Below are 143,427 nucleotides of genomic sequence, written 5' to 3' on the forward strand. Positions count from 1 at the left end.
GCCCTCCTCCACAGTCCAGCCACTGCTGCTGGACTGCAGCAAGGGATGCTGCTGGCCACACTATCCCAAGAGAGTGGGATGGAGACACTTTTATCAATCAAGACTAGGTTATAACATTCTTTAAAAATAATGAGACCTAGATATGAAAGATCTTGTGTCTGCAGCTGCACTTACACCTCTACAAATCCTTAAGCAGCAGTGTCTCAGTGCTTGCTGTGGTCATAGCAATAGCAATAATGTAACTCACTAATTTAAAGATGCAAATCCATGGTAATATTTCTGGGTTGTGTTTCTATGGCTAAAAGCTCTTCTTATGTACTGTTGTCCATTTGGTTAATATTAATGCCTGGGTAGGTGAAAGGCAGTGTTGGGCTTCTGTTCTTCTAAGTTGCTGTCAGTTTGGAAATTTAAATACGATATGTGGGTAGAATTCCAGTCAAGCTGTAGAAGTCCCATTTGGATGCTGAGTATCAGGGTTATTTTCTGATCCATGCAGATACTAAAATATGCTTTGTGTGAGGGAGGCAGGCAGTGGTCAAGGATGCTTGAATATTTTATAACTTATTTGATAACTGAATCTTTTCTTCCTATTACAGCAATCAGGCTAATATATTCAGTTTTCTGATTACTTTCTGAAACCATTCAGCAATTGCAAATGCTTAAGCACCTTCACAGATTTTGTTATCTGCAATACCAGAATTAAACATATTAAATAGAAATGAAAAGTAAACATTGCTTGCTTCTACATTAGAAGTATTTCCTATTTAATTTCTGAGATGTCACCAGTATCTGCATGATGCTGGTATCATACTTAGAGAATGGATTTGCCTGGTAAAACATGACAAATAATAGCACAATAAGGGTTATAGTTTCAGGCACAAGGAGTTGCTCAAGTCTATAAACCTGCCTAGGTGATGATCCAGCCTTTCCCAGAAACTGATTATTTTCAAAGTTATAGAAGAGTGAAGCAACAGAGTGAGCATGTGGTAACATGTTCACACCTTCTTTCCATCTGCACCTCCCATCTGTTGAGAGGCACAGGTGGTATTTCTCCAGGTTGGTAGTCTTCAGTGGGATCTTGTCCTCCTCCAGATTTGTGTAACTCCATTTTTTGCACCCACAGGCTTTTTGTAACCTGTGGCAAGGAGCTCTAGACATGTTGCATAATCAGGTATTTTCTGCTCCCTCAAAATTTTGTCCAGCTGGAGAGCATTAAATCAAACTGATAGGAGACAGGCTGAGAAATTGTCATCCTGCTTGTCTTCTCTGTCCCACCTGAACTTTGGAGCTCTCTGTGGTGCCTCTGATCTATTTTCTCACTGACCTGAACACTCCCAGTGTGTGAACCTTCATTGCCCTGCCCTGTGTCCCTCCCAGCTCATCACTGCTGCTGGAGGTGGAGGGCCCCTGACCCACACCCTGTGACCTGGAGATGTTCTCTGCATGGCCCCAGCCCCACTAGGACAATTTCTTTACTGTTCTTTGCTTCTCTCCTTATTTTTATGATCACAAATTCTAACTGTAACTGTGCTGAATTGTTCAAAAGCTATCCCATCTATTAACCATATGGAAAAATAATTTAAAATTCATCTTAGGCAGGATTAGAATTTTTTCCATGTGTGCCACTATGTATTTTTCCATTAATGACCTACCAGCTTGCTGCCTAAGTGAGGTCCTTCTGGAATTCTTCTTTTTTTTTTCTAAATAACTCTGTGTCTGCAGCAACATTTTTTTATGTCTTTATTCAAGCTCTTTACAGCTCATTACGCCTATTATAACTTCAGCATCATTTCCTGAGTAGTAATGGATTGTTCAGAAATCACTATCATGGAAGTAAAGCAAGAGCTGTTCTTCTCTTGTCTATTTATCCACATTGAATTTAATTTGTCATTATAGAAAATTATGTTGCTTTAAAAAAACAGAAGATATGTATTTAAACCAGATTTTTTAAAGAAGCAAATAATGAAGTAGAAGATCTGTTTTGAGATATGAAATTATGACAAGTGTATTAGGGCAGAACTTGCTATAATAGCTGAGAATTTAAGTTGATATAAATAAAATAGACTATTTAAGAATGACTTTGCTTATTTTCAAAGCTAGAAAAAGAAAGATCATAAAGCTCATAAGCCACCACACAAACATCTAAAAAAAGGGGCGTTTTTGTCAAAATAAGACAGTTTTACAGCTATTTCATCTCAGCAGGAATTCAGTGGGTTTTTTTAATATATTCGTCTCGTTGAGCTCAAAGACAAATTAATTGAAGCTGAAAAACTGTTTCAAAATAGGAAAAAACAAGTGTGATTTTTCTTCATTCTCACAGAAGTGGGATGTGAGGAGAGCAGTTTTAATGGTTTGAATGTCTTGACAGACCCTGTGGTTACTGATGGCCCATTCAATTAATTTACCATAGAAAATGCCTATGTTTATATATAAGAAACTTTTTTGAGAGTAATTATGTTTCATTAAGGATTTAAAGACTATACAACCAAAATAACTGCTGGTTTTTATTTTTGAGTTGCTATTGTGCTTTGTAGACAAACAAACTTGAACCCAATTAACTAGGAAAAAAGTCATATGCAAAGAGCAAATCTTCAACTTATATTTTAAAATAGGAAATTATGAGCTACAATAAAAAATTGTAAGCCAGACGTACAGATAAAATTTATCCACCAGTCCTCAGATAGTACCTCATGTATCTCAATCTATTAAGTTTTAAAATGTTGTACCCTGGCGAATGCTAGAAAATAAGAATGATTTTTTTTTAAAGCTAAAGTAAGTTATGCAAGATATGAATAAAATTAATTTGTTTCAATCTGCAGTTGACAGAACCTATTGACACTGATGAAAATTGCAAATGGTCAGAGTCCATACTTTAGGAGAGAGCTGCCACTGCAGGTCTCCTAATCTTGTAATCTTGCTTCCAAGTCCATGAGCAAGATACCACTAGAGCCAGAGAGTGACACACAATATTGGCTTATGGCAGTAGGTTAAATAAAGGCAAATGGCTGGGTACTTGATGCAATTTAGCAGCTCTTCCAGCTAAATTTTATAATTGATAACAGAGGTCTCCCATTTGGAACAAACCAGGTATTCCCTTCTTGGTAGTGCTTCTGACACCCTGAACTTGGGCTAGTTTTGATTTTTAGGGATCTTAGTAGTGACTAATGGCCATCAAATGCTGCAGCTTCTGCCAAGTGATGTCTGGCACTAAGAGCTTCCTTAATTTCCATAGGCTCACCCTGCACTCTCTCAGCACTGATCTGATTCTCAGTCAGAACAAATCCACATAACTCCATTGATGCAAAGGAGGCCCATTGACAACACCCATGGACCGAGCCTTGTTTGTGCACGTGTGTGTTTTACCTCTAACATAAAAGAAATGTGGTAATTGTTCATGTTGGTAATTGTTCGTTTTGGTAATGGCTGCCCTGTTTCATCTACCCCCTCTGAGGTATGAATTAGCTTTCTTGCTTCTTCTCTGATGAGCTTAACAGGGTGGCCTTCCTGGAGGAGGATTCAATTAACATGCAAATATCAGATTGTATGGAGAATAGATGACACCTCTGTCTCAACCTCTGTGAACTTAATTCATAAAGCATTGTAAGCAAAATAATTGCTTCTTTTCTGAGTCTGTAATTGCCAAGTACACTATATTTGGTGTTCAGGAAGAAATTATCACTGTGCTATCAGATAAAAATCTGGAACTAATAGGAAACACAAAATTTCATGTCAGGGAAATACAAAACAAGGTCATGTAATTTCTGCACGTAATTGTGATAATGTAAGGCCTAATTCTGCAAGACCATTAAATTTATCCATTGAACAGAAGTCCTGATCAGACAGGTAATTCTAGGAGTGGGTTCCTATTAAAATAACAATTGTGAATAACATTCCTAACTAGATTTAAGTTGGGATAACAAGGCACTATGGTAAGCATTCAGATAAGACACGTTAGATTTGATCATAAGATGCATATGTAGAAAATAATTTAAAAGTTTCAGGGAGTCAGCTGACTTGCTTTTGTCACATATAGCGTTTTAAAGCAAAGTATAAGAGATTGCCTGATTAGGGAGATAGTATCTCAGCTGCTGATTTGAGGTAGAACTTGAGAGCAGATGTTCTCACCCCAAATCAGTGATGTAATAAAATCAGGCAGATTTTTTTTGACTGTGGTATTTTTGTGAATGGACCAGATCAAGGAGATGGAGCTTCTCTTAAAAAGCAGATTAAACATATAAAAACAACAAAAAACCAAAAACCAAAAAAACCCCCACCTTTTAAACAAAGAACGTATGACTAGAACTACAATGTGAAGGAGGGGTGTTAAATGCTGAAATCTCATGCAATAAACTTGCCAAAGCAAAAATACCTGTAATGGTATTACCAGCTTCAAAACAAGCCTTGTGGTGGTAGTGTTGCCCCCTGAGTTAATGCAGTGCTCCTGCAATAGCTCAGGCAGCAGAACACTGACAAAGCTAATTTTTTAGAAATATGAAATGAGGAGAAAAAATATCTCTTAATGCAAAACAGGAACAAGCAAAAATATGGGATAAAATGAGAGGTAAGGACTAGAGTTCTGCACAGGTTCTGCCAGTCTGGGTGGCTTGGAGCCGTTCAGAAAGGACCATGCCTCTCCCTGGGGACACGAGGATGTGTAAATGAATGTAGGGACAGGTGGAATCACAGCTGTGGTGGGAGCACTGCTGGAAACACTTCCCTGCCCAGCTCTCCCAGCCCTGGCAGCTGGTGGCAGGGAGGGGATAGCTGCTAGCAAAGGGACCAGGCTGGCCACACTGCACATGGCTCAGCCCTTGGGGATCACAAGGTGAAGTGCTTTGCAAGGGTAGATAAAGGCCCCAGGTGTCTGTGTCCACACCAAAGGAGAAAATCTGCCACAGCAGCTGGGAGCCAGTAACTGAGGCAACTTGGTGCCCAGTACTGAGCTCACCTGTCTCAGTGCAGAAATGTGCTCTGTCTTTCCACGTGTGATGCCCTGATGTGCCATAGTTGCATTGCTTTTGAAAAGAGGCTCTGCTTTTATTGCCACTTGATACAGTTCATGGAAGTGAGCATGATCTTGCCTTGGACTAGGTGAGGGAGCAAGCAAGCTCTGCCACAAATGCTGCCAGTTGAGATGTAAGATTATGCCTTGGAGAGAGATTTTCATTGCTATTAGATAAATCTAGTTAGGTTTCCTTGTGTTTGCATTTATGAGTATGTTTGGATGAAGAAAGGACATGCTCCTTTTTCAGGATTCTCTTGCTGCCTAGGCACTGTGTCTCTCTGCCTGCTCTTCACCCACATGTTGGTACCTGCTGGGAGCAGCCACAGCGTTTGCCAGCTGAAACTGCAGCTGCTCACACCATGGGGCCCCAAGTCAGGGCATCTGGATGTACCATAGGGTCAACAGCAGCACATGGGTGGAGGTGCACCACATAAAATTTGGGAAAAAGAGCTGTTAGCATGGGACATCCACCGTTGCACTCCTGAATTTCAGAAACTGATACCATCTGCATACATATACCATTCTGTAACTGGGGTTATTGGCAGGACTGACAGTGCTTTCATAGTATTAGAGTGACATTGCAGTAATTTTAATCTCTTTCATTACCAACTCCAGAAAGAAAAGATATCTTATGTTGGCATCTGCATTATTTGTAAGATGTTCTCACTATTCATCACAATAATTTTGTTTCTTCTCTCCTTCTTCTCTCCTTCTGTGTATAAATGCAGCATATTAGCTTGGTTCCATGATTTTCTTTCTCTTATTGTTTCTCGGAATCATATTTCTCTTCCACATAAGACTGACCATGCAGTTTGATATTGCTTCCTTTCTGAGAGTATTAGATTTCTCAACAGATGAAATATAGACACTATTAGATGGCATTGACTTTTTTAAAGCTGTAAGTAGTGGCTGATAAAATCAGTAACACAGATCATTTTAAGTGACCTTTCATCCTAATAATTCTTTGGCTTTGTCTGATACGGAAATTAATTTTACATAATGTGAGAAGATATATGTATGGAGTCTTGAACGAGCATATTTTCTTCTGAGTTACTGAAACTTGCAGCTGTATTTTCTCTTTGAAATTTCTGTCATTCTTTGTGGTAAATGACTGAAGATGCTCTCTGGCTCTCTGTGTTAAAATTTGGTGCAGAGGAAGATGTGGTTAATGTGCAGTATAGGTACTGCAGTCACGCTGTGTGAGTTTTATAACCCTGTGTGTTCTGCAAGAGGCCATCTGCAGCTGACCCTGCCTGGCTGTTTGAAGGTGGGTAATTCACAAGGGTTTATTGCCAGAGACAGTAACACCTCCACTCACCACAGAGATGTCAGTAAGGATGAAATCATGAAGGTGGAGTGGCAAAGGGGTCTCTGCAGTGCTGGAGTCCTCTCCAAGGCTGTGACAGCAGCTGGAGAAAGCGTGTGTGGCTGAGGATGAGGGTGGTGGGATGAAGCTGCCTGCCCGGGGGCTGTGCTGTGCAAGAGGTCCAGAGCAAACTCGGGCACATGCATTTGGGGATGGTCCAGCAACTTGTGATCTGCAAGGAGAGAGGTTTGCATAAAGAGCTGAAACAAGGTCCAGCATATCCCTAACCCAGAGGTATTGTTTTTTTTTTTCATTTACCATAGAAGGATGGGTAGAGTAGATCCCCAAATCCAGAAAAGCCAGTGTCCCAGCCTCCTCTGGAAAGGAGCTGCAGGTACTCACTAAGTGCAAGACAGAGCTCCCACTCTTGTTCAGAGACCATTGTCTCTGCCTGTACATGTGAAAGAGGACTGGGTTGGGAAAAGCAGCCTGTGGCATTGGGATTGGGGTGGGAATGGAGCCAGAGAGTGCAGCTATTGCTGCTGCTGGAGAGAGACTAATGGCACCTGCTTTATATAAACTGTGGAGATGGAAAGAGTGAGCTGGGGAACAGCTATGCTAGTGATAGAGCAGTGATATTGTTGATTCATATTGTTGTAACATTCAGAGGGCAACTTTTGAGTGTCTGCTCTGTTGAAGGCTGGGTAAATATGTAATTACCATCAACAAATGAGAACAAATGTCAGCTTTGCTTTTCTAACTGAGGGTAAACTAAAGACATGAAAGGCCCAAATTACTTGAAAATGTCATATTCTGCAGCATGGTGCAGGGTAATACATAGAAACATGTTTTGTGGTTAACTGAGCATAGGATCCTGGAGCTGTAACACATAACCATGGAAGGTCTTCCATCGGCTTCTAACTCAATCTTAAACTTTTTGTGTTTCAGAAACTGTAACTGGACATTTAGGAAGGGCTACAGATGACTGCTAATCTAAATTTGTCCTTTTTTTATGACACTTGAGATAAAACTTGTTTAGTGTCTAATCTTTTATTTTACTAAATATGAAGATTATTACTAGTAGCTTGTATTTCATTACCTTTTCTCTGGGCTTCTGGACTCTTGGAAGAGAAGAACATTTTAATTTTCACAGCTGTGTGAATTTAGAATTACTAAACAATTTCCATTCTCAACTCCTGTTTTCAGTTGATTCTGCCTTGTCAAGTAAGATTGAATCCAAATTAATTGCATATTATACTACCTATCCCAGAGGCTGGTGGCTTTGCAAGCTTCAGCAAATTTGATCCATCAAATTTGGAAAAAGTCTGACACAAACCAGTTTAATTTCCTTAAGTCAGAATTCTTGGAGCTCTTTAGCCTGAACTGCAGTGCCTCATTTTGGAGCAGGAAATGAAGCTCAGTAGGAGGGTTTGATTTGCAACTGGATCAGTTTTCATTTTTCCCTCTGTTCAAATCTGGCCAAGACATAAACCTCTGAAAAAAAAAAAAATCACTATTTCACTTACACTTTAGATATATGGTGCTGGTCTCAGATGATTTCATCTCTGGACTTAAGGCTCCAGCCCTACACAGTCTCAGGAACTCTTTCTCTGTAATTGGGCATTGGAGCCAAGGATGAAGGAATGCCACAGTTGCAGTTCAAGCATATGGATGCATAAGGAAAAGCTGTGAAAATCAGGTGGAGACAGAGTAGTGAGGGGAGAACAGATGTAGAGATAGACAGGATAATCTGGATGGCAGGAATAGGAGCAGGGCAAAAAAGCACAGTAAGGAGCTGGGATATGAAAAAAGAGAAGACAGTGGGGAGGCAGATGGATTCGTAATCAATGGAACATATGACCTTCTAAGATCAAATTCAGGATGGGTGAGTTTTTCAGCATCTTCCCCAACAAAAGGACTAGAAATAACATCAAATGAAATGTGAATGTCCTCCTACATAGAAGGCAAGAGTTTGCTGTCAGCTCCATGAGCTGACTTTGAAAGGGTTCACAAATCAAAGCAGCCCAGTGGGGGAAGGACTGCTTTGGGGTGGAGCACAGAGGGGGCTGGGGTGCCTCACACACACAAGAGATGATGGGCTAGTGCATCAGAGGGAAGCAGGAAAGCCCTGAGACGTTTCAGGTCTCCTCACCCACTGTGTGGGACAAGACACTACAGAGGAACTCTGCTGCCACATTAAGCAGACTAGTCTCTAGTGATAGCATTTGAACAATACCATCAAAATGCTGGCAGACATGTTTCAGAACACTGTAATATCTTGTATAATGTCAGCTAAGGAATGAATTGCTTTTCCAAGCTTCATCAAGAGAACTGGGACAGATTGGCAGAGCACATCATACTGCAGGATGCATGACACTTCGAAGGAGAGAAGTACAGGAGACAGGATATACTGAATTTAATACCTTTTGTATTAACCCTGACAGCAGAAATTGGAGCTCTGTGCGTTTCTATGCTAAACCTGAAGTGAACCATTCCCCATATATAGTGAACCCTAGCACTCATTGCCATGTGGGTTAAGGGTTTGCTTTTCTCCTCGAGGAAAGGACTGGGAAGGATTGACAGCATTTGAGCAGGGTTGATGCAGAGACATAATTAAAGGATAAGGCAGATATTAAAATTAGTCGGTAGCCACAGGGCATTGATCACAGGAAAGTGACAGTCCTGCAGCTGGAGCACAGACTGAGTGTGATACCTTGGCTGGGAGAAGAAGTGAAAAGCTGGCAAAGAAGTGAGGGATGCAGCTGAGTCATGAAGGAAGGAGGATGGAGGGGTGTGTGGGGTGCTTTGTGCTTCCATTCAGTGCCAGGGAGATGTGAGCAGCAGTTGTGAATGACTGATACAGGCTTGGTTTGAAGAAGTAGCCTTGAATCTCTGCAAAGTATTTTCTAAGGTAACATTTGCAAGAGCCATACATTTCCAATACAAGATCAGTGAATCCAACTGAGGAGACTGTTGTGGAAGATGATTTGCCTTGCAGGGAGATCAGGTGCACCCCTGTTGGGGAATGAGGCCAGGAGACCCCTGAGCAGTGTCAGCAGGCTCCCAGAGCAGTAGCTGAGGCACTGTTGTCTCTCAGACCTGTCTTGAGTGCAGTTATGACATTCATACAGGGAAGGATCCTCCCCTGTGCTGCCATCCTGAGTTTAACCACTCTGATGAGATGCAATATGAACCATCCCATGGTCACCGAATGGTTGTTTGCAGACTGTCAAAAAAACCAAACCAATAAATTTGGAAGAGCCAACTCAGTTAATTGAATTTACTCATTTGGAAATTTTTCCTGAAGCCTCGTTTGAGTTCTGCATGCATTTAGCATATGCATGTCTTGTAAGTGCCAGAAGAAATTGAATATGCAGGTCATGAAACAGACCTTTGGATGGCTTCTCAGGGAAACAAAGGGATATTTCAAGCAAGAACGGTTTCCCTCCAGGGCAATGCTTTTCTGGCAGAGATGGCCTAAACTGCCCTTTTTGATCACATCAATACAAAGAAATGTGTTGGGGTCTTACTTTTAAAACTGGGCAGGTTTCAAAACCCTCAAATACTGGATTTAGCAGAAACATATAATTTAACAATTTAATGTTAACAGTTATGAATGTAAATTTCATATTAAGTGCTGCCTCTCCTCAATTGGACTGAGACTAAAATAGAGCAATTCTTTGGCCCTGTCCTCTTCAGTCTCAGCCTCCAGGCTGGGACCAAGCTCAGGGTTTCCTTCCTGCAGAGTGAAGGGAGAACTTGGCATGAACCAGAATCCTAACATGGACTTGGGCAGTGTCTTGGTCCCTCTGCATCCAACAGAGCCTTACAGATATTGTGTGTAGCATTATGGGCTTTTTCTTGCCTTGCAAAGGTTTGCTGTAGAGAAACCAGCCTCAAGGCACATTTTCAGTGAAGGAATAATGTGCTTAACATACCCAGAGAACTTAGGATTCATCCCTAAGTAACACTTTCCTGAAGACAGTTTCCATGGGACAGACTTTTCTTTGGGTACTAATGATCTACCTTCTAAATATGATTCTACAACTTTACTCATGTTCTTCATGTAAGTAAAAGAATATAAATTAGGAGCTTCAGAGTCTGAGTCAGGGCAGAAAGGTAACACTTGAGAGGGTTTGCAAACTGGTTCTCCTGGTGGCTGCATCATATTTCTATAAATGCTGGTTTCAGTGCTGATACCATCAACATAGGCTTAATGAAGCAACATTGTGTAGAGAGAAGGAAAAAAAAAGAGAGAAGGAAAAAAAGCTTCAGTTTGGAGACAAAATTTACTTTTCTTTCTTCTTCCAGGCTCATTGTTTTTGTATTGCTCATTAATTCTGTGGTCACTTTTCAAGATCTCCTGCAGGGGATTTTGCCTCCTCCTCTTCCCTGGAAGAATGTTATGCAGGAATTTTTCAGCTATGTTCAAGTACTGAGCAAATATGAAATTTAAAAATGAAAAATCTGTCTTTTTAAAAGGTGAGAGCCAGATATCTTTGCACGGAGTTGCAGGAAATGATGGATGAAGTTTGGAAGGTTGTTATGAACATGAGTGGTGCTGCTGCCTGATCTATTTGTTATGTACTTAATTTGTGGCTTAGCTTTAAATGAAGTTAAATGCCAGAGCTGTCAATCTAGCTCAGAAATGGTACAAAATCTGGGATTCTGGCTGCAAAACTCGTGTTGCTCAAGGCAACCTGCATTAATACTCTAAGGTAGCCCATCTTGCTTTTCCTACAACACACAGGCAGCCATTTGGGTGATGTATATGCTCCTGTCTACTGTAAGTGTTGGTGATACTTCCATGTAGAAAATGCTATCAGTGTGACAGATATTCACTGCCAACACATCAAAATGGAAAGCCTGCTGCAATTCAAATAGAAATATCCTGGGAGGTTCTCAGTATGTTGAATTAAGGCAGGAAGAATAGATCAAATGTTTTTTTTCTAAGCTCGGTTAACTCCATGAGAACAGGACACAGCTGTGAGTCCCTTCAAGGCAGTACACTTGTCTGCCAAGTTAGAAGGCAATTATTCTTCATAAATCTGTCTTTTTAAATTCAAGCAGATCGATTGTCTCGTCCATCCTTTGCCTATGCAAGCACCCGGAAAGGCTCTTTTAGTACCACCTATGACTAAGCACCCCTCTTTTCAGGAGAGCCACACCATGGAGGTGATGGAAGCCCAGGCAGCCCTGCATATTCCTTTACAATGGTGGATGTAAAGGTATGTTCATTTTGCTCACATTTTTAGTGCTTTAACCAAGAAGTCTCTGTGCTGGTTTTAGACATCATCTTGGCTTTAGATATCTGACCTCTATGCAAAGAAATAGAACACTACTAAAAATGTATTGTCTAGCTAATAGGCAGAAAAGTGTTGCAAGAAGACAGGGTGGTTTGCTTACGTGTACTGTCATGGTTGCATCAGTGTAGAGCTTCTAGAGCTGCACTAAAATTGGCTTGGTTACAAGGCAGTCATCTCCTAATAGCCCTATTTTGCCAAATCACTCAGGCTCTGAAAGTCAAAATGGCTTCTGCCCTTCCTGGTGACCTGTAATCACGGGTAGACATCCAGCAGATCCACTGAAAGCAAAAACTGTTTTGTGCAGTTGTGAGCCAAGCCTACATAAAAATATGTGCTCATTTTGATCTGAGTAACACACTGGTGATTTTCACTTTTTTTTTTCTTCTTTCAGATAGGGAGAATGCTTTTCAGTATTTGCAAAGTGCATTTTGAGATTGTTCCGACTACAGCCATTACTGCTGTGGTGTGTCTTCTCTGGCTATCATTTGGCCCTAAAACCCCAGCAAATGCTATAAGAAAGTGAGAGGAGTTAGCATAAGTTGTTCTCTCCCATGTTGCAGTGGCGCAGCAATAAAAGAAAGGGTGTTCATTTTTATTTTCTTTAAATTTTATTTTAAAGACCATACTGAGATACGTATCTATTCTGTTATCAAGAAACAAAGCAAGAAAATGAGATGTTTGTCCTTATTAACAAGCCTCCAGAGAGAATCCAGCAGGAGAAGAGAGCCAACGAGAGATGAGGGGTAGGATGTGGTGTGGAACAGATTCAGCAGCAAGCCCTGGGCCAGCTGCTCTGTGGCACTGGGTACGACTAGAGCAGCCTGGAGACACACCCTGACCATTGGCAATGTAAATACAGGGGAAAAGTATGCTCTAGGAATGAAAAAGTATGGGAAATTCTGCTAGCACTTAGGACGTTTCTGGTTTAACTCTGCTGGGGTCTTAGTCCCACCTCTGATCACAGTATGACCAACTTAAAAGTTAGGTGAGATTGTCCACACCCTCATTCCACTGAATTTTGAAACTCTAGGATGGAGAAAACACTGCTTCCCTGGGTAACATGTCCCCTGCTGGACTATTCACCCTCATGATGAAAATATCTTGCTTGATTCCCCTGCTGCATCTCTGACTGCTCTCCTTTGTCCTTTTGAGGTGTGTATCTGTAAAGAGCTGAAGCACCTTCTGAGATACTTTGTCTTTCCCTGTAACCCACCATGCTATTAAGCAGCAGGAGACTGCTTCCCTCCAAAAGAGCAAATGAAGAAATTAGACCTGAGCCAATATATTCATAATAGCTTCTGGGAGACTGAAAGGCCACGTGAATATCAATTTGTGAATCATTTCTGCTGCAAAAGCAGAACAAATTCACAAAAGTGAGCAGCTTGGCATTGGCACTTCCAGAACAGGAATTTGAGGGGTTTTTCCTTAATCTTGACTTTGAATAGATTTAGAGATTGACAAGGAATGATGAGAGTTAAACAACCTGGAAGCTGAACAGAAACACTGCTCTTATTTTGACCCATCTGTAATTTGTTGTTTATATTTCAGCTCCACAAAAACAGAGAAAAGCTAGGAGCATTACTTTCTCAGCTCCAGAGGAGACCAGAGCAAAGCCTGCTGGTGACTTCATGGGGGCTTTGCTCCAAAAGTTGTGAGGTGTCACAGGGCTTAGACAAGAGGGCTTTCACTTTCTCCCAGCATCTCCACTGCAGTGTTGGACAGTGGAAATACATTTTTAAACCACGAAAATGTGGAAAACTGCAGCTGTGAATTCTCTGATAAATCACAGAAAAACAGGTCTAGAAAGAGTCACAAGGGCTCATTTAATTTTTTTCTCCAGCCTCAAGGCAGGTTGTACCACTTTGTAATTTCTAATCACCCCCTGTCTGACCTGTATGTAGGATGGTGGAAATTTCAATTTCCCTAACTGCTCTCCTTACCTGCAGGATTTTTTCTCCCATGCATGCTCTGAATTTTTGCTTGCTTTAATTCAAGTTCATTGTCCCTGCTTATGGTAGACATCCATTTATGACAATATTTTACGTAGATGAAGGATTATGTTTCCCTTCAGGCTTCACATATGTAGGCTAAACCCCTATTCAGTCAGCCTCTGCTCCTGGGGTGTTTTCCACCCCTGCTTGGCAGCTGGGCTCTCTACAAGCTCCACTCCTTGAGACACAGTGCATCACTCTGTCTGGTGAGGAATGGTAATTTCCCATTGTATGGGCTCTTCTCCTACTATATCCACACTAGAATATCTATGTTCTGCACAACAACATGAAATTGTTAAATCATGTTCACTCTGCAATCCACAACCACCCTCTCATCTCTTTTTTTGGCAGCTGAGCCCAGGCTGTGTTTGCACAGCTGATTGTCCCTGCCTACCTCACACGCGTCTCTACTGAACCGCGTCCTTTTCCCAGGCCTTTTCCCCATCTTTTCATCATTGTTTTGAATTGTCATTCTGCCCTTTTCCTGCCCACAGCTCCCACCTACTTTACTTTATCCATAAGCTGACAGGCATATTCTGCATTTCTCCATCATCTGAACCCTCAGCAGATGCTCTTCCCTTTAATTGACCCTAATGTTTTCGGACACGAGGGAAAAATATTTGATGCTTTACCTGCCACCCACTTTAGAGCTCTAAAAAGCTGAGTTTCAGAGAAGTGGATTTTGTTCTCTTTGGAGCAGGAACCCCACAGCAGAGCTGGATGCATTTTTGACTCATACAGTAATTCTTGCTTCCTCTCTCCAGTTGCTTCATGTCCTGTCAATAAATCCTGCACTTGCAAATGAAGGAGAGGATATCTGCTTATAATACATACCACTCTTGTGCCCATGGAATGACCATGGCATATAGGAGAGCGTTTTGCTTTGGAAGATGCCAATGCTCTTAGTAAATGAGGTCTCTAGAAAGTCATACTTCATCCCTATGAAAAGAGTCCTTGTTTGATAGTGTGCTATGGCAGTGCCCAGTAACTTTGTATTGGTAATGAATAATGCCATAGCAGGGAGCTTGTGGAAACAGGTGCAGACACAGGACAGACCCCTCTGCCAATTCACATATGTCTTCAGTTAGGAGGTATGACTGGAAGTGCCAAACAGGACACTGGACATTAAAACAGCTCCTCTGAAGTAGTGATAATCTCCTTGTTGGGCTGTGAGTGGCCTGACAGTTCTGGCTTGCATAAAATTGAATTCTCAGGTGATCTGCTGCTGTTACTAAAAAAAAGTAATAAACTCCTTCCCCTCTGTGGATATGCTCTTTTACCAGAAAACTAGTAAAGGCAGAGCTGGTGCGGGGGATCCTGTGCAGAGTCTTGTGGAGCCCTCTGAGATGCTGAGGGCTCTGGGATTGCATGATGTCTGCCACAAACCGATCACCCAACACTGGCTCCTCCTGCACTCAATTAAAACATGACCAGTACACAGCCTGAGTAGATGTGTGAGCACATATACTGTAAAAATCCCACATCTCCCTACCTGAGAGGGGTGACTTAAATGGGCAGTCCCAAAGATTCAACATCTAACTGGGCACAGTAATGACTGGCTTTAAACTTAGGAAAATGAAATAAAACTTCTGTGTTTGCTTGCTGGTGACTCAAAGCTTAGGGTTAATGTTTTCAAACTTGCCATGAAAATATGGACTAGAAATATAACTGGTTAGGAAATTGAAGGTGTGTGTCTGCAAGCAACACGTGAATCCCAGCATCTGAGGCTTTGAAAAAAAGCCTACATGTGATATGGTCCACAAACTGGGGTTTTATGAACCAGTGGTAACACAGTAGACATGGCAGTGTAGAAGGGAAACAGGTTAAACTAGCATATAACAAAATACTTCAGAAAATATCACTCCTTATTTGCACCTGGGACATGAATGCTAACCTGAAACAACTGTAATTCTTTATTTTATGCCTTTCCTACTAAGAGGTGGTATTTTAGATTTCTACTCACTTCATCAAGTTATCTGTAGGGGCTGCATTCTCTGCGTGGGCTGAATCGACCCCAGGAGGAGCTGTCTATAAGACTATACAGTTCTGCCAAGTCTGAATTTGATCCACTATGCTCAGTTGTCCTACTAATGCATCTGCCTTGGGTCCAAGTGCTCTCCTGGATTGAACTATAATTATCGTAAAACTAGATTTTTCTAAATTTCATTCCCTTGTAGCTTTTTATAGTTCTGTGAATTAATTATTCAGAGCTGTACAAGTTCTCAGCAGTGCTTTTCCATAGCTTTTATGGACATGGATGCATTTCACCCATGTAGAGCAGAGCATGTGCTAGAACTTCAGATGGGGAAAAGGGTAAGACTTGGTCCAAATATTAAACACACTGAGTTCAACATGTCCTCCCCTGAAACCATCTTCTTGAATTTTTTGAGGCAGAGATAATCTCTGATGCTAAAAGTGTCTGTATTCCCTCCCTGGCTTTTTTAGGCTTTAAAGTCTCCTTTTTCCTGTTACAGGTTGGTGCTACCTGTAGCACTGTGGGGCAGGTGGGGCTGCTGTGAGCATGAGGACCAGTGTGGCTGCAGAGCTGAGCATTGCCAAAAATACCTCCACATTTTGGCTGGGATGGGGGTGAGGTGCAGCTGGGGTGCAGTGGAGACTGGAGGACACAGCCTTCTACCCTGGAACCAGAAGATGGGAGAAGTCAGCAATCTCATTTTGCTGATGAGAGTGAGTGGATTGGGGATGGAGTGTGTTTGGGGCTGGCTGGGCTCTTGGGGACATGTGAGAGGGGTGTCTCCAGGATGCAGTCTGGGGAAGATGAGTCCAAATAAAGTATAAAGCTTTGTTTGAATTACATTTGAGCAGGAAGTTAGTAGGAATATTTGAAGGTCATGGAGGCATCAAATCGCAGACTATGAGGCTTCTGCTGGCACAGTTCTGGCTTGTTCTGGCCTGAGCAGTCCCCAAAGTAGGTGTGTGGGGAGATGCGGCCACATTGAGGTGTTGCTCACACCATCTTCCCTGGGAGTTACAGCCCCTTCTTTCACTGGACCCTTTCCCCTGGAAAGGCCACTCACACACTGGGGATTTCCATCACACGGAGCAGTGGAGGGAAAGGTCTGTGCTGCAGCTGCCAGGCTCTGAGCAGGACTCTGGCTTCTCTGCGTTTGGCTCTGCAGAGGCAGTACAGCAGCACCAGCACGGAGACTGAGCCTCTTCTGCCTCCCACACCCTCCTTTGGGTGAATGCAGAGTGTGTACTTTAATTAGTGATGATACATGAGGGAGACAGGAGATCAAGCAATATTCAAATTAAGTATCTGCAGAACTGGTAAGAAGGTAAATATGAGCTCCCAGACTTGGGGGATTTTTTAGTCACTTCTTTTGCCACAACAGTTTGAGTTTTGATTCAAAAAGCAAACAAATCATTGTTGCAGCATTGTTTTCCACCAAAATGCACCTTTGAGGTCCACCTTCATAGGCCTCTGAGCTTTGTGGCACTGCAAAGTTAGGGCGGGTCAGTGGGGCCACCACTGCAGCTGGGGCCAGGCCATTCCCAGGCACAGCATCCCATCAGGAAAAGGGATTCCATTCATTGCTTCCATGCTGCAAACCCACAGTGAGGGTGGGGGACTGACACCTGCACGGAAGCACCAACCCTGCTGCAGCAGATCACCCTTGCACAGAGCCAAACCACAGCAGGTTTGGAGTTTTTCCTCAGGAGCAGAGGCTTCAGTGACCAGCTAGCTAGCCTGACTCCTCTCTCCATCCCTTTGCACTGCCAGGGGGGCTGTGAGGGCACCTCTGCCCCCACCTCTGCCTGTATTTCTGCTCCCATGATCAGGAAGCCCTGTTCACAGTTCTGTACTTTGTACCACTGCCCATCCTGGGACATCTGAACAGCTCACACTTCTCACTGAGCATCCTCTTTCCTGCTGTCATGGACAGCCCTTCAGGCTGAAAGTGAGTGGGATGCCGAGCACAAATATTACACAGGTGCAAGAAGGATAAATGAAGGTTTATTGAAGAATAAATTAACCTTACATAAAAAATTTATTTTCAGAAGCACTAAACTTCGTCTGCATCCTATGTGACATTTATATGATTTTTGCTATTGTAAGTAATCTGGTATTTAATTATTGGACAAAGCACGTTTCATAGCAAAATATAGTTTTTCTAAGGCATTTTGAACTGATAAACACCAAGTATTCACACCCCCTTTGCTATGATTTCACTTTAATAATGATTTTGGTGTTTCAGTATGAGTCAGGCAACAACAGAGGAATTGCTGAAGAAATTTTGCTAAAAAACCTCTCTGAAAAAACAGTTATGAGTCAGACGAAACACAACTGAATTTTACTGGCTCGGGACTGGCTTGGTTGGCTCTGTAATTTCAGAAACCAAATTCCACATCTGGAGTTGTCTACAGTTTAGCTATTAATAGGAAGTCTGTGTTTTTATTTCAATGCCACCACTGGGAGATAGGATCTGCCCTGAGGAGGGGGGGGCTGCCAGTGGGCACCAATGCCAGGCACAGAGAACCCCACTACAACAGGAGATTTCCTGCAGTGATGACTCAAAAGAAGCAGTCTTTTTTCCAATGGAAAAGTGCATTGTCAGTGTGAATGAGAAACGTAATTAGCCAAGGCCAGAAAACGAAGACACTGGAAGACCCCAAAAGCCCCAGAGTCCCTTCTTTTGCTTTCTCCCCCTGCCAGTGTGATTTGTTTACCTATCTTTCTGTTACCAAAAATTAAATTTTATGTGCCAATAAATGCTGGATGTTTCTGATCCCAAAGAAAAGGATCCCAAAGAAAAGCAGCAGTTGTGTCATTCTGGAGAGTTCATGTGTGGAAGGGCAGACACATGCTGTTTGCCTAGTTGAAGCCAAACTGTACATTAATTAATCAGTGCTAAAACTTACAGGAAAGGTGACACAGACCAACACTTATAAGAATACATCTGGTTTAGGAACTTAGTGGGTGCTCTTTATTATTTCTAAGTCTCTGTCAGCATAAAGGCATGCTTCTAAAACCTCTGTCAGAATAAATTTTGCTCAGACACCACCAGCATGGAGTAAATAACTGAATTTCTCTTACTTGTCTGAATATAATTTGATATGAAACAGAACACCTGGTATCATGATAATATAAAAAAATCGGGTAGTATTAGCATGGCAATTGGAGCTCAGAGAAGCTGCTGTGGCTCCAACAAGCTGTGCCTTTCAATGCTGTCAGGAGGATCAGCTGAGCATGGCCATACCTCACAAGAGCAGCAATGGGATGCTGATAATAACACAGTGTCACACATTGTCCAGGATCCTGCTAGTGGGCTCTTTTATTGCATTATTGTCTGTTTGGAGAAGGGAAAATATCCTCTGCTTGAAGCAGATTGCCTCATGGTTTTTGTTGTGATAAAAGGTGGTCAAAAATCCATGGAAACTGTGAGCCTTTTTAGTTGCAAAATTGCTGCCCCTCCCTCTCTGTTGGTTTTGTGAAAAATGTGCATATTTTGGTAGTGCTGTGGCAAAGGATGCTTGGCAAGGCTAGAAAGCAGCCTGCCCTGGGGAGAAGTCCTGCCATTCCAGCTGGAATCCTCTCTGCTTGGCTGTCACACTGCACAGGGTGAGCAGCCTCAGTCAGGGCTCTGCTCCCCTGTGTGTCTGCCACAAACTGGCCACTGTGGCTTTGTGGGATTGCACGGTGGGCACCGTGCATGTGGGATTTGTGGGATCTGGAGTGCACGGTGGGTGCTCCAGCTGGTGGGAAACACACATGAAATTTTCCGGCCAGTGAGTGAACGTGGTTGTCTGCATGCCTGGAATTAAGTGTGCTTTTCACTACTTGAAGTCAAAATTGAGGCAGAAGAATTGAGACATGCCTGCAAGAGCATGGAGGATCTGGTGATTATCTAAATGCATAATCAATACCTCCATTTACTTACTAGTGTGCATTTGTCAAATGCCCAACACTGTGATTACCCTATTTAAGTATTTTCTTCAGGCATAAAGCAACCTTTCCAAGATTACTAACTTTTTTCTCATTGAAAGTGTTGTTAATTAATACTTTTAGTGTCCTCCCCTGTGATTTGCTTTCTCTTAATTACCAACAGGAGCAATACAAGAGTTCTCCACTGCCAGTGCCAAAATTAAAACGACTTTTTCCAAATTGCACTGAATGATCCACATGGTTGTGCCTTCAGGTACTAAGCAGGAGACCTCAATCCCATGGGAAGTGCTGCATTATGAGGCACTCTGTTTTCACAGAATCACAGGTTGATTTGGGTTGGAAGGGACCTTTAAAAGTCATCTAGTCAAACTGCCTGAAATAAGCAGGGACATGTTCAACTAGATCAAGTTGCTCAGAGCCCCATTCAACCTGCCCTTGAAAGTTTACAGAGATGGGGCATCCACCACCTCTCTGGTGGATGTGCCAGTGTCTCACCATCCTTGTTGTAAAACATGTTTCCTTGTATCTAGTCCGAACATGCCTTCTTTTAGTTTAAAACCATTACCTCAAGTCCTAGTGCAATGGGCCCTGCTGAAATGTCTGTCCCCATATTTCTATAAGCCCACCTCAAGTATGGAAATTAATTTCAATAGTAAGTATTTCAGGGTGGTTTCATGCAGGTGGGAGCCCTGGATGAGAAGTGCAAACATGGAAAGTGCAAAGTCCCTTAACCCCAGGGTGCTGGGGAAGCAGCATCCTGATTCCAGTGGAATGCCCTGGCTTTTGCAGGGCTCTGGAAGGCATCCCAGAGCATGAAGGCTGGAAGAGCACTACAGTATCATCTTGTTGGCTCCAGCATCCCAGGAAGTGCTGTCAGATTTCTCTATCTTTCTCTTTTGTTCAGTCATATGAAAAAAAATTGGTCTCAGCAAAACTGAAAGTTGCTGTGGGGAAACATCAGGCTTAGAATATTATTTCATTGCCCCGATTGAACAAAAATACTTGGCATTACAAAAGCATTGCAAGGCAAAAACTAATTTTCATTTAGACACACCAGTATATTTTCATATTTATTTTCTGACTTGCATTCTCCTGTCATGTTTCAGAATAGAAACAAGTGACAGTATTGATACTTTCTGCTGCACTGAAACACTTGAGTCTTCTTATTCTATTCCCCCTTTCTCAGCATAAATTTGCCATGTTGAACAACAAAACCAGAGTTCACTCTGTTAGATCTCACAGAAATGAGTTTTTCAATGGCTACTTCTCTCTGTGGGAACTCATCCATTTCAAGGGCTCTCTACTATTTTCTGCTCAGACAAATTAGACATGTCATTTTGTGTTTTGAAATTGCTGCTGCTGCCAGCATGAGGAAATAGCCTGGATGGGAATGCCAAAGCCGGGTGGGAATGCCAAGCCCAGGTGGGAATGCCAGGGGATCACAGGCAGACACCCAAAGGCCTGCTGGTCTGCCCTGATGGTGGATATCCTTGTGCAGAGACCCTGTGGTACAACAGGGCTGTTGGTAGATGCAACTGGAAATAACCACAAGAAGGCTATGGAGTGTAGGAAATTCCAATTCTTTTGCTAATAGATACAACTAAAGTGCCCCTGACCCCAAATTTTGTTTGATGATGAATACCAGCAAATATGGTGGCAAACACCAGAGTGAAAAACTCTAGCAAAGCACCATAGCAAGAAATGAGGCTTTTAAATTTTCCTTATTTAGCAAAGTCTTTCTCTTTTTGCATAAGAAATTTTAATATTAAAATCTTGTCTAAAACACCTAACTTTAGTGTCTGACATAGCAACTGCAGCCTGGAAGGCAAAACCAGGTCCTTTTTAGGTTTCCACGTAATAAATGGGTAGACAACAGTAAGTTAAATGAAAACGTGTCAGTTTAATTCATAAATTCTTCACCTCTGTCAAGCCTAATTTTTTTAATATCTCCACCCTCAGTCTTTCTATTATGGGAGAGAAAAACCACGCAGCCAATTTTCCTTTATGCTGGTTTAATTGTTGCTCTTTTTGACTTTGAAAAGGATACCAAGTGTTCTCATAGATGTAAATGTGCCTGATGGCTTTGGCTGTTCAAATACTAAGGCCCCCGTAGGCACTGGGGTATCCCTGGGGCAACTTTAATACAAATGTAGGTAGAAAGTGTATTTTTGTATTTGTCCAGCTGTGCAGGCTCACATCTGCTGTTCTCAGGCTTGCTGCCAATCATTGCAGCTCTTACCATTTATTTTTCCTTGCAGGGAAAGAAAGAACCCAAGACAATCCTGCTAAGAGAAAGAAAAGCAATCTTGCAAAGGTGGACTATTGACACTATTTTTGTTACTTTCTTTTTTCTTCTGTCTGATGTTACTGGCATAGTGGTAGACATAGCAAGTAGGTTGCAAATGAAAAACATACAAAAATTACATTAAATATTGTATTGTAGCTACATTCTCTGAACAATCATTTTCCCTTGCTCTAAGTCATATTATTCAAACTAGACAAAGAGCCTTCAGAGGTAACTAGCAGATTCCCTTCTCCTGCCTCTCCCCATCCCACAAGGTCATCTAAAATAGGCCAGGGAAGTACAGTAGAAAATACTGCAATCTTACTTTAACAGGAAAATGCATTGTAAAAGTCTACCTGCTCTTTTTCACTTCCAGTTTCTGTGATCCAGATGACTGGCAAAACCCCTTGGTATATTTGTTTCATTAGTACATTAAATACTAGATGTGCCTGTTCAGGTGATGCTGCTTGCCTATACAGAAGGTAAGAACCATGGATGCAGCTGGCATTTCCCAGGTTATGTTTGTCTGGTTAATCTCACTTGGAAATGCAAAGGAGCATATGAGGGGTTAAACCTCTTAAACAAAAAGAGGGCAGAGATTCAAGCCCCAGCATCTGATAGCAAAAATAGGAGGCTTTATAGATGAGCATATTTATCACTGGAATTCAAAATTTATCAAAGAAAATACTTCTGATAAACAATTTTCCCTCTTATTTCCCCAAACACCTGCCATCCAGCTTGGTTTTATCAGAAATAACACCGGCTCATGTCTCCATTACTATTCCCGTTTGAGTTTCTCCAAAGTGATCCCTCATTGAGGGATTTCCAAAAACAAGATTAAAATATGATTAAAAAAAAAACCCAAAAACATTGTGTTTTGAAATGTTGCTTTCTTCTTCATCAAACATACATTGTGAGGAAGCTCAGTGATGGAGGGAGTCTCAGGGCTGCTCCTCCAACCTCTCCTACAAGGAGTTCTGCAGATGGCCCAGCCAGGAAGGAGCTCCTTCCCAGGCAAAATTGCTGGGCAAAAGCTTCCCTTGGGGAAGTGCCTCGTGCTTCCAGGACCACAGTATGGGAATGACCAGGATGATCATGTCCCCAGCTCAAAGCCAGAAGACATGCTTTTGCTGTCACTGTTTGCAGAGGAGGCAAGTCCTGGCTCTTCTGGGAGAGGCAGATCAGAGCAATCCTGACCCACAACCATCTTTCTTGCCAGATGCCTGGCAGCATCCGAAGGAAATTGTCTACTTCAAGGACACCACCAACACTTTCCATCCCAACAATCATGCCAGATATCAGAAGAACAATGGGAAAAGAGGACCTCAAATCCTTAATCCTTGCCAGCATTTTCTTCCTTTGCTTTTTGGTGCTGGCTGGCCAGATCAAGTCAATAAACTGCTCAAAAAAGGCAAATACCATTTTAATCTCTTCCTCCACTTAATCATGGCAAACCACAGGAAGGCAGATAGTAATTCAAGATTAGCAATAGCCTTATGAAGCTCACATTATTACCAAAGAAATTTTGAAAGCCACATAGCTCCTTAGTTTCCATCTAATCCCTTGATAATTAAACCCCAGACAGCAAAAAAAACCTCCACACATTATCTTCAAATTCAGCATAGTTGGAATGAAGCAAATGAATCTAATTTAATCCCCCTTTGTTTCTCACTCCTGACTGTGGAAACAGAATGAAAAGCAGAAAGAAAAACCAAACAAAAGGTGAGATGCCAGGGTAGTTGTGGATTTAATTTTGCAGAGGTCTATGCTGGATCATCATGAGAGTATTACAGATAGTCTTAACAAATATACATAATCAAAAGAGGAACTTCAGATAAACCAAATGTACCCAGTGGGAACAATTTTGAAAATGCCTTCACAGAATCAGAGAATCATTTAGGTTGGAAAAGACCTCTAAGATCATCAAGTCCAATAATTAACCTAACAGTGCTAAGTCCACCACTGAACCATGTCCCTAAGTGCTACATCTATGCATCTTTTAAATACCTCCAGGAATCGTGACTATACCACTGCACCCAGGGCAGCCCATTCCAATGCTTGACAATGCTTTCTATGAAGAAATTTTTCCTGACATCCAATCTAAACCTTTCCTAGCACAGCTTGAGGCCATTTCCTCTTACTCAACCACTTATTATCCTGGAGAAGAGATCGACCTCCACCTAGCTACAATCTCCTTTCAGGTAGTTGCAGGAAGTGATAAGAGCCCTCCTTTTCTCCAGGCTAAACACCGCGGCTCCCTCAGAAATAAGAAATATTTTCTTATTTGTAGAAAACAAGACATATTTTCTAGATCCTTCACCAGCTCCATTGCTCTTTTGGGAAGGGAGAAGCAGCCCTCACAAACTCATTGCAGGAATGAATCTGCAGCCTCTTTTCATCTCAGATTGTTTGTGAACAGTTGTCAGCTTTCTGTGGCCATTTTTCTTCATTTCCCCAGAGATTTCTGTAACTCAGAAATGGATCATTAGCAAGAATTAGGACTCTAAATCCACCGACATCTTGGTGGCATTTCTCTGGTTGGTTATGTGAATGGAACCATCTTACATGCTGGAAAGCTGCAATTCTTGGAGAAAGAAGTTAAGCACAAATGATAGCAACACCTCATTTGGATCTTGTTTTGTGTTTCCCGATAGTAATTGAATACAGAAATGTTTTCAGTGTTTATGCAATTTTTTATGGGATAATACACAGAAGTTTAGAGGGCTCAAAGAGAGCAGCAGTTGCAGGCACTTCTCAAGTACCCACTGGCCATAGAATGTCCCTGAGCCTGCCAACACAGGCAGTTCTGACAGACACATTCACAGCCCCATCTGAGGATCTCCCCTGACAGAACACAGCTCTCACAGCTGCCAATCCCCACTGAACCTGGAGAAGAGCCACTGCAGCCTCAGAAATGGCTGCAGGTCTCATCTCAAACCTGTCCCCCAGAGGACACAGGGCAGTGCCACACCGTGGGAAACCTGCTGCTGCTGCGGCCACCGGGTGACAGCCACGTTAATAATGAAAGTGGGGCTGAGCAGCAGCGTTTTCTCTCGCCAGACGTGAGCCCTGAGGGCTGTAAATCCTGGAGGAGGCCTCAAGTAGGTGCTTGCTGCGTTGCCACCTATTCCTGGGCGGAGTGGTGTCGTCACCTGTGCCAGCGCCCTGGCTGGCACAGCAGCCGGAGAGGCTCGGCGGGAGCCACAGCGCCAGCCTGGAGTCCAGCCGCGCTCAGCCGGCAGTGCTGGCACGGGGAAGGCTTTCCTGGGAAATCAAGGGGTACTCACACATGTCCTGCCAGGAGAACACAGCTTCGAACACGTGAAGTTGGCAGCACCGGTGCTTAGATAGAGTTTTCCATTATATGTTTCTGGTTGAGTCGCTTCTAGTTTAAACTGTTCAGGTTCTTTAGTTTCTAACTTTGCTCTTTTCCTCGAGCTGACATTTTTATTATTTTCTTTTTAAAAGGCAGAATGGTTCAACTATTTTTGAAGGGCCTTGAAGAAAGTGGTTATTGCTAAGTAACATTTTAATCTCTGTAACATTTTCTTCTCTTTGCATCAATGTATCCAGTTTCAAGGTATTCCAGCTTTGGAGTACATGTAAAAGGCTTGGTTTCTTTGTGTATTTTTTGGTTGGTTGGTTGGGTTGGGTTTTTTGTTTTTTTTTCCCCCCGTCCCTATGAAAATCTGTTGGACTTCATGCAAAGATAAGCTTTGCAAAATTGCATTGGTGGTGGTGACATTTTTCTGTTTGTTTCTTCCCCACTCCGTTTTGTCGCTTAGATCTTTTAGTATCTTTTTCCTGGTGTGGCCTTGATTTCAGTTTTATTCAATTCTTATCTCAAGACAGCACTGAATGTGCTCATGGAGTCTCCTATAAGGGGAGGCAGAGTGAAAGCTACTGATAAGGCACAGTGACAACTACATTAAATTCTCCATATATTTTTGACTTGAAAATGTGCCGGGCAGGAGCTGGGAGGGGGCTAGTGGGGAGGAATATCCTAACAGGAAGATTCACTTCTTTGTGCTACATGCCATGTTTCTGAGCAATGCTTCCAGTCACCTCCCTCAGGAAGCAGATTAGCATCAATCCCTAAACCCCCTCCATTTTGTGACGGGGTAGCAGAGAGGCTCTGCAAGTTCATATCTTGCACGGAACAGGGAGGGAAGGGTGGGCATCTGTGTCCAGCGAGGGGCACGGCAGCCGTCCAGACTCTGCCGACGGCACCAAGCTCACCTGTGCCGCTCTCCGCCCTGCTGGGGCCACTGCCGGCACGGGATGGGGCACTGAGGTGACAGGGGCTTGTCCCATTGCCCTGCTCAGAGGGAAGCGAGGGGTCTGTGCGCTGGGAGGCGGCTGCTCTCGCTTCCAGCGGCCACTGCAAGCGGCCACTGCTGCCGCCGTCCTCCCCCCGTCCCCATGCACCCAGCACTGGGCACTTTCAGCCGCGCCACAGGATGCCTGCAGGGCCTGGGGCGAGCTGGGGCCGCGGGAGAGGTCCCTGTCGGGCGTTCCTTTATTTGTTTTAGGGGTAAAAACCACAAAAAACCCCCTCAAAAACAGGAAAAAAAAAAAAGGGTGGGGGGGAACCCTCCAACATCAAAAATCAGAACTTTTCCCTCCCTGCTGCCTGCGCCCGCGGTGCCGGCGGGGAGGGCGCAGCTCCCCGCGGGCGCGCAGCCCCCCAAGCCCCCTCTCGACGCTGCTCCCCCGGCCCCGCACTTCCTGCCCGCGGCGGCGGCCCCGGCGGGGCCGGGCAGGGCGATACCAAGTGTCCGGTGCGGCGGGAGCGGCGGCGGCGGCGGCCCCCGCGCGGGGCTCGGCGCTGCGCACGCCGCGGGGCGGCCGCGGAGCGGCGGTACGGAGCGCTCCGCCCCCCGGCGCGCCCGCTGCCCCGCCGGGGAAGTTGCGCTCTGTCCCTCGCTCTCCCTGGTCCCTCGGCGACGGCTCCTTCCTCCCCCTCCCTCCCTCCAATGCGCCTCCCGCTCATTTCCTCTTTTCCTCCCCGCTCGCCGCCGCTCCGCAGGCGCGCGGCTCGCCCGGGCGCCGCCGCGGAGTTGTAGCTCCCAGGAAGCCGCCGCGCCCCCGCGCAGCCGCCGCCGCCGCCGCTGCCGCTCACAGGCCGCCCCGGGACCCCGCTCCGCCAGCCGGGTAAGGAGCCGGGGCTGCTCCGCCGCCGCCCGCGGAGCGGCGCGGAAACTTCGGTAGGGCTGCGGGAGGTCTGCGCGCTCTCTCCTGCCGCGGGGACTGTCAGAGAGCGAAGCTGAAGGGAGGGGGGAGATTTTGGCTGGGGTATTTTCGGGGAGAGAGGGCTCAAAACGTCCTGTTTGGATTGCGGGCGCGGGGCGCTCCGCGCATCTCTTACATCCATCCCCGTGGGGCGCGGAGCGGGGCGGCTGCTCCCTTCGCCGCCCGGATACGGAGCGGATCCAGGCGCCCTCTCCGTGCCCGGGGGATGCGAGCGGATCCCCCTCTACCGCCGCGGGGCTGCGGTGCCAGCGCTCGCCTCGCCGCGAGCAGAGGGAATTGCCAGCGTTTCCCCTGCCCTCAAACAACCCCAAGCCGTGTGTATCTGTGTCCTTGTGTGTCTGTAGGTGCATGGATATCTGTACGTCTGTCTGTGCATATCTCCGTGCAGACCGCGTGTGTGTTCGGCTGTGTGTGAGCCTCCTCGATAGTGAGTGGCATTTCGCAGCTCTGCTTTATGGTGGTTAATGGTTTACCCGGAGAAGTTCTCGACGCATGAATGTTGCAGGGCCCTTTGAGTCAACTCCTGCAGACCCGGACTTCCTATTGCCAACCTTCCCAAACGGCCTTTAAAAAATACTGGTGTTTGCATCTGGTGAGTTGGCTTTTTTGTCTGTCTGCTCGCCTGGGAGATGTCTGGGGCTGTGCTGGAGGCCGGATGGCTGCGGCCAAGGTCACCCCCGTTCCCTGAAAGCCGGGCAAAGGGGCACAACCTACTCCTGTGAGATTGTGGCAGCAAAGGCATCTGCCAGCCGGGGATTGCCGCAGGCTGCTGGGGGACCTGCTGGAGCACATGGCTCCAGCACACACTAGCTGCCGAAGTAGGGAGAATTATAAGAAATAAGAAATCAAACAAGGCAAGTGTATTTACAAGTAAGTTTCTGTGTAAATAAGTTCCTGCTCGGTTTGGGAAAAGGTCATCTGATGCATCGTCAGGAATGAAAGTTTGCTGAGAAAAACAGCTGAGTGCTCAGTAGGTCTGTGTCTCCTGCTCATAGCTGGGTGATTTATACCTATGTGACAAAATCCTGAGCTTTTTCACAGGAATACTTGTAGGCAAGCACTGTAGCTGAGTGTTGTCCTGTAATCCCATTCGCAAGTGAAAATCTGGTAGGAAGATCAAATTTTCTCTGTGGGAGGAAGAAAGGAGGAAACAATCACTCCGTCCCCAAAACATTTCCCATTTTTCTTAATGGAAGCCATTTGTCATAATTTCAGGTTTGAAAGCTCTTCTTGCCTGAGATGAAATTTGAGTAAAGACTGGGGGTCTGTTTCAGCAGACACTGATATCCACTGATATCATGCTGTTTTGCATGGGGTCCACCAGCATTGTTGGATACTTTTGGCCAGGGAGCAGAGCCAGGAGGAGCCTTGCTGCTTGTTCCAGGGCGGAGTATCTACCTCACTCCTGACCCCTCAGCTCTTCTCAAGTGCTTGAATTGGGAACCCTTTGATTCAGGTGAACAGATCTGAGTGTGTTCGACTTCGTGTAGTGTGGTGTGGGAAGAAGGCAGATCATCTCACATTTTCCTTAGGTTCGGTGAGGAGGTGTTGTCCAGCCAGCAGGACACGCATCACCTTGTCCTCACAGCTATTTTCTGCATTTCTTTGTTTCTTGTCTTTCTCTGTGTAGAGGTGGAAGTGTAGGAAATTGTAAAGGGGAAAAAATGGGTGCCTTTATAGAGTGGCTGTTGCAACACTGTCAGGAGCTCTGCTGAGGAGTCAGCTCTGCTGGCAAAAAAAGTGCTTTTGTTGGCATAGCTTAGTCTGTTCAGGGAATTGCTACGGTGCTGGACCGGGGTTTGCTCTTGCAGCTGGCTGCTTGCACCGGCAGGAACTTGTGTAGACAAACCTTTCTAGCTCTGAGATGAGGCTGCCACTCTGTCGATGCAGGCGATGCTTCGCTCGCTGCGTGTCGCAGCTGGCGCTGTGGTGCCCCCATTCTACCACCCGAGCTCATGGGCAAGGAAGTAACCTGGGCCAGTTGTTGGGAGCTGGGGATAGAGATTAATTTGTAGCCTAAGCAACATTAAACTTGGATTATAACTCCACAAAAAAACCAAAACAAAAACACACAAAAGAAGAAGAAAAAAAAAGCATGTAATCTGGGTTTAGAAATGTTGCAATTAAAAATACGCATGCAACGTGATTTTATATTTTTTTACAAGCAAGGCAACATTCTTTTGAGTGTTGATTACTTTGACATGGGGGAGACAAGAATGCTGGTAGACCAAGAGGGCAGTGTGAATTAAAATTCTGTATCATTGAGCATTTTACTTCCTTTTAGTGATGTGAAACTAAGCAATGATGTTGCACTGTTTGCATGTGCAAGATGCACTGATACTCATGGGAAGAGGATCTCACACATTTCCAAAGAACTGCTGGAATTTCCTTCAAGCATGACTTTTAGGTCAGATTCAGGAACAAATTCAATGTGTTTTCCAGTTAATGGAAGAAAGACTGACTTTTTTTGAATTTGTTTTTTTTAATGTGTTTTCCATCATGTTTCTAGGATGCTTTCCATCATGTCTATATGTGGGATCAGTTTCTTTGTTCATTATCTGTATTAGAAAATTATTTGTGTCCAACACCTGCATCTTCATTGAGCTTAACTTGGACAGAAGTTAAATTTCTTTTGGCAAGAGGTTTATCTTATATTGTGTTAACTGTGTTACTGTATTGTGTAGGATCCTACCCATGGATAATGAAAGGATTTGCTTTTGCAAAATTGTTGAAGTTTAGCTTTAATGAACAGAACTTTTTTTCAATCAGTGCCTAAAATTTCCATTGTTCCAATAATCCTCTACCAGCCGGAGAGTATAACAAATGCAAACAGTTTATCTTCATTTCACCAGTCTTTTGCTGTATCAAAGGTTCCACAAGTCAGTTTTGTTTTGCTAACCTTCTGATTAACCCATTGAATTCTGCATTTTTCAACTTACCCAGATAAATATCCTCTGCCTGTTGTCATGCTCTGCTACCAAAGTAATTGTGAATCTTTGAACAGCGGGGGCAAATGTTCCATGAGGAGCTCCTTACTTTACGTCTCAGAGTCTTACAGTGGATAGGAGAGAATTTTCAGCTGAATCTCCTGGAAATGTGACCTTTCTGGAAGTCTGGTGTTGCTTAATGACTGGGATACCCACGATGACAGGACTGACCACAGGATGAATTATGCATTCTTCTGCTCTGATTGTGGTTTAATTAGAAGACAGGGGCTGGAGGGGAGGGCACATCAGTCTTCTAATCTAAGAAATATTGCAGTTCTTCATGAAAGATGCCTTTATTATTATTTTTTTTAAATGCTGCTTATCATTTGCACACCAGGTTTGTAGATACCTACTGAAGAAATGGCAATGGTCCTTGGGTTGTTTCAGTGTTTCTTGTCCTGTAGATGTGTATCTTTCTAAAATCAAAGAAAGCACCAAGTAGTTTAAAGAATTCTCCCTGGTGATCAATGTTAGTTGAGATACATGGAAACCCATGCCAAGCAGCATTTCATTCAAAAGATGCCAGCCACAACCTGGCCAGCCTTTTTCTTCCCTTGCATGCAACGTATTTCCCAGTGATCGAGCTGCTGTCTAAGGAGGCACAATCTACTTAGACATAGCTGTAGTTGCATACACTTCAGGCATCAGCCTTTGAGACCTTCAGCCAGTTTTTTTGGTGACTCCTTCAGATATGTTTTAACCTATTTTGCTTTTTTTACCCTCTTTTTTTAAAGGAAATCGGGCTGCCTGATGGGGAAGAGTGCAGCTGCATAATTGTACGTTTAGCAGCTGGGGGGAAAATGGATGCTTGCTAGTATTTCACTTGCTGTAATCTTAATGTACTCAGAGAGATGTTTAAGCTGATGGTATCCCTTTAAATATCCACTTGGGTTGGAAAACACTGGATTGGTGACAGGGACACTCAGAGACTTCAAGCGTGGAAGGCATGGCTTGCACCTAGAGAGAGACTTGCTGAAAAACAGGCATACTGAGATCCTGATATGTTTGCCAAGAGCAACAGCTAAACTTGGGCAGCTGGTTTAGCAATTAAATAATGTTTTTGTTTTGGACAATGGGTTTATCGTAATGAATTAGCCAGTGGACTAGTCAGAGTGGCAAAGGGGTTTGTTTTTGATTCGCCAACCATGCAGCATACCAGCATTGGGCACGTTCTTCCCAGCAATGGAAGTGCAAGAAGCATTTCACACAAATGGTCTGGGAGTGGGAGCATGTACATTTAAGTGTTCCTTGTGTGCAAACCTCAGATTCTTGTAATCTCTTGAAAATAAAAGCGTGATGGATGGATGTATAGCTTGGGCATGGAATAAGGAAATACATGGTGCCTTGTGCTTAGAAGTTGGCATGTGGCTCATGCAAAGTCATTTTAGAATAATCGGGGGCGGCGGTGGGAGGAGGGAGGAAAAGAAATGCCTTCAGGGGGCTGGGAGCCAGGGCGTGGGTGTGCTGCAAGCCATGCTCGCCAGCCTTCCCCGCTTCCCATTCACCTCTGCTCCGCAGCCCGGCCTGCCTGTGCAGAAAGGAGCTTTTCCTTGCTCGGAGGTAGCAGGAATTTTTTTCAGGTTTCTTTCTTTCTTTCAAAAGGGCATTATGTGCAGGATGCTCTGTTCTTGGCAGCTCGCCCACTGTGCGAGGAGAGAAAGCTCGCTGGTTTGGTCACAATGCAGATAGCCACTGTCAAATGCAGTTAGCATTTGCAGGGCGTCCTTTCCTTTTTCTCTTAAATAAAGATTTTTTTATTTAGCAGGCAAATTTTGTTTGTCTGAACACAATCACTTTGTTAAAACTTGTCTGGGGAGAAGCAGACTTTTCTTTGTGGAGCAGTTTGGGGCTGCTGGATGAAGACTGCTTGTGTGTGAGTGTGGGAGTTACATGGGAAGATGTTGTGGAAGCATAACCATTAGCACTAACTTTGATTATGAAATGGGTGTTCAAAAAGTAAAAGCAACCATACTTTGTAGTGCTTAGGAAAGGGCCTAGAAGCAACATCTGTTCAATGTGTTAGAAGACGCCTGAAAACCCTGTATTTCTCTTGCCAGAGCTGAAGGAAAGGCAGCAGCTTGAAACCTAGGCTTGGGAGCAGGGGCCTGGCCTGTGGGTATCATCATCCTCTGCAGAGTGATAAAAGCACTGTCCTGGAGCAAGCTGGGGTTTTGCTTTTCTTTCTAGTTTCCAATTCAAGATTCTTTTTCAACAGTCAATACCCCCTATGTCTTGTGTCACCTCTCTCATCTCCCCTCCCTGGTGTCCACCCTCCTAAAGGTCTTGTACTTAGAGAGCTGGAGTTACTGTATGGGCCAGGGGGAAAGAAAGTGGGGTCAGCATATAAGGCCCTCTATGGTTACTCACTACAGTTTTTGCTCGGGTGAGTTTTATTGCTCTTGAGCTCATGTATCTCAGCCTTCCTTCAGAAAGGTTCTGGGAGGCTTTCCAGAAAATGGGTGCTCCTGTTGTAAGAACTTATTAAAGGAGGCGTTTATGCCAAATAAAGCGTGGGTTGGAAACACAGGTATCTGATAGCTGTGGAATCACATGTGTTTCTGTAAGTCAGAACCATTTAAATGGGAATGAGCACATGTTTGAGTCCAGCCTGTCTAGTGGCTTTGTGCAATGAACCCTGGATGGCTGCATCCAAGTGGGGTTTGGCAGACCAAGACCACCCCTGATGTAAGAAGCCTGATTTCCCCAAAATCCCATGGCAAATGATTTCCCTTGGCTTAGGCTTAATATGAAGCAAACTGGCTGAAATCAGTTGTGGGAGACCATTTCAGGTGGTTCCCCTGCTCATTGTCTGGGGATGGTTCACTGGGTGCTGCACCCTCAGTGATGCTGAAGCCCCTTCTCTGGATGTCAAGAGTTTGGTCACTGCACGTGCCTGTCCCCCAGGGAACACAGTGTAAGCCTGAGTGCTGTGCTCCTCTATGCCAGGCTCATCCCAGGCAGCAGCTCTGCCAGGACCAATCAGGGTTTCTTCTAGGGTTATCAGACGATGCATCTAAAGATAATTTTTTTTTTTAATGGAAATTAAATTTCATTCCAGCTGAGGGTAATTGAAGTGATGGTAATGGTCTGAAAGTAAATGAGATTCAGCTGTAGAGTGCAGCCACAACTTTCTGTTCTCCTCGTGTTACGCTTCTTAAAATGGCATTCATTCCTAAATCTGGCCCTAAAGCTCTGTTACAAAGAGCTGCATTTGTCTCAGGAGATAGGAAAAGATTATGCTTTAATTTTAATTCATTCTCTAGCCCTTGACTCCCACCTCCTTAAGGATTCCCTGAACCTGCAGGCTGAATTTTCCAGCCAGATTTGTCCCCATGTGAAGCCTTCTGACCCTGGTGGGATGGGCAAGGGAGCAAAGAGTCCGTGTCATCCTGTGTAGCCTGTTCAGATGAACAGCCCTCCAAAGCAGCTTGCAATTTCAGGCTGAATAATCTATGATTCCAGCAATGCTTCTTTACCAGTCACAAAGAAGAGAGGAATCTTTGCAGGGGAAGATTCCATTGCTGACAACTGCTGAAGTACCACTGGACTGTCCAGAGTGGAGGACGGATGCAATTGCTGAGCTGTCACAGGGCGAGGATCTCCCTGTCTCTCTTCTGACTAAATGTCTTGGTGTACAAGGGGTTTGCCAGGTCTGATCTGCTCAGTCAGACCAACTGTGATTTCTCTTCTCTCAGATCTCCTGGTGTTTGACTCTGTCTTTCGTGGCCCCTGCTGGGGGCTGTTGGCAGGCTGTTCACATGGTGTGTGCTGTAGCTTCACAGAAGTGCTGTCCCTTGAGTGAGGCAAGCTGTTCCAAACTGATAGCACCAGAAACAGCTGAATTTGCTCAGTGCTTGCTTTTATGGGTGTAATTCAGAAGGTACCGTTTGGAAATGAAGGAGCACTTGCTGGCCATTTCCAGAGCTCTGATTTGTTGCAGGACACATTCAAGGATGATCTTCCTCAGCATTTGGCTGAGCCTTCACCCTCTGGGCACCAGGGGCTTCACAGACAGGCATTGGTTAGTCCCATTTGTGTTGGGACATTTTGAATTAGCTGTGCCAAGCTTTGTTTTCAGATTCTTGATGCCCACTGCTGGTGCTGAGGTCTTCTATGTATCACTAATGGGTTGATGGCTTTTTATTCTTAGTGAGGAGACATGTTTCTAACCAAAACGCTCTGCACTGCTTGCTCAGTTCTAGGAAAGCATTGCAAAAACGTTTTGGTGTAAGTTTTACTATTCTTAAGCTGTATGCATGCAAAAGTCCAGGTTGACTATTGAATATTAATGGCTCCTCAGGGGTTTGTGAGAAGTGTGCCTTGAGGTGGAGTAGCCTTAGACAGAAAGACGAGCTGTGAGTGGCATGTGAGTACCATGAGGGGTTTGATGCTGTGCCTGCTGCTTTCCACGCGAACACTCTCCCCATGTTGTGCCTGTGCTGGAATGCAGCAGGGTCTGAGGAAGATGTGCAGATGCTGGGGCAGAGCAGTGCCACAGGCTGAGCTGCTCAAGGCCAGCCAGCACTGCCATCTCTCCCTGTGACCGTGACATCCCTGTGCCAGGTTCTGTCTCTGGCCACAGCCTGTGGCTGGTGTGCTGTGGGGCTTGCAGGGGGCCAGTTTGTCACTGCTTGTCTCGTCTGCTCCTCCATCTCACCCTGCTGCCCACACCAAGCCATGGAGATGCCAGGCTCCTGCTCATGATATCAGCCTCCATTTAAACCCATTTCTTAAGTGGTAGTCAGAAGTGGGTGAAAGGAGAGGGAAAAATCCGTGACTGGAGTAGCAATGGTGACACAAAGACATCAAGGTTGTCACAGTCAGACTTCTCCAGGAGCTTGGCTTCTCACAGGTCATGGCTCCCACTGAGTAGAAAGACAAGGGAACGTCCAGCATTGTCACCCAGATGTCCCTGTGGCTCCTGAGCAGGAGTTTGCCCAGCTGTGTTCCAGACAGCCCTGCTGCTGGCTGAACCCATCTGCACGTACCCTGATTGTGCCAGGACAGACTGTGCCAAGGTAAGCTGTGAGCTGCAGCAGGGCTGCCTGTCCTGGCAGAGCTGGGAAGACCCCTCAGCCTAGAAAAATCTTGGTCACCTGAGGTTGATATTTTACAGCCTCTGAAACTGTGATTGATATGTGCTGGAAGTTTTGCACTTAATATTGCTTTTCCAGCTCTCTGGAGGTTAACAAGACACTGGTGCATCTGGTTTTTGCTTCGCTTCCAAAGTGGTTTTCCCCTTATAAAGATGAGAGTGAGTAGATTTTTTAAAATGAATAAATTATCTGCCCAGGAGCACTAGTTTGTGATAAACTTAATTTAAATGCAGCTGCATATTCTGTAGCTGGAATGTGGTTTTATGTAGCATAAAACCTCAATATGCAGAAAGGATTAAGGTTATGTGAGGCACTTTGGCTCTGCCATAACAGCTTATATCACTATAATTTGGGCTTTGAATTAATTCAGGTTTTATTCAGTCCTTGGAAAATTTTTGAACTATTTCAACTATTGATCTCTTATGTCCCTCCATCTGGTATCTTGGCTAATATAAATTACAGTCTCCTGTAATAAAAGGCAGTTGACACTAGGTCCTGTGTCGCTGCTTAGCAAATCTTACTTTAGCAGATACCTCCCTTCCTATGACCTTCCTCATTCATTCTATCACTCCCAAATCTTTATTGTGTAACTTGAATGTAATGTTTAGTTTAGAGTATCCTGTGAAGCAGGGAAATGCAACTGAAAAGGAGGCTAAAAAGGGGAAGAGAGAAACTTCCTGGCCAATGAATGTGTAATTGCACAATTTAGTTAATTGTATTGGAAAAAAGTTTAAGAGGAAATAGGGTAAATAACTGGCACTGTTCTGTCCCAAACTACCTGTACCCTGTTTAGCTGTAGGCTGATTGCTAGTGTGCAAGTCAAATCAGGCAGTATGTGGCATTTGCTAATAGTCTTCTTGGGAAAAAAACCCCAACATCTGAACAGCTCTGTGATTCAGTAAGGGAAGTCAGGAGGGACAAGAGCCAAACCTGACATATAATGCAGAAATGCAATCTGGAAATTTGGGTCGGGGGAATTGCTTTTGCCTCCACCAAGATAAAATTGTGTCAGAGTAGCCCATGATGTATTTCGTGAAAGGCCTGGTTAACATGCAGATTTCTCCTTTGCACAAGCTTCTTCTGGCTTCTGTTGATTTCCCTGCTCTTTCACTGAATCTGGCAGGGATCTCTGCTTGTTATGATAACATCAGTCAGAGATAAGATTCTAGTACAGAAGGCTTCAGGCTGTCAATGGTTTAACTACCACATTGCAGCTGTGTTCAATAAATAAACCTTTGGGAATTCTCAGAATGGGGTTTCTGGAGGTTTGGAAGTTAGTCACTGCAGACCTCAGCCAATGTAGATTCTACCTTTATGGAATCTGTTCCAAGTGTTTCTGTGCTTTAAGGAGAGCTCCAGCTCAGCAGATATGCAATGATCATGTATACGGCAGCATGGAGCATTTTCTAAAATCCCACAGGAAAAATCTAAGGCAATAGATGTGTTCATTTGGTAGGATTTCTGTGGCTTCTGTGAGCCCAACTCTGATGCCTTACAGCTAAAGCGTGATGTTCCTGCTTGGGCAGGAGCATAAGTCACAGCGTACTAAAGATGTTGGTCTCTTACTCACTTGGAGAGTTTAATTTAAGCTCTCAGGTGAATATCTTGTGCTCTCAAGGACTTGTTGACTTACCTGATAGCTTGATTGCCAAGGGAAACTGAAGGAAAATAGGGCAGAGATTATACCATCATCCCTGCAGCACCCAGCAGACCCACTCTCTTTTGGTTTAAGCTGGTGTTTTGATTTTTTGGGTTTTTAAAAAATTTTTTTTCGGGGGGGATTTTTTTGTTGATTTTTTTTGTTTGTTTCTTTGTTTGTTTTTTGGTTTTTTAAAACTAGATTATTTTATTGTTTGTTTGTTTTTTTAATGGTACAATACGGGGTAATGGTTTTAAACTGAAGGAAGGTTGCTTTAGACTAAGTGCAAAGAACGAGTTTTTTACTATGGGAGTGGTGAATCATGGAAACAGGATGCTCAGAGAGGTGATAGATGCTCCATGCCTGGAAACATTCAAGGTGAAGTTGGAAGGCATTCTGAGCAACTTGATCTCGTTTAAGATGTCCCTGCTCATTGCAGGGATGTTGGACTGTATCACCTTAAAGGTGCCTTCCCCCAAACTATTCTATGATTCTACATCCACAATTCTTCTTTCATCTCTGCTGAGGGGTGGACCTGGCTTTGCATTTCACTTCACTCTTACAGGTTAAATTCGCCAAGCAGTGTCAGGGTGGTTTTGTGAACAAATATAAGTACCAGCAACAGGCTTCAGGTTGCAAAAATTTATGTTGGAAGGTTGTCTAAGTAAACTGCAGAAGGGAAACCCTGGAGGCAGAGAGCTGGCAGGAGTTGGACACCTGTTAAAAATGCAGGCTGCTTTACAGCATGTGAAATCAAAGCAGCCTGGGAGTCTGTTGGAGCTGTTCAGTCAATAGGTGTAGAAGGTGTTCCAAATAAGCAATACATGGCCTCCAAGGAATGTTTTCAACTCCTCCCTCTTGCTGTTTCCTGATGCTGTCAGTGCTTGGTGTTTCCTCCGTGCTCTGGTATTATTGCTGTTATTGTAGTTACTGGGGGTGTTGAAAGCACATTGCTTAGGTGAAATACTAATGGGAGAGGTGCCACTAGAGGAATCTGAGGCAGAAAAAGGAGGGCAACAGTTCATACTGTGGACACAGCATCAATCTCTCTCAGCAGTACCAGCCTCTCAGGTGATGCACAGTCCAAGGTGTTTCTGCAGTCACAGCAGGGTATTGAGAAGAACATTTGAATTAGCTTTTACATTAATCAGTCTCTAATTCCCTAATTGTAGCACCCTGGAGGTCAGGAAGGGCTGGAAAACCTGCCCAGGAGCCTGTGCCAGGCTGCAGTGGCAGCTGGGCTCTCTTGAGTCAGGCTGGCAGTGCTCTTGGGTAGTGACTGTCCTTTGATGTAGAGTGAACTGACCAACAGCTCTGCTGGAATGTAGGAACCTAGAGGCCTCTGTTTCTGCCAGGGAGTTCGTTCACTGGCATTGTGGGTTGAATCATATGGACAGGTAGGCTCCAGGCATGGTGGCTTATGGGCATGGGGCTTATGCCCCCTGCATGGGCATATGGGCCTGTGGTGTGAAAGATGGGGAGGAGGAGGGGGTGAGACATGAGTGGGAAGAGACTGTGCATTAGAGGAAGGGGCGAGTGGACATGCTCCAGAGCAATTGGTCAGCCAGCACAAGTGCTGGCATGGCTGCACGTGCTGTCTGCATGCATCCACCAGCATGTGCAGAAGTGAACAGCCAAAGCTGAGGTGCAGTAGTGGGTCATGAGTGAGCTGGCTGGAGAGAACTGGAGGAAAGCTAGAGTAGAATAGAACAGTTCAGTTGTAAAGATCCTACAATGATCATTGAGCCCAACTGCAAGGCAACAGGACAATTAGTTATTGGCTGTCCATGGAGCATTGCTATCTCCACATGAAGGGGATGGCAAAATTGTGTGTCCTACAAGCCTTCATCAGTTTGCATTTGCAAGAAAAAGATAAATAAAAAACTCGCCCACCCCTTATTTATAAAATAGCAGAGTCTACTTCAAAAAGAAATTGCAAATAAGGGAGTGCAGAGACTTAATGTAGTCCTGGGAGTATCTCTGCTGCTGCATGCAGTGTTTGCAGGCAGGTCACGCCATCCACAAACGTGGCAATGTTAATAACTGTATTGATTTGTCTTAATGCAGTTATGAAAGCTGAACCTCGGAGGTGTGGGAGGGCCTTATTGGTAATTGGCATCAAGATTGATGGAGGATTGTATCAGCCAAAGGGAGGTTAGAACAGGGCAGGGTAAAATAGTGACCAACACAGGAAGAAAAGTAGCCACAGCACTTGAGGCTTCTCCATTGAATAGAAAGAAATCTGCTTAAAACGTAATGCCTGTGACTCAAAGTAAAGGAATGGGGTTAAAGAAAAACAAGACAAGAGAAAAGTCAAGGTGTCTGCAGTGTCTCTGGTGCGAGCCAAGGCCTGTCCGAGGATTCTGCAGGACGTGGCAGAGCTGCAATGCCTGCAGGGCAGGCAGGGGTGGGTGATACCTGACCCCTCAGAGGGAGTTTTACCCCTGTCAGATCAAAACGTGTTCTGAAAAAAATAATTTGTCACCTTGGTTTCTCAAGTCTCTCAAATAAGCTCTTCTTGTAAGGAGGATCTTTACACATGATTATTTGGAGCAGTCTTCTTAAGCTTTTTGCTAGAAGCTCTGAAAACAGTAGACTGATGCACTCACCTCTTCCTGCCCAGCCTCCAAAAGTTTCTGACATCTCTTCCTTTAATTCTGCTTTGTAATTGAATTTCTGCCATGAGTTTTTTTCTGCTAATTCATTTATAGCATACTTTTAATTGTCAGTGAATATGAATACTGCATAGACTGTAAACATAGAAATTAATGTGTGCTATCCAGTTACCCTCTACTCCTGCAGGTTGGAACAGAGGTTTTATATGACTTCAGACATCCCTGAAAGTCTTTTGGGTTGCCAAAATCCAGCATCTGGACTGTGAAATTCCATTTACTTTGAGCATATAAATATGGCCAAATAATATTGCACTATTTGGCTTGCTGGATGTGGAAAATACAATTTTGTAGCAGCAACACAGAAGAGAAATTAAAGAGTTTGTGGGTTGTGTTTCCTATTTTGCCATTGATCAAGTTAGTCCTTATCTTGTTTTTCCATTGGGGTTCGTTTGTTTTGCAGCTGGAGAAATAACATCCATCACTCTATAAGATAAGGATACAAAGTTTTTATCATAAGAAGATGTTGAATCTAAAATTATTAGCTTAAATGGTTTTGTTGCTCCTAGGCTGCAACATTTATGAGTGCCTGCCCAGGGATCTCAAGAGTAACAGAAAATTTCATGGTAACAGAAAATTTATTGGAATTTACTTCCTGGGAGCAGAAGACTGGTATAATTAAAACCTGCACTGATGAGGGATGCTACCAGGATAAAATAAGAACACTGTCATTTAGGAGACACACACTTAAGGGGTTTTCTGTTTCTCTTCATTTTTCCTTCCAGGCTCTTTGAGCCTTAGGGAACTTTGTTTGAAATTGCTCCCCAGATGATGGGAAGATGCATGTGGGAAGGTTGGTCTTCAGTACAAGCCATTCAACCTGCATCACTCACCAGTGGCCAGGGGAGTGGGCACCTTCAGGGGTGACTGGTGACCCCATGTCAGGGCAGCATACCCTGGCCTCACGTCTGTGACACTTGTTTTGTTCTTGTGATTTGTAGAAGGAGCTGCATTTCAGCTGGCTGTTTGACTGCTTTTCAATTTCTGCTTGGTGTTTACTTCTGAAAACCTGTGGAGAATTTGGGAGGTTACCATAACAATCAAAAAGCAAAATATATAGTGCTAAATTTTTTAAAAGGAGAAGATGGAATTGCAGTGCAGTCACTCTGACTTTTATTACAGTGTTTTTCTGGAAGTTAATAAATTATTTCCCATCTAGTCATCTTCTGGGTGCTTATGAGTAACAGTCAGCATGGGTTAGTTTGGAACAAATAATGTCAGGCCATCCTAATTACTCTCTGGAGCAGGCTAACAAGTCCTGTAGATAGAAAAAGAGCAGATGATATGATTTACTCCAATCCTCCTCCAAGTTAAGTTTTTGGTGATATTTTGATATTCATAGAAAAATAAGGAAAATAAATTTTGTTGAAACTTATCAAGCTCAGAAGTAGTGTTGGGTGAGGATTTCCAAAAGTGGACCCTATGGCATGGGTTGTTGTTATTGATGCATTTGATAAAATGCTGGTTCAGACTCAAGTAGCACCAAACTAGGGGATGTTACAAGTACTTGGGTGGAGAAAATGATTTGATTTTTAAGTAGCTTTGGACAGAATCAGAAGATGATCTTGGAGGGCTCATTATTCTCAAAAGGCTTTAGTGTGGGCTTGCATTTATCTCTGGTGAATGGATTGACTTTACAGAATGCTCAGGGGTGGTTGGAAGGCCTCCACTGAAAAGTGTTGTGTGGTCATGGTGGGTCATACATCACTTTTCCAGCATCATCCTGCCCCAAAAGCAGCAGACACATGCTGCCATAAACAGAGGGATGAACTTCATGTCCAGTGTTGGTGTCTTCTGGTGCTTTGGAGTACTAAAGCCTTCATGGGGCACTGCACCTGATGGAAGTTGTAAAAAAAATGAAAAAGGCCAGTGAGGATCTGAATAACAGGACTGAAGAGGTAAGATGGGAAGGAATAAGAGTGTTTGGTCTGGAGAGAAGGTGTAGGATTGACATGAGGAGTTTACAGTGTCAGGAAACAGCAGCAGCTTGCTGTAAGGGGAGAAATATGAAACCCTATGTCTGTAAGGGTTGGGGCCAGTGGAAATGAATGTGAGTGGTATTGTGAAAAGCAGGAACTCCTGCTTTTAGAGATGGTGAAGTGTCAGAGGAGACTGTTGGGGGGGCTTTGTCTGTCATGTCTGTGGCTGGGATTTGGCACTGGGCAGACCACATGTGTGTGTCAGGTGTGGGCTGGAGGCACCTGGGAGCTAAACACAGTGGCATTTTGTTTGCAGAAGTTTCAGGGTTACTGGGTCCGACAGGGATCTGGCAGAAAAGAAGTTTATGTGTTGAATTGGAGAAGATGAATTCTTCCCAGCTGAGTTTGGCCTTGCTGGTGGAGGAAAATCATGGTCAGCTCTGTGAGAGAGGGAATCAGAGCAAGTCACTTGCTTTCGATTTTCTAATCCACAGATTTTGAGAGATTAGGAATCATGGGAGAAGGTGAACCTTGCTCCTGGTGTGCTTATCTGTGACTCCTTAAAGGCTGATGAACCCTCAGCATTCAGAGCTGACAGATGCTGATGGGATGCAAATTATTATATTCTTTTTCCTGAGAAACGTGCTCAGTAAAAGAGAAGTGATTTCTAACCTTTCAGAGCAATGCTTAGTGGCTGGAGTAAACTTGGAACTGGCTCTCTGATATTTTTCATTTATTTTGTTCCAGTTTTTACATCTTGGTGTAGTAATATTCTGTGGTATGAGCCAAGCAAACCTTCTGAATCTGAACTCGATACTTGCTTGTTTTGAAAGATGACTTTTTACAAGAAAATATTTAAAGTAAGAAGGGTGATTTCAACAGATTATTGAACATCAGAAGTTTGCTGTCTGAATTCAAGACAAATCTGTGAATTTTCAACATGGAAATGTTTCTTATTTCAGGACAAATAATAAAATGCAAATGCACAACAAAGCTGTTTCCCATTGTAGGGCAAGAAGTGGAGGAGAGTTTTTGCATGTTGAGACTATTTCCGGTTTTTCTTGAACTGGCAACAGTAGCTTTTACAGAAGAGGCCAAGAGTGTGAAGATTATCACTTAGAGAAAAGCTGTAATGTAAAGCATGTTTGGTTTGTGTCTTCTCTTCCAGGTAATCAAGCCCCGTGGACTTTTCTGAAGAGATTCCAAAATAGGTGGTGAGTACTTTGCAGAGCCTGCTCCTTTCAAGGCACTCTTTAATTTAGTAATATAAAGCTAAATGAGAAATTGAAAATGTAAGCTTACTTTTTTGTTCTGCATTGAGTGCAGAAGTTTGCATTTGCTGAGTTAATGGCATGCTTTAATTTTAAAGCTGGCAGGGCTAATCTTTGAGCAGGGGTTTGTTGTCAAAATGTTAAGCTTTGCACTTAATAACCTTTGCACTAAAAATAATTTCCTGAGATTAGATAAGTGAACTGTTACATTTTAAAAAATACTTGACTTTAGGGAAAATCTGTATAAATTACACTGTATTTTTTACTAAAAGCCTACACATCCCGCTGGGGTGGTATTTTCTGTGTCAGAAAGCAACCTTAGGATTTTTTTTCCTTCTGTTCTGTCCAAGGTGTTAATCTAAAGGAATGCAACTTCCAGAGTTAAATGAGCTGCATAACCCATGCTAATCTCTGCCACATGTGACTGATTTTGTTCTGCCTGCACCCAAGGCTTCCATGTATTTCATTTGTATGCGCTTCATTAGATTCTTATTTGTGAGTAAGTGAAACATTAAATCAGTCAAGAGCTGCAGGAGGATGAGATGGCTAGGAACTGCCAATGTGGTGCCATTGCATGTGCAAAGCCACCTCCTATGCTGATGTCAATCAGTGCAATTTTTTTTCCTCTGCTAGAGCTGGTCTCGCCAATGGTGCCAGCTAAGACTCTGCTCTGCAACACCCTTTGCTGTTTGTTTTTGTTGTTTCTAGAGAAGTACATACTCTGTTTCCTTTTTCAGTTCTAGATTTCTTTCCCATGAGATTCACCGAATTATATAATTACCCATTAATTCCTCAGGAAGTTCATTCTTTCGTTGCATTTCCCTAGTGCACAGGATACAAGCTATTAGAGCTCTTGTGTGTTCAGACTGACTAATGAACCATGGCGGAGTGCCCCAAACCTCTAATGGACTTCACTGGCTTCCAAATCCATGTATTTCCCATAGATCAGATGCCTTTTGATACATATGGTCCCAGGTTGATTTGAAGTGTCCATACAGGAGAAATGTAGCCTTCTGCACTGGTAATTTCTCAGGGCAGGGGAGGATGATGGAATTTGGTGTGTCTGTCAACATAAATATGTGTTCATTGTGCTAGAAAATGGTTACTTTGTATTTATAAGGGGCTTACTTAACACCCCTTAAATATGTTATCAACTACATCCTTCATCAATTAAAACATCCCTTATTTAGTAAGCTGTCTTATCCTTATTTTCTGTATTGATGCTTATATTGCTAAAACTTGAGTTTTACAAGCCCAAATCACAAATCCCATGTGTCTTTCACCAAAATGCTCTTGTGAGCAGTAGCTTATGAGCCCCTCCTCTTCCCCAGCCCTGCAGCTAGGATGGGATCTGTATTGCAAACCTGCATGGTTTGTATTGCTAATTTCTGTATTGGGACCTGAATATTCAGTAGATTTTTTTTGAGAGGTTGAAAAATGAAACAAAATTCTTCTTCTAAGGACAGAGAGGAGTATGAGATGGATGACAGTAATACCATGTGTGTAAAATCCAGGTATTTAAATATTTAAATTAAGCTTTACACTGTGTCTTTAAATTGTACTTAAAATTGGATTTTCTTGTTGTCTTGTTTCAGGTAATACCTGAACAGGATATGATTAAAAAAGCATTTGTTGATACTCCAGACTGCTTGTTAATATATCTTTCTTCTGGGTAGTCTCTTTGGGTAGTGCTTTGAAAAGCTCCTGTGGTCTTTCAGCAGAGCTTGGGCTCCTGATGCACTTTTGCTAACAGATTAGAGTTGTTGGGTGCTCGTACATCACATTTTTTGATGCTTCATTGGTCTGCATTCCTCACCTTTTCAAGTTCAGATGTGTCCTGATTTCAGTTTGGGAATGTATGTGATCCATAGCAGAAGAAGGTACATCTCAGTGTGTAACTGCTCCTGTATGGAGCCTTACAGTGGTCTGGCTGCATCAGTGAGTGTTTGACATGTAGTGAGACAGACTTGAAGGCAGACCAGTGCTGAGCCAGTTGGGCATTTTCCAAAACGTAATGTGTGGCCAGTGGCACATGAATGGCTTCAGAACAAAGTATGAAACTAAAATGCGTGTGAACATGCTTGAAGGTAGCTTGAATTTTACCCCAGCTAAGCACATCTGGAAGTGAGAATGCTAGCCATGGAAATGGGGAATTGGCATTTGGATGCTCTCCTGCTGGGATACCACAGGGTCTGATGCAGCAAGCTGCTTACCTGTGTTTCTGCCTGTAAGCACATAAGCAGCTCTGGGCAGGGAAGGCCAGGGAGCCAGACACATGATGGGAGAGGCACCCGTCAAGGCCACCCTGTGCAGGACACCTGAGTGGACAGCTGGGTCAGGGGCCCATGCCTTGGCATGTTTCAGGGTGCTCTGGGTGACTGTGCTGGGAGGCTGGAGCTGGGATGTGCTCGGGAGGGCTGTCTCTGTCCTGGGTGCAATGCAGGGAGGCTGTGGTGGTGGCATTGCTGTTCTGGCGGAGCACATAAGTGGCTGTGATCCTGGCCAGGGAAGGCAGAGGATGGGACAGGAGGTAGTGTGACCATCATTTCAGGAACTGCCCGTTGCTTGCATGGATGTGGGGCTCTGAGTCTGGACCAGGGTTCCTTGCTTCTCTGGTCCAGAGCTAGTATGTTTGATGCAACGTGAAAGTGAAACTTTTTGCAGCCAGACTGACAGATCTGTCCTACCAAACTGGGTTTGAGAAACATTCTACTTTTAAACTAAAAGCTGAGTTGAAATCTCTGCAGCCTTTGTGTTTGTCGGAAAGGGGGTCCCCTTGAATGGGAGGTTGCAATAAGTACTGGAGGGCTGAGCTTCTAAACACATCTCAGGATCCCCTGTGGCAAGACATGGAAATCAGGGAATGTTCTTGCCATTGGTGTTGGGAAATCTGTTGGAAATATTTTGTATGTTCTTTGCACAGAGCAAGGCCATGGGCATCTCTCTGTGACCTGGCTCTGGCCATCACTAGAACATTCCCCCTCACCAGGATCTCCTCATCCTTGGGTCCTGGTGCCTTTCAGCTTGGCTCTGCCTCTACTGCCCTTTTTAGCATTTCCCTGCCTTCTCTATAGCCCACCCGTGTCCCCATATCCAGGGTCCTATGGGATTACCCTTCCTGTGAACATTCAGGCTCTGCAGGAAGAAAAAATCCCAGCAGCAGTGCCAGGCTGAGCACCAGGGCAGAGAAGAAGGGTGCAGGCAAGATAAGTGGGAATTTGAGGCTGTTTTCTCTTTCCCCTGGGCATCATGTGCACTACAGCCTTGAAAATCTGCCTTGTTTCAGAGCTCAAACCCGAGTCCTCTTGGGGAAAGGAAGACCTTTCAGTTCTGTTAACTTTTCCTGTTATCTTTCCCTGCTGTCTGGAGGGAGCTGTGAGGGCCACATGTCTGCCACACATAAAACTATACTGTGGGTACGGGAGGGGAGATGGAAGTGCAATTAACTGGAAAATGTGTCTTAAAAAAGAACAAATGGGGAGCACCATAGCAAATGAAGTACCTTTTGTGAGTTGCCTATGTAACAAAGTAAGTGAAAATAGTTCATTATAGTTTAATGTGTCTTTAATCAAAGCTTCCAATTTTTTTCCTTAGCCGCCTTTAAAAGTTACTATTTGAGTCTTTGGCTTTTATATTCTTATTGTTAATAGGTTTTACTGATGTCTCCTCTGTTGAGACTTTTCTATGTTGTACTGCATGTTTGCTTTCCATATTCACTGTTTGCTCATTCAAGGATGTTAAGAAAAAACCCAGAATGACTGTGCAACACTGCTGTTCGGCTCTGTTTGTTTTATGAGTGAATCTTCTGCGTGAGTGCTCACAGGCTTTGGGATTGCTCACTTTTTAAAAACTTCTAAAATTCAACCTTTTTCCTTAATTCTTTACTGTGATGGGGAAAAGCTAAAGCAGGCTTTCCTTTTCAAAGAATAAACTCTTAGCCAAGATTTCCAAGCTGGAAGATAATGGGGCTCTATAATTGCCCTGTTTTCCCCATTGTGTACTGTGCCTTCTCCATTTTATAGAGATGTTGCTATATAACATGAAAAAGGAGTGGCTCCTAATGCAAGTATCTCGTGTTGATTCACTGCTATACAACTGTTCATCCCCTAAGAGTGTGGGATTACAAAGCATTATCATGCTCAGATTGACTCAGGTAGTACTATTTTTATTTAAGCTGTATTAAGGTATCGTTGTGAATCTTTGGTCTTGCAGCATGGGTGTAATACGATTTACTATTTTTATAAAAAATCAACATGTCTGTACAAATCCTGTCTATGGCAAGAGCTGCAAAGATTAGTCATGAACTCGACAGTTTTTCTTCCCCCTCTCCTCTACAGTGAGTTGTTAAATTTTTAATTTTCCTGTGACCTCCATCGTGTTGGCCAGGTTTGGAATAAAGTAAGACGGTACCTTGGCTTATGGTGTCAGGGACTTGGTAATTGCTAGGAGAAGCTTTGGTGTACGTGGGGGGCTTTGGTGTAAGAGGGAGCAAGGTTTGGGGATGCTCAGTGGAGTTATCTGGGCAGTCACCAAGGGAGTGCGGTGGATTTCACCCTCCTGAAGCCTTCAGGACTCTTCTAATTTAAGCAAATGAGACCAGCAATTCTGTCCATCCATCTTGCTGGATTTTATATCAGGCCCCACCAGTTTTAATTTTTAAAAAATGGTAATAAAAAATTGCTCAGCTCTTTCTCATTACCCTGCAGCAGCTTAGTACCACGGTAATGCAAAGATAAACATGCATCCTTGGGTTGAGGATAAACTGCATCCTAGGCTAAGGGATGCAATCAAAAATATCTACAGACAGCATGTCTGTCCAGCTGCATGCCTGCAGGTTGGATAGACTGCCAACCACTGTGTTTCCAGAGGGGAAGGAAAAAAATCATGGCCTTTCTTATAAAGGGAATTCAATGAGATCAGGGGTGATTTTCCTCAACTGGGACAAATACGAAGGTGATCCAAATAAGTTCCTTTGCAATGGCTGGAGTTACCACTGAAAGTCAGCATGGTTTGCAACGATGGTGGGTGCAAAAACTGCTTCACCACATTGCTTTGGTGATCTAGGAATTGCATAACAGAGTTACAGTAGCTCAGGGAATATTTCCTGTAAGCTGCTTGGATGCAGCTCTCATTCCAGGGAACTCAGTAGAATGGACATTGCCAATCCTGGACTTCCCACCTCCAGGATTCACTGGGATGGGGATTGCTCCAGGGCAGGGAATGCAGCACTGTGTCTGAGAGGGAGTTTCTAGGAGTCTTTCTGGCCTTCATTTGGAAGGAGAGGTGATGGAGAGAGAGGCTGAATGTGGGCATCTTCCTGGGCTCAGTACCCTGGGACAGCCTGGCTGGTGAGCAGCTGAATTGCTGTAACTGGCTCATGGCACCCAAAGGCAGCAGGAAGCAGCCACGGTTGTCTTTGAGTGTGGTCTGCAGTTGTGTGAGTATGAACATACAGACAGAAGAAGCATTTCTGTCCCCGTCAAGCCTTCATTTGAAATGAGCATTAATTGAGGAGGCATTTAATATGGGGGTTTTTACAGCCTTCTCCTTAATTACCAGGAATGCAGAATAACATTCAATAACTGCTTGACTAGCACCTTAAATAGAAAAAGCCCCAGTGGTAGTGGCTGGATGCTCCATGGTTTGGTGTGGGCAGCACAGCATATCCAGTGAATGGGAGAAAAGATGCTGTGGGTTTGCTGGGGCAGGTCCACAGCCAGGTTCTTGCACAGTCCAGTTCCCTGCTGACCACGAGCTGTTGCAGTAGGAATGGAAATCAGCTGGTGAAGTCTGGTCTCTGTTACATCATTTAGGGTAGAGGAACATAAAGTGCCAATTTGTCCATAACAAAATATATGGATAATTTGGACATAGGACACATTGCTTTGTTAATGGTTTTGCTTGGCAGGCTTCGTTTGGGACTTTTTTGAGAGGAGGGAGTTCCCACCAAGTGTTGTTGTATTTCTGCTGTCATGTCCAGACATTGTCCCCCTCCTGCACGGTGTTCTGGTGATGTTCCAGCAGAGCATCAGTGGGGTTGGTGGGGTGCAAACTTTTTTGTGTGAACAAAGAGAGTCTTGGCTAAGCCACGCAGTTTTGTTTTCTTCTCCCTATGCATTTGGTATTTATAAATATCACCCTTTATCAGAAAATCATAAAATAATTATGATTATGGCTATCATAAAACCTGGTCTCTTAGCAGTCAAAGTCACAGTTGTTCCTTTCCAGAGAGCTGACATGAATTCCCAGGAAAAGCAGACATGGCCCTTGTCCCTTGTCTAGATTTTGTTTTTGTCTGGAAAGAAGCATTGGGATCTGTTAGACTAGATGATCACTCTGGGTCTTTTTCTAACGAAACTACTTTGTTCTACTCAAATGCAGACAGGATTGGAGAGCTGGAAGAAGACTGGGCTGGAGATTCCAGCTCTAGCTGTGCTCCTGCTTTCGTGCAGGAGTGGTGGGGGAGATTTTCTATGCTAGGTGCTTCCTGCCTGGCTATCTTACACCCTAAAGCCCAAGAATTCATTGTCTCAATATTGAATTAATTAGTAAATTGAGTGTAGTAAATCTGTTACAGTAAAAATGAAGTGAATTAAACTACAGAATTTTTTCATTCCACCAAAAAAATTGTATTTGGCCTTCATTGAATTTCAAAGGGAATATAATTTGTAATTTTATTCAATAAAATGCCACAGGCAAAATAATTTAGGAAAAATGTTGCTTTTTGTAATTTGGGGAGGAAATTTCATTTTAGGTATTTACCATCAAGAAATTATTTTGTGGCACATCAGTATTAAGACATATATCCTTATGGGTGTATATCATGTCTCATTGCTTGTTATTTACAATTACTGCCTATTTATCAGAATAGTTAATTATCTAGCTCTGGTAATTTATATTAGAATCACTAAGGCAGGTTGTTTATAAGTCCTTTTATTTTCTAGGTAGAAGTACCTTCTCTCTGAATGGCAATGAAATATTTTAACACTGCAACAAGGAGCACAATAGATAGGCATATTAATACAAGTGCCTGAAAATAAAAGCTCGAGAATGTAAAATCTGTGCTCTGTGTTTCAGAATATGCCAGGAATGCCTTCCTTGAGTTTTCATGTGTTTTCTAACTGTTTTGAATCTGAGGAAAATATTTTTTTTCTTTTGTTTTAGTTGGTTATTTCTCTTAAGTTTGACCAAGTAGAGTTCATAGGCTTAGGTTCTCAGTCACAGAATGAGGTAAGGGGAGTGAATGGTCCCTGTTCTTCTCTATAAAAATAGTGGGAAGTGAATTTACCTGCAAAGTGACAGCCGAGTGGAGGACTGATAGAAGATAGCAGGTGCAAAGGGAATTTCACAGCAGGATTATGTATTTTGTGTGGTACCTGGGGAATGTCTTCAGAGTGTCCTCCTGAATCTGTGCGTTTTAAAGATCATAGCCTGGGTCTCTAGGAAAAAGGGTTTGGCTTTACAGGTTATCTGGTCCTTCAGTTGTTTACAGATGTTTAATAACTTTGTGGTAGTGTTCCCTGCAGCCACATTTTCTCTGCACTCTGGATAAAGTGTGACTTAGTAGGAGAGTGGACCTTATCATGCTTTCCACCCCTTCTGAATCCTTCCCATGATGATAAAGGGTATCTAAACAAATGTAAAAGTTTTATTTTATTTCTCACTGCATCTCAAGCATCCTTCTCCCAGGCTCTGCAAGGTGCCCCAGCTGGGAATGATGATGTCTGCCTGGACAGTCGGGCATCCTGGGGGAATGGAGCAGCATCCACCTCCATGACAGCAGAACACAGGGTTTGTTACCCCTAAACACAAGTCAAAACTTGTAAGATGTGGTTTAATAATGGGAATATCAGCACACCCCTGAGTATAATTCTGCTGCTGTATGCTTTCATAAATCTAAGGTTTAGGGATGACAGTTACGATGCATGGCATTGGGAGTATGTGAAACAGCAGTCATTAAACAAAAATGGGCTTTTAAACTAATGACAGCTACCTAAATGGTTTTGCAGTGAAACAGATTCCCTGAGGCTACCATTCTTCAAATCATATACGTCCTATTGACTTTAGAAAAAGCAGGAAAATATTTTGTTTTCATGCTGTAGTACTGCTTTTACATTCATGCCAAAGGTCAAGATGTGAAGCATTCACTACACTTTAAACTGAAGGTGTTAGAAAATAACGAATGGAAATATTTCCAGTAATTCATTCACTGTTTTTCCCCTGAATTAAGCCACATGCCATACCAGGGATTCACACCTGTTCCAAGATGGGTTTAGAAGTGATTATGGGGACACTTTTCTCAATCTAAATTCAGCTTAGTGTTTAACCCAGTAGGTAGTTCTGCACAGTATCTCTATTATACAGAATTGTATCCAAATGTCTTTATCAAAAGCTTTTCCAACTCCTGCTGGTTTAAAATTACAAACAATAAAGCAGCATGTTCCTTTGTCTCCTTTGAGGACGTAATTCCCAGCCTAAAGCCAAAGGTTTAAAGATGCATGTTGTGTCTTTTCCTTCATGCCAGATGTCCTGATGGACAATGACTACCTGTGTCTGAAATGCATTGGCCAGTTTCCTTGAAGACACATTTTAAGCAGGTTGATGGTTGCAGACCAACCTGTTCTCAGTCAACCACTTCCACGTCTTTTTAACTTTTACTTTCCCCCTGCCCAAGTTTGATTTCTTCCTGAAAGTGCTTGTTTGGCTTCTGTCTTCCTGTCCCCCTCATTCTTCACCTTTATCAGAACTCATGGGTTTCTTGTTCTCCTTTTATTACCAGGAACAGAGGAGAGGAAAGAATAACCCAGACTCTGAATGGATGTCAGACAGCAGAATTTGGTTGTTTCCCATCATATCTCTTCATACCATACCCAACTTGGAGCCCGCTTCTTCCTCTGTAAACCCAGCTTCAGCCTGGGGCTCACCTTGCTTGCTGAATAACTCCAAATAATTCCAATTTTTATAAAGCAAGCAGTTCCACTACAAACGTATGTGAAATCTGTTGAGAGCAGTCATATTTCACTTTCTTCCTGTCATGAAATGGCAGTTTAAAGCTGAATGTTGAAGTGCTGTTTGATGTTTCTTGGAACCCTGCAGGACTGAGCAGAGGTTAGGAAGGATGGGATGGAGGTCTCCTGACAAGCCAGGGATGTTGAGTGCGGCTTTCAGTACCTGACAAATTCTCTTGCAAAAGTAACCAGAAATCCTGGCTCTCTGCAGGCTTTGGTGCTCCTGGGAGACCTGGATAATACACTATTCTTTCATTTTCTTGTTTACCTCTGTATTCTGTCCTAACCACAAGCGTGCTTTCTGTGGGCAGTCCTTCATGGAAGAGGAGGGCTGTCTAGCTGTGGTGACTTCAGTCTTATTCTCCTCTTCCTAGGGAGTCATAATCTCTTTTTCCTTGGGAGTGTGCTTGAGTCAGGAGAGAAGAGTGGAGGAAGAGTTATATTAACTAAAACATGAACATTTGAACAGATGGCTGACCTCTGTAACACGAAGAACTGTTTAATTTTAGAAATTTGCAGGCTGTTTCAAGTTTATCATGCTCCTTACAACCATCTAGCATAGATACACAACGCTTTATTAGCTTACTGCAAAGCTTTGTTGTTTAATTTCCCTTCTGTTTGAAACACTGAGCTTTAGGTTGAATAAGCAAGATCCTGTATCATCAGTGGGATTGGTTCCCTTTATGACAACTTCCTTTAAACCACTGAAGGCTGAGGGAGAGGAGATGTTCCTGGTCATGGTGGAAGGAGCTCAACTCCTCTGTTTTTCTCACTTCCCCAGCATGCTCAGCCCCAGCACAGACAGGGGCCATGGAACAGTTAATTGTGGGCAGAGAGGACACAGATAATCATCCTGCCCCAAATCACTTAAACGCCTTAGGAGTCCACCCTTGCCTGTCTGAACGAGCCAACTAATCTTTCAGTGAGCTGCACAAGTGAGCACTGAGTTATATATGGTACGAAGAGGGCGATGACACAAAATTATCAAATTCCCCTATCCTACCTCTACCACAGCAAAAACTGTGCATCCATTGCTTGCTTAATAGTAGAAGAACATCACTGTTTCAAGAAAATTATTTCTGGCTATGGGGGTTTCTCATCCTCTGGAAGAATTTAGGTCTGAGTTGCATATCTTTAGAAAACAGGTGGTATAGGCCAAATGAGTGGTGGCTGTGTGCCAAAATTCTTGGAGAAATTATTTGAATGAAAAGGTATTGGACTAGATCAGTGATTCTCAATGCTTTTTGTGAGATCACGGTGAATTCCCAAGAACTATGCTTCAGGCACTTGTGTGGCAATTTGAAAGAGCAGTATCTGCGTGGTGCCCACACATGAAATCTTTGGTGCTGTCCTGGAGACCTGCTGGGATGAGTGATGCCAAGGGTCCCATCTGGGATTCAGTGAGTCAACATTGGAGGAATAACTGTGAAGGACTTGAAAAATGTCTTTATAAGGAGTGTACCATGTTAGTCCACCAAAAAATGAAAGAAAAAAAATAAATCTGTATCAATGCAGCATGTATTTCTTTTATAGACATCTGGCTTATCACTATTGTTGGCTCTTCTTAATTACTGCTAATTCTTCTGAAGGCTGTGCAGTTGGAGATGGAATGTGGCTGGCCCAGAGTCAGGGCACAGCAGCTTTTATCGGGGCCACTTGGAGACAGACCATCTGCAAATGTATTTATTTTTTTCCTTGGTTGTCTTCTCTAAATAAAAATGTGATCCTGTGAGAATGTTCATTCTATCTTATTCTTACACACTACCCAAGTTGCCATTTCCTGACAAATTGTTTCTAAAAGTTGTATTTGGACAATGTCTGTTTACTTAATTCCTCTCCTGTCATTGCTGCTTGTCGATGAAACCCAAATCTTTTTGCATGCAAGCTCAGCTGCAGCTCAGTTCAGAGTATTCTTGAAAGGGTAGTTGCTTTATGCTCATTTGTTTGGTTTTTTTTTAGTTGCCTTCCTTTGACGATGGAGGAACTGCAGGTACTTCACATGTGATGGAGGCAAACCCAGTTCCTGCAGAGCCAAGGGCTCTTAGAGAAGATGTGACAGTCGTGTGGTCAGGGTTCCTTGCTCACCCCAGGTGTTGGGGCTTCAGCACCCTTGGCACCCCATAGCTCTAACACAGTTTAAGGGGGTTAGCTTTGCAGGAGTGAGTGTCTTCTGCTGCAGAAAAACATGTGAAGGTCCTGGCTTAGGTCTGTAGTCTACAAAGGAGACTTCATCTTTACCTTCAACAAAATTGCCTTGTCAGGAGAAGACTTGGAAGAAGTAGCTCTTTTTCTTTTTTGAAAAAGTAATTTCCCTGGTCTTGGTGCCCTCTCTGAAGTGAACTTAGCTGGGTTTTGTTTTAGAAATAGAATAGTCCTTTGTCATAGAGCTCTATTCAATACTCTGCTGTTCACATCAGTGGGGAAGAAGGGATAGTCCCTCTGTGACACTGATTTTATACCATTTTTTAAAAACTTATAAACTTAAGGCTTTCCCGGGAAAAAAGTGAGCTTAAGCAAATCATAACATATTTTCCCCATAGCTACAGTGATGTACTCTAGCTTTGGCCATCCTTGTCTATCAGTGGGTGTTTCTGGAGGAAGGTAGAGAATAGGGACTGTAGTTAGAAAGGCAAATGTAATTACAAGAGCAAACAGTTGTTTATATTCTGTAAAATTGGTACTCATTGCTCTCAGGTTCACCTTCCTTGCCTTAAGGTTTTCTCATTAGAAGCAGTTTCTGTAAATACCATCTCTTCCTTTCCCCTTGGAGAGATCTCAAAAAGCTGGGCTGGAATTAGTGTCTGGGTAATCAATAAACTCTAATCTACATGATGGGATTTTTTTCCCTTTAAGTTGGTTCTTTCTGTGCTGGAGAGGACATGTCTAAAGCAAATGGAAAATGAAGAAGGGTTAGATTTTACTTGATTCACTGTTATTATATGTGCTTACAGTTTTGCAATATGAATATCTTCCAAAACAATTTTAGTTATTTCAAGGTTGACAACTAAATGATTAATCTACTACCAGACAGTCAGTGCAGCCAGTGCAGTAGTTATTTGAAACAATTTTTGAGCCTCTTCCCTGCTGTTCTTTCTCTGCAAGTCTGATTTAAAGATAAGACATTGATCATAAAATAAATCGTGATATGTGGCTTGCTTCTTTTTCAGTCTCCTCCTTTGCTTCAACACTGTGCTTCTTTCTTGCATTGAAAAGTGTGTAATGAAAGGATCTGAAGTCTGCACTGAGCCAGAACATCCAGTCTTGTATTTAATTTGAGGCATATGCTTAAAATATCTTGGGGTTGGCGGGATTTATTTGTGCACATAAATGCAAGTGCATGCTTAATCGAGGTGAATAATGATACTTGAAAGATTTTGTTGATGGGAGGTCATAAGTGTTTTGGTTTGTGTTAGTGGCATGGGTGCAGAGCATGTGAAAATATTCATTGGTCATCTCATTGTCTGGAGAAGTCCTTGTAATGGGAATACCTGCTTATATTCTGGTTTTCTTCTCAGAAGCTCTCTGCTTTTTGCTACACAGTGTAGAGGGGGAACTTTTCATGTTTAGTTAAGGAGCTGAATTTAGGGAGATGACTAAACACTGTAAAATCCAATAGTTTGTGAGAGAAAAGGCAAGACCAAAGAAAAGATTCCAATTTGGTTCTCCAAATTCTACGAATTTGTGCATTTTTAACATTTTTACAGGTACAAGTCTTAACAGTGTGTACTATGCTGCATTGAGACAACTGACTCAGAGGAACCCTCCCAACACCTGCTGATGCTGTGGACCTGCCTATGTGCTAGTTCTGGTTTTAATTGTCTTGCTGTTTATAGAGATGTCCCCACATGTGACCTGAGGTTAGAGGTTAAGCAGTTCCTCATTACTCTGAATAGCAGTGATACATTTGGTTGTTTGCCCCTTTGAGCCGGCTTGGAGCTGATGAGCAGCAGTGGAGCTGGGCATAAATCATAGAGTTACTCACAGCTTCTTAACCTTTTCCTTAAGTTGTTTTGGCTGATAATACAATGTAATAATAATTCTGGACAATAATAGGTTTGCTTCTCTGGCTTGTGTGATGCCAGTTCTGTTGCTGCAGAGGTTTTGTGTTTAGCTCTCAGTAAATATCAGGCACAAAGCCAGTTGCTGTGTGCACTGTCGACCATGACTTGATGAAGCTATAGCACATTTTGTCTGCCCTCGGAAATATTTTCTTGTCCCTTAAAGGCATCTCTGTGCTCTGACAGTGACTTTCATTGGAGAATGAGAAAAACTTTGACACTGGCTCCTACTGCACTTTTACAGACCCTGCTTTCTCAGGTACATTAATCACCTTTCTAAATTCCATACAGTGGAAGAAACAGTCCTGAAGTGCTTATAAATTATGTAGTCTGCATTGCTCAGTACACTGAAGTTTGGGAGTGAGCTCCAGGGAGATATCTGTGCTATGTTAAGGTTATTCAGAGCAAAGCTTGGTTTTGGTCTTCATGACTTTGCTGCCAAATTTTAGCAGGCAGAGGTGAGACAGACTGCTCCAACCCAGCAACAGGTTATTATTGCTGTGGTGGGGCAGCTTTGGTGCCTCTTCAGAAATCACTCAAATGACCAGTGCTTATAAATAAACAGTCTCCCTTCCTCTGAACCTTCAGGAGTGGGAGACCTGTGCTGAAGTCAGAAAAAGGATGCAAGGGGAGCACCAAGAGCACCCTTGCCTTTTGGTGCTGTGGGATGAGGCTACAAGTGGCAGTTTATCCCATTTAACCTTATTTTTAAGATATTTTTCTACACACTCATCATCACACATCATCACACTCTCATCATCCTTTTGTTTAGGTTTCTCTGTGAGCTGGTTGTGGTCAGCATGTTTCAAAATAGCAGATTTCATGAGGCCGTGTTGTTTGCAAAGCCCAGTCTCGTGTTGTTGCAGGGAGTAGACTCCAGCCCAAACAAATTGCTCCCCTCTTGGATGCTTGCCCTGGGGATAGGCTGTTCACCTCCACCCTGACTAGAAACCCTTTCAATTTCAACTAGATCATGGGCTGCTTAATAGTTTGAAGGGGTTTTTGTCAGTGCTGTGGGTTTATATTTTTCCATCTGCTGTTCCCCATCTTGATGCAGTAACAACAAAAGCTCCTCTCCCTTCTTGTGCTTTTTTTTAAGATACATCAGCCAAGTGCTGCTAGTTTCCATTTTCTGTACTTTAAAAAAAAAAAGGTATAATTGAAGAACATTTTTATCTTTGTTCTTTTTTTGTATTTGCATGACCAAATTCAGCTTGACTTTGGCTACTTGTCTTTCCCTCTTTGTTTCCTGGCCTCTGACACAGATGTCTTTGGTGAGCAGCCCTTCTTTTCCATACCTCACCTACACTATGCTTAGCCCTAAAAATCCCTTTTTTGATGTTTTTTTTCCCCCTCCATTTAGATCAGGACTCATTCCTTAGATATCTCCCCTACTTTGTTTGGTGTTGCTCAGTACCAACTTTTTTTTTTTTCATCTTTGCCATACAGGTATTCTAAGCTTCTTACAAGTATGTTGTTGAGCATTTCCATCCAGTTGATTTCCATGCTGAGTTCCTTAGATTCCTCAAAGCTTATGGGAAATTGAAACAATGAATTTTTGTGTGTCCCTAAATCACCTCTCCATGATTACAATTGCCTCCAGAGTTGCTTTCATTGAGAACTTTCAGCTACTTACAGTGTCTAAATTAGAACTGCCCTTTTCTGGTTCAGCAGCTGGAGGATTACAATTGTTGTCTTCTGCTTCCAGGAATATCTGTGGTCAGCTCTTTACGTTAAAAGTGGGTTCTTCAGTTGAGTATTTTGGGAAGTTGCAGTCCCACAGTAAGATAAGCCTTGTTGGCACTTTTTGCTGTGAACCTTGCAACCTTCACTGCACTGCCACGCAGACTCTGCAGGGTGTGGGATAACCTGTGATGTGGCCCCTCCTTCTTCCAAGCAGTGTTGACCCCATACCTCTGCAGCCCTTTGGAGTTTCTTTTTCTGCTGCCTCAGTTTTCTCTTGAAGTGCCCTTTCTCTTGGTATCAGTATGTTAATCCATGCTCTTGTTTCTTACTCATCATCTGTGATTTCTGGCTAATTATCTACCATCCTATCTGGCTGCTGCTATTAATGTTCATATGCTCTTTGCTCTCCTAAGTTTGGATATTATGTGCTTTTTTGTCCACATTTACCAATCCCCCCATCTGTTTATTAAAACCAGATATGGGATTTAACTGAGTTTCCTGATTATCCTGTCTCTAGAGGTGTTTTTTTCTGTAGTTTAAAACTCCTGGCTGTGCCTGCTGTGGTCACAGAAGGACATATCTCATACACAGATAAATGTCCTCTTTTTCCATGAATGCCTTCTGCTGGTGGGACACCCTAAAACTTCCCTTCCAGTGTCAGCTCTTGAACATATGGATGACATTAAGTTGTAGCAGCTTTTCCTTCCTTTTGTAGCTTCAAAAGGTCCTCAGGCATATTGTTCAGTGTCTAAGGCTGGTCTCCCCAGACTCTCTCTATGGCCTAGAGGGAGGCAGACACCACCAGAGAGCATCTAAAATAGGCTCCTGCTCCAAATTGCCTTCCTGGTCTACCGGCAGAAAGACTATCCTCTTCTGGGCTAAATTTAGTGCTGAGCCTGGTTCATGCCTGCGGTTGAGTTCTCCATCTGCACACTGAGACCAAGAGCCCTTCTCTTACTGGAAGGCCAGAGATAAACCTCTGGGCGGAGAAGGAACTAGAATAATCTTAGTAAGAAGAATGAAGTGAAGTGGTATAAATAAAAAGAGAGCTGAGGACAGCCAGGGAACACAGAATGGAAAAGGAGATTGGGAAGTGGAATATGATGGAGAAGAGTCAGGCCTCCAACATGTGAGCTGTGGCCTTGCAATCAGAAAGACTTTCCTGGTGCAAAGACATCTTGCATCATCTCTCCAAGCAGGAAAAAGGAGCCCAGATTGCTGTGTCTAAAGAATTATTGTTTTATTTCCCATTAAGAGGGTAGACACAAAATCAGATTTCCACTCCGAATTGTCTTATATTTTTAGCCTATGATTGGATTGCAAATGCACACTGGATATTTACATTTCTGGAAGCAGACTCTGGTGCTGTTGTCTTAACCAGGATCCAAGTTAATTTACTGAGCTTCCAGATGGGAGCCATTTGTTTCTCTATTACACATTTGCAGGAATGCTTGATTTAATCTAGATTTTCTAGCTCAGTAATTTGCCTATTTTAGCATTCAAGCATTTTCCCTACCTCCCCCTCTGCTTCTTTTTTTCCCCCTTATACTCCAGCCGAATTATCCATTGTGCAGAATAAAGAAAATGGGTTTTGCAAAGGAGCCACCAGTCTGTCATCCATCCAGTATTGGAAGCTCTTGGGGAGTTGATTGTCCTTCCACCTCCTACAAAAGGTTTCTTAAGAGGTGCCTAAGTGCAAGACATAGCTGGTAGAGCCTCTTAGCCCTGTTTCACTCAGTTTGTTGAGGCTCATTACATTTGCTATCTTCTTTGTTTTAAATTATTTAATGGTCACCTTATTCTGGTCTAGCCCTTGTGCTGAATATAGATGTTGCTACACTATTGGCTCTTTCTCTGTTATGGATAGATAAGGATATTTATAGGAGGAGGTTCATAATTTTCCTTAGCAACATTCAGCCTCCAGTGCATTGAGTGGCTTGTGATTGTATTATAGCCATTTCTTTAATGAAATTTTGAACTACGTGTCTCTCTTGCAATCTCTTCTGCCTGGGGTCCTTAGGCAGGCAAGCACTATGTGTAACATTGCTGTGGTGTACTGAGCATACTGAAGGAGCAGAGGAGGTCCAGAGAGGTAATGTTAGCTCATGAGCCAGCTCTTTTCTTCATTGCTTCATTTTCCATAACAGCTAAGACTGTGGTAGGAAAAAATGATGCACCATGTTCTAGCTACTTTAGTTTCAGAATGACTGCATTGAACCAGCTTGAGGTCAACTTTATTATTTCTTCTTCTTGTATTACAAATTCCCAGTGCTCCAAATAGCCAAATGTCATTCCAGAAAAACACAGAAGTGCTGCACAGAGAGTTTACATCCCTAAGCTCTGGTGACACAGCATGCCCAGGGCGACAGGCACGACTGAGAGCTCAGCTTGAGCAGGTTGGGTCGGCACTGTGCAGTACTTAGCATGTAGATGGACGTGTACAATTGCCCTGTGTGGTTTCTGTGTTACTTGTGCTGATGGAGCAGCTGAAGGAAGCTGGGGCTGGCAGGGAATAGGCAACTGTCCTACATCATTCCTTGCTAAGGTAAGCTGTCTGTGAGGCAGTGATGATGGGGAATGACATGAGGTACCAGATGCCTTCTGGCCTGGGACTCGGGCCCCAGGATGCTGGGGTGATGCTTCCAGCCAGGTGGTGCCCAACCCTTGCAGCTACAGTGCAAAGTGGGGTAGCTGGCTGGGCAGTCGGGTATTTAGAGTCAGGCCCTTGCTACTTGTACCTTTTGGGCATGAAAGGGTCAGCATGGGCTTTCTCCACAGCACATGAGCAGACAGGTTTTGGAGTGCTTTATCAGGTGGTGGAAGAGATGAGGCAGGGCAGGTGAAGCAATACTGTGGCTGTACCTGGGAAGGCAGGCACAGGCTCAGCAGCGTGGCTCATCCTCAGGACGAGGGCAGGGGATACATCTTGTACATGCTTGAAGAGTCAGGGCAAAACTTGCACATGATTCCCAGCACCACTGGCAGGTTGTTAAGCACCACAGAGGCAAAGGTGATGTAGTGGAAATGTCACAGTAAAAGATTATTTGGCTACTAGTTCTCAGGTCAGCCTGTCAGGTTAACAGACAGTAACTCAAACATTTGTAGTAAGTTCTGATATGTAGCTGAGAGATAAGCTTGTTGCATCAAAAAGGCCATCCTGGAAGTTATCTCCCTATTAAGCTGTGTATGCAAACTAATTACGACCCTCTAGGAGTTTCTCAGAGTCTTTTCCTGCCTTAGTGTGATCAGCACACTGAAAACATGGGATTATCCCCTATGCTCCCCCCAGTCACAGCAGTATGCATGTGTTGTGAAAATGGCTCAGCAAGGCTGCCCTGCAGCAGCCCGAGCTGGTTCAGGCTACCTAGGAAATCCTATTAAGTCAGAAGTGTCAATACAGTATGCACAACTTTGGTGCAGAGGGGACTATTTATAGCTTCAGTAAGAGTATTGTGTGCACAGGGCTTTTCTTTCACACCTAATCAGGGACCTTGACAGATTCACAGTCCCTTTTACCTGCTCAGCAGCTCGGGTGCCAGACCTCTGAGAACGCCAGTGTTTTAGCTGGAAATCCTCATCATCTTCTAAGAGCAGCTGAGGGCTATTGTGGAGGAGGAGGCTGTGATTTTCCAGCTGCCTCTCTGCACATCATCTCCTCCTCTCCTGACTCACTGGGTTCAGTCCTTTGGCTCCTGGGGCATGCAGTGCCCTGCTGTCACCATGAGCCTTGCTCATGGAAGAGAGGAGGGGTGCCACATATATGTCAGTGATGTTATTACATTTCTGAAGCTCTTCTCAGTGATGAGTGAGCTTTGTGGGGTAAAGTGTGTAGAATCAGGAGGTTGGAGGTACAGGATGTGGCAGAGCTGCAAGGTTGGTAACAAGGCGAGGTGCTTGACCTTCATGGGAAATATGATTTTTGCACCCCACTGGCAATGTCAGTTCATGTTTTTTTCAGGTCTGCCTGCAGAGATAGGAAGGACTCACCTATAAGAATTTTCCAGGTTGGGATAATCCAGTGGCAGAGCAAGAACCTCCTTTGTGAGTGTGTGTTCACACTCCAGTTTTAAGCTTTGCCATTTGGCAAGCACACTGATGCTATGTCAAGGAATTACCATGAATTAGTTTCAAAATAATATAACGTTGAGTGGAGCATAAAGAACAAAGAGGAACATGTTCCTTACAGCAGCTGGCCTGGGCTGGGGTCCCCCCACTGCTGCCAACCCCCTGAGATCCTGCCACAAAGTGCAATCCAATGTGTTAATACAGTGTGGGACCTTTCTGCAGGCTTACTGCATCAAGTGAGTTGATTAGAGAGACTCTTGATTTTACTAGGTTTTTATGTTCTTGTTGGCAGCCATTTGTCAGTCTGCACAGAAATCTGATTAGATGAGAATTGCTGGTTCTCTGGTATATGTTGACCTATAAAGTGAAGGATGCAGCAATAAACACAGTTAGCTGGGCTGCTGGAGGAATCTGTAGGATTCTTTGGGGGTTGGGAAGGAGAGTTCTTGACACTTGAATGCTTTCCTTTGGGAACTTGATGATGTTTGACCTGAGGGTTCTGTGCCAGCATTCCTTGAGGGGGCTGGCATCATGTTTCATCCCTGTGGTACTGCTCTGTGGGGTGTCTGTGTCCACCCCTGTGGTGAGACAAGAGGGAGCTGCCTTCTTATGGGTGGTCTTGTGTGGGAGAGGAGCAGGAGGCTGGTGTTGCTGCAGTTTCAAATCTACCCCGTTGGCAAAGAGGTGAGGCAGAGCCTCAGGCAATGGGAAAGGGAATATGCTGCTTCTGCAGAACAAGGAAATTGTAGCTGACTGTGGTGTTTCTGCCATGCTTCCTAACACTAAGCACACTGCTCCTTGCACAGTGTGGTTAGTTAGTTAAGTAGATTTAAATTCAAGTCTCTGTCAGGAAATGGGGCACAGTATAAGGTTTTCCCTTCGCCCAGCAAATACACCTCTCCATCACTCAGTGTAAAATAACCTGCCCTTCTTAAGAAAGGGAATAATTAAACTTTGCACCAGGCAACTTGGTGCATTTTCAGAGGGTGCTGGTTGGGCACTGTCAATAATTGGATAAGGCATGGACAAGGTGGCTAATGACACCTGCAACAACCAACAATGAGCTATTTTGAAAACCCAGTTTGGCTGGTTGAGATGGGCCAAGAGGGCTGAGCAAGAGCGAAGCAAGGGAGGGTTATTAGCTAACATAATCTGCTGTCCTAAAGCCAGCAGCTTACCATGTGTTTGTTAGGTGGGACTGGGAGCTGTTCTACTTTAGCTCTGCTTCCTAAAATATACAAAAATGATTGCCAGCTTTTCTAACAGATTTTTGAATTAATTAAGATATCTGCAGGGCTGCATTGAATCTACTTTTACCCTAGTGTAGAGGAACACAGTGGTTGGAGTGACCCAACCATCTTAGCTTCCACCTTTTTATATTCACAAACATCTTATTATTGTTGAGGTTGTGGAGCAAAGCTTATGTCTTTGTAATTCTTGAAGCTGTCCAGTCCATCCTTGAGCTGCTGTGCAAACTCACCAAATTCTTCTTGTCTTAGAGGTAAAAGTCAGTAGGGAGATACTAAAATTGAGGCAGATGTCTTCTTATGTTTTCAGGTGCTTTGTTTTATCTCCCAAGTTTGCATTCATCAAAACTGATGGCTTATACTTGCTGCCCAAGCAGTATAGTATTCAGCAAGTAGTGAGGACATTTTTCTGCTTGGGATGAGGCATTGCCAGCAATCTCAGGGTGGTGCAGAATTGGCGTGGTGTTTCCAAATGATCACTCATAAAGCCAGTGCTGTGATTAATTAGTGTTTTCAGAGCTCTGAAGCAGGCATTTCTGTATTAATAATGTTCATGTCTAAGTGGCACTCTGCTGGTATGGAGTTTCTCTTTGAACAGAAGTTGAAAACAGGTAATTTTGCCATTAGGGCTTGAATATAGCCACATCAGACTATGGGCACAAACTGGGTCTTGTATTAATGTATTTGCTCCTTGAAAGTTTTTGTCGCTTTGATTCAGAAGTCTTGCTGCTCAAGGTGTAGATAAGTGTGTACTAACCTAGTGCCCTCCTTCCTTTGAAAGAAGGTGAAGTTTCAATAGACGTTTCAGAAAAAAAAAAAAGGGGATCTTTCAACTTTTTATTTTAACCTTGAGAGAAGCTAACTTCTGTGCCAAACGTTCCCATGGTGAATGGGTGGTCTCCTCCTAGCTCTGAAAATTCAACTTGTTGACTGCAAAACTATCTGCTGCTGGGAAACACTCTAACTCTTTCCACCTGTCTGCACTTCTGAAACTAAAGTTTGAGGAGTCACTTGAGGTCCTGTAACTTGTTTATCTGAAACACTCAAAGAAGTTACAAGTAATGACATCTGAGGAACTGCAGAAGAGAAGCAAGAGCCAGCTTCTGGTTAGTAGGGATTCAAAGCTGTGGTTGAGCTCATGGGAAGGGACTCATAATGCCACACTAGCTCTTCTTTCTCTGAAGAGTCTGAAGCAAAGTTTTGGAAGTGTGAGCTGCAACTTCTGCCAGTGCTCCTGGATGTCCTGATGCTTTTTGGGATAGGGAGAAAGAGGGAGACAAACTGAGAACAGTCTCACCCTCACTGACCTCTCTCTTCAGGCTTCGCCTGCTTCATGGAGAGACTTAATTTGGTGTTTGAGAGACTCTTATTTTGCCAGTGTTGGAACAGGGATACTGAGGGTCATAATGGAAATCTGTGGGGTGATGTCTGCTCGACATCGTTGCTTAGGAATTTTTGAGTGTTGGAAGGATGCAAAATGTAAAACCCGTCACTGGGTGGAGTGAGCGTGAACATGTGGTTTATGCATGCGGTTTTGCTTTTTATTTAAGGGAGAAAAAAAAAGTTAAAAATAAACTGTTGGCTTGCCTCCACTTCCTGGTTCACACAGGGCTGTGAAGGAGCAGCCAAAGGGATGGGGTGGCCAGTCCAGCCTGGAGACTCTCGTGCCTGAGCCCAGGGCATGTGGAGGGGTGAGGTGAGGGGGTGAGTACAGGGCAGCCAGCACCCTCTTGGGCAGCCAGGGAGGAGTGGGGCTGGAGATGTGGGGCTGTTCCTTCTCTGGGTGCCAGGGGGTGACACTGCAGTCAGTTGGTGTCTGTCCCACTTTGCATGGCTGCACGAAGTTCTTCTACACCCATAAATATTCGTTGTAGGGCAATGTTTAGGTCCTCCATCAGTCCCAAGTGTATGATTTGGTAGTGAGGGAAAGGATTGGCTTTAAACCCTAAATCCCAAGAGCAGAGGTCTGGAATGGTTTAGAGGTCTAGGTGAAATGGGTGAGCAAGCAGAGAAATGGCAAAGCCATCAAAAATATGTAATGTAATGGCAGCCCCTTGTACCAATGCAGCAGTGTGGTGATAGGGTGGTGTAACTGGTACCAAAACTGGGCCTGAGAGCCACTGGGCACTGTGTGAGAGCAGCCGAGCCAGCTGCAGAGGGCTTTGCTCTCCAGCCAGGGAGGAGCAGTGAGTGCTGGAGTGGTTTGCTGAGCCGGTTCTGGTAGAGCTGCAGGGAAGGGAGAAAGGCATCTCCTGGCTGAAGGGATGGTGCAGCTGTGTTTGTCAAGAGCTGCCCTGGGAGTTCATTTTTGCATGAAGGATACTACATTTTTTTTGTTTGTTTTGAAAGAAAACCTAATGACACTGTGTAGGCAATGCACAGGTGATTAAAATGTTCCTAATACTAAGATGTTTATGAATAAGTTGACAAAGCAATTGAAAGTTGCATTGTGTTCTCTGTTCTTTACAAGCAGGTTTGAAATTCCCCAAGGTTGTCATCAGTAAGGTATTGTGGAGCCTTATTCTGGCCCAAGCTGCCAGCAGAGACATTTATGTTATCCATGTGAGCTAAATTTGTTTAGCTTGTTTGAACCTTCATGAACCTGACTCATTTGTCCTAAATCCAGAAGCTAATGATTTGGAAAGATTTGTCTGAAAATCCTCCTAAATTTTATCAGTGATTTCATGTCATTAGTCCTACCGACGTCTCTGTGTTTACATTGCATATTTATACTTCAAGGCTTGGTAGTTCACAGAGGTTTAGAAACCTCCTGGAAAAATTTGTGTCAAGCAGTGAAGCAACCTGATGGGGTAATCAGTGGCTTTGGTCCTTTGTGATCTCAGTTTTCTGGCCTATATGAATGTATTTTTCCCACAGCTTGGAGGAGATGGTGCTGGCAGGTTCAGCTGTGGGCTGGTGGAGTGGCACCAGGAAGATGTGGGCTTGCCGAACAGTGGGTTGCACATCTGGGGTGGCTGATGAGAAGCATTTAAAAAGCGTTAGAGGATAATGGATATTACATCTGAATGTAAAAGGTACTTTAAACAGTGTCTGGAGGGGTTGCACGTTGCCCATCTGGCTGGCAAAGCATCTGAATGTCAGAGCTGCATGGAAAAGCATCTTGCCATACTTGGGACTTTTCTGGAAAAGAATAAAATTGATGGATGTAACTTTGTGAAAGGACAAACGTGGTTGGTGTGGTGCAATTGGGCAATCTGGGTTTCTTTCCATCTATATTTTTCCCTAAAGCAAATCCCAGCTCTGGTGGCTCCACCTTTGTTGCATGGTCCCGTGGGGATGCTCTGGGCTGTGGCTACTGAGCACCAAAGCACCCGGGGAAGAGGTGCTCCAAGGGAAGAGGTGCTCCAAGGGAAGAGGTGCTCCTACATTGGAGCAGTGGCACAAGGGCTGGGAGTTTGTTCAGCAAGGGCTGCCATCACCTCATCCTTGCTGCTGTTGCAGCCCAGGGATGGCTTGTGGCTTTTAGTGAGCTGCAGGTTGTGCATCTGCTTGGTTTGCCTCTGTGGGGGAAGAATTGATTCTAGCACAGGGATCTCTTGGTGTATCTGACAGTTTCAGCTCGCCTTGAATTTTGTGACTAATTGCTGCAGCAATTGAATTTGTTGTCTGAAGGCAGCACTGCAGTCATGCGTGATGGGAGGGGACAAAGCTAATGTTTCTGTTTAGCTTCTTTGAACACTTCTTTTAATCCGGCCAGTTTGGCCAGTTTAGTTGTTGGATGTTTGGTTGGGTTTTTGTTATTTTGAGGTGTGTATGTGTTTGTGGTTTTTTGTTCTTAAGAGAAAAATAATAGTCTCTTGCCTCTTTAATGTAATGTAATTAGAAGGCAGAGCAAACTATTGAATGGCTCTGGCTAAAGCTGTGAAAAAAGTATTTTTAACTTCATGCTGTTGTATGAAGGGTTTTCCTTTTCTGCCTTTATGATGCTGACTGCCCTTTTATATTTTAGCATCTGTTCCTGTAAGAATGTGGAAGGAAATGAGCTGGCTCAGCAGAAACTGAAACCCAAACTAATCTCACGCTGTAGTAAATGCTCAATGGTCTCATTGTCCATGGGCACTTCAGCAGTGAATCCGGGGGGGGGGGGAAGCAAAACCAGCATTAAAACCTGAAATAGATGGCAGAGAAAGCACCAAAGCCCTTTTGTTGTTTTCCCCAGCACCCCACAGGCTCCACTCTTGTAGCCCATGAGCACAAAATCAGCAGCAGAGCACCTGTGTCAGTGTCTGGGTGCTGGGTTGGGTCCTGCTCGGGGTGCTGGAGCCTGGCTCCTGTCACCTGCCCCAGCAGTGGGGCAGCCAGGTCCTGCCAAAGCTCCTTATGGGCTTTGCGAGGCTGGCTGCCACGCGTCCCACAGAGCCCTGCTGTCCTTTCACCCCGTGCTTCCCTGCTTACATAACTGGCTTAGGTACTGCACTCCCTGCCCTCCCTGCCGTGCCTGCAGCACTCCTGCATCGCTCGGCCTCTTTGTTCCAATAAATAGCTTCCCAACCAAGTCACTCCTTAGGTGAGGCTGGAAGTGTTTTTTTGAGGCAGAGACACCAAGTTTACATTCTTGCCTATTTTGTTTTGCAGAACTGTTTCATGCCTAAATTCACTGGGATTATTTACTGAAAGTATATGGAGAATAACATTTCTCATTTAAAAAAAAATCCTGGTAGCTTGTGAACCCATGGTGCTTTCTCTGGTCAGAAACTGAAAGTGAAATGGATTTTTTTAAATTGCTTTATCAGACTGAGAGAAGTGTAGAGATTACTAGAGCATACAGAGAAGGAAGTAAAGCATCTCTTGAGTGTTTTAATGATCTGAGTGGCTAATTTGTTTAGTATGAGTTGTCACTGAACCTTCAGTTTGGCACTTAGGGTTTTAGTTTGTTAAATACAAATAAATAAAGCATGGAAATGGAGTTTCTAACTATTGTGTTCCGGTGTAGTTTGGAGTTTCTAACTATTGTGTTCCAGTGTAGTTGTGCATATATTCTTCAGTTTATCGGGCAGGTTTGCTCAATTCCTCAGCTGTGCTTTTCCATGTGAGATGCTGACAGGTATGAGGGAGGTGTTCCTGACCCTCTGCTCTGGCGAGACCTCACCTGGAGCTCTGTGTCCAGCTCAGGAACCTTCAGCACAGGCAGGGACATGGACTTGGTGCAGTGAGTCCAGAGGAGGGTTGTGAAGATCATCAGGGGGCTGGAGCTCCTCTCCTGTGGGGAAAGGCTGAGAGAGCTGGAATTATTCAGCCTGGAGGAGGCTCCAAGGAGAACTCACTGCAGTCTTTTAATATGAAGGAGCTTATAAAAAAGATGGAGAAAGGTGAGATATTTTCAAGGACCTATAGTGACAAGAAGCAATGGTTTTAGACTGAAAGAGGGTAAGTTTAGATTGGACATAAGAAACAAATTTACTGTGAGGGTGGTGAGAACCTGGAACAGGTGGCCCTGGGTTGTGGATGCCCCATGTCTTGATGTGCTCTAGGCCAGGTTGGATGGAGCTTTGAGCAACCTAGTCTGATGTGAGGTGTCCCTGACCATGGCAGGGAGTTGAACTGCATGATCTTTAAAGGTCTCTTCTGACTCAAGCCATTCTATGATTATGTGATTATTTCAGTCTGATCTGGTGCCAAAATTTGCATTTGTTTACTGGCAAGGGCTGATATTTATACTGTCCTATAACAACTGTTGGCACTACTGCTTTATGAAGGTAAGCAAAATTCCTCCGTCTGAGTGGAAAAAATGTTCTTCAAGTGTAAGACAGGAGACCTCTAATATTTTCAGTCAGGGTAAATTCAATGATATTTAAGAGACTGGGAGGCAGCAGCAGGAAAAAAGACCATAACCTTTTGAAGACAGGAAGTCTATTTTTTATTTTTTTCTGCTTGCCAAGCATTGCCATTTATCAGGCAGCTCCTCTATCTCTAGCCCATCTTTAGTCCTGCTAAGGACTGACTTGAAAGGACTCTCCACCTCATCAGTGCAGGGTGATGTTTGCTGCTGCAAAATGTGTTTCTGCAGCCAGCTGCCTGGCAAAGCAGGGAAGTCCCATCAACTGCCTTTCAGCTTGAATTACTCACTTTTTGGCACAGCAGCAGGCTCTTTTTGGCCCAGTATATGGTGCCTGGCACAGCAGAAGCAAGATCTCAGCTGCCACTTCTCTGCATCTCAGCAGGAGCCCTTCAGCATCTTGCTTTTGTGTTGAGGCAGCCACTGGCAGGTGTTCCCCCTTGCAGAGCTGGAGCAGTAGGCTTTGCTGCTGGTAAACTTTAACTTGTACTAGCCTAAGATGTGCTCTTAGTGAAGAAATGGGAGCTTCCACTGCTTGTAGGGATGTTTGAAACCAGGCTACATGGCGTGTGTGCATGCCATGGATTTCTCCTGGAAAGCTGCAGCCTTGGAAATCCTGGCAGTAACAGCAGCATCAAGAAATTGGATGTGTTTTAGTGGGGTTATTTGTGGGCAGAGAGTGGTGCTGTTTTTGAGGAGCTCTGTGAGCTTTGCCTGAGGTGCTCCCAGCAGCCCTTGTGAGTTCGTGGTGCAGCCTCGAGGAATGTGCTGCTGCAGGTTCCTCCCTGCTGAAAAGAGCAGTGCCAGTGGAGAACGAGTCACTTTCCATAGGAAAAATCAATATGGGGGGTTTGTGCACACACCAATTTTATTCAGTGGCGTGCTGAGACATTTTTAATGACTCACATGTCAGCAGTGATGGGTCATCGGAGTGAGTGCCCAGGTGAGCAGAGCTGGCCAAAGATTCCTGCATGCCCCAGTGTACACCCCAATGCCATTATGGCATAGCCCAAAGTTCTGGCAAACTTGGGGTATTTTTGCACAGCTTCTCCCCGTCCATTGGCTTGCACAGTGATCCAGTCCAGAGGGACTTTCTGGTTTGCAGAAGGTCGTGTTGTGTTGCTCTGGTGAGAATGCTGCTTGGAGCTAGGGGAAGAGTTGTGCAAGATCCCTGTGGGTCCACCCATGGGTTAGAGCAACAAAGACACACTTCTTTTAATCTAAAATTTCTTGAAAAAGGAAAAAAAGCTCTTTTCTCAGCAGCAAATTTCTCATTGACTACAAGCACCATGGATCTGTAAGTGTTCATGAATATTTGCTGAACTGCTTCTGCTGCCCCTGCAGTGAATCCTGAGGCTCCTCACACTCCAAGGGGGCTACAGCCTGCTTGTAGCATTCAATGATATTTTCAGTCACCTTTTCCACTGCTTAGTAAGGGGGGATTTTTTTACTGTATTTTCAGAGCAAACTGCCTGATGGACTTTGTTTGTTTCAGCTGTTCTTCTGATGTGCCAGATCTGAATTTCACCCTTTATGAGGAAAAAAATCCCTTTATTTTGAATAAAATAGAAATAAATATATGTATGTAGTACACAGATCCTGCTGAATAGCAAATAGAGAGTGATTGTGGTCTCGCCTATTTGAGGATGTGGTTATATTTGGTAGGTTGGTTGGCTTTGTACAACCCTACTGTTTTGTTTTGAAAACAAATAGACTATTCTTCATGTACTGGATGAGTGATAAAAGTGGTCCTCCTCATTCACCTGACACTGAGAACTAGAGAAGAAACTGGAAAAATCCTTGTATGACTTGCACTACTAGGTTTTACATGTGGAGATGTTCCAGGAATGTGCTGGATCACTTACTTCTTAGCATTATTTTTCTTCTGAGCTTTACATCTCGTCCATTAGACCTTCTCAGCAGATGGGTTTTGAAGCTCCACATTCAGGGATGCACAGGTCACGTATCTGATGCCATGACACTGCCACTGGCCATCAGCTTGGAAAAAGATCAGGATGTCATTCTGAGGGAGGAGGATGCCCCTTTGGATGGCAGGAACAGAAAAGGCGTGGAACACAGGGTAGTCTGTCCCTGAACAGGGGAGAAGCTGCTCACTGGAAGTGCAGAGGAGAGCCCAGGCAGAGCTGAACACAGATTGACCCAAGGCACTAAGGTCAAAAGGCAAATCCCCTTCTTGGAAGAGTGCCCAGTGCAGATAAGGAATCTTGGTGTTGAGATGGTGCGTGCGGTGCCAGAGGTCAGGAGGCTGTCTCTGCACTAAGTGCAGGGGAGGATCTCTGTGACACGGGGAAAGGACACTGTGTGTCTGAGAGGAGCCAAGAAGAACCTGGCCAGGCAAGCCAGGAAAGCCAAGGCTGATGTGGGAGTGATGGCTCTCTATCCCTGTGTGTAGCAGAGGGGAAGTTGCAGAGAAGATGGTGTTGGGACCAGAGCAAACGTGGTTACAAGCACTGAATACATTTGAGCTCAAGTTAGAAGATGATTTTAGAGCCAGTAGAGGATTGACCTGACTAGGGTGGTGGGAGCAAAGCCTGGCTTTTGGGATAAAGCTCAGGAAGAAAGCCAGTGACTGATGCTACATCTGCCATATCAGGGTCTGAACATGGTTTTACCGAGTGGAGCAAGTTGTCTTCAGGAATATTGAAAATAATGAGTATTGACTGCATTAAAGTACAAGTATATTAAGATACATCCACTCTGACATAGCTCTGTACTGAAACCATTAGGACAAAGCTGAGTAACAAAAGCTAATAGGATATTAGGACAGCTTGGAAACAAGAAATACAGAAATAACCTGTAATAGCCATGTTGAATTTGCAGGAACAGTAGCATTCAGCACCTTTGCTTCTGTGCATGCCAGTGGTGGATATGGCTTTCCAGGGCTGGCACTTGAGCAGGTCTGCCTTCTCATTCTTGGCTGCAAATTTGGTGTTGGCATGGGCTGCTTCTTACTGCACTTTGCCTTATTTCAGCCCAGCAGAGTCACCTCCCCAGTGGAATGCTAACGAGATTGCCGTGGGGTGTGAATTATTAGAGAAGATCCGGGAATTTAATAAGAGCAGTACCTTTACTGATAACAGTTTACTGTCCAGTGAAACTAGAACCCAGCAGATAATTGCTACAATAATTAGTTTTGGCTCTTTCACTTCTTTGTAAAGCGGGACAGGAGTTGAGAACTTTCTCTCCCAAATTTGGACCAAGTTCAGTTTCAATGGCTGTCTCGGCAGGTCAGTATCACAGATATCTGTTCCAAACTGGTGGGTAATTGCTTTGTGCAAAGCCCTTAATGAAAAAATGTTTTCCTCCAGGAATGAGAAATTTGCTTATTCCATCCCATTGCAGAGCAAAGCTATTTCTTACTGTAGCAGAAATGTATGCACAACTCAGGTCTTTCTGACCTGCCTGTAGCTTTGTTTTTGTTGTGAGAATACAATCTGGAGTATATTTTTTCCACGTTGCCTTTTAATGTGTCTAGTCTGATATTTTCCAAACCCGTGGTTTCCTTCCTTCTCTCTCTTATTTTCTGTCATTAAGTCTTCCAGACCACTGAAAACATCTGAGATGTACATTTTAGCAATTTTGTCACAACAGAAATCTTCTTTTGGGTTGTAAGCAATGAGTGCTCTAGAGACTAAGGACAGGTTGGAAAATAACAAATAAGCTCCATGCTGTGTGCTGATGCTCAGGGTGGAGAACAGGGAAGATGGGGTTATTACAACTGAATATGTACTTTAAAATGGATGGATAAAATAATTGATGTGATACTGTGTACAGAGGAAAGATCTGCATGGTTTGCAAGTATGTATTACTGTCTTTAGGGTCTGATTCTGTTATAAAAAAGTAAAAGTAAATATTCCATTGGTATTTGTTAAGAGGGGGATGGGGTTTTGTCAGTGCCAGTCATTTTCTCATCAGTATTGTTGCCCAAACCTGGCTCCCATGTTCATGGTCTGTGTGTGGGACCATGTGAGAGGGAGGCAAGGGGGGAAGATCCCATGGGGCTGCAGAGGTGGGGAGAGTGGAAAGGAGATGAGGGAGGTGGAGCAGATTCAATGTCTCTGTCCATCAGAATAAACATGCTGCTGTGGCCTCATAGGAAGGGATGAAAGGTAAATGGGTCTGAGAAATGGCATGATGTTGAAATGGCTTTACAAAGTGTAAATGTACACTTTAATTTACCTTTTTCTTCAAAAGTGTTTGACAGGAAAGTCTGGCTCTGCGTCTTTGGTGGCAGAGCTGAGAGCACTGTCTTGAGGTTTTGCAGGCTTTTTTTGTATAGTTGATGCCAATCACAATGGGACTGTGGGCAGCTCAGCCCTCCTCCATTTCCCACCAGTATGCTGGAAACTGAGGCAGAGCAGCAGAATTCCTTAGGAGAGCCTCATCAGCCCTCAGCTGGGTCCCAGTCAGACAGGACTTTCTTCCAGCAGCAACCCTTTCAGTCTTAAGCAGAGCTCGGGAGGAGGTTTATTTAAAGCCCTGGTCCTTTCTGTGGAGGAAGTAGGAAGCGCTTCCTCCCTGTAGATCTCTATCCAAAGCTTTTGTCCAATTTCTTACAGTCCCACCCTGCTTGGAGTCGCTCCAAAACCCAGCACGCCAGGGCTGTGCTATTGTTCAGCAGAGTCATCTTTAGATGCAGCTCCTCTCCTTTTCTAAAACACAGTTTGGGCACCAAAATGCTGACGAGCTCTGTCCTGGGCTATGGGATGTATAAATGCCCATCTGTCTACCCTGCCCCACCATCCTCCTGCAGTTGGAAATTCAGTTTCAGAGGAAATACAAGGGTCGACCTTCCTTTGGGAAGCTATTTGATTATTGCCACTGAGTTTTACTTGAGAAACTTAAAGGAGGTCTCAAAATAGGTCTGACAAGTCATGATCTGTGCAATAGAGGGTCAAGAAGCTAGAAAAAAGAGTTAACCACAAGAATGCGAGGGCCTAAAATGCTTTTAAAGCTACTACTGCTTACTCTCTTCTGAGCAGGGATGGGGAAATGTGGGATTGTTTCTGTTGTGATGCATTTATCTCAGAGAAGTCCAGTAGCGGGATCATGCCTGTGTTTGCAGGGGGGATAAGAAGAGTCTGAATGACAGGCTCAGTTAGGGGAGAGTGTCAGTTGGAGGATTTACCTGTTTTTTCCATTGTCCAGCTTAGAAGCTTTATTTGTTTCAGCTGAGCAAATAAAATTTCAACTTCCTCTGGCAGAAACCTTTCCCCCAATACCAGTGTGACTCCAAACATCTAACTCAGTTGTGGAACTGACTCTGACCCTGAGGGTGGAACATTTGCTGGCCTTCCCTTTTCAATGTATGTAGTGCCAACAAAGACCTGCTAGCAGGCTTGAAGGCAAAGGGAAGTAGCTTTGCTCTTGTGTGCTGAAAGATGATGTGTGCACGCCCCAGGAGAAGGCATCACTTCAGAAACTTTCGATTCCTGCACCATCCTCCACCATCAGAGCCCTCCTTTCAACTACTGCCACAGCCTTTAAACACTTTTTTCCTGTTCCTTTCAAGAGGAAAAAATAAATGATAAATGATTGTGTTGATCTTACGCAAATGTTGCATTTACGGAAAGATCTTGTTGACATGGTTTCTCGCACAGGATACCTTCTCCTCCTGCAGAAAAGCTGCTGAAAGCTTCCAGGGAAATAGATAATGTTATCCTTGGGGAAGGGAAATTTAAAAAAAAAAAACAAAAAACCCCAAACAAACTAAAGTGCCAGCCTGGTATGGATCTAGTGTGGATTGGTTTGCAAAAGATGCAGAATTTGGTTTAGTAGGACTTTTTAGTCGTGTTAGAAGTGGACCAGACTAGTTGTTGATACCAGGTGTAGTATAGGGTCTTTTCAGAGACCAGAGTGGTAAATTAAGAGGTTACAAAATGGCTGAGGTCAGTATCCGACCACCTGCTGTGGCCATACCTAGGAAAGCTTATCTGTCCATGGCCTGATATGTTAAAACCTTACGGATTAGGTGCTCTTTTTGCATTTGCTAAAATAAAGTTCATGAAGATCTTTCCAGCTGAGAGAGCAATTTTAAGGTGGCATCAGTAGTAGATTTTCTCCCTCATCCCCTTTTCCTCATGTGAACATGAAAGTCCATCTTCTACATCACTGTTGAGAGAAGGCACATTTCCTGTTTTTGCAGTGGAGACCTTCACCGATGCAGCACCAAGGCAGTGGGACAGGATGTGCCCCATATGTGATCTCAGGTGGAGGTCAGCTCTTCTCACCCCATGTTGAGATGCTTCCTGCTTCAAAACCATCACAACTCCTTCCTGTTACTATACCCAGTTAGGGAAGAAAATACACCCATTTGGCCACTACTGGCATCAAATAGATACAAATATAAAATTCAGCATGATTTGATTTTCCGTTTGTTTCTTACCCAGTCTGCTAACCGAGGCTCAGCTCCAGCCCTCATTCACAGTGCTCAGAAAAACACATTTGGTGTGGGTATTGCTGGGGATGGAGCCCTGTGGTGGAGGTTAATGAGAAAAGTGATGTCTTGAGTGCAGATTGCATGATTTGCTTCCAAGATGATTTCATTGAAGTGTTAAATGCTGCACAGAAATGCCAGAAAAGAGAAAGGATTTTCATAGGGCTATTCTTGGTGCCCCTTAAATTACCACTGTCTCTTCTTTCTCCTCTGATATGGAGCACTCCCTTTCTTGGAGACAGACAGTCATATTGTTCTTCTGCATAATTTATAGTGAATGCACTTAAGAGCGAATCAAACTCTTGAGTGTTCAGAATTAATGCAAGTTGCAACTACTAAATGTATGGGCTAGGACTGGAGGTGTCCTGCTGTGCTGCTGCACCAGTCTCTTCTTGCCTTGGTCTTGGCTGCTGAGAGAGTCCAGTCAGTGCTGTCTCTGACAGCTTGGCAAAGGGGTAGTGCCCATCTTTGTACGGATTTTAGAGGAACTAGTCACAAAATCATATGATTTGCTGTTTTCTGGAGATAACTCTCCCATTTTTAATGATGGAAGCTGAAGGGAGAGGTGAGAGAAGGTATTACTGTCTCCCTGAGCATCGTGCATGGCCAGAGAGATGGTCTGTCATATCACTGCTGGTCAAAAGGGCCCATTGTGTTCAGGATCCACCTAACAGGAACACCAGTGCTCTGCTCATCCCTGTGATCATTTGGTCTGGAGTTGACACCATCAAGGCACTGCCCTGAGCAAACACCCACGAGTGCCCCTGCAAGGTGGTTTGCCTGTGGGGAGCCACCAGCCTGGGTGTGCCTTGGCATGGGCAGTCCTTGCCAGCCAGGGAGGACAGCAGGACACTGCAGGACAGCTGGATGTCCATATCCCAGCATAAATGTTGCTATAATCCAACACAAGGTCCTTGCCATTGTGTTCTCAAGGCACAAAGGCTGCCCTGATAATAACTTAAACACAAACCTTGCATCATGTTCCTGGTGTGACGCTTTGTCCAAGGTGTGTCCTGTGTCCATGGCTTTCCTGCACAGGAGAGTAGTCACTGTAATTTTGGCTCCTTGATTCTAAAAATGAATTTTAAAAAAACCCTGTGAGATTGGTACACAATTTGAGTAATATCCTTAGCTATTGTAGAGCTTGGGCTGATTCCTACCAGCAGATTTGGTCTTCTGCTCCTTAAATTGCTGCATCCAGCACAGAATCAATTCCTTCCATATGGGTGGGATGCTGTTCTCATGAAGTTATTTCACTCTCAGTTTTTAATTCACATCTCTGTAAGGAAAACAATCCAGGAAAGTTAAAGTCTAGGTTTGCTATTAGATTTGAAACTTCAGTGGTTTTTTTTTCATTTAACAAACAGGAAAATAAAGGTGTGAAACAATTTGATTACTGTTATTAATGTTTACCACTGAAGGAGAAATCGAACACTGTTTTGAGAAAAAATTTAGTTTAGTGGAGTGTATTTTTACAATAAATTTAACTAGTGGCTTTTGTGCTATTTTGAAGTGATGATAATTTTTTTAAGAAAGGTACTTTAGAAATCTAGATTAATAAAATAAATGGGTGCATATATATTAAATTTAATATTTTTGGAACAAAAACAACCCATATATTAGTAGTAGAAATTGTTAGCAATAGCTATATATTTATTTGGAGGTTGAACATGTTGGTGACAAAGAACCTTTCTCTTTTGGTTGAATTTCCCCCCCCCCCCCCCCCCCCCCAGTATATCTTAATACTTTTAGTTAATGTTGAATTTTTGTTAGAGATAGCTGGTTGGCATATCTCCAAAGCCACACATTTTGGAGCATCTTTTTGATGCCTTCAGTTTTAGCTTTCATGTTTTTCAGATTCCATACTGCATTAGTGTGTGACTCTGAACTTCATATAAAGTGTTGGCAAGTTCTCCTCACAGTTTAGTTAGACAAAACAATCCTTTTCCAGCCTGAGAACCAAGGACACCATCGCAGCTTCAGGCCCAAAAAGTGTAAACAACTGTGATTTGAGGAGAGCAAACTGGGAGGATGGGACTTCATAACCTGAAGCTGTAATTGGACAATTAACCCCAATATATAAATGGACCAAATCTTAGAAAAGTATGAAAATCGTGACTTGGAGTCCATCTTGGGTGGAGCCACGGCCAGGCTCTTGTACTGCCCAAGGTGTATCCTTTGAAGGCCTTTTTAATAACTCCCTGCTTCATTCTTTTAACTCTGTCTAGCCTCTGTTCTAGGTAGCTTCTCAAGGCATCATTTTCACTAAGGATACACCTGCTAAAGAATGCTTTTTTAGTTAAATAGAAAGGTTTCTTTCCACTCTTTGAAAGCAAACCCAACTCTCTTCCCTGCTATGTCTCAAAGTAGGTACTCTGAAATCCCCCTTGATTTCTCCAAGCCCCACATCTCAGCACAGTACCTGAAGCTGGGAAGGGGAGGATGTCAGATCTTTCCCTTGTTCTCTTTATTTAGGCATCATTAACAGTGAGGATGGTTTTGCAGACCATGCCTGAGGGCTGGGTACCATCTGTCATTGTCTGGTTAGCTGGTGTCATTGTCCCCAAGCTCTCCATCTTCTCCACAGGAGTGGCCCTGATGCTGTGGAATTTGCTCATGTGCCATTGGCTGGCTCTTGTTACTGCCAGAGTTTGACTAATTCTTCTGAAATTTAATCTAGGTTCCTTTCTCCCAGAGCTATGATTATTCTGTAAAGAATTTTTCTGTGATTTACCTTCATCAATTAAATAAATGTATCATAGGAAACTTCTAAAATCTAATGACAAAACAGCCCAACTGTGCTACTTCTGTGGTTTTAATTATATTAACAACACAGTGCCTTGTGCTAATTTTTGTCACTTTTCTTCCTTTTTCCTAAAAATGTTCTCTCTGATTTCCCAGTTCCCATCAGGAACTTTCCCCTGTCCTGCAGGCCAGCACTCACTGACTTTTACTAAAAATTATGTATTACAATGCTATTTCAGTGAATATGACGTGGGTTTTTCCTCATGCAACCCAGCCTTCTCAGAAAAAGACCTTGTGCACTAAGACATTGTGCAGACATATTTTCCTTGATCTGCAATATTGTGTAAACAAACTATAATTTTTTTAAGCCTTGCCAACTTTGCACGGTGTCTGAAAAAATAGGACTGGCTGCTTCTCCCTTGGTCTTGTTTAAAAAAAAAGGACAAAGGGAGGAGATGAGGAAAATCCATTCATGATTTTCTTTTCCTGTCTGCAATCACAAGCTGCATTGCTGCCCAAACTGCTCCCACCCAAATTAACCCAATTTCCTAATTTACTTGAAATATTTTGTGCTTTTCTTACTGTATTGGGAATATTTGCCCTTTACAGTAATAAGCTCTCCTCCCTGAGCTGGAGAACATCACGGAGAGCTCCCCAGAGGATTGCCACTTTTCTGGTCCCAACATGGGTCTCATTTATTACTCATTAGCAACAATTCATGAATGTCTGGGGGTAGTTTGTGTTTCTTTTGCTTCTTTTCAGTCGTTTGTAACCATACTATCCATGGTAAACTCTCCTCCTCTGGTGGGGGTCAGTGTTGGTGGGCACAGTGAGTAGCAATGGGGGCAGCAGGCGTGAGCATCCCCTGGCTCCTCGCTGTGGCTTCTGGAAAGATCTGCCACTGTGATCTGTAAATGCCTCTTCACCACACACTTGTGAAGTAAATGGTTCTCAGAGTAATGCACTGCTGCTCGAGGTCAGTGACTAACTGATTTTTCTCTGTAAGTCAGGAATATAATCCTGAATAAAGTGACTTCAATAGATGGGAGCAACCCAGACCACCTGTAAGTGAATTTTTCTGTTTCAGCCTTTGATGCTGACTCCATGAAATGAATGTGACAGCCTGGAAATATTTGTCTCACATAGCGATTTGCAGGTTGGAGTATTTGTAATTATATCCTTCTTTGGCAAGGTGGGGGGTAGGTGGTTATGTATAATGGATTTCATCCCAGATAGGGAATCACTTTTTCAAGACCACGCAGTTCCTGGGTATGTGTTCATGGATAAACCTACACAGTGAGGTGGCTCGAGATCTCTTTACCAATTCATTCCAGCTTTCGAAGGACATTCAGTGAGCATATGTGAATTGTTACTGAGTTTTCTGAAACTGAAATGTGGATGGTACGTGGAGTGGTCCTTCCCCTTCACCCACTGTTTTTAATAAACTTCTGAAAAGGATTGAACTTGAAAATAAGTTGCAAATAAGCAATGTTTCTTGTATAAACAAGAGCAGAATTAGTCACTGAAAGTGAAAATTTTTAAAAGACCATTTATTTATTTAGAGTGGTCTTTTCTTCACTTGTCAGGTTTCGTTTTCCTCTGTTTCCCCGAAGGCAGCAGCAGAAGCAGCTTCAGCCCCTCTTGACACGAGCCTTTCACATCTTAAACCCTGCAGGGTTTGAATTTTTTGCGGCATTTTTCTTTAATCTCACTGCTTCTATCATCAGCTTTTCAAGAGGTAAAGATGCTCCTTGTTGTCAAAAGGGGTTACTTTTGGCCCCGTGTCTGCAGCCCGGGAAAATGAGACAGGTGCTGCAGTGGCTGGTGTGCGGGTGTCGGCTTTTGCCGCAGGACAGGAAAGAAGTTCACATGGGCTTACCAGGCAAGACCAGATATCTATAGCAACGTATTTGTATATCCTGTGCCTTGTCTGTTGCAACGCTCGTTGCTTAGGATACTGACATTAAAACATGTAACAAAATCTGCTCTTCACTCTGGAGTTCATTATCTGTCCCAGCCCGTGTAACTGCGCATTTCCCCCCCAGCTCGGATCAGAGCCACTGACCAGCGCTCCGCAAAGCATGGTCCAGAGAGTGTTGTTATAATCCTGTTTTGCAGCCTGTTGCTGCACAATCATTTTTTACCTAAACATTTGTCACTGGCTGGGGTGTCTGGGAGCCCATCTCCCTCTTGCAGCCTGGCCCACGGGAGCTGGAGGCTTCCTAAACACATCTGTGTGTTGGCTGAGTTGCTGTGAGCTGGTGCTACCCGTGCACAAAATGTGTTCTCAAGGGCGTGTTCCTGAACTGTGGCAACACAAATCTTTAGTGGCTGAGGCTTGCATTTGGACTGCCTGTGTTTGGGGGGTTTTGCTTGTTTGGTTTGTTGTTTGTTTGTGGGGGTTTTGTTTGGGGTTTTGTTTGCTTTATTGTTTGTTTGTTTGTTTTAGTTGTTTTGTTTTGTTTTTAATACAAGGATCAAACTTTTAAAAATAGAGCCTCAGTGACAAATCTGGTGTTTTAGGTATTTTAATAAAAAAATCTACCCCTGTTGACATGGTTCTTGCATTTCAGACCAGCCCAGAGCAATGTTTGCTGCCCGGCTTATGCAGTTCATTTTCTTTGGGCTCCTGCAGTCCTGGAGGCACTGTGCTACAGCTTCACGACTGTAACAGATTTGACACACTTATTCTGCTTTATAAGTGAGCACTGCAAGAGAAATGGTGCTACACTTCTCCCCCGCAAAGCAGATAGCTCAGATAATATGAAGAGCATTTGTTCTGTTTCTTTAGTGCACTGTCTTTCTCTCAGCTGGAGAGCACCCCTGTCCTACAGACAGGTATTTCATCAATTTTCCTCTTTTTATTAGCACTAAATTAGTACCCAAGGGGGTTTGCACAAGGAAATGCATCTCTAAGGAGTTATTCCTCCTTTTGCAGATGTAACTGATTCATCGAGAGAATCCCATCATGAGCTCCTCTCAAGGCAGTTTTGCTTTCACGAGCTCTGCAGTAAAAAGCTGTTTTGGTCTCTGGCTTTCTGGGTTACATGGTCAGAGCCCGCTTCTGCCGGCTGTACCTGGTGGTTGAGGGAGAGTTCTTGTGAAAGTGAGATGCACTGAACTTGGTTACAAGTATTTCAAATACTTCAGTGCGTGGATGCCGACAGCCAGTCCATCTGTTGGCAAAAACACAGAATTGCTACTTTAGCTGTTTCAGACCTTGCTACAGTTACTCATCCCAGTGCTGCATAACCCGGTGTTGTGGTTTAACCCCAGCCCTAGCAGGACGAGGAGGAGAATTGAGGGGAAAAAAGGTAAAATGGTGGGTTGAGATAAGAACAGTTTAATAACTGAAATAAAAGAAAATATTATTATTATAATAATGGTGATAAGAATTGTAAAGAAAGGGGAGATAATAAAAATAGAGAGGTTACATCCAAGAGAAACGAGGGATGCACAGTACAGTTGCTTATCACCGGCGGACCCGTGCATCCCTGAGCAGTGATCAGCCCCCTGCCCCAACAATTCCCCCCCAGTTGATATTCCGACCATCACAGTATGGAGTATCCCTTTGTTCAGTTCAGGTCACCTGTCCTGGCTGTGCCCCCTCCAGATTTCTTGTGCACCTCCTCACTGGTAGAGCACGGGAAACTGAAAAGCCTTTGACTTGGGGTGAGCACAGCTCAGCAACAACTAAAACTTCAGTGTGTTATCAACATTATTCTCGTTCTCAAATCCAAAACACAGCCCTGTGCCAGCTACTAGGAAGAAAACAAACTCTGTCCCAGCTGAAACCAGGATACCAGTGTGTGTCTTGGCCTCAGTAAAAGACCTTTTTGCTCATTGCTGGACTTTTGCTGTGAGATTATTGCTGATTTTTTTGTAAGCCTAGAAGGACAGAGGTTACATTCAGGTGGGAATTCTCTGGCAGCTCGGTTTTGAGCCTGGCTAGAATTAATTAGAATTAGAATAGGCAGCGGCACCACATAATTTTGACAAGAATTTTGGTGTGAAACTGGAACAAAAATGCATCTGGATTTCTCCCTGTTTAAGCCTTACATGGCCCAGCTCTCTTTCACGAGCAGCGATTGACTTGCTAAGCCCTCAGCTCTGCATTTAGACTACCAAGCTGTTCCTTGTCTGATCACCTCAAGGGCATTCCTGCGATTGTTTTTCTTACTGCTATGATAGTGCCAGATGCTCTGAGAGCTTTTGCTCATCAAGGTGAGCAGGGACAAACCTCGCTGCAGTGTATGTGGCATCACTTCCCTGCATTTCACCCTGGTGTGAGGAAAAGGCAGGCTGTGCTAGAGTTAGATCTCTGCTAACTGCCCAGAGCAATGTTGGGTGCAAGGATGTCTCTCCTGCCTTGCCTCTGCACCCACTGCAACGAGTGATTTAGCTGGTAAAGGCTGGATAAAAAAAAGCAACAAAACACATCCCTAATCACAGGACTGACCAGAACATCCCACCCCTGCTCCCTGTGATTTCCATTAGCAGCCATCCTCTGAGTGGTCTTGTGGCTAAATCAGCTGCTGAGCCTCTGGAAGGTGATTTGATGAAAGCATTTTATAGCAATCGAATGAAATGTCAGTTGGATGCCAGCAGTAGGGGTTGCTGTCATGATTAATGAGATATTTAGGCATTTCATTTTGAAGGAGCTACCTGCAACACAATTTACATCAAAGCTGTTTTTTTTAGATGGGCTTTAATAAATTAATGTTAATGTTGGTTATTTAATTATTCACATCAAAATGGTTACAACTGCAGGATTGTTGAACACATTATGAAGCCTTTCAGAAAGCTCATATGCAAAAAAAGGTTGTTCAGAACATTGCACATCTTCTGATATAAAGCAATGTGAAAGAGGAGAAAGGGTTGAAAAGGCCTGTAATCTTTTGAATGCAAAGACTGCATGAATATAAAGCTTTTGAAGCTGATATTTAATGAGCATCTCTTCAAATAACAGGATGTATCTACCACTAGAAGTAGTGAAATCTAGTAAGTGAAGTTATTACCGTACCTCTCTGTTGTCTAAGGGTCTCTATTTTTAAGGGAACAAGAATAATAAAGGTATTATAGGAAGCGGGAGAAATTATAATAAACCTTTTCAAACCTTTTAACTACCAGTTGAAAGTTTTGCAGTCCTTAACCCTGCAAGTCAATAAAGCTGACGTAATTTCTGCTTAAAGCCCAGCTCCTTTGTTAAGTGGGCTCTACTGTTACTCCTGCCCTTCTCCCAGGGAATTCTGAGGAAGTGGTTGGTGAGGCAGGGACTGCTCTTCGACTCAGACACTAGTTCTTAGAAAGCACCTGGGAATCATGAAGTGAAGAGGCTCACTGAAGGCTGGAAACTGCAGGCACCTCCTCACCCAAGGACAGGAAAAATACTGTTACAATTTCTGCTCTTTAATAAAAAGGACCACATCTGATCCATTATTTGCTCCAAGCTGCTTTTTTCTGCAATTTAACTTCAGCAGACTAGAATATTGTGTTTTCTGCCCTCGGCACTGCAAGCATGACTATCTGGAGCAAAGAAGATTCAAAGATGGAAAGGCAGTGGCAGTAGCTGAGAGTCAGTGGTTTAACTGGAGGGCAGCCTGATGCTCTGCTAGGGGTGATGCTGGCAGGGACCAGGAGCTGTGGCATCCCTGCGTGTTGAGAGCAAGCAGAGGTATGTCAAGTAGGTCGAGAAAAGTCTGCAATATAATGGACAAAAATAAAGCTTTGGAGTTGAAATATTGGCAGCTTTTCTGGAAAACAGAAGTGCTAATGATAACACAGTTGTCCGTTAAGCCCAATGCACGGAACTACCGAGCAGCTGGCTGGCTTCTGTCTCTGAGCACTAAGCCACAGAGCAGGATGTGGATTTTTTACATTGCTGAGGCACTGCACAGACTAAGTGGAATACAAATAAAACAAGCTTACATTTTGCTGTAGAGAAACTTATTTTTTGCTGACCTTTAGCATTTTAAATTTTTTTGGGTTCTTATGCATGCTTGGAATTTTTACTCTCTGGGAAGTGCTTAGCCTCTGTTTTGCCTGGTCTCTGCATGCTTTGCAGCTCAGCTCTTGCAGTTTCCAGGTAGTCTGCAGTGTTGGCCTATTAGTAACCTGTCTTCTGCATTGGCTCTGAGCAAACCCAACAGGCACAACACTCTGTGCAGAGAAATTTCATTTATGAAAACCAATCACTGGGGTTTGGATGTGACTTTGTGCACACTTGTGAATAAAGTTCTTGAATTTGGGGAAGGACATGCAGCTCAGCCTCTGTCTTGGCAGAAGTTTGATATTGCTAGGTAGCCAGGAAAGACTGCAAGAGATAAAAGGCAGAAATTATCAAGGTTTTGGTTTTTTCCTGTTGTTGCATAAGTGCAGATTCACCATCTTTCATTTTGCTGAAGGAGCTCTTCTATTGCTGAGTAGTCTCACCTTGTGTGGCACAACATGAATATTGTCAAGAGAGAGGACAGACCCAGCTCTCTCCTGAATATCCTGATGAAATTCTGAATTTAAATGAGCTTTGGCCCTTATGAGGATATATTGAACCTACTGAATAAGCTTCTCTAAAAGTATAAACCCTAGTAAACCTGAAAATAGTTGCTTTGCCAAACATTTTGCTTTAGAAAGCCTTATTCTCTGATTCTCTGGGAGGACTGGAAAGGATGAAATCCCTCGTGCTGGTGCCGCTATCGCAGTGATCCATCTGCTCACGCTGCCTCCACGGCTGAGAAAAAGAGAGAGAAGCCTTTTGGGGTGCTGCTCTTGAGCATAGACAGTGCTGAGCTTACCCTTGCTTGCTCCTATGACTCAAGTGCCATGAGGGGCACCAACCAAGCCCCACCACACAGGGGCAAGCCCCTACTGCTAGGGGACAAGAGGTGCAGGGAGGGAGGAGAAGCTGTGTAAGCCAAAGGGTTTCAAAGAGCATCTGGACAATGCAAACGTGACTGGCACAGATCCACCTGCTCTTCCTGCTTCTTGTTTAGCTACATTTACTTTCACTTTTGAATAGATGAATTTTCTTTTCATCGCTGCTGCTGTCCCTGCCTGCTCCTGCTCAGTCATTGCAGCAGATCAGCCTGTGTAGGAATCCAGAGCTGAGCATTGCAAGCCGTGTGATGGAGGAGTGGGATTGCAGCAGAGAACTAAAATATTGAGCTTTATTATTTCCCATACAATAAGGATTAATAATAAGAATTAATATTTCCCAAATACTTCCTCCTGAACTACCTATCCTTCCAGAGCATATTAGTCACTGGGAGAGCCTAGAGGAGAGGAAAGGAAGCCAAATTAAATGAGGTATTTTCCTGGTGATTTATAGCATCCTTTTTATCCTCTTTCCCCCTTGCCCCAGGGGGACCCTCTGTTTCTCCAAGGGTTCTACCTCTCCCCAACCCCTCTCTGTCTAGTGTGGCTGGAGCTCAGGCAGATTTTCTCTTGCTTTGCAGCTGCTGAACCCGGACCCAGAAGAGGATGGGGAAGCAGAACAGCAAGCTGCGCCCCGAGGTGCTCCAGGACCTGCGTGAGAACACTGAGTTCACAGACCATGAGCTGCAGGAGTGGTACAAGGGCTTCCTAAAAGATTGCCCCACGGGCCATTTGACTGTAGAAGAGTTTAAAAAAATATATGCAAATTTTTTTCCCTATGGCGACGCGTCGAAGTTTGCGGAGCACGTCTTCCGCACCTTTGACACCAACGGCGACGGGACGATTGACTTTAGGGAATTCATCATCGCCCTGAGCGTCACCTCCCGGGGCAAGCTGGAACAGAAGCTGAAGTGGGCGTTTAGTATGTACGACCTGGATGGCAACGGGTACATCAGCCGTGGGGAAATGCTAGAAATAGTGCAGGTGAGCATTATCTCTATTGGACATCTTACTTGTGTTGCTGCAACCTCTTCACAATCAGACAGCTGGAGATGAGGGATGTGCTGAGCTGGGTCACTCCTGCCCCTGGGAGGTTCCTGAGCCCATGGTCCCCAAAGGGACCCGTGGTGGGCCCTACAAGATACAGATGAGGAAAGGCTCTGAGATATGAACAAGGCACTTGTGCACCTGGCCTGCAGCCAAAATTCTGCAGTTCTCCCTGGGGGTTTCTTAGTGTGATGTTCATGGGATCAAAAAACCCTAAATGCAAATTCTATTGACCTGATTAATCTCAGAATTAATGCTTTGAATCTTCAAATCTGAGCCAATGTGAACTCTGGATGAAAGGCTGTAGCATGCCTTTGTCTCCCAAAGGCAGAGGACACATAGACCACAGGCTGTAGTGGGGGCAGGCAGCACTGTCCCCTGTGCCCCTACCCCACATGCTGGCAGGGGTTTGGCCTCAGCAGGGACTCCTTGCCACCCACTGTGCAGCTGAGACGTGTGTCCTGTACAGTGCAAGGGAGTCATGCACTTGTTCCTCATGGCTGAGGTGGGTAATTTAGATGGAAGGCTAGGACTGCAGACACTCTAAAGAGGTCTTATCATTATTCATGTTCATGTAAGTCTGAAGATGCAGTTCCTTACCCATCCACAAAGAAAACCAACCCCTATTGCTGTATATTCATATTCACCATAATCCATGTGGCGCCCCACATGCATACATGTAATTGGGTGGAGGATGAGAGCCAAACAAAGAGGCTTAGCCCAGCTGCAGAAGAGAGGATTGCACACCATTGTCTCCTGTATTTTAGCTCAGTCCTGCTCATATATTAATCTAGACTGACTTTCAGTTAAACTGACCACGCTTCTTTTGAAGCACAAATGAATGCAGGAAAGAAAAATAAAAAAGTTGCAGTCAGAAATTCCCATTCATTTTAGTTTATAAAGTCCTGCTGCTGCCTGCCAGGGTCAGCTGTCTTTTTTTGTTGCTACAGGCTTAGATTCTTTTTCTCTGTCCCATGCTTTATCATTTGGGTTGTGTTTTTCTTATATCTCTTTTTTTAAACTTTTTTTTTTTTTTTTTACTACTTAGGCAATTTACAAAATGGTTTCATCAGTAATGAAAATGCCAGAGGATGAATCCACTCCTGAGAAGCGAACAGACAAGATCTTCAGACAGATGGACACAAACAATGACGGTAGGATTTCCTAAGCTCTAGAAATAGAAGTTTGCTAGTCCAGCATTGGTTGATAGTAGAATTTGGGGAGAGAGAAGAGAAGATAGGGATGTCCCCAGTGGTGCCTCTGGTTTCTGCCTGGCCTCATTGAACATCTCTGGTCCATGATAAATAGGGTAAATAAGTGAGTAGTGAACAGAGGGTGAATTCTCTTGCTGGGGGGCTGGTAGGGGAGCAGTCCTTCCCTGACACTTCACGAGTGAATCTCCTTCTGCAAAGGCTCCTCTGAAATTCCAATCTCCATTGTTTTTGGGTTATTTTCTTTGTTTCTTTGTTCATTGTTTTGGGTTATTTTCTATGAGCGTAGCACAAACTTGGCACAAGGTTTTGCTTCCATTGCCTTTGGTAGTGGTCTTGTCATCAGTAACATGGGTCCTGAATGTGGTTGGGCACCTGAAAGCAAAAATTCCCCTGGGTCCATAACACTTATTTTCTGTGCATGTTTATGGCATGTACACATACATGGTCATTTACCTCTGTTGCACTATGAGCATCAGGGAGATGTAGCAGCTCCCAAAACAGGTTGTGAAGTTTCGTGATAAATTATCTGACAGTGTACCCAGCACAGCTCTTCCACCTGTGCTGGCTCATTTCCTTGGGCTTGAAAAATACAGGCAAAAAAATGATAAATTTCCTCTTCTTTGTCATCGGCCTGATGACACATTTCCTCTATTCCCAATTGAGGTGGAGCTTTTCCCTGGGAATTACCCTGTCAGAGGCTGAAGTGGCAATTGCCCACATCAAAATCAGGAGCTGTGTTCTACTGATGTGCTCAGTGGGAGCAAAGATTTGATTCTAGCACTGAGATATGGAGACCTGAAAAAATACCATCTTATGTACAGAAAGAGTTTTATTTAAGACAATTTTATGGCTGCATTTTGGTGTCTGCTGCTGCAGTCCCCAGGGCAAATTCCTGGCCTTGCTGAAGTCCTTAAAAAAAAAAGTCTTTTACCTTTGACTTCATCAAAATTAGCACTTCATCCCCTGGCTTGATGTGTGGAAGGCCCTAAAATAACATGGTTAAAATATTTTTGGTCTGCAGAAAGTAGCAGTCCATGCAGATGAGTAACAGAGTAGTGGTCCCAAAATCTGATATATGTATGCATCCTCCATCTGTTGCACTTTGTTGCTGAAATAAAATAATCCTATTCCCAGTAAAATATCAGCCCTGCAAGCCATGCAGTGCCAAGGAACAACATCTGCATGTGTGTGTCTGGTGGCTGAAAATGTTTCTTCTCCATCTGACTGTTGGGCATTGCAAATGGATTTTGATTAGGGGTTTGGTTTTAAGTAACACAAGATGTTTTTAAATGCCCTGGGCAGTCTGTTCCAATGCTTGGCAACCCTTTTGGGGAAGAAATTTTTTCTAATATCCAATCTAAACCTTCCTTGGTGCAACCTGAGGCCCTATCCTCTTGCCACATTGCTTGTTACTTGAGGGAGGAGTTCCTCTCTGTTCAACCTGGTTTGGGTGCTGACCATCAGGGTCATTCCTCTTCCATCCCCATAACAAGCTGGTAGCATCTTGGGGCTGGTGCAAACTGGCACAATGAGCTGGTGCCTCTCTGTCTTCGGGTGCATGTGGCCAAAAGTGGCAGCAGGCACCTCCCAATGTTTGTGTGTAGGTCCTGTCTCAAGCATTGCAGTTTGGGGTAGGTAAGGAGAGCCCTGGGTGCTCTCTCCTGAATGGGAGACCACTAGACATGATGTCTGAGATGCATAAAATGCTTGTCTCCTCCTTTTCATAGGGAAAACTGTTTAATTTTTCAGTATTTCCACATCCTGTTTCTGCTGTGATTCTGCGTGCTGGAGCAGGGGGGTATTGGTGCTAGCTACCTGCCAGGGGGCTGGGCCACCCCACGATGAGGTCTGAAAGACCAGATGAACTATTTCCTCCTTGCTGTACCATGCTGTGCCATGCCACTCCACAGAATTGTTGGAGCCAGAGAATGCTGGAGTGGTTGCTCCTTCAGAGATCAATTTTCAGGTGTGCCCCAGGGCTGGCTTTACTTGTAAAAAAAGGAAAAACAAACCCCATCCTGTTCCTGTACACCCAGCAGGGCACAGCAAATGATTTGCAGAGTCATGGAATCATTGAATAGTTTGGGGTGGAAGGGGCCTTTAAAGGTCATCCAGCCCAACACTCCTGCAATGACCAGGGACATCTTGAACTAGATCACGTTGCTCAAACCCTGGTCCAACCTTGTGCATGCCAGAGAAGCCATGGTTGCTCAGCCCTACATGTCACAAGAAACAAGAGGACCAAATGGGGATATTTGTAATATTTAGGTTTAAAATGTTGTGGTAATACAAGCATCATTTCAAAGCATAAATGTGTTTGATACCATACTTGTGTTCATGTGTTGTGTTATTCATATAGTCTGGTTCTGAGCAAAGGGCTGCTGAATGATATTAGAACAGTTGTTTTTTAGATTTGGGACTGTCTTTTTAAATAAAAAAATAGCAATTATTATGCTGGATTGTTTTGCAGAAGAAAAATGCATTTGGGCTTAAAGGCTTGAGTAGGATTTAGCTGCTGTGCGTTGCACTAAATTCCCCTCGATGCCTTTGCAATAGATTAAATAGATGTTATGTTGCCTCAGTGAGGAGGGATTCTTTGCTGCAGCAAAATGGTGACAAGAACAACTGACTTTTAAACAATGATTTCCATTTTGGTTTTGCTCCCTGTCAGGTAAACTGTCGCTGGAAGAGTTCATCAAAGGTGCCAAGAGCGATCCCTCCATCGTGCGGTTGTTACAGTGCGACCCCAGTAGCGCGAGTCAATTCTGATAAAAGCGGACAGTGTGCTCAGAGAATCTCGGCTTGTGTCCTTCAAGCTTTGCTCGCAAACGGATGCCTTCTCAACCACCCCTCACACGTCGTGGATAAGACCCCGTTGCCAGACTGTGTGTGTGTGTGTGTGTGTGTGTGTGTGTGTGTGTGTCCGAGTGAACCAGCCCTGGCTCCCCACTAACACCAGTGCAGTTCTCCTGCGGCAGCTCCGTTCCTGCTCCCCCGTAATGTTACGATTCACTCTGCACATTTTAAACATTAATTGAAAGGTATGTTTACATGCAGCTATGAGAGAGTTCAATGGCTGGTGAGATACCACTTCACTTAGTCCGTGAGAAAGGTGATGTTTCCATAGTTCCCGAGAAGACGCTAGGTAGGACTTTTACCCAAAATAGCAGATGGTAGATAATTTATTTTGCTTCAGAAATTACTACGTTAAAAAAAATGTAAAAAAGTGGACTGAATGGAGTAGAAAGTTAAAAAAAAAAAAAAAAAGAAAAAGAAAAAAGGAAAAAAAAAAAAGCAGCTTTCCTGGGCATGGTTCCAATTTTCTTTTTGAGGAAAATTGCTTGCACTTATCTAATGGTCTTTACTTTCTTTTAATATATATATAAATTATATATATATGGTGAAGTAAAATTTTAAATATTTAGGTCATCTATTTAAGGCATAAAATAGAATTCAAGCTTTGTTTCTTCTAGTTGTCTGTGATTTATTCAAATCTTGGAGATTGTTTTTTTGTGATATTTATGCATTAGCAAATTGCTGTTCCAAAAGAAATGCATGACTAGCAGTTTGTGGATACTTCACTCTGTTTAATTCCTGAATGCAAATATTTGTTCATTTTTACTGTCAGTCATTCCAGCATTACTGTATTAACAAAAGACCTGAAAGGAGTTCATCCTCATTTTGTATTTCTCAGTGGAGTCCTACTTTCTGGTGGTTGCTGCGTTAAATGGCTTTTGAGTGCCCCGAGGTGACGTGACTGGCACTGCTGTTCTCGACTTGGCTACACCTCCTCCCTTTTGCTGTCAATATGTTAATAGTCTTGTGCATCCCAGTGTTATTTAATATCTGCCTAATGCCAAGAAATATTAATTGAAATAAAAGACTACTTTTCTTGTCTCTGCCTGTCTTGGTCTAAGCCATGCACCAAGTTCCTAGCATCAGGAATTTGGGGAAGGGCAAGGATGGCTCCCAGCACATCTCCCAGTTTTGTCCAAGATACGTTGCCTTTAAATACATAGGGATTTTGGGAGCTGGCTGTTGTGGCTGGGTTAACACAGTGGTGTTGGTGCCTGTGGGATCCCAGCTGAATCCAGGGTAAAGATTGCAGGAAGGTGACAACTCAATTTCTGCTGGATACAGAGCAACTCAAGGCAGTGAAGGAAAAGCTGCTGGCCCTGCTGGCTGGGCTACCATAGCCACAGCTTTACAAAATAAAACTCCTCTCAGGTACCAGATACTTGCTGTTGGACTAACATTTGACGATGGTAGCATGGAAAGCAGTTTTCTCCACATTCATCAAGTCTACAAGTAGCTGCATAAGCCTCCCCTCTCTGCAAAATAAAAGTATCAAAAATTTATTTGGCTTGGAGTTAACATTGAGCATATAATGAAGGGATTTTTGCTATGTAGAATGTTCTAGTAGTGGTTACATGATAATACATTAATATTAAAAGAAAGAGAGAGAAATGTTTGCAATATCCAAGTGGAAATACATTTAGTCAGACTTGGTCTACAATACAAACTTGTGTCAGTACTGCCAAGCAAAAGAGTGTGTTCATTTTTCCCCCCTGGAAATTCAAGTTTGAGCAATTAAACCAACAATCGTTTCAACCACAACACCCTGCTGATGAGGCAACCCTAAAAGGGATGTTAATCAGAAGCCTGCCTGCTTTCCCAGGGTGAGCCCAGCAAAAAAGCCCAACTGTTGAAAAAAAATGTAATTCCACGGTTGCTGATAGCCTGTCTCCAGCCTGCTTGTGTTCATGCTGCCAGTCTGTCTGCCAGAAGATGCTGGGGTGTTAGATATGCTGCAGATGTTCATACACTAATGACTCTTCTTGCATGGGCTGGGTTCAAAAGCAGCTGTTTAAATGTGAATTGGCCACCATGGACTTTATAATTTCTGTATTATTCTGAGAGTGTGAAAAAATGTATTTTACCTTGCCCTGGGATGGTACCTCTGAGGTGGACCACAACATTTGAATCTTGTTTGTGCATTCTTAAAATGAGTCAGGCATATCTTCAGTCAAGCATTGCATGATATCTTGGGTACCAAAGATGTAGAAACTCTTTTGCTGTAGCATTCATAAATGCAGCAGTTCTTCTTTCATTTGCTCCTCTAAGTAGAAATACTACTGCCTTTTCCTGGCATCTCACTTCTTCTGGTTTGCTTTGCTGTCTGTAGTGAATAGCAGGTTTAAGTAGCTGTTTAAAAAAGTCCAAAGTCTTCTCATTTGGGGAAGAATAATCTCCTAACAGCAGCTTATTTTGATAAAAAAACTTAAATTGTTTTTGTAGAAAGAAAGTGAAAGAATCTGAATTTTAGAGGTTAGAAAGTTCCCATTTCTTTGATGCTACAATTTTTTCTCTGAAATGGGCCAAGGTATCCATGATGGAGCTTGGTGCCTGCCAGTCTGACAAGTCCCTGCACAGCCCTATGAAGACACTGGGATTGTGTCCTGCTTCATTGGACCAAATTTCTTCTGTCTTTCCCTTTGCCTCTAAACTTTCCAATCCCAGATTTGGGATTTTTCAGTTATCCCTCACTGTTTTCATAGCTTTTAAGGAGTTTCTTCTTTTCAGGGCAATCTGATTTCATTTCAGGCTAGGACTGGCACAAATTATGTGAGTAAGATGCTCCCAGCTTGCCTTTCAGGAAGAAGTGAAGAAAGATGCCCAGGAAAGGTGGTCATGCATGGCATGCCAGAGAAAATGAGAGATGCTCTGAAGGCCAACCAGGCTGAGCTTTTCAGAGGTGGCTTCTGATATGGGGAACCCTTTAATTAAAAGGCCAGCTAAGTACTGGAAAGGGTTTTATCTGCTGCTGCTCTTAAAATCAGACCCGCTTCAGAGGCTGAGGTTGTGCATCCACAGTCACTGGGTAACTTTGATCATCTTGGCTGTGCTTGGGCAGCTTCTCAGAGGATGTCTCTGCTTTCCTGACTGGTAATGAGGACTCAGAAGGGAGAACAACTTCCAGGCTCCTTCTTCAGAATGTCATTTGCATGTTGATACAGGCAGAGTTCAAAACCGATAGAAAAATCAATGAAAAGACAAGAGAGCTTTACAGCTTGTTGGGCTCCCAGGAACGTCTCTCATAAAGGGACTGTTGTGTAGAGGGGTTAATCATTTGGGAAATGAAGTCTAGGTGATTGATTGAAAACTTCAACTTGTTAAGTGGCGTAAGTGCTTTTGTGGATTGTATTTTTGGTCAAAAATTGAGTAAAAAATGTAGTCACTTAGCAAAAGTAGTTTAGCACAAAAAAAATCTCACCACTGTGTCCAATTTTACCTCGATTTAATAACCTATGTGATTATTTTCTTGCCATGGAGATACCTAACACTGAAAGCTCTGGCTAATTACTACATATATTCAGGCTTTTCTGTATGAATTGTAGATCTTGTTAAGCTAATTCAGAATTATGTCATTGCCTTTCAGATAAAGTCTGTCACGCAGCCTAACTCCAGCGTGGTTGACGAAGCTGCTTGGGTTCAGTCTTGGGTGTCTCCATTGCCAAGTTTGAATTGGCCCTTTGTTTTTAAATCAGCTCCTTTGCAATGTATTTTTAGCATTAGCGTCTGAGTAATAAACTCCTGTGAAGAACAACGTGAACATTTCTGCCAGCACGGGGCAGATGGTCTCCATGGATAGTCCTCGATCCATTATGCAGGGCTCTTCATATTTAAAGGTTAGGAACAGCCATCCACTTTAATGGTCCAGTGGGCAGACTGGCATTTTGAGCTCCCTGTGCTGCACCATGGCAGGATACACTGCTAATGAACCTGATAATTGCTGTTATCTCTTTTGGGAGGAGGGATGCCTTATTGAGAAGAAGGAAAAGGGTGGGAGAGGAGAGCAGAGCATCTCTCTGTGTAAGAGCTTTGGAGATGTGCCTGCATCGCTGGGAACAGCGTGCCTGCAAGCAGGCTTTACCTGTTGCTCACATGTCTCCAGTGTGATGGTTCAGATGCAGGCACACTTCTGAACTCTCTCATGTTCACTGTGGCTAAAGGGCAACCAGTGCAGCACCAGAGGATTGGGTTAATCCCAGGCTTTCAGCCATGTCACACAAGTCAGAAACCACTGCTGGAAGGAGGCAAGGAACGTCATGGCAGCTGCCTGATGGTTTTGGGGACAGACGGGAAGGTCATGACCACCAGTTGGGTGAGTTATTTTAAGAGCTAGCTGGCTCTTCTTGATCGAGGAACAATTTATCACAAACAAAATCTGTATTGATTAGGCTGTCACTAGAGGGAATTTTCTCTCAGATGAAGCTGAGAAGCAGGATCCCCTCCTTGCTCCTCTCACACATATTCCCACACCTTGGTGTTTGATGTTGCTGGGGCCTCGGTGGGTCATGCTCAGCTCCCTCAAACCCTCCCTGCCTGTGGACTGTAACTTTGAACACATCTTTAGTGTCTTCTCCACCCTGTACCTGGCACTGGGAACTGCATCACTAAACCTCTGGGCACTGCCAGCTCACAGCTGTGCTCCCAAGGCATCCACCCCAGCATTTTTTTACCTTTCCAAAACAATGCGACTATTTTGCCCAGGACTTTGGCAGCTTCCTTTGCCATAACTTTTTTCCTTTGCATAAACTGTTTCATGCAGAGTATGGGAACTTAGTGCAGAAGGTCACACTCTAAAATCCATGTTGGACACAGATATATTACAGCAAATACGACAAATTACATACTGAGTGAAATTTGCCTCTGCAGTGTCACCCAGGCCATTCTGCAGGAAATGAGGTGTAGGCAAGGGAGCCTGTTTTTCCCTGGCACTTGACTGTACCTTCTCTTTCCCAACACTGGGGATGGGATTGCACTTCAGCAGAGAACAGGAGCAGGTACAAGTGCTGCCTAAGGGTCCCAATGTGTCAAAGTCACCCACAACATAAACTTCCATTGTTTTTCCCAGGTCAGGACACAGACACCTTTCCAGTCACTATTTGTATTTTGCTTTTTAGTTTCTGAATAAGTACTGTCCTTAAAGCCTAAGTGGGTATGTATACTTTGAGACAAGATTGAATCCAGATTTTCTTCAGCAACATGAAGAAAAGTAGCCTGAGAAGAGACCTTATTGCTTTCTACAACTATTTGAAAGGAGGTTGTAGCCAGGTGGGGATGACTAACAAGTAACAGGATGAGAGGAAATGGCCTGAAGTTGCACCAGGGGAGACTTAGGAATATTAGGAAAAATTTCTCCACTGAAAAGGTAATCAAGCATTGGAACAGGCTGCCCAGGGAAGTGAATGAGTCATCATCCCTGGAGGTATTTAAAAGATGTGTAGATGTGACCATGGTTTAGTGGTGTACTCTCTGACCTTACAGGTCTTTTCCAACTTAAATGATTGCATAATTCTGTGACTGTGCTGTGGCTGTGCATGGTTCTGCTCCAGCTTTTCCTCACTCAAAAGAGCAGCCATGTTATTTCTTCCATGTATTAAAGCACCTCTAATCCTTTCTTGGCTTGTTTGGTCGAGGAGAAGATGCAAATTGCTATGTCCCTCTGGTGTCTCCACTGTGGGTACTTGCAAGAAGACACACCTTGTTCCTCCCGTGTGAGGTTTGGGTTGTAAGTAGTACTGTGCTGAGCCTGTACCAGCAGTTGTGAACTCCAAAGGAGGTATCTGGCAGGCAGCCTCTCCTTTTCATCTCTGCAGGACCCTTGTTCCTGCTTCTAAGAACTGTTCTACTGTTCTATCTTTGAATTTTCCTACTGCATCTTTGTCGTGGTGGTGGCTGCAGAGACAGCCCATCCCACACTTTCTGCACGTAGCCATGAGACTGTGCTGGAGATCTGTGGAGCAGGGCTGGGGCATTCTTCACCCAGGTCTTAAACAAAACGTCAATAATGGGCAATGAGAGAAATCAGGCTTGTTTGAAGAAATGCTGAGATGCCCAGGCTCAGAGGAGAGTGCCAGCTAACTCACTAGGATGTTGGTCCATCCTGTCTTATGGAGAAAGAGAACAGAATTAGAGAGAAACAGAGATGGTACAGATAATCCTCTGCCTGAAGCTGGAATTTGTCTTCCATTTGGGTTGTTTGGAAGCAAGATGTCTTTGTGAATGATTTTTAGTGTTTTGGGAGCAGCCAGGGGAAATGCCATGTGCTGAACATCACAGCGTGGAGCTGGGAGCATCATCCTCTTGGGGACACTGAGCCCTCATTTGCTGCAGCTCATATGAGCAGCAGGCTTCCCATCTCCAGCTCCCTCTGGGTTGCTGTGTGGGAGCTTTGGTCTCTCCGCTCCAGTGCAAAGGCTCAGTCACAAAGTGGGGCTGGGAGAAGAGACCCCGCCTCCCACCAGACCCAGTGGGTGTGGACAAACACCCTGCTCCTGGGCCTGCAATGACTGAACACGTGTTTTTCCTCTTTATTCTTCTCTTTAATATTTTCCTGGACCCTTTTCAGGGCAAATTCCACTGCTGAGCGGATGCCATGGGCAGCAGGCGCAGTGCTGGCAGCTGGTTCCTCAGGGAAAAGGTGAGTGCACTGACTGCGCCTTAATTAATGATCAGGAAAAAAATACAAACATTACAGACACTTTCCTTGGAGAAAATAAAATAAACTCTGCTAATTTAGATGTTAATGTTGCACAACCGTGGTTATTCCTTTGCTGCCTTCCTCATGAATTATTAATACACGAGGACTCACACAAGCAGGTTTGATGCCTGCTAAAGGACACAGGCAGTGCCATTGCATGTGTGTGGTGACACCAAGGAGCAGGACTGCCTGCACGCTGTGGACAGTGCTGGTGCTTGAAATGGGTTTCAAGCCATTGGGTGTGTGCCAGGGTTTACCCCACACTGTGCCATCCTCCATCTCACCAGCATCGTGTGCAGTGATGCCTGAGGGAGCTGCTGCTGTCAGACACCCTGCCCACTCTGGACAAATGTGATCTTTGGGGAAACTGGCTTTCATAGCCTTGCTCTGCCCCACCTGGGTAGCCCTGGGGGCTAAAGATAATCGTATGTAAAAGATCTTCACTTATAAGCAGGAGTGGCTTAAGTCAGCTTTAAAAGCCACTGTTGAATCCATCCGAATTACTTGGCAGGGAATTCCACATCCACTTCTCATTGAGCTGCTGGTGCTTCAGGCATGCCACCACCAGTCCCCTGTGGGACCTGCTGACAGCTGCAGCATAGAGCAAGGTTCCTCAAGCAGCCCCCTGTGGGACTCCAGCTGTCCCGTAAGGATCCCAGTGTCTTTTGGGACCAAGGCTTCCTGGGCACATTGGTGAAACCTTCAGGACTGCTGTCTTAATGAAACTCGCCAATTCCAAGTCTGCTCAGACCTTTAATAACTGCCAGCAGTGCTGCTAGAAACTGTGTAGAAAAAAACCAACCAAGAACAACAACAGCAACAAAAAAAAGCAAGAAAAGAGGTATTTTCCCTTTTTCCCTTTGAGTGTGATACTTTCCTGGGTGCCTGTGAGGGAGATGCTGGCCACCCTGGCTTCACCTCCATATGGCCCCTCCTGTGCCCACCACATGGTATCCAGATGATGGTCTCCACACAGCAGAGGCCAGGGCCACCTCAGTTGCTATGACAACACAAAAAAGGAGCCAGGAGTTTGATTTTTTTTTCTTTCAAAACAAAGCGACTTGCTTGGAACCCCACTTTCTATTTTGGGTGACTTTGCAGTCTTTCATGTTCACCTTCTCTGCACAGTTCACAGCATCCACACTGGGCAGGATGCTTGAAAGGAACAAAACATCCCTGCCCAGCAGCGTGAGTGCAGCCATGCATGGGATGGTCTGGTGACCAAGGCAGTGGAAGCCTTCTCTTTCTCTTCTCCATTCTAGCAATTGTCTGGCAAAGTTACTCTCAAGGCATTTGTGCTTTGCACTCCTCTGCATTTTTTGGTGGAATCTGGCATCATCTAGAATACAAAGAAAAGGGGCAAAGAGGACTGTGAAGGACAATGATGATGAATTTCCATATTCTGGTAGCTGAGTCTCAAAACAAAGCTCACAGCACCAAGCCTGGCAGAGCTCAAGAAGCGTTTGGACAATGCTGTCGAGCACATGATGTGAGTGTCGGGAATGGTCCTGTGCAAGGTTGGGAGTTGGACTCAAGGATCCTTGTCTGTCTCTTCCAACTCAGGATATTCTGTGATTCTACCATCAACCAGCAAGGTTTTTGCTGTTTCTTGCATTTACATAATCATTTTTCTAATTTTAGTTTCTTCTGTGCCAGCTGCCTTTATTAGGCTTCTTCCACCCTGCTACAAGTTTCAGTGCTCTTATGTGGCATGTGTGCTTAAATTTCCTTTTCATGCTTGACCCAGCACCAATTGACAGTAACTCCCTCAGCAACCCATGCTTGATTGCTCTGGGTGTCCCACAGATCCCAGCAAGCCACCTTGCAGCTGAACTTGCGGGCAGGCAGCAGGCACTGGTGGCAAGGGGACTTTCTTGAGAATGTCCAATGTCCATCTCTTGGCTGATGCCACCAGCAGTGCACTAAGCTGATGGCGCTGACAGTGTGGTTCCTTACTGAGCTGCTTTATACTCCCCAGAACTTTCCTAAGGAGAAAGCTAAATGTCCTGATTCTGGGGTTGCCTTGTTCTTCCCTGGAATGAGCAATTCCAACCTCTGTCCTGGAGTCTGAGCCACTTCAAAATTTTCACCTCCATCAGCAGCATAGCTCTGTCTTAAAGGCTTTTTCTGAAGCTAGACTACTGAAGTTGATTCCTTCCTCAGTAATGTGATTTAAATCACCCTTCAATCACTAGTCATTTCCTCACTTTGTGGCAATAAGGACAAATTAGCACCTTAAATAAGAGAAACATGCTTCTAGGAAATGGGTTCAATTTGGAGTGGGTTTTTGAGAAGCGACTGCCAAGCTTGGATCAGTTGGTTTCTCTGCTGTGGGTGGATGAAGGAGAAGGGCACAAGCAGGAAAAAGGGCAAGTTCCCATGCTGTGCATGACAATGGTACAGAAGGAAAGGGTTCCTGGGCGCTGTAAGGGGGTGGTACCAGAGCACTGTAGTCGTCCCTGCCTGCACCCTCTCCTCACCTGCACCAGAAGCTGAGGCCACAGTGGGTAGATTTTTCTGGACGGCCCAGCACTCTCTGAAAGCCAGAGATTCCAGTGCTTAATCAAGTCCTAAGAGGTGAGGGAGTCTGTCCCACTGTTGGTATGTACCCACACACATCGTTGAACAGCAATGAGATTTACCCTCCAGCTTGTCTCTGGGTCAAGCCCTTTTGTTAAAAATAGAGGGAAAAAATTTTTAGTATGAAAAAGAGTGATGTTGGGAGGTGTTAAGACCCAGCTGCAGGGGTTGGCATGGTGGGCTTGCCTCTGGAAACAAAGCTCAAAGTTCACTTGCTCTGCCTGTGGGATTGAGAGGATTATTGGTACTTCAGAGAATTGACCACAGCCTTACCAGGCTGGCTGACTATCTTGGATGACTAATTAGCGACTTACAATCTGAGCCCACAGACATGCTCTGTTGTGTCCTGGAAGAGAGGATGGAGTTGCACAGCGAGTACTTGAGTAAGGTAGGTTTTCATACAGGTGAGAAGAGCTGAAGTGAATGTATTTGCCCCAGGCAGGTTTTTAACTTTATCCATGTATCTTAAAGTAGCAAGCCTTTTTTAAAAATTATATTTTATCCCAGAATAGTGATATTTTGTCCTTTACACCACCAGCATGGCAGAAGCCAAGCTATTTAATTTCTTTTCCTTAACCAGAGTTGCAACCACTGCTATGGGTGACAACAACCCAGGCTGAGGAGCTGCTGCCACCTGAAATGCCTCAGGAAAGGCTTTCAGCAGCCTGCTAAAATAAACAGAAAGAAATTGCTTGGATCAGGTGGTAGCCACTTGAGTGCACCCAAAGAACAGAAGGATGAGAGTGTAACCTCTTTCTTAAATCAGCCTCCAGCAAACACAATACTGAATTATTAGCTGGGGTTTCTTTTAATCGCTTCAGGGCATGGTCTAAGGAACTCCAAATCAGTAAGCCTCATGTCTGGACCAGAAAAAATCAGTAGAAACTATAGCAATGTAGAGATATTACAGATGCTAGATAAAGGTGGTGTATAAAGAGAAGAGATAAATGAGCTCTTACAAAAGGAAGTTGTGCCTGGTACATCTGTGATATCTGGAGGAATGAAGAGGTAACACATTCTTACATTCTTAAATGGTCTAAAAAGGGGAGGATAGATAGATAGATAGATAGATAGATAGATAGATAGATAGATAGATAGATAGATAGAAGTGGTGATATAAGATTTACTGGTGATATAAGATTGTTTGGAATCATTAGCGATTAGGCAAAATATTGCAGAAGTTTTTCTCTGTATCGATTTTGAGGCAGCAAAGCTACTACCCATTAATTAAAGCTCAGTTAAGTTATCTAATATTAACTAAAAAATTACTCTAAAAAACAGTAGTTCTAGCCATTCATATACTTCGAGGTCAAAATTAAAATTGTATTGGGATCACTTTGGGTAGAGGTCTAAAAATATCAACTTAACCTTACAAGACATAAAAGCTTTTGGAGACCCTTACAGTTTAGGATGTTATTGACTTGGGTAAAATGGTTCCCTGGGCATCACACTCATCATATGGGGTTACACTGGCCTCCAGGACCTGCCATCCCTGCTCTGGCACAGCATGTCCCCCCTGTGCAGGCTGCATGTCCATGTTTCTGTGCCCTCAGCTCTATGCTTGACAATTTAAACTTTAAAGTCTCTACATGGCAGCTGGTACCTGCCTAAGTCACGTACAGTGTCAGCCATACCCGTGCAGAGCAGTGGCAAGAGGCTTCCCAGCTGCCTAATGCAGGCAGGGAACATTTTGATCAGCCCCTCTTGACCCCGCAGCTAATGCAGTGAATCTGCCTTGGTAATTTGTGTACCAGACTTGTACCTTTGGCCTGAGGCTGGAGACGATGTTAAACATCTGCTGCTGGACTCCTGAGGGTGACGTCAATACTCTTTTGTCCTAAGTCTGGTACCAGCTCAGCTGCATCCATCTCTCCCAAAGATAAATTGTACTTTGTGTGGTATTGCTCAGGACAGAAAAAAAAACTCATTAGGTACCAGAAATTCAGCACTTTACACTAATAGCAATAAATAATGACCACGTTAGCTTTTTCTCCCCCTTTTCACTTTTTCTTTCTTTTCTTCCTTTCTGCCAGTGACAGGCTCTCAGGTAGAGGGGCTGGCAGGATGGCAGAGGATGGTTGCAGAGTGTCCCCGTGCATTACTGGGGACAGTATCAATAAGCCAGGGCAGCAGAGATGTGCTCTGCCTTGCTGCAGTCCTACTGTCTATATATATCCTCTGTCCAAGCAGGGTGGTTTTCTGCAGGAGACAACAGCAGTGGGAGGAACTCAGGGCCTCTCCCAGGGCGTGTCTTGGGGTGATCCTGGGGCACACCCGGATTTAGCTGTCCAGCCCTGGGTAAGGGGTGACCTCCACCTCCCACATGCAACAGGCACTGTAAGACATCTGTGTCCAGCCTTCCTTGAGCCATGGGATGCTTCTCTGGTCAGGACTGCAGGGAGCTGGGCACAGCTGGACTCACCTTCTGCAGAGGCTTTTAGGGAACCCTCACTCTACCAGCCTGCCCTTATCTCTCATCAGCTGCAGACACTTCAGAGAGTCTCTGTTGTACAGGGTACAAACCCCTGGACTTGGTGGGAATCTCTGTTGTGTCCCACAACCCCCTGGACCTGGTGGCATTGGGCAGAAGGACGCTGGGAGCTGCTGGTAACCCACCCAGAGGGATTGCACCCTGGGCAGGCCCCCTCTGCTCAGACCTCTTCCCTCCCCACCATCTTTCCTCGAGCTCAAAAGCCAAAGATTTAAGGAGTTATGTCTTCTCTGCAAGCCCTGCTTCCCTTTCAGCTTGCCTCAGTGCAAGTCAATTTATTTACTGGTAATAAAGAAATTTCCTCTCTTCTCCCACAGATGTAGCGGGCAGTAACCACAGCCTTGGGAATATCCCGGAGCTGAAGGCCTTGTGCTGTGAGGAGCAGGAGAGTTATCGAACCTGCAGCCAGGCTCGCAGTTAGGGATGCGTGGGCAGGGTGCAGGAGGAGCGGCCCCAGCGCGGGCTGCTGCTGCCATCTAGCCATGGCACAGCCCAGCCCTCACCCACACCGCCTGCCCACAGTACTGCTTTCCTGCAGCTTTCCTCTTCTGAGCCGCCAGGACAAGGTATCTTTTAAAGTCTCTTCGTTCAGCCCATCCTTTCCAAGTGTGCTGGGCCATGGGGCAGCTCACAGTCTTGCTGTGCTGGTGGCTCTGCGCTGCTCCCCATAGCTCTGAGCTGCTCCCCATAGCTCTGTGCTGCTCCCCACAGCTCTGTGCTACTCCCCACAGCTCAGTGCTGCTCCCCATAGCTCTGCCCACCTCATCCTCCTCCCTGAGATTCACGTCTCCTGGGGAGGACACCCCTGTGCCTGGGGCTGGCACAGTCATTGGATCCAGTGGCTCTCCCACTACCCTGTCCTAAGGACACCACCAGTGTCCTACACCTGCCCTGGGAATGGGTCTCAGCTTTTGAAGCCATTTACTCCCCAAAATGTCTGTAGTTCTCCCAGGAGGAGAAGCAAACAATGATCAGCACGTTCAGCTGGGGACACATGAAAACTGCTTTAGGAAGGTGAGACCACCTTATAAGGGTCAGGGCTCCTGGGTGAGGAATCTTCTTCACACCATGGGGCAGGATGAGACTCTTCCCTTTTTTTCCAGCAGCAACACTGTGTCTTTGGTTTAAAATCTATTACCAGTTCTTCTCTGCTACTTTTTTTTTTTTTTTTTTTTTTTTTTTTGAGGCAGGAGTGGGTCCTCTCCCTTCAGCAGCTCCACAGAGGCTGCTGCCCAGTTTAGATGCATTTTAGCACTAAAGCACAAGCCCTCACCAAGCAGAGCCCCATAGAGGGGCAGGCAGCCAAGGAGCTGGTAGTGTTGGCAAACCCCATTGCTGAATTGAGGGAACTGTGCTGAAGGGCTCGGCCCCATGGCACTGCCAGACCTACTAGGGAGCAGGGTGATGAGAAACACACTATGATTGGAAGGGGCTTCAGGAGGTCTCTAGCTCAGGCTCCTGCTCCAAGCAGGATCAATTGCAAAATCAGCTCAAGACGTTGATCTGTCATATCTCAAAAGCCTCCAGAGATGGAGCCTGGCCAACCCCACTAGTGCTGGCTGTCCCCATGAAGCAAGTTTCGCCTTGCATCCAGCCTGACCCCCAGGTTTCGGTTTGTGTCCACTGGCACTTGACATCAGCAGTCCTGCAGAGCTGCTCTACAGAAGGCGGCATAAATCAGTTCCATGTACTTACTAAAAAAAACCCCAAAAACTCTGACAACAGCAAACCTAAACTAACCCCAGCAAGACAGAAGAATCTCAGAAACATCTCAGAAATAGCTACTGGAAGAACCAAGACTCAGACTGGGCTCCAAGCAGGAAACTTGAAGCTGACAGGACATTTGAGGTAACAGCCTTAATAAATAATTAAAGAAGCCCCAGCACTTTTTGAAATTTTCTGTGTATGAAAACCCTCACATCCTCTGTTTCCCATCTCTGTGAATGAATGGGATGAGAGCTTTGGTTGGGGTTTTTTTTTGAGCTGTGCAATAGCTTAATTATTACTTTGTACATACTTTTTCCTTGTACTTTCTTATTTGCATTTGTTCACTCTAATAACATCTTGCTCATGCTGTGGTCTAACATCGGGAGTGTGGTATTCATTTGAAAGCTTTCCGTTTCACTCTTTTCCTCCTCCTTCCCTGGCTCTGACCGACTGTTTCTTGGATGCATTTTTTTTTGAGCTGAGCTCCATCTTGTGGGCTTTTTCGTGGCTAATTAGTCACCACATCCCTAATCTCTTGGAGGATCTCCTTTGGTCAGAGGAACACCTCCCTGCTTTGCTTGCAGTCAGGTATAATCATAGAATCAATCACAGAATGGTTTGGATTGGAAGGGACCCTTAAAAACCAACTAGTTCCAACATCCTGCCCCTGGAAGGGACGCCTTTCCACTAGACCAGGCTGCCCAAATAACCCACAGGGGAATAAAACCCCGATGGCAGAAGAAGAGTCCCATAGTGCCTGATTTGTGAGGAGTTCGGGAGCTATTCTGGTGGGGTGCAGGAGAAATCTCTCTCCCCTGAATAGCAGTCTCTGGAAGTTGGATTTTCTTTTGCTTTTCACTTCAGTCAAATGCTTTAATTGTTTAATGCATGCTTTGACTGCAGAAAAGTGAGACAACCATTGCTGAGAAATATTTATTGAGCTGTTACAGTGAAATGCTGTTGCTACTGATGAGCTATAGTTAACAGCAAGTAAATAGAGTTCTTAAGCAGGATTTTTAAAAATCTAACAATGCAATAGATTATTTTCTTCTTATCTTCACAGTAAGGGCAGCAGCACTTCTGTTCTTATTGAAATCTGCATCCATGTTACCCTGTTCAAGCATTGCAACTCTGTGCTTTGCAAGATTGCCAGTATTTTCTTTTTTCCAGCTAGTGAGCTTAGTAGCCAAATACAAAAGATGATGCTTAAGCCAACTGAATGTCCAATTCCTGTTCTCACACGGTAGGAAACAGCTGTCTCAGGGTAGGTTAAATAATACCTGTAAAGTATTTTGCGAATTCTTTGTACTGAGCTGCTACAGTTGCCCTTTCTCAGCTCCTTGCTGAGACTCTCAGTGCTTGCTGAGTTCTCAAGGTACTCTGAGCCTCCTCATCCCTAGCAATGATTAGGTGTTGGTAGCAATCCAGCTGGGAGCACTGGTCTCTGCATCACTGCTCTGAAAGTGTCTCTGCCTTTCTGTCCCTTCCTGAATTGCTGCACAGCCTTGCTGTCTTCTGGCTGCTCTCTGGACTGGAACATGGCAGTTGGCTCCCTACCACAAAAGCAGGGTGAACCAATTATTTCTTTTTAAAGCATTTTGAGAGCGTGAACTGAAGAGACCATAACTGGAACTTCTTTTTTGTGGGAATACTGTGGGTAAAACTGGGACCAGCTCCCTAAAATGAGTGAGAAAGGGAAGGGTTGGATTCAGCATGCTAATGCTTTTGTCTTCAGGCAAAGACTAACACACGCAAATAAGGGTCTAATATTTACTGGACTGTAGCAATACTCGCAGGACTACATGGGCACACAAGACTGCAGTGTGCTCCCTTGAGGGAGCTCCTTTAACTTGCCAGTGATTTCCCTGTAATGCTTGTGGCTTCTCCATGATGAAGTGGAGGGGACTCAAGGGGCCAGTGTTGTCCATGCCCAAAGTGCTCACCTTCACCCTCAGACTCATCCTGCAAAGGGCAACATCATCTTGGTGGCTGTGCCCCTCTGGGTGCTCATTGTCAGCTTTCCAAAAAGTGGCACCAGAGTGGCTGGGTTGCTCTAAACAACTCCTGTACTGAGAACTACAAAACCAACTGAAGAGCAAGAGCAAAGCTTGCCAAAACTTAAGTCCCAGCCCCGATATGTGCTCCCAACTCTCAATGTATTTTTAGGGTGGTCAAATATGGTGCTTTAATGAGCTTAAGACAAATCTGAATTGCAGGCAATTGTGACATGGGTACTGAAATCAGACCATGGCCATGGAGATACTAACTGCCTTCAAACTGTAAAGAAAATCAGGTAATGCAACCAAAACCAGGCACACTCTCCCAAGCAAGTCACTCTCACTTATTTTGGTACTGATCAGTGCTTCTTTCAAGAGAAAATGAAAAATAATAATTATTTCAATGATTTATGATATTTTTCTTCTTGTCAATTAAATAATATTCATCTAAGCTCCTCTTGCAATACTTGCAGATAATGTTTTTTTTGTTGTTTTTTTGTTTTGTTTTGGTTTGGTTTTTTTTGTTTTTTTTGTTTTTTTTGGTGGAAGAGGTTTGGTTTTGATCTGGAAATCTTACTGCAAATTGATGCTGTGTTTACCTATAAAACACCTGTCTAAAGTAGAGTAGTTTCTGGGGATGAGGTCTGTGGCAGAAAAGCTCCCTCCAGCTCCAGGTTTGTTCCAGCTCCTGCAGGTGGAGTCATGAGGTCCCTGCTCAGCGCTGCTCCCAGCTCTGGGTTTCTCTGCTGGTGAAAGTGAGGCAGCAGAATTGACTCTGCCATGGCAAATGGTACACTGACACTTTGTCTGCAAGGCCCATGTGGTAGCCTAGAAGACAGCAGCTTAAAAAGCAAAACATGAGTTAAATGGTCATGCAGTAAGACAAGGGATATCTGTCCCACGGTACACTGCCATCAGCAAATTCACCCTGTCCCTTACTTCTCACTCTGTGTCAGTATTCTCCAATCTCTCCTAAAATATTTCCACCTTTGATTTTCTATCTGATGTCATTCCAGAGGATGATGAATTTTCTGTTTCTCAGGTTTTTTTGATGTATGAAACTACCTTTGCACCGAAGAATGTCAGCTGAACTCCAGTGTGGATGCACAGTCTGGGAGGCCTTCTGCTTTCCCAGGAACTAGCCTGGAGGCAGAGGCTTTCCCACACTGTGCATCCACACTCCAGTACAGGGGATGTATGACTATATAGGAACTAAATGTAAAGTCTCAGCTAGACCTCAAGTTAGATCTCAAGTGGCCTCACTGTTCAGAAAAGAGAAATGGGGTGATGAGAAGCCATCTCAGGCAGATGTCTTGGTATTTTCCTCAGATACTACTTTCTTTTTACACATGTGTTCCCGAGAGAATTGGCATTACCATCAACAGTGCCATCGAGTGGAGTGAGCATTTGGAGCAGGGATGCCACAGTCCCTGCTAATGTGCCAGCAAAGCCCACAGTGAGACAGAGCACCATACAGAGCAAGGCTAGCAAGGAGCAAGCTGGAAGGCAGAGGCAATTCTTGGCTCCAACTTTAATATTTGTTGAGCTAATCACATTAGACAGATGCAGCTGATCTTAATTTTTCTGGCATGCAGCTCCTCCCTTCCTCCTGTATCAGACAAGCCTGCCCCAGGGAGGAATAATTAAGATGTGCAGTTAGAACAACTGGATTTGATCAATAAACACAGCAAAAGAGAGCAAAGGCTTTAATGTCCCAAAAGGCCATCAGGGGGAGGTCAAACTAAACCATATGAGTGCACTGCTTACTTTGTTACAATCTTTGCTGTCCTACATGCCCTCACTCCAGCTACCAGTAATAAACACATTTCCCTACTGTGGGTTGTCAGGAATACCCAGTCACCCTATGACCAAATGCTGTCACTTGGGGTATTTTAAAATTAATTAACAAATGGGCAACTGAGATTTCATGGAAGCCAGGAGCCACGCAGCAGTGAGATGAAGTATCCCAAATCCCAGAACATCTGTTCAGCATAATCTGAGAAAGTTAAGTCTTGCTTAAAGACACACCAGCATTTCTGCAAACACTTATTACTCATAGAAAGTACTAAAAGTCCCTGGGCAAAATCCATTGGGGTTTGTTTTACACAGATGCTTCAGATTAGCCATTTTTCAACACTTGACACACTTGTTAGACATGGCTTAGAGAGCATCAGCCAAGTCTATGACATACCTGCCACAGGAGAGAAAGGTAAAGAACTAGAGTCAGCTACATCTCTCTTGAGGAGCATCATATTGATCAAAATGCTGGTTAGCATGTTTCCACAGTCCTGGCCTCCAGCAGAGATGTAAGTTTTGGATTTTTGAGACAAAACCCAGTGAAACAGCTAAAATAACCAATCAAGAGAAATGCAGATGAAAAAATTAATTGGCAACTTGCCAATTTCCTCTCAGTGAACCTCACCAATTGGTTTCCATAAGTGATTGCCTTCAAACTACCTGCTGGAGATGGTCTCCACTGGCTGTGAGTAGAGGAAGGCAGACTGTGCCACTTGCCAAGCAGGTGCTCATGCAGGTATCACATAAGGTCTTGATACAGCTGAACTCCCTTCTGACTCAAAACAGCCCCAGCCTTCAAATAGGCACTTTGAAAAAGTAGCTACATGTCTTTTAGACAACTGCAGCTTCTCAGAGTATATTTTCTGCATACCTGTTCAAATGCACTTAGCTCTCGAAGAGCAAGACTTAGATGTGGAATTGTTACAGTATTAACTTTCAGTTACCATTTACTACCTCTGTATACATGTAAGGATCATTAAGTTTGCAGTTGAATTTGGAGAAGCTGAAGGAGATCCTGGTTTGGATGTAGTGAGTTTCTAGGATATTAAGGCTTTGGTTCCAGTATATGTATGTACTGAAGTTTGCAATGTGCATAAGAATAAAGGCAAGTGCTATTTCAATCACAAGCTTGAAGCTGGGAATAAAGCAAATAAAAAAAGTCACTTGGGATGCTTCAAGAGACTCAGGAATGAGGTACCATCGCTCTTGTTTACCCTGCTAATTCAGAGAATTTCTGCTGGAAGCACAGAATGGAGGTTAAACATTGCCTTTTAGGGCTGCTTGTAGGAAAACACCTTTATTTCTCATCTTGCTAGAGTCACTGTTTCTATCAGCAATGCCAACCTTTGGACAATGCTTCAAATTTTAACACCTACTCCAAGTTAGCTTAAGATTTACCCTATTTACTTAATACATTAAGATCTTTCTCTTTATACATCAGGCATTTGTGATGGCATGCCTGCAGTCCAGATCTAATCCAGCTCTAGGACCAATTAATTTATCAGAAACACTTCCTAATTTTAGTGCAAAAAGTGGCAGCAAAGTAGCATAGGGTAAACATAAGTCAGAATGCTTTGCGTCAATAAGCAGACTATTTTATCACCAACTCCTGTATTAGCTCCTAGTATTTACTACTTAGTGTCAGCTGTCATATATAATCCAAAGTCGGAAAGGTAGCATGTCTTTTCATAACGTTAAATTAGAGCTTCTAATCATATTGCACATACAGAAGATGTCAAGTCCCATTTCTTATCTCTTTTATACTAAAGCCCTAGGCAACACAGGTCAGAGAGCCTGTCAGCCACAGTTTCAGCTTCCCGGGTTTTCCTGTAATGTATTTTAGTTCTCACACATGTAACAAGCAGTGTGCCAGTTGTGGAGCCTCTGCTGTATTCCCTCATTAATGATGAGATATGTTTATTAACAGCCATCAGTGCTGGCCACAGCACTTGTAGACTAATTTGAAGAAAACCAGCACTGCACTGAGCTTGCAATATGCAATTTGTTACACACATGTTCAGTAGTGAAAAACAATTGTGAATTCACAAGAATTCAATTTGTTGACAGTCAGCCTTCTTCTAATCGCATATGAGAGAAACAATTCGGTTTCCCTACCCACTGAGGGTTTCCTTCAGTTGGGAGGGCAAGGGTAGGGGAGGACCCATTTATTATTAGTAAGTTCTGGGCTTGCAGCATCTAGTCTGTCCTCATATATGCCATAAGAGCCATCCATGACACAATTTTCTACAGATTAACGAAACACAGGACCAGTTATTTCAATATACTTTATTTTAAAACAGGTAGGTCACAAAGCACTAAGCTTAGCCCGTTCTGCCATACACAAGCTACAAATACTTGTTTGACAGTTGAGGGTCAGTCTTTAGTAGCATACATGAAAAGTGAATAAAAATCCATATAAAACAATATTCAAATAGTTTCCATAGGAACACAGATAATTGTGACCCATCTCCTAGTCATTTTTCTTGCATTTATGCCAAACCTAAATGTTAAAAAAACCACTTAGAAATTCTACCAAGAATTAAGTTAACAGTCCCCCAAATGCCCTAAATTCAATGACTAACCTTGCGCTTAGGTACTAAATATTACCTATACATTAATACTAGCTGAAGCACAAGTTGCTGGATATTCAATTCCACTTTCCCAGGCACAAGAGACTGGCAGACTAGAAACATCCTGCTCCTCCGCCTCAGCTAGGAACCCTTGCTCCTTGATCTGCTGCATTAGTTGCCTAGAAAGAAAGAAAGGGAAAAAAAAGAAAAAGTGAGTTAAAAACTATTTCACTGCAATCTACCTAAAAATGTGAGGTACATTTTTTTTAACTGCCAGTGAGTATGAAATGAACTCTCTATGCATCACCTGCAATCCAGATATTACTATCATGGGGGAAAAATAAAAATAATAAAAGCAGAATCCATGTAGATCACTTGTGGCTGGCTAGGCTTTAGGGTAAGTGCCAATACCAAGCTGATTTTACCATTTCTGTGCAGGATTTAGATCTGCAAAGATGCATCTATATATACAGCTGTAGCTATATCTGTATACCTCATGATATACTGATTTACTGAATTTGTGCTCAATATTTCAGAATTTCAGATGTGAAAATCCCCGACAACCTTGACTGTCACTTATCACACACCCTCGCATTACTGGGTAACTTGAATCAAGAAAAAGTATGGATAACAGACTAGGAATATAAAGGAGCTGACCATACCAGTAAGAATCATGCAACCCCTTCCATACTCAGACAAGAGTTGTATTAAAACACAACCTCAGAAGAACTACAGTTGACTGAGTTTTTAGACTTAGTCATAGATTCATAGAATGGTTTAGGTTGGAAAGAGATCTTGAAATTTTAGTTCTAACCTCCCTTGACAGGGGTAGGGACATCTTCAACTAGACCAAGTTGCTCAGAGACACATCCAGCCTGGCATTGAACATTTCCAGGGATGGGACATCTCTTTCAATTGAAAGCCATTACCCCTTATCCTGTCACTATATGCTTTTGCAAACAGTCTTGCTCAATCTTTCCTCTAAGTTCCCTTCACATATGGGAAGGCTGCAATAAAGTCAGCCCAAGTCTTTCTCCAGGGTGAAGAAATCCAGTTCTCTCAGTCTTTCCACATAGCAGAGGTGTTCCATCCCTCTGATCAACCTAGTGGCCTTCACACTTGCTCCAACAGCTCCATGTTCCTTTCTGTGCTGGGGACACCAGGGCTGAATGCAGCACTGCAGATGTGGTTTCACCAGGGCAGAGCAGAGGGGCAGAATCCCCTCCCTCACCTGCTACCCACACTGCTTTGGATGCAGCCCAGGGCACTTTTGGCTTTCTGGGCTGCAAGTGCACATGGCTGGGACATGTTCAGCCTCTCACCCACAGCACCCCCAAGTCCTTCTCAGCCAGGCTGCTCTGGCTCTGTTCATCCCCCAAGCCTGGATTCATACCAGGGGTTGTCCCCATGCAGGTGTAGCACCTTGCATTTGGTGTTGTTAAACCTCATGACAGTCCCACAGCCCCTCTTCTCAACCCTGTCCAGGTCCCTCAGGTGTTGGGTGGCATCCCATCCCTCAGGTGTGTCAACAACAGCACTCAGCTTGGTGTCATCTTACAGTTCTAGTTATCTTAGGTATGCAAGGCAAACAGTTGTGTCACTGCATGGTTTCTCATGTAATATTACTTTTAACTTAGACACATATAATCATCTTGTCCTTTATCTTTCACAGTTTCTAGACACAAATTTAGTTGTACACCATTACAACATGCAGATGATATTCCAAAAGACTTTTGCTCGATCTAGAAAGATCTGCACCATAATCTCACTGATGCAGTTAAGGACCAGCCTTTAGCACAGCATTCTCTTGTCCAAACAGAAAACACAGATAGGGCTGAAAGATGGCTGTGCTGTGGCCTTGGATGACAGTTATGTTTGCATAATTAAGCTCAGCATGCCTCAGACCAATTATTAAATTTTAACAACAACCTAGTGATACAGTGAAAAAGCTAATTATTCTCCTGCAGAGCCATTTTTAGTTCAATTAGACACAGTTTTGGAGTGTTAAGTCTAAGAAAGCTTCATGTGTTTTGAAAAGTGCTTCAATTGACCAGAGATGTCACTAAGGGAAAGAAACAATACAAGCCCTGCTTATGCCAGCAGGGTTAATAGAAGAATAGAGGAAGCTTCCTCTTGCTTTTATGTCAGGAATTCCCCTGAGCATAAAAAGATTTTCAATATATTTGAAAACAACCCAATAGCAGAGTTAATCATGCTTTAGGGTAACATGTCTGCCCAAAAGCCCTCTGCCAGGTCGGCAGGCAGATACCAGTAGAGAGGTAAGGGCTTCCTCCTACAGGAAACCCCACTTTCATAGAAAGGTGCAATCCATTAACCTGTGTTGCACTGCAGAGCACCCAGGTTACTTTAAACTGCTGTTCTAATTTAGAAGACAACATATTGTAACTGTTATTGACTGGTCTCTAATTACTAGTCACAGAAGCCGAATGTAAAGAATTCATAATAATTCTGTATGTTGTGCAACGGTGAAAATACCAGCTAGAATCCAGATTAATGAAGTCGCCTAACATTACCCCTTTAAAAGCATCTCTACTGTAAGTGTTTACAACAGAGAAGAGTAATTAGTGGCATCAGCATTTTTCTAAGCACACATCAAAGACCTTCAGAGGCAGTGTCTTCCTCCACACCAGGAGGTTTTACAAGAGCTGTGGCACCAAAACTACCCTTGCTTGTTAAGGGGTAGCCACAGTATGAGCTATTTTTTACAGTGATCTCAGAACTACTGATGGATCGAGATATTTAGTTACTAACCATGCTGGTCTTGACATCACATAGTGTATTGTTGGCCTCTGGAATCCATTGAAAGTAGAAGCTGCTGCAACAGTATAGGCACCCATGTTTTCAAACAGGATCCAGTCACCAACTTGCAGCTCTGGCATGTTAAACCGCTCAACAATCCGATCTAAGCCATCACAGGTCGGTCCCCAAATGCTGCAGGAGTAGCAGCTGTCATCTGGCTTAGGCCGCTAAAGGAAAGAGTGGAGTTTAATTATTAGCCTATTAAAACAGAGCTTCCAGAAGTAATATCATAGTTACTGTAACATTCCACCTCTGAAGAAAAGGAAGAGCTGCTTGCAAGTTCTTCTCTACCTCTGAATTTGAGTTAATTCCACTGCATGTTTCACAAGTTAAATGCCAAAGTATGGCAACATGAAGGGAGCAGTGAACTGAGAAGTGACTGATGTGACAAGGATTCTCCTACATCCATGATATGTGACAAGTATGTGATACTTTTTAACAGGCATACCTTTTGCAGGACCGGCTTAACATGTGCATGATCATACAAGATGCAGTTGAATGATCCATAGACCCCATCATTCACATAGTACATAAGAGTTTTGTCATTTGCATCATCTTCGTCTGTAAGAAGTTGAGACACCAGTGAGAAAAAGTCATGGAAAGAAACACTCAGCTGGATCTAAGACTAGGTCTCTATTTACATACCATCAGATCCTGTTTGCTCCTTTAACACAATTTTCTTTGCAATGATGTTGACTGCCAGCGTGAATGCTGATGCAACATAGTATCTTCCTGGCTCTGCAATAATATTTATTCCAGAATCTGAAGGGAAGTATTTATCCAGTGCTGGGTTGATTACATTTGTGATCTAGGGAAAAACCAGATGCCAGTATTAAAATTTCAGCAGCTACTCCTGTGCTACTTCAGAAGTCTGAGATGAAATAAGACCCTGAAATTCAAAATTATATACTAGTGAAACGTGTAACATCTATTAACATCTACTGTAACTTCTATTGACTGCTTTTGCTTTTACTTATTAAAAATCTTGTTTGCAATTAAATTTATACAAAGCAACAAAAGCAGATATCACTTGCAGCTAAATTTTAAGTAACAAAACAGGTCATGCATGAGGCTGAAGAAAAGCACCCCTCCTAGGCTCATTAAACCATCATTAATGCCCTGCAAGTCCCCACACTTCAAATTTGATTTGTAGTCCACTTGTAGTGCTGCTACTTATGCACTATTCCACAGTCATCTCATGGGATCATAAGCATACAGAGGGCTTTACTGCCACACTTGAAATTCAGTTGCCTTCAACTGCATCTCTATCATGCCATGGAACCCAATGACATAATTTGCTTTTGATGCCTCATGTATGCCCATACTGCACTATGAGAAGCCAGACTTCACTAGGAGGTACCAGAAGTGCTACAATGTTAGCTTGCACTATTACAAGAAAACTCTTTTTATGTAACTTACTCTATCCTTGTTAATATGTAATGTTTAACACCCCCTTGTGTTAGAAGGCAAGGTGCTCTGACAACACTACTTTAAGTGGAAGTTCTATCAATAGTCAGCCTCCTTGTTGTTTCTGAAATCAGAGCTGTTGCTGAGGTAAAGCAGACTGGAAAACACTGAACAACTTAAAAATTATCCCAAAGCTAGCCCTAAATCAAATCAAATCAAATACTGACCTCGTATGCTGCCACCCCTAAGGACAGTATGGGTTCAGGACTATCCTTTCACCCTGTTTGGGAGCAGTGCCAAACTATTTAGTCTGAAGTACAGCACCAAATGGAAGAAGTCTATGCCAGCAAGAATCAAGCCTGTAGTTAAAACTGGCTTTACTTTTTTGAGACTTCTGCATACTTGTGCAGTCATTTAGCTATGTATCTAATGAGCTCATCTAATTTTTCGTTTTCACAATATTTCCTCTTTTCCTCTTAATTACATTTCTGACCAAGTAGACATTTTTGCAAACATGTCTGCATACAAACATAAAAAGCAAGATCTTATTTAATCCAGATCAACACTCAAGCAGACTCCACAACCTGAGAACTTCTTAGCAAAACTATACCTCTTCAAATTTAAGCTTGACATCTTCAGAGCCAGGGAAGCCACCACCAATATCAAGCAGATACATATTGAAGCCAAGTTCAGCCTAAAAGACATTAACAGCAACACTGTCAAGAAAAGTTTATAACGTATCATTTTAGCTTAAAAAGTAACATGAAGAAGTTTCATTAACACTAGAAGCAGAGCTAACACATGTTCACGCAACAGTTTTTGAGTTTGAACTGCTAATTTTAGTGCATCTGTGGATGAATTTTACCAAGCTGGTCAAAGTAAGCTACCAGGACCTAAAAAATTCCAACAATATGAAGTCAGTGACTTAGCCAGATTTTAACCCCATAACAGTTGCAGACTTCATTCAGTTTTGTGACAACAGTTGAGCAGTAGTTCCAGAGAAAGTAGAACTAGACTTACTCCCATATCAAACACACAGCGGGCATCAGAAATGGCTTGAACAAAGGTCTCTGGGTCTGTACATCCACTTCCAACATGGAAACTACAAAAAGATACAAAATATCAGTTGCTATTTGGCTAATTAGTCAAGAAGTTTTATATAAACTCATGTCATCACATGCAAAGGCATCTCTGTAGTCAGATTGACCATTAAAGAAAACTTATTTAATATAACTGTGTTTTTGTGTACTGTCAGCTCACCTAACTCCAACAATGGCAAGGTCAAGCTCTTTTGCACGCTCCAGAAGAAGCCTGCTAGTCTTAAGTGTAGCTCCAAATTTAACACTCAGACGACAGACTGCTTTGGAGTCATCAGTGGTAATGCGCAAGACTAACCTAGAAACAGGAAAAAATGAGGAGTTAAGTTTCAGTACAACAGATATCTTCGGGCAGGTATGATCTCAGAATGAGACTGAGCTTAAAGATACCAGCTGCTCTACATATCTCTTCCTAAAGTACCAGTGAAATCTATTCTTGTAGAGTTTACTGGCTAAATGTACGTTTATTACTTCAAAGTTTGGTAGACTATCTTAAACTAATGAAAAACAAGTTTCAGATAAAGCAGATATTTCTGTATCTTGGTAACCCAAGGAAGAATTATAGAACAATTAGCATTACTTACTTGGCTTTTGGATGGGCCCTTGCAACTTTCATTAGCTCTACTTCACTATCAAATGTCATCATCTTCACACCACTGCTGGCAGCATGTTTGATTTGAGATATTTGTTTGCAGGGATTTGCATATATTATTCGCTCAGGAGGCACACCAATGCTCTGTACCAGCTGTATTTCCGTCTGAAGAAAGAACAGATTACACTTATAGAAGATATTTCTAGATGGATGATTAATGTAATCAGAACAACAAAAGCAACATCACTCGGTTATGCGTAATTTTATACAAACGTGTTTTGTGAACAGATACTAACGTCACAAATCAGAAGACAGCTGAGATCTCACCTTACTGGCACAATCAAATCCTGCCCCAAGAACAGCAAGTGTCTTCACAACAGCTCTGCTGTCATTACACTTTACAGCATAGAAGGGGGTCACCCGAGGAAGGGCCTTATGCCACCGCATGTGCTTCTTCACAATGTCCCCGAGGTCAGCAACATAGAAGGCATCTTTATCATCCTAGAGCAAACACACATCTTAACGTTACAAACGGCAGATAACAGGATAAGCCTAGAGGTCAGCAGTTGAGGGGGCTGTCTTGCAGATCATTTGCAAGGACAACCTGTTCTATTAGTTTATAAGTTTGCAGCATATCGTGAAATGTAGTGGTTTTCTCATCATACTTACAGAAGATGACACTTCATTTATTTTTTGGTCAAGGATATCCTTGGCAGTAAAGCCTTCATCAAGGAAGGTCAACTCAAATTCTTCTTTGCTGAAGTTGCTCATGACTTCCAAGATTTCAGATTTATGTGAAAGGACTTGGATATGAACTGCTGAAAAATAAAAACTGTTTATTACTTAATTTAAATTCATAGTTTACATTCAATACTTCACTTAGATTCATATAGTCATTATGTGACCACTACTCTGTGCTCATATCATTTACAGTTATACAGCTCCTACAGTGATCACTAACAGATGAATAGATTAGACATTTGCATAATGACAGAAGATATGTAATCAGAACCAAGGAGGCAGGCCAAAATAATCTTGCTAGCTGGAAGGCAAGTTCTCCTCTGTCCAACAACTCTGTGATGTTCTGAATCTACTCAAGGAAAAAAAATAATCAAATAAATATTGTCATGGTATTATCAGTCTCCCTGGAAGTTTCTGCTATCTTTTCCTTCACCTCCACATCAGAGCTATTAGTATTATGGCCAGTGTCTACTTACAGCCTTTTTTTTTTTAACAACTCATAAGCACTATTTTAGCTCACCACTTTCAGAAGAAAGAGTTTACTTGTTATTGCCAACAGAATCCAAGACTGTTACTGACTTCTGAGTAGTAAAAACTCTCATTAGGTCCAAGCCAGGTAAATATCTGGATTCTCAATACAGTTCAGACTACGCATAAAGCAGACATGAGAACAGGGCTTTCCTTGAAGTTGCTTTGTTCCTGGTTAGGTTCCCTGTTCTACTCATGACCTCCAAGGTACATGAAAACCTCAGCTGTCACGAGTGGCAGATAGACACTTTGAGACTGGTTCGTAACTCTGACCTGCAGACAAAGTCTTAACAGTGATCCCAATTAGTACTTTAGAACAGGATTTTACAGCAGTCCATTACAAACCTTCACTGCTAACAGAAATCTACCAGCCAAGTAGAAAGTCCCTTGAGAACTAGAACTAAAGAGCAAAAGCAGAAATCTACCTGACAGCATTCTCCACCAAGCTGTTAAGCAGAGTGCATGCTACCTTTCAAAGACCTCAGCATTGCAAGTCACTCATAGGGAAGATACGGTTTCATGTAACGGGGTTCAGCCCTCTACCTTCTCTCAGTAATTTTTACACTCAAACGAGTCATGCAGACTAGGACTGAAAATTATGCAAACTCTGAATTATTCACTAATTTTAACTTATGTTACTGTCTCCTCTATTTTCAAAAAGTCTGTCTATAAATCAATTGATAAAGGATGTTTTATAGCTGTTACAGATTAGCAAGGTTCTAAAACCAACAGAATCATTCATTCATATATATGTGTATAACAAAATTCACTGAATTACTCTGAAACATCAGCAATTATACTTCATTTCAACCTTTAGAAACATATGGCAACAAGAATCACTTGACATCTTTTGATCTTTTCTCACTTATCAAAGACAAATCAAATTTGAGATTCAAACTAGATGCAGCTTTGATTCTAATAAACCCAACAATCCATTGAACCTCATTCTCCCTCTGCTCTCATTCACGTGCGCAGAGATAATTCTACCACAAGCTGGATTAACGTCTTCTCTTAAAAGCCTCTTTGAAAGGACCATAAGAAACAGCAAATTAAACACTTCTCAGGAAGTTGCTTGCTACTAAGGAGAAGTTGCATCTCATCATAGACTTGCAGCTTTGCAGAAAGCAGTTCAGGAACTTCAGCTGTGGTTAAGAGAAGTGAACACCATCAAGAATTTAGTTTAACCTCCCCTCGGCAGAGCACTGCATGAAAAGCACTTTTCCTCTTAACATGTAAAAGGGAAATTACTTTTATTGGCCACAACAGATTTTGTTAAAAAGTTCTTGCAAGCTTTCTATCTCCACCTCATTGCACAATTTTAACTACAGTGTAATTACACAGCATATAGACAGAGCACGACCATGTAGGTGCGAACTGCAGCCTCCCAAAGTATGTTTCTATTTGGACAGTGTGTAAAGTGTCTGCAACACCCTAGAAGAAAGGCAATTTATGCCCATTTAGAAGTTGTTCTCCAGAACATTTCCCTATTCAGCAGCTGTATTTAGACAGAGCTGAGTCATGCCTGCAGGCTCCGTACTCAAACAGCCAAGCTGCGTCTAGAAAAGGTGCCCGAGGCGCCCGTGACTCCGGGGCTCCCTCCCCATCCCTCGGGGTATTCAAGGCCAGGTTGGACAGGGCTCTGAGCAGCCGGTTCTAGCGGAAGGTGTCCCTGCCGTAGGCAGAGTTGGAACTAGATGGTGTTTAAGGTTCCTTCCAACCCAAACTACCCCGACTCTGATTCGGTCCCGGCCCAGGCCAGTGCCCGCCGGCTGTGCAGGGGGGCAGCGCCCGCGCCCCGGCGCCGCTCGGCCCAAGGGCGAGCCCGGGCGCCCCAAGCCCTGTTCCTGCCACGCACCTGCCTTTCCCCACCCCGGAAACAGCCCGGCGGCCACGGCGGGGCCGTCCCTTCCCCCGCTGCCGGAAAGCGCCGCCAATACTCCCCAGGCGAGCCGGGGAGCCGGTCTGGCCCGCTTACAGCCGCCTGGAGCCTCCCGCCTCCCTGCCGGGGTCGGGGATTCCCCGTGCCCGGCGGCAGCACCGGCGCCCAGCCCGGGCCGCGCTGCTTGGCAGCGGCCCCGCAGACACGTGGCTCCGCGCCGGCCGCTTCCGCCGCGGCCCCGCCGCCCGCCCGCCCGCTCCGCTCCCCGGCACAGCCCGGCACATCCCGCTACATCCCGGCACACCGTGCCACCCGCCTCACCTCACCTCACCTCGGGCAGCGCTGGCGGAGCTGCTGTCAAGCCCCCGCGGCAGCCGATCCCCTCGCTCCGAGCCGCCTCCCCCTCCTCCTGCGAGCCGGGCGCGGTGCGCGGAGCCGGGCGGGAGCGCCGGACCGGCTGAGGAGGAGCGGGGCTGGCGGAGCGAGCGGGGCGCCGCGGCTGACAAAGCTTCGCCACCGCCGCCGCGCTCCTATTTATAGCGCCGCGGCGTCGCTGTGGCAACGCACCAGCTCAAACCAGCCGCGATCGGCTGGGACCGGGCGCGCTCCCACCGCCGCTATTGTGACGCACGGCCGAACATGCGCACGGCGCCGTGCGCCCCCCGGCCCCGCCCGGCCCGGCCCGGCCCGGCCCAGCCCGGCCCCTGCCGAGCCTCTGCGCGGGCTCTGTCCCTCCCGGGGTCCCTTCCTCTGTGGGGCCACCCGGGACAGGCTCCACCTGCGGGGTGCTGTGTGCGACCCCAGCCTTGCCGGCTGCCAGCAGGTGCATGGCCCGCGCCGTGCCCGCCACCAGTTCGGGACCCCCGGGTCGATACTCCCGGTTCGATACCGCAGCGTGGAAAAGCGGCGCTGCAGGAGGCCGGAGTTTGCGCGGCTCTCGCAGCCCCTGTGCTCGGCACTGGCTGTTGCCCCTGCCTACATCCCTGACCACCGAGGGTGTTATCCAAAACACTTCTCGTAACATTGACCACAATTATGAAGGATGAAGCTGCACTTGCCATGCTACAAAAGAATTTTTCAAAGCCTAAAAATGCCTCTGAAGCATTTACAAGAGAGGCAAGGAACCTTTCTACAGCCCATGCTGCAGGACACAGGTCAAGGTGCTCCAGCTCCCCATCTCCAAGTCACCGAAGGCTATTTTAATGCCTTTCTGAAAGTAGACATCTGGACAGCCCCTACCCTCCTGCAGAGCTGGCGAGTGAGCATTGCAAGGTGGAGAAAACCCTCTATCCTACATGGGACAAAGTGATAGGAATTGCAGGCTGCTATGGGGTGTGGGATGCTCTTGTGGAAATACCCAAAGCAAAAGATTGTGCTCACTGGCCTCAGAGGTTCCATCCTCCCACCTCTCTCACTAATCTCAGGTGGAAAACCCGCTGTATTTCAGGCAGAAGCAGATCAATGGGATGTCCTTGCTCATCCCACAATCCCTGCCTTCTTGAGTGGCATTGGAGGTGGAGGGCATCAGGCTGGGGCTGCAAAAGAATCCCTTGAAGGATTGAAATAAAGGGAAACACTATGATCAAGCAGATAATAAACAAAAGGTGCATCGGGACACATACAAGAGAAAGGGGACAGAGGTGCTGGTTTTGGCTAAAATAATTTAATGAAAGAAGGAACAAAAGATCCTAAAATATTTTAAATATATATATACTTGGTGCGTGTGTGTGTATGTCATCAAACATCCATGCACAAATTACAGAAGGTTTTCTAAATAACAGCAAGGAGTGGGGAAAGCCATCCCAGTGTGTAGCACCTACATGAGTTGATCCTCAGGACACTACCTGCCCTCGACAGCAATTCCAGTGCAGCAGGGCTGGGGCAGCTGCACAAGCATTGTCTTTGCTGAGATAACTCATCAAAAACTCTGAGGAATTTCACACCACCTCCCCTGCCAGTTAATACGGCAAATAATGGGGTTCACATGCCTCTAGATTTGGCTCTATGGGCAACAGATATAATTAATTTAATTTTTCTTCTGCTGTGGACAAACAGGGATTGCAGAATCACAGAATAGTTTGAGTAGGAATTAAGCACTGGTAAAACAGACAGAGAGGGAAGGGAAGGGCTGTGCCACCACCACAGGAGCCAGCTGCTCACTGAGCTGGCTCAAAAGCCACTGGTCTGGATAAGGACACTGGCCATCACCTGGCCCCAGCACTCGAACACAACTGTACCAGCTGTTCCCTCTTCACCTTCTCCCCTCTGGCCAGGGCTGGAGAAGAGCCTGTGGCTGTCCCCAGCAGTGTCCTTGTTGACTGAAGTTGGCTGGGACAGGGGGGCAGGGAGGGGCCAGTGGGTTGGCACTGCTTGATGTGAGACAAAACAGAACGGGACCTGCAACTGGGGAGCAAAGGCTGGTCTGCTCTTTCCAAGGGAAAGAGGTGACAAAAACAGACACAGGCTGCAATTACCAGACCAACCGATGCATTCGTTAGCCATTTGCAGCTGCTTAATAGCAATGTTTTATCAGCTCCTCGAAAGGATGGGATTACCAAATATTTCATCCTCCATAGTTCTTGTCTGTGGAGGATCTTGAGAGCTGGTGGTGACAAGGTCTGGCTTTGAAGAGCATAATGTTGCAGGAGGTGCTCCAGTTCAGGACCCCTGGGTCCCCGTGCCAGAGGACAGTCAAGGGCAGCTTTCAGGTATATCAGGTACAAAAAATGAGGCATGTCCTTTGCTTCCTGTTTCCTGGCTAGTGCTCTGAGGGTCTGGCCAAGCTGCTCTGAAGGGCATGAAAAGATGCACAGCTCCACCAGTCACAGGGGCAGAACAGATTCTGGGTGTGAAGAACTGGGGGATGCTCCTGCAGCTCTTGGCAAGTCACCATCAGCCTCAGACTACATTATATGAAACAGTTGCTTGGGCCAAAAATATTTTCCAGAAGAGGGCACTGGAAAAGCATTTGTTGGTAGGTGACTGTGGCCATATCTTCCTGATGTTTCCCCTCCTCACTTTCTCTCCACGCAGGCCCCTTGCTGCTGCAGATGGACAGGGGATGGGGAGGACTCTCTGACTTCCCCATAGCTGTCTGTGTCTCCTACATCTTGCAGTACAGCTGCAGCACCCTGGTGGGCCCTCACCCTGCTGAATGACGGTGCCCTAGCTCTTATGAACCCCTGAATTTGGGAGGAGCTGGAGCCAAGCCCCAGGTTCCTTGAGCTTTGGCCAGGTGGGGAGAGCTGCCCAGTGGGAGAGAGACGAAGTGGCACCACCACCACAGCAGCTGGAGGAAACCTCAGGTAATGCCTGGCATTTCTCTTCTGCTTTCCTTCCCTCTGAGTCTACCCAGGGTCTTTGCACTTCTTAAGAAATTAAGCCCTGTGATAGCTCATGGAGGCTGGTAAATAGTACCTGCACTTTATGGATGAAAAAGTGACTCAGAGGGAGATTCAGGGACTTACCAAGGATTGCAGAGAGTAAATTCCAGATAGGGTGCGCTGAGATATGGGCCCGTGTGAGGTGGAGGTACTGTGTGGGCTGTGGGATGCAGGATATGTGCATGTGGGAATCTCATGGAGCTACCTCCAGCTCTCTTGGGGCAGCAGCTCTTTATTCCCTTTCAGTTCATTGACACAGAGAAAAGAAAACTTTCAAATTGTCCCTGACATCCAACAAAGACCCTTAGAGAAAACAGTGTTTCCAGGACACGTGTTTTGTCTTATTACACATTTTCTAGGCATTTGAATACAGTTTCTTGCAACTCAGTGCTACAAATGTGATGTTGCATCCTTTTGAGCCAGAGCAACAAATTAAAATAACTCCTTCCAGTGGCTAAACTACAGGAGATACGGTAACCAAAATTCTTGTGAAGTGACTGGAAAGCTTGCTTTGCAGATTAGCTCCAGAAATGCTTATGGATCTGTTTTCTGATTTGCCTTTTTTGGGCTTAGTAGTCCAGTATGGTTAAAATCAGTTCAAAACCTCACATGCCATGAGGTGAAGCACATAACTCTGACATTACAGCATCAGTTTTGTGTCTGAGCCTTTTCTGATCCCTCACAGTTACAGATTTGAGATATATATTGAAAAAAAAAATTAAAAGTCAGTGCTTTCATATGCATGATACATCACGGTGTTTGAGTATCATCATCCTCTTACAGAGCTCAGCACCCACCAGAAGTGAGCCAAATAAGAAGATTTGACTTCAGCATTGTAATGGATTCATGGATTCTGTAGGCAATATACGATGGAATAGCAGAGTTTAAACACTTTGTATTTTAACACACTCTTCATCTTGCTCTCAAAAGAGACAATGTCAAAATTCTCTGAGAGTCAGAAAGAAAGGGAAGAGCTTTGCAAGCTAATGAACATCAGCTTGAAAAGCAGAGGTCCATCTGTTCTGTGGGATCAATGGAAAGCGAGCCATGGAAGTGACAGATCCTGTGTGTGCAGCCAGCAAGTGGGGAGGCAATGGCCAGTCCTGCTGGCACAGCACTGTAGTGCTCAGCCCATACACTGCATCTCTCTCATGTAAAGAACTGTCTTCTGCCATGGTGAAGCCATTGCTGGGGCCACAGGGTATTCTGTCATACATAATTCACAGCCAGCTTCTGAGCCCACCCTGGTACAAACCTTGATTTACTCCAGAAACAGCCTGAAAGTTTGAGCAGTTTTGAGTGAGGAAGCACTTAGTGCTCGTATGCCCCTTGAGTACCACAATCAAATGATGACCAGTGGTGTTGTCAGTGCATGTGTCTTCTCTGGCACATACTGCAATAGGCACTCAGAAAGGAGAGTGCTGTCTAATGAGAGCAGCAGCAGGACCTGAATATGCCACAATTTGCAGAAATTAACGTCTTGCAGATTTAAATCCTAAGACCTTTCCCATGGATCAGGTGTTGTGCAACCACAGTGAGATTACAGACTGTTCCAGCAAACTCACTGCTGCTGGTGGGGAATTCACTGCATGCTGTGAATAAACAGGGTACAATGGTGGCCCCTGGCATGTATTGGTGAGCAGAGCCCAGCCCTGTTGGACTTTGTTTGTGTATGCTGCTCATACTGACATTTGCTCACAAAGGTTTGTCTTCTGCATAATGCATGTTCCAGCACAGAGCTCTGAGTACACTCTAATGATTTGCAGTACAAGTAAGAGAGTTGGAAAGTTCAATGTCTGGGTTTTCCCCATAGCCTTCCTCCAATTTTTGCTGTCTTCAGATAGATGAGTGTCAATAACATGTAGGACATCTTTTTCTCTTAGGGCAGTGGAAAATTTAGGAAGCCCATCAGAAGTCAGCATGGTTTTCTGGGGTTTGTGATAATATTATTCTTTGGTTATCACCTTTGATAGGGGGAATTGATGATGTGAATGGTAGAAGTGAATATATTGAGTAGTACATCAAACATGTGACAGGAATCAGAATATTTGGGGAAGAAAAAGAGAAAATTTAAAATGTAAAATTTAGGAGATTATAAATTCTGGATATGTTAAACGTAACAAGTATTCATTCGCTTCTGTGATAATTCTAGGTATATATCATGTAGCAGACAGCTTCCCAGACTCAGAACTTCTGAAGGTTTTCATGTCAAGGGAAGGAAATAATACATTTCTACATCATACCTTCCACTCCTGGAAAAGATTGAACAGAAGTCTTTTGACACTGCACAACAAATGGTGCACGACTTTGAAGTGGTAGAGTTCCTTACTTTTAGTTCATATTCAGGGAATGAATGAGTTGTAATCTTACCTACACATTACCCACTGCAAGCAGCCAAGAAGCAACACTTCGTGTTGAAAGCCTTACGTTTTGGATTATATGGAGTTTAATTTGGGATTAGTTTAATCTGGTGAAGAGCAGTTTAAGAGGTAATTATCTCAAGGGTAGCTAAAAAGATGGTGCAAAATTCTCAGCATTGTCAGACGTTATAGGGAAGGACAGTGTCCAAAAGTTGTGCCACTGGCAGTTCTGACTGGTATCAGAGAAACTTCTTCTCCAGGAGAATAGAGCAACCCTGAGACAGAGGTGGGGTGGCCATCCTTGGAGGTTTTTGAGCTTAAGCCAGAAAAAGTCATGGCTGACCTGATCTGGTGCCTGCTGATAGTCCTGCTTTGGGTGTGAGGTTGGGCAGGAGACTTCTTTTACAGCTGGTATTTCTGGCACTGTATTCTGCACTCAGAAAAGCCCATGGGTGATGCAAACAAACCTCATGACATTGTTCTGACTCGATCCTTTAATGGTGTGAGTTGAGGTGTCTGTGTGCCAGAGATGTGTCAAGGAAGGCACAGAGGCATGTTGTGATGGAAGATGGGTGACCACTTCTGCCAGGACCCTGCTTCCTGTCTGTTGCACAGCCCCTGTGTTGGACCAGTGCTTCAGACAAGGACATTGACCAGGATGGTCAAACGCCCTTGCAGGCAGGGGATGGGCAGTGTGATGCTCCAAGCCTGTGCAAGAGGGAAGGAAAAGCAGGGGGCTGTCTTTGGGAGGTGGTCATGGATCTGCCAAGCTGTGCAGCTATAGCTTTGTTCCCTGCAAGGGATTGTCCTTTGGCGACTTGTGTCTGAAAACTTTCACTTGCCAAACCACACGGGGGGAAGGACCATACAGGCACATCTTATGTGTCAGGAATGACATTCAATTCTATATCCATTAGTTGGCTTTTACCTCTCTTGTTCTCCAACAGGTTAAATAAACCTCTGAAAACCTGAAGGGTTTTGGAAGGGTCAGAATTCAGATCCAGATTTTGTCATCTGTTCAGTCCTTTCATTAGATCATCTTAATAAGATGGAATAATTACTGACAGCAAGTAGTGGTTTTATGGAGTGAGACAGAAAGTTATGTGTCTCAATGTGAAGCCTGGAGGCACACAACCGTCTTTTCTTTTCCTAAACAAATTGAATCCTACAATTGTCCCACGGATGGGACCTGTCTGAAATTAAGGGCAGCTCTATGCATGAAGTGGTAGAGCAGTAGGAAGGATCAGGCCTCCAATAGTACATTTTCATCATAATGTTTGAAGATTTACGTGTATAACTACGCAACTCAGAGTGAGACTGTGCCTCTAAGGCAAAACATATGAGCTCATATAAGAATTTATCATTATAATAACAATTTGCATTTCTATAGAACCTTTAATCTTAGGATCTCAAAGTGCTTAACAAACACAAATTAATTAATCCTCACAACTCTCCTGCAAGGTAGACATGCATTATGGAGAGTCGCTAGCAGCTAGCTTTCCATTATAAGTCTCATTTTAACTAGCTCCTAACTTTGCCAAAACTAAACCAATACACACAAAAATTTCACAAGAATGATCTTGTCCTGGGGTAGGATCTTTTTAGAAAATGTGGAGCAAGTAGAATAAGATAGTTTAAGATAAGTAGGTTAAATGGGGAAACCAGAAAGACATCTCTGAATGAACTAATGCACATATTTCATTAGTCCAGAGGGGAGGGAAATGCAGAATTTGGGACAGACACTTGCTTCTCCATAACTTGCTGGAATTGAGATTCCAAGATGATAAATGATTATTCATTATCCAGTCTGCTATTTACAAAACTGGTGAACTAGTTCAGGGGGTGGCCTGTTTTTTTTAATAGAAGAATCCTTTACTGGGAGCTTCACTCATTCCCAGCTATGAAGAGGAAATCACTGGGAGCCAAATATTACCTTCTTTGGAGAGTTATTCTGTAAAACCTTTGAGAAAAGGCTGGATGAGCAGACCCAGCGACAGTCTGGTGCTGTAGATAGAATATTACCTTTAAGGAGAAGATGCCAAAACCAGCTTGAGAGCCGATGTCTGGCAGCACGCCCACACATGGATGGAGAACAAGAACAAATTCTTCCTCTGTATGCAAAAAAAAATCCCAAACAAGCCGAACAGAAGGAAGAAAACCATCCTGGGAAAAAACACCTCTGACAACTCAGAGCTGCTCAGACCTGGGGCCCAGGCGTGGAGGAGAGAGCCAAATCCTTTCCTGTTTCCTTCCTTCCAAAACAGCAGGGTGAGGTGTAGGTGGACAATAGGGTGGAGGCTTGTCCCTTGGCTTCACATTGGGGTTTGCTCTGGCAGGCTTACATGGATAGCAAATTGCTGCCACTCCCAGGAGGAAGGAGGAGGACAGGGGATTATGACTCAGGTGTTTGTAGGGTGGTACAGCCTCCAGGGATGCTTCCTAAGCCGGGGTGCCCTACACTTGCTCTGGAGCTCCACTGAGCACCTCTTCCCCACAGAGGCAATTGGGGCAGCACTGTGCCCTGTAGTGCTCCCCAGCTACACCTTCCCCTCACCTCTGGGCATGCAGGAATGACTCAGATGCTCCATGTCACTCACTCCTTGTCACCCACGCCGTGCTGCAGCCCTTGGCTGGGATCCCATGGGTTGGCCCACCGTGCACAACAGCCTGTATCAGCAGGTGTTTTGGTGACTCTTTTTCAGTTGCACTTAAGAAAAATAAAGCAAAATCTGAAAATCACTCAGAAAGGTTTTGTAAAATCTGTGATGACCTGGTTGTTAGAGCATTTTTCAAGAGTATGTGGTTGGAACGTACAGCAGATTGTACCTGTAATGTTGAAAACTTTTGATATAGAGCCATCAGGGAGATCCAGTGGTAGTTTTTTATTTTAAAATGGGATTTTGCTCAAAATGGGGAGTGCGACATGCTCTGCTCCTGGTACAGTCCTTTAGATATAGACAAGAGGAAGAATCCTCTTTGCAAAATCCATCAAAGAAGGGAGAAGAGAGGTGAAAAAGAAAGTACAGTCTGCATTTTGCAGGCAGGTGGGTCCCATGGCCCAAGCAGACCTGGAACACTGCAGAGGCCCTGCAAGCAGCCCTCGGCAAAGCCAGCAGCAGTGTCTGCTGCCAAAGTAGAGCTGGGGCCCCTGGCCGGGGTCAGCCCAGGGCACCCCAGGTCAGCACTGCCTCCCTTTCACCACTGGGAGATTGCACAGATCAACCAATTGATATTGAAAAGGGCTCCGGAGCTGCAGAGATAAGAATAATTTATGACTGAACATAATAGACCAATGGTGTTTATTTTGCAGCAGTTCATAGTCCAATGCCAGGACTTGGCTGTTATCAGGTCACACATTTAGCCAAATTCTGGAAATGTTTTCTTCTACTATGATCAAATGACCTTGTCCTTGCATGGGTGGGTAACATTTGGCCTTTGTTTTCATTGCATTTGTAGCTGTGCAACAGGTACAGCATATGGCCTGTTTTATCAGCCTTGTTACAATGCTGTTATCAAGAAAGAGCAGAACTGCACTTCACTACTAGACCAAAGTATTTTATATTCTGAGGTATGAAGACCTTGAGTACTCTGCTCTTACCCATGTCAAATTGTAGCTTGCTCTTCAGGCAACTTTTTGGGTTTCAACAGGATGAGAAGATAATCTAAATATTCACTGTTAATTACTTTTAAATATCCTTCAACTGTTGCTTAGTTTTTCATATGCATGTGCTATTTCATACAAAAGGGCATGGAGTGGACAAAAGACAGAATAAAAATGAAATATGTGGGTTATTTTCTAGTAGTCCTTCTGGTCAGTTTTGCAATCCCCTGCAAAGCTGCACACATCTGGCCTTCACTGCAGCTGTTGTTAACAAGTGCTGGGAATACAGCCTCAGACACAGAGTGGCACAGGAGGATAAATGCCTTGAGCTTTAGTCCATGAGTACTAACACACTAAAGCAAGAAGTATGAGAGAATTGATCAGTATAAGCAGCTTGTTCTGTACAGGTAAACCATACTGCAGTTATCTAGTTGCTGTTATTTTCTTGAGTCTTTCCATGGGTGACAACAAATTAAACTGACTACTGTGGTATAGTAAAGTCTTAGATTTACCTTCAACATTTTCTTTAACCTGAGTGCACTTTGAGAGTTTTCTTCCCAATCCAACCTCCTGTTCAAAGTCGGCTGAGCTATGGTATTAGAGTAATTTGTTAGAGGTTTTGTTTTCCCTGTCCCCAAACCATCAGATGAATGCCCTGATCACAAGGCCAGAGTCAGACTTTCTCCTTCCTGCTTTCCCTGCTCTCACGTTTGGTTGCACAGTGACTCAGCCTCATTCAGCACCTGGGTGTTCCCAGGTGAGATAGCAATAGCAGAGATCTCTCATGGCACAGCATCAAAGTCCTCCTTCACAACTTCTTCTCCACTTGGCTGGTGTGCAGGAGGAGAACACGGTGCTGTCACTACACATCTGACTTCTGAGGAGTCTCCAAAATTAACTCATCTTGGCTTCAGATGCCCTGCACAGATGGACTCCTAGCACTATCAAAAAGTGAGAGCTCTCCAAACTGGATGTGGACATCCAGACAGCTGTCAGACCAAGCATGGATATACCCAGTGAATTTACCTTCATATAGGGTTACCCAGTCCAGAAACCAGCAGACAGGATTGCTGGATACACGGCAAGCGGGTTTCACTTGCCCAAGTCCCAACTTTGGGGGCATCTTATTAGGTTGGATGCCTTTCAGTGTGCATAAATGCATAGCAACTTCAATGCACAGCACCTCTCTGCAGGTGGGTTGTGGGAATCCTTTGTGCATTTTACATTTGCCTACATTAACATTTGTATTAACATATTGACACTAATGCTAGTATGTGTGTGTGGAATTATATTAATAACTCCACTATTTTCTCTATTATAAGTATCATGTTTCTTAAACATTTCCTGTGTGGAAGTTACGGTATTTAAAAGGCACTTGTGATAGATTTTATCAGGAGAATTACAGTATCATGAAAGCCGAGGAAGGAAAACCATATCAGAAACACACAGGGAAAACCACAAGATCAGCTTGTGCTGTGGGTGAAATCAATGGTAATAATTCTGATACCTTCCACCGTGAAAGAAAAAAAAGGCAATTAGGGAAACTGTGGTAATGTTAGGATTACTTTCACACTGGAAGACATTAATTCTAGGACATTTCCACTGCCAAAGACGGTCACATTCATGATGATTCATGACCAGCAGCTGATTTGCAGAGTCCTTGGTGGAAGCAGAGTAGAGTGAATTTCTTGTCATGACTCCAGCTGCTGTGGACCTGCAACAGGAGGATGGTGGTTAGCTCTGCTTCCTCCTTACTTCCCCCACAGAGCCATTGCCAGAGGTAACACAGCAGCGGGGAGATGAGGTTTCTCGGACAAAATATTTCACACAGTTTAGGAAAGCAGGGCTTCAGAGCATGTTGAGTGCACATTTCTTCCAGTAATTTATCTACTATACCATGGGCAGACAAAAATTGCTCTGCCACAAACCCAGCATTAAATCTTGTCTACATAAGGACCTATGTGTCAAGGTTTAACCTCCAACAGCAGCCAAGCCCCACACAGCTCCTCACTCACTCCCCCATCAGCAGGATTGGGGAGGAAATCAGAAAGGTAAAAGCTGTAGAACTCTTGAGTTGAGATAAAGGCAATTAAGTAGGGAAAGCAAAAGTTATGCAGGCAAGCAAAGCAACAAGGAATTAAATCACCATTTCCCAAGGTCAGCCAGGTGTTCAGCAATCTCCAGGAGAGCAGGGCCTCGTCATGCATAACAGTGACTTGGGAAGAAAAACACCATCACTTCAAAGATCTCCCCTTTCATCTTTCTTCCCCCTGCTTTCCATACCATAGGACATAATGGTATGGAATATCCCTTTGGTCTGTTTGGGTCACCTGTCCTGGCTGTCTTTCTGACTAACTTCTCATGCACCCGCACTCCCCTTGCCAGTGTGGCAGTAAGAAAAGCAGAAAAAACCTTGCCTCTGTGTAAGCCCTGCTCAGCAAAAACAAAAACATCTCTGCATTATCAACCCTGTGTTCAGCACAAGTCCAAAACACAGCCCCATATCAGCCACCGCAAAGAAAATTAACTCTCCCCCAGCCAAAAGCAGCACAGGGTGCTAGCCTGGCAGGCAGGGAATTGCTGGAAGCACGCCGTTGTCATTATTTCAGAAAGGAAGACAGGGCACACAGAATGAGGGTGGGAATCAGGAGCTGGGCTCTGTTTCGTTCTCTGCTGTTGAACGAGTAGGAACCAGGCACAAATGATCAGGCTCTAATTCATCCCTCACACTTTAGATTTCTGACAGCAAAGCACCAGGAACTCATGGGTAGGAGGGAGTCACAAAGAGGACTTGTCCCTTCCTAGAAGGGACTCAGATCTCCTTGCATATGCCTATTTGCTGTCTTCCTTCACTGACGGCAGAAGGATCCCAGGCGCCTAAAGCTAGAAGGAACATCTTGGCCTTTGCCTTTTTTTTCCTGCCATAAAGGGAGGATAATGATGATGACCTTTTTAAAGAGCTTCTGACATCAACTGATGAAAAAATTAAACTTGTAAGGGATTATTATTATTGTTATATATCTTTGAACAGAAGAAGCAATGACGTTTCTATGACATTTTATAATACACATGAAATGCTGCCATAATAAAGATAATGACACATATGATGGACAAAGTATGCTTAGTTGTGGTATTTGGCAGTGATCATTCGGCTTATTTCTTTTCCTATGTATTTTATGCAGAAGAAAAAGAAGAAAAAACGTTAGCAGACACCTCTTGCAAATCCTGCTAAAATCAAAACTCTGCTAAATTGAATGCATACAGAACTTTTTCAGGCTTTAGAGAAAATGCATAAGCTATTTTAGAAACAGGTCTTTGAAAACGGAATTGTTGGTCTCCGTGGATGGCACCATTATTACACTGGTAAGAATGCTGACCTTCCTGAAGCTGACCCTCCTGCAGGAGCTGGGCATGTATGTGCTCAGCTGTATGGGATGCTCATTCTTGACTTCAGGTGATATTTTGCCATCAGCCTTTGAGTGGATTGGGCACTGCAGAAGTTCATCAGGAACAGTTACCCTGGGCTTTGCTTTGTCTCTCCTTCCTGTGCACACACCATGCAGACACTGATATTAGAAAGGACCTGAGGGGCCAGAGCAGTGATCCACACAGGCAGTAGACAGGGGACTGACAGCAGCAGGAGATGCTGTTTAAGGAGAGCATGTGAGCATGGTCACCTTCCTGGTCAACTGCCTGGTCATCCAGGCCTGCAACCCCATCCAGTATCCATCTATGGACCTCTCACCATGAGTTCATCAAACCCCCTTTTGATCCTGTGGCCAGTACCTCTACAGCTCCCTATGACAGCACAAGAAGTGAGTCTGTGCATTAAGCATGGTAAAATCCTGGTACAGGTTTCCCAGTGAGGTGGCAGGTGTCCCATCCCTGGAACATTCAAGGTCAGGTTGGACGGGTACCTGATCTAGTTAATCTCCCCACTCATTGCAAAGGGATTGGCTTAAATGACCTTTAAAGGTCTTTTCCAACTCAAACCATTCTGTGCTTCTATTTTTGGTCCATGGCTACTAATGACATGGTTTCACTTTTCATTCCTTTTCTAAGAGTTTTTATTGGCTATCTTCACTCCCTCATTTTTCAGAGCAAGCTTAGTCAGGCTGATTTAAGTGATAAAGTGGACCATGATGTAATCAGATCCTGAGATCCATTGCAACTGACTCCATTAATGAGGCTGAATGCTGTACATGGCCATTGATTCTGTGGCTGGAAAGAAGGCACTACAAAATGTGGATATGACACATTCCCATTTAGTAATAAAAGGGAATAAAATTTTCTTTCCCCAAGACTATTTGGCAAAAGTTTCCAAGAAATAGAAGACAGAGGGACACCACTGGATGAACTAAATATGAAATTTAATATTCATGTAACAGGCTCAGTAATACTCACTGATCTTTGGTATTTCACTGTCGGAACATGTCAGAAAAAAAATTGAGGTTAAATTTTGCAAGAAAAGCTCTAATGAAAATCACTGTCCTCAAATCTAAGACAAAAACTTTGATTTATCCCCTGGCTTAATCACTGAGTCCTAGTCTTAACCTAATCTTTGTTTGGATTTTTGTATCTGGCTCATTACCAGCCACAGCTAGGCTTTGAAAGAGGCAGCCCAGTGCTGGATGGAATGAAACATTCCAAAGGTTTGGCAAACAAGTCCTTCACCACTAGACATTCTGAAAACCATACTAAAACTTCTCCACCCATGGAACCAGACAGTCAAGAAGGAAGGTAAGGGGAGCACAAAGGAATGTACCTTTCCTCTGCAGAAGCATCGGCAACACCTGCACTGGCAAACAAATTGGGATGTGGGTTTTTGGTCCTGAGGCCAACAGGGGGCAAAACAACTCAAGTCTCTGAAATAGAGAGTCAGGTTGACATTGAGAAATCTGCTGGTGGTGGCTCTTGACCCATACCATCCCCTGGGCTGGCCCTGGCCACTGTTTGAGACATTACTGGAGTCTACGAAAACCACTCCAAGGACTGTGCCAGCTGCATGGGCAATAATATGCCAAAGCCCAGACCTGTCCCCTACTTCTGTTCTCTTTCTGAGATAATTGTGGCATCTTTCCCACCTTTTGGGAACATTTCTGCCTCAAGGCATGGCCTGCAGATGAGCTACAATGGGGCTACAAGAAGGCAGCTGCAATTCTTAGGTGTGACTCAGATAAAACGTTTGACCCTCCCATAGCTCACCTCTCAAGTGCTCAGATGCTTGTGAGAGGGTTTGTGGGAAAAGGAGAAACAAAAGAATAGTGGAAGTTTTGCTTCTTACTGAAGTCTTCCTGCTGGGCTAGCCACTCAGCTGATAAAAATGCCCTTGCAGTCGCTCATCCCCAGGGCTGCAAGAATCCTGGGCACAAGCGTGAGCCATCATAAGGGAGGTTTGGGTGCTGGTGCTGCTGCATGTTACAGCATTTCTGGCTGCAGAGCTACTCTGGGAAATGCTGTCCTACTTAAAGTCATGGCTCCATTGTGCACCAGCACTGTTGCTTTCTGCCTTATTTGGTGAGCCACCATAAACATCTCTAAGGTGATCCACAGGGACTGAAAGAAAAAAAAAACCAACAATCTTTCTTTGGAAGAAACAAGGTAGCTGGTTGAAGAAATCTTTAATTTTTTCTACCTCTTTGTCCATCATAGTGCAATATCTGCCGTGAACAAATTAATGCTCCATTTCTGGAAATTATCTTATTGTGTCTCCAAGACCATTTGGTATGGTATCAGTAGCTGGTAACTCATTTCAGTGCAGCTCATGTGAGCACTACTGGTGTGACTATAAAAGCAGTAGCCTCCCAACACTTGCCCATGATTTTTACCTCAGAATCACAGAATCACCATGGTTAGAAGAAACCTTGTAGATCATCAAGGACCATAAACCCAGCAGCACGATAAGCACCCTTAAACAATATTCCCAAGTGCCAAATCCAGACATCACTTGAACACTTCTAGAGAAGGTGACTCTACCACTGCCATGAGCAACTTATTCCAATGCCTGACACCTATTTCAGTGAAAAAAAAAAAATCCTAATATCTAATCTGAACCTCTCCAGGCATGATTTAAGGCCATTTCCTCTCATCCTTTCACTTGAGATGTGGCAGAAGAGACGAATCCCCACCTCACCTCTCCTTTCAGGTAGTTGTAGAGAGCAGTAAGGTCCCTCCTGAGTTTTTTCTTCTCTAGAATAAACAACTCCAGTTCTCTCAGCTGCTCCCCACAGGACTTGTTTTCTAGACTCTTCACCAGCTTCTTTGCCCTTTTTTGGACATGAAGGCTTTCACAGAGATCCATCCTGCCCTAATATATGGACACCAGCTGTAAAGCCATAGTCTTGGTGCAGAAAAGGACTTCCTCACATGTTCAAATTTAACCTTGAGTTCAAATCCTCCAAGCTCTAGTCCTTTAGCACACTTCTGACTGTTGGTTTGAACTGGGGCCTGAGATCTAAGCCTAAGAGACACTGGAGAAGGTCACTTTCGTGATGGCTTCATCAATCTTGGAAAACTTTCTTGCTGCCCAGTCTGCTGACAGAGTCAAATTCATCAAAGCTGATTCTTCAGAGGAGCCAGAGTAAGCACACCCCAGTGGGGCTGTCCAAGTTTTATGTCTGGATGGGCATCAGTACTACCTTCTTTTCAGCTCCTTATCTGACACCTTTGCTTTATAGGAGACCTAAATCCCCCTTGATCTGGTGGCCAGAATGACAGGGAAGGTCCTGCATCTGTGCAAGTCTCTTCACATCTCCAGGGGATCTCCCTAGAGCGTGGCTGTACACATGCACAAAGCCAGGTGCCAAATTTGGACTATACATTGCACACCTCATGGTGCAGGGACCTTGTTATTGGAGAATTCTGTTTCCCACCCAAACATCTGCAGGATCAGGACCCTTGAAGTGCAGAGGAAATGAGGATCTGGTTCTGTGTGGTATTGCTTGGAGGGCTGTGCCCAACTCAAATTGCACCTACTGTTGTGAGCTATTCACTCACCAAAGGGAAATGCCTGTCTTGAAATGAGCTCATGCTGCTGCACTGTGTTCTGTGCCTGTCAGCACTTTTGTGGACTCTCATGTTTGCAGATATGTGAATTATCCCTTGGCATATGGCTGATTTCACCCTCTTCTACTCACACGTGCTTAAAGTGAATATAAAATTGTATTTGCTGTAAGATTTTCATTCAGAGTCTTATTTTTTGGGTGGATAAGAAAAGAAGTTTCTATGTATGCACATTGTCAGCCCCAACAAATCATGCTGCTGGGCAGGATCGATGAAAATATTCTAGTTGATCTTCTGGGGTTCCTGCAGCCTTATAATTCTCTGCAAAGACCAAGGACAAAGCTGATCTCATGGTAGGTTAAGTAATCACAGTGTTTCTATTATATGGACTCCTAATTGTATAAATTAGACATCTCTTCATACTTATTTTTCGTAATCCATGTTTAAAAAGACACAAATATGATCTATCTTTGTACGTACACAGATGTAGGTAAATGCAAACACAGTCAGTAAGCTGAAATCCTACCACTTCTTAATTCTGCTTCTGTGTATGACTTGTGCAAGGATAATTCACTTGTTTTACTTACCACAGGCTATAAATATATTTTTAATATTTATTTATGTATTTATTTGCATGTATAAGGTGGGATCACTTCTGGAGCCTGGGTTTTCCTCCCACTTCAGCCATAGCCTGACTTTATTCTACCTGAGCACGTGCAGGATCCTTGCTCCCCCTTTGCAGTGCCCAACTCAGATCAGGGTTGTGGGGAACTAAGTTTTTTCCCTACATGTGGAACATGCTACCCTACCCTAGGCTGGCATCCCTGCCTGTGAGTGGACAAGATTCACAGGAGCAGGACACTCTGGCAGTGACAAGAAATAGTAGGAACAAGTGCACAGTGTGATAGAATCATTAAGGTTGGAAAAGACCTCTAAGATCAAGTCCAACCATTAACCTCACACACATCATGTCCCCAGGCACCACATCCATGCAACTTCTGAATAATCCCTGGAGGGATGGTGGTTCTACCTCTTCCCTGGGTAGCCAGTTCTAAAGCTTGGCCATCCTTTTCATGAAGCAGTTTTTCTTAATATCCAATTTAACCTCCTCCTGTGCAACTTTAGGCCATTTCCTCTTATCTTACACTTGCTACCTGTGAAAGAAGACTGAACATCACCTGGCTACAACCTCCTTTTGGGTAATTCTAGAGAGTGATAAGGACCCCCTGAGCCTTCTTTCCTCCAAACTAAATGGCCCCAGCTTCTGCAGCCTCTCCTGTAGGTCTGTAGCCTTGCTGCTGGGTCCCACACAGTGCAGGCTGTGCAGTGGCACAGGGTCCATTTGCCAGCAGGAAATGAGCCCCAGCTGGCCCCAAGGCTGGCGGGGTGTGCCGTGCACAGGCAGACTGCTCAGCACACACCCAGCAGTGTCTGGCTGAGCCCATTAAACTGTTCAACGGGGAAAACAAGCCTTTCAAACGTGATGCACTAATAAGAGATTAATCCAGCCAAGAGAACAGTCATCAACTAAAACGGCTTATAAAATAAAGCACATCATTAAGTACAACTGAGGTATTAAGTAATAAAGTTTGAAATACAGGATGAAATTTCTTTGCATGTGCAGGGTCAGTGAGTGCCCCTTTGCTCCACACTGGGATTGGCAAATGGACCAGGAGGAATTTTTGACCTGGTCAAAAGACTTCATACTCCAAGTGTCTCTTGGGACAGCAATGACCATTCTCTTGTCACTGAGTTTTGACACAGCACCAACTCTGCTAAAAACTCTGTTTACAACAACCTGAGCAGGTCTCTGGTGAATAACTGGCCAGAGCACCATGTTCTGCCAGGTTGAAGTCCATGGTGCCTCTTCAGGAAATCGGGGTGCAGGAAAGGTGATTGTCCAGTTGTAATGTCCAAGAAGAGCAGCTCTCACATAGAGAGACACCCCCAGTCATGTTACTGGTGATGAAGTATTTGCAAGTGAGAAGCCAGCTGAACTATGGGAAGCTAGGTCAGGTGTGCTGCCAATGGGCTAGCAGATGACACCACTTGTAAATGTAAATCCAAACTGGTGAAGTCACTGAGACCTCTTGAGTGAACATTCCTGAAACCCTCCAGCTTTTTAGAGCTGTATCCTAGATATAAGAGCTGTATGTGATTGACTGATTCTTGCTATAGACATGTATCTACCCTTCCCTAAGATAATTCTATCCCACCTTTTTATTTCTGACACTATTCAGGCAAGTAGGCAAAAGACCAAAATGGCTACACCTTGCAAAATAAAATAAATCTGACTTTTTTTTTTATTCCTCCTTTCTTCTTCTTAAAAGATATCTATCCTGAGTTCTAGGTGCCCTGGAAAATATTAAAAACATAGAGAGGAATTTTCAGAAGCGTTACAAACTTCTTGTCAAGTTGCAGTTAATGACATCTGCTTGAGTTTTTTTGCCTTCTGCTTGTGATTCCTTATGTCTCACCTGATTTTAGAAGCAAACAGTGATCCACTATGGATAAACTCCTCCAAAAATCTCCACACCTCAGAATAATAGTGAAGTTAGGGAACACATGGAATCTCACTTCATAAAACTAGATATTCAGCAAGGAATCATCCCTACCTCCATCACTCAGTGTTCATGGTGTCCTACTCCTATGTGCTGGCTCTATACCACCTCCTTTCCCGAAAATTATGGGCTTTGCAGCAGGCTAAGGGGCAGAACCAGAGCCTTACCGGGTATGAGTGGAGAAAGGGACGCGTGCTCCCACACACACCTTCCTCTTTTGAGTGGAAATTTTAATTGATGGACCCTGTTTGATGGATCACCTTGACAGGGAGAAGCAAGGCAGAACGCAGTTATGAATCAGCTGGCACGTCTGTGAATGCAAAAAGGGTGGAATATCGTGAATCATCATCAAATCTATTTCTCAGCTCTTCTGTAATCAATCTTTTTGTCTCTTGCAGGCTTGACAATGACTCATTCTCTGACGTGCCTTTATAGATCTGCTAAGGGCACAGCTTGCCAGCCTCCCTGGTGCTGCTCAGTTGATCCACTGCAGAGTACCAGCAGAGGCTGAAAAATGCAACACCTGATTACTTCAGGATCACTTCAAGAAACAGAGCAAATTGCTCCTGTGATGATGTAGGTCGGGAGCACGGTGGGACAAGGACTTGAAAAGTACTTGGTGCAATTCTAATGGATTTCTAAAGTGTTCATAAAATGTCCTCTCCTTGAGCACAGCAGAGAGGAAGATGATGAGTGCTGAATCCTCCAAGGTCTATGGCTCAAGAGGCTCTGCCTCCCTCTCTGCAAGGCCTTGTTGTCCACCTCTGAACTCTGGGCACTTTTCACCCACTGTGTTTTGCCACCCTCCCTGGGTTCTGGCTGAGCTCTGCCCAGACACTGCTGTGCTTCAGACTGTGCCTTGTACTGATACAGCGTGTTCTGTGCTGTGCTACTTTCACCCATCCTTAAAGAAATCTGCTTGGCATTGGCAGTGGTGTTAGGTCTGAGATTGCAAATGGCCCTGATTGTAACATTAATCATAATAATGACATATTCAGTACAGGTTTCTCTGGAGCTAATCTGAGACTTCCCATCAGTCAAGGCAAAACTGAACTCTGTGTTCCTGCGGATGAAGTCTCAGAGTTTGGCTGCCCTGGGCATGGCACAGGAAGGCACAGTGATTGTCCCACCCAAAGAGCCACGGGGCTCACCTGTCCCTTGCTGTTGGATCAGTTTCTGAGTACCTTGATGCAAGCCAAGGAGGACACAGTCATTTGTATGCAACTTCTCTGAAGTCTACTCCCCCTCTGCTGTTACCTCCCAAGCTAGCCCCAGGGCAGCCTTGTCTTAAACTCCCCTTCCACCCACCCCACAGTGACCAGTCCCATGGTCAAATCATCTCAGGAGTGTTTGGGCTGCAATTTTCTTCTCCATTTCTTTCCACTTTCCTTGGTTTTCTTCATCTCACTGCAAAGAGTGACAAACCTGCCCAAGAGCTGTTTATCTATCTTATCTTTACACCCAAGCTGAGATCAGAAAATGAAAACTGACATCATCCTGCTCATCAGATCTACTCTACAAGTGCCATACTCAGGCCAAAATAAATGTTAACATCGCTTTTTGTCTGAGTAACATGGCAAAGCCAACATAGCCAAGACAGAATAAGAGGATTTACCTCCTGCAGAATCACTAGTTTCTTTGTCACTGGAGACAATGAGAGACCCTTCAGAAATGGGAGAGTTATCTAAGCAGCTTGCAGAAATGGCTAAAGGGAAATGTGCTTTTTTTATTGCATTTGCAAATTTGCAAATTAAACTTGATCTTGTGAGTGTCCTTTTCTGCACCTATGATGGCCATAATCGTATTTTACTAATGCACTCTGGATTTTTGCCATTTCTGCTGCAGTCATTGATAAGGATAGAAAGAATTTCCCATCTGAATTCTTATCCTCTGTACAGGGGCTTCTCCTTCAGGCCCACCAGTTTCCCACTGGACACATCTGTTTGCCATGCTCTTTTTAACCAATTTTTTTCCACTCCATTGTAGTTATCTCACTTGGTACAATAACAAAGACCTTATTGAAGTCCAAGTAGGCTAGATCTGTTGCAGTTTCCTAAGGTAACATTTGTTTAGAAATGTGTTAATTCTACAGTCTTCATCTTCAGATAAATCTCTAGCATTTTTTCATTTCCATCTACCTACATGACTTCAATTAGATTCTCAGTCACACTTTTGAAAAAATGTATTTACTTTCTGTGTGAGACTAATGGCTCAAGGCTCCCAGGTGGCTTTTCATCCACCATTCAAAGCACCATGACTGCAACCTTACAGTCAGAAGGATTTGGTAGCCTGACTCTTCACTGTAACTGCAATTTTACCTAGAAGCTCTTTAATATTGCCAGAGAAGTACAATCTGCTCCCTTGGGAATGTACACAGTGAACCCTTAGGCTTTTGCTTTCACCACCACTACTGTAGTTGTCATTTACTTAGAGACTCTCTCGTTAGACAAAATGTCTTTGCACACAGGTTTTACCCTGATGTCCTAATGACAAGCTCAACTGAAGTACCCATTTAGTTTTGGAGCCAAATCTATATTATCTTTCATCTCTGCTGCTTTTCACTGCAAAGCAGAACCACTTCCTCTTCCTTGTTCTCCTTTTATTTATAGAGCAAAGAAATCTACCATTTGTTACAATCAGTTTTACAAGGCTGAAGTTGATTGGGTTTTGGAAGTTGTCCAGACGCCATTTTCCTTGCTGATCCATGCTTTTTTCCATGCTTTGCAGGCTTACTGGTAAATCCTAACACCATGTATCTCATCTAGCCTGGCACTACGCTTGACAGGTCTGTGATTTACTCTGGCCACCTGTTAAAACTGGTTGTCAAATTGACTCCCAGAACAATTTATGTGGCAAGCCAGGATACTTTGCTGTTCTCTGCAAACATGAAGACAACCAGAACAGAAATTCTTCTTGGTCAGCAGTGCCCATTTGTATAGATTTTCCTTTTGCCTACCCACAGAAGTCCTAGGTTTTTGATATCTGTTTGTTATTCCTTCTATCTGCAAGTCACTCTGTCTCCATAATTTCTTTCTCTGTTATACTGGTGTTAACTATATGTTTTTCAGCTCTTTTTCCTCTTTTACTGCCTGATGTCTTTGTCTTTCTTGCCTTTTTTATTTGCATGTTCCTGCCAAAGACATGGACCTGGACAAGGAGGATATATGCAACACCACCACATATGGGAAAATCTACCTGGTGTGAAAGACCTCCTTAGGATGAAAGACAGCTATTGAGGTAGATTGAGAAACGGACCAAGGAAACAAGGTGATAAAGATGAGAATCACATCTTCAGATTCTTGTCCTTCTTCTGCTCTTGTCTGCAAGTGTCCATGTATCCAAAAGGCCCTCTCTCCCACTGAACTTATCAAGTAGTAGCTAGACAGTTTCGCTTGCTTAAGCTTAATATGCAGATAGCAGATTCTGTATCTAGCCAACTTCATTGTTTTCTATCTTTCTTGGGTTCTTTCTGCCTCAGTAGTTGCCATCAATTTTTACCAAATGAGATGGTTGTCCCTCTTATTTTTTGTATTACTCATCCTAATGGTTACAATAACATATTCAATACAAGAAAAATGTATGCAAAGCTCCACTACACTATGTCAAAAGCATTTGTGGGACATAAATGTGTCTTCTATGTAATGGTGGAAAGATCCTGGTTTAGGATGATTCCTAACAGGAAAGAAACAACACCAGAATTCAGCAGATTTTCAAACAGGAATAACAGAGCAGTGACAACAGTGGGAATTTCAGAGCACTATGGCAAGTTGTTGCTTTTAATTAGGCTGTCAGCACCAGTCCTATGGGAACTGCAAAACCATTACAGACCCACTTTCAACAAAAGTTAGCAGCATCAGCCCTGCTGACCTTCTGCTGACTTCAGTGCACAGACATAAACCATTTATTGAGGCAGATACCATCTCACTAAGGCAGGGATCACACCCGAGACACTGAGGGAAGATTGCAAAGGAGCTTCCTTTGAGATAAAGGTGTTTTTGATGGGGGATGGTGGGCACTTGACAGATATGAGTGGGAGGCTGTTCTAGGAAGAAAGGAGAGATGGAGCATGGTGCCAAGTCAGCAGTGAGACACAAAGCCAAGGGAGTGGTTAAAGCAAGCACGAGGAACAGGTGAGTGTGAGGAAACAGGATCAGGCAAGATCATGTGCCAGTGCTGATCCCCTTGACAGAGACTGATAGTTGACTCAGGATTTAGTACTTGACTGACTCCTTACATTCAAACTTGAAAAGAAATGCAGCAAAAATTCAGTTCTGAAACACCTGATGTCATACTTTTCCAAACAGAATGTGGTTATGTTGATGAAATGAAGAGCTCACAGCAGCAAGGACACATTAAAAATTATTACAGAAGGTGAAGACAGTCTTTCCATTTCCACTTACCTCTTATCCTTGGGAATTGTGGACCAGATTTGCACAGGTACTTTAGTGCCAGAAGGTGCAATGGATAATCAATCATAGTTTCAAAACCAGAAGCCCAACCTCAGTAAAAAACTCAAAAGCTCAGTATTCAGCAATCTATTTTTTGAGCTACCTACATAACTAGGAAATAGCTTCAGGACTTCATTTTAGACACGCACAACCAAAAAAAGAAATACTGACAGAATTCCTTAAGATTTATTTCACTAACAGATGAAGAGATTTTTGGGTTGTGAAATAATATCCCAACAGTATCTGAGAAGAACCTTCTGTGAGGTTGTACTCCCAAACAGTAAAACTAAATTAAACATTCTTTTCCATTTGCCTCTGGATAAAGGGGCTTAGACAGGGCATTATCCTTCTCGAAAGATGCTATTTTGCTTTGAATGTCACAATCTACCTTAATCCAGATTAACTCCCTCTTCAGTATGACTTTTCAGATATTAATTTCTAAGGCAGTGGCAGAGATCTCATTGTTTTTAACGGAGACAAGATTGGGCCATTGTAAGCACTTCCATTGGAATGAACAGGGCTGCAGGGGAAAAGAGAAAACAGGGAAAGGCCAGGGAATGGTTGATTAATTAATGCAAACTTTGACTTTGCTCTCTGGGATCAATTCAGGAGAGCATGGGGTTTGGCATACATGCCAAACTTAACTTTCAGCAAAATTAATGATAGATATCAGAACAATGGTGCTTCTCAGTGAATAATTAGTAGAAATGGTCTTGACACTACCACTGTACTTGATGACTTGATGGCAGAGATAGGTGAGCTCCCTGTGTGATGTCATGGTCAAGGAGTGTCACTGGTTCTGCACAGCCCAAATGACACAGGGCTTTACCCGAACAGCCAGAGCAGGTGGGTGACGTCTGAGCTTTCCCAAAGTGGTCTGTGAGGATTTTCCCAGCTGACCTGCAAAAGACATACAGGAAATCTGCAGTAGAGCAGAACCAAACATCCTCTGCCCTCTGTGCATCTGCCTCATGCACTCATCTCTTCATGTGCCTGTAGGAACCTACTGCTGTGATTCCCAAAATGGCAAAGCCTGTGGAGATGCTGTGCATCCCAAAGTAGTTTTAATCTATGCACCTTTATTCTGTAATCAGAAGGCATGAAGCAACACAATGCCCACAAAAAGTGGTTTATTTGCATCCCTATATGAATACAACCTATGGCAGATATTCAATTCCTGTAATCTGCCAGAAATATCAAACCTTGAAGGCAAGCTCAGATAGGAAACAGGTCATTGACTCACCCTTCTGGCTTGATAATAATAATACTTAGCACTTATTTAATTCTTTACACAAATTAAACAATAAATCAGTCTTCACTACGTGACTGTAAAACTGACAGACATCCCCGTTTCGGAGATGGAGAAGCTGAAGAAGAGGAGTTCAGTACTTTGTCCAGCAAAGCTGCTGCTGATTCTACCATTAGTATTCCTGTTTCCCTGGTCCCATGTGAATTTGGAGGCTTAGAGAAATCTCAGAAGCATTAATT

General features: G+C 44.0%; 2 protein-coding genes across 11 annotated transcripts; one reads left to right on the forward strand and one right to left on the reverse strand.

Moving 5' to 3' along the window:
* Positions 1-11,404: 11,404 nt before the first annotated feature.
* Positions 11,405-90,728, forward strand: HPCAL1 (hippocalcin like 1). 7 transcript variants are annotated; one of them, XM_088162402.1, is made up of 6 exons: positions 28,090-28,160; positions 28,269-28,509; positions 42,535-42,580; positions 85,152-85,554; positions 86,666-86,771; positions 89,503-90,728. In XM_088162402.1, the coding sequence occupies exons 4-6, from the start codon at positions 85,177-85,179 to the stop codon at positions 89,598-89,600; spliced, it is 582 nt and encodes a 193-aa protein (XP_088018528.1). In that variant the 5' UTR covers positions 28,090-28,160; positions 28,269-28,509; positions 42,535-42,580; positions 85,152-85,176; the 3' UTR covers positions 89,601-90,728. The 7 variants fall into 7 exon arrangements, with proteins under 7 accessions (XP_088018527.1, XP_014750472.1, XP_088018530.1 ...); XM_088162401.1 differs by lacking the exons at positions 28,090-28,160; positions 28,269-28,509 and adding an exon at positions 11,405-11,539; XM_014894986.2 differs by lacking the exons at positions 28,090-28,160; positions 28,269-28,509 and adding an exon at positions 26,619-26,954.
* Positions 90,729-109,221: 18,493 nt separating this feature from the next.
* On the reverse strand, positions 109,222-119,225 carry ODC1 (ornithine decarboxylase 1). Of its 4 annotated transcripts, none has more exons than XM_014894985.2 (11): positions 118,916-119,225; positions 116,106-116,251; positions 115,764-115,937; positions 115,429-115,601; positions 115,008-115,142; positions 114,768-114,849; positions 114,358-114,441; positions 112,986-113,148; positions 112,789-112,901; positions 112,293-112,507; positions 109,222-109,699 (listed from the first exon to the last, which is right to left on the reverse strand). In XM_014894985.2, the coding sequence occupies exons 2-11, from the start codon at positions 116,205-116,207 to the stop codon at positions 109,558-109,560; spliced, it is 1,383 nt and encodes a 460-aa protein (XP_014750471.1). In that variant the 5' UTR covers positions 116,208-116,251; positions 118,916-119,225; the 3' UTR covers positions 109,222-109,557. The 4 variants fall into 4 exon arrangements, with proteins under 4 accessions (XP_014750471.1, XP_088018531.1, XP_088018532.1 ...); XM_088162405.1 differs by having other exon boundaries at positions 118,911-119,208; XM_088162406.1 differs by having other exon boundaries at positions 118,906-119,096.
* Positions 119,226-143,427: the final 24,202 nt, after the last annotated feature.

The sequence above is a fragment of the Sturnus vulgaris genome, chromosome 3, assembly GCF_052056855.1.
Source record: "Sturnus vulgaris isolate bStuVul1 chromosome 3, bStuVul1.hap1, whole genome shotgun sequence".
NCBI classification, from domain to species: domain Eukaryota; kingdom Metazoa; phylum Chordata; class Aves; order Passeriformes; family Sturnidae; genus Sturnus; species Sturnus vulgaris.

What these genes read in the sequence shown, in the direction of transcription:
- HPCAL1 (XM_088162401.1), top strand. Translation starts at nt 85,177, where the DNA reads ATGGGGAAGCAGAACAGCAAGCTGCGCCCCGAGGTGCTCCAGGACCTG. An exon ending in AAATGCTAGAAATAGTGCAG is followed by an intron (nt 85,555 to 86,665) that starts GTGAGCATTATC and finishes TTTACTACTTAG; the next exon opens with GCAATTTACAAAATGGTTTC. An exon ending in GATGGACACAAACAATGACG is followed by an intron (nt 86,772 to 89,502) that starts GTAGGATTTCCT and finishes GCTCCCTGTCAG; the next exon opens with GTAAACTGTCGCTGGAAGAG.
- ODC1 (XM_014894985.2), bottom strand. Translation starts at nt 116,207, where the DNA reads ATGAGCAACTTCAGCAAAGAAGAATTTGAGTTGACCTTCCTTGATGAA. An exon ending in AGGGCCCATCCAAAAGCCAA is followed by an intron (nt 115,143 to 115,428) that starts GTAAGTAATGCT and finishes TCCTGTTTCTAG; the next exon opens with GTTAGTCTTGCGCATTACCA. An exon ending in GTGATGTCAAGACCAGCATG is followed by an intron (nt 109,700 to 112,292) that starts GTTAGTAACTAA and finishes CTTTCTTTCTAG; the next exon opens with GCAACTAATGCAGCAGATCA.